The sequence below is a fragment of the Ranitomeya imitator genome, chromosome 1 (genome assembly GCF_032444005.1).
Source record: "Ranitomeya imitator isolate aRanImi1 chromosome 1, aRanImi1.pri, whole genome shotgun sequence".
NCBI classification, from domain to species: domain Eukaryota; kingdom Metazoa; phylum Chordata; class Amphibia; order Anura; family Dendrobatidae; genus Ranitomeya; species Ranitomeya imitator.
In genome coordinates, this window is record NC_091282.1 from 764,270,957 (window position 1) to 764,415,135 (window position 144,179).

At 44.5% G+C, this 144,179-nt stretch overlaps 1 long non-coding RNA gene across 1 annotated transcript; it reads right to left on the reverse strand.

Annotated features, from left to right (window-relative positions):
* Window positions 1-23,013: 23,013 nt before the first annotated feature.
* On the reverse strand, window positions 23,014-108,551 carry LOC138658095 (uncharacterized). The gene is made up of 3 exons (XR_011317338.1): window positions 108,427-108,551; window positions 99,264-99,375; window positions 23,014-23,087 (listed from the first exon to the last, which is right to left on the reverse strand). It is a non-coding gene; the product is annotated as an uncharacterized lncRNA (long non-coding RNA).
* Between the last annotated feature and the right edge of the window lie 35,628 nt (window positions 108,552-144,179).

Genomic DNA, 144,179 nt, shown 5'->3' on the forward strand with positions numbered 1-144,179 from the left:
TAGTTATACCACCATGGTATGTGCTCTACTATTTATTCATTTATTTATTTCTATTATATGGCATATAGTGCACATCTAAATTACTGAGGACTCCAACTGCGGGCTGTACCAGTGTTAGTTGACGATTGTGTGAATACCGGTGTAGCTTGTTCACTTTATTTTGCCAAGCTTGTTGCACTCAGGTGCAGTAATAATTAATCTGTGTTTTTTAAATCAACCTTTAACCCTTGTAGCGCGGTATTTATTATTTTAATTGGTCTATTTGTTTTTTTGGTAGAGTGTGCACGGATCTGCCTAAATACCTGCAGCACTTGGGTTATCTATTTAGTAGCGCCAGTGTGTTCTATTGTTGTGAAGCTCAATACTGTATAATGGCCACACATGATGCTCAATACTGTATAATGACCGCACATGATGCTCAATACTGTATAATGACCACACATGATGCTCCATACTGTATAATGACCACACATGATGCTCCATACTGTATAATGACCGCACATGATGCTCAATACTGTACAATGGCCACACATGATGCTCAATACAGTATAATGACCACACATGATGCTCAATACTGTATAATGACCGCACATGATGCTTAATACTGTATAATGACCACACATGATGCTCAATACTGTATAATGACCACACATGATGCTCCAGGCACACTATTCCTCTCTCCTACATAAGTGGAACTTATCTTTCCCCTGTCTGTTACTCAGACTTCGCTCTCTTGGTGTGCCCTGAGACACTTTTTTGTCTCTCTTCGTTATTTCACATACAGTACGTAACTGATGAAGGTCCGGTGTGTTGGACCGAAACGTTTATTTTGGTACTACATTAAAAATTCACAAAGAGCATAAGTTGAGTGCAAGGTTTCTTTTTATTTATACTGTAAGGTGTGGGAACCTACCTTTGCACCACCACCAGTAGTGCACACGTTTCTACCATTTAAGCTCTACAGATGCTGAGACCAGGCATCGCTGGAGCAGGGTGAGTATCGTCTTCAAGGAGGGTGGGTGGGACTCAGAGTCCCCCCACCTCCGAGACCCCCCACCTCCAAGTCTCCGAGTCCCCCGGCCTCGGAGGCGGTGCCGTCGGTCGCATTTTTGACCCGGGACTTATTAAAAAAAAACAAAAAAAAAAACACCTTGCTCAGGTGCCGCCCCCCGCAATGTCGCCGCCCTAGGCACGTGCCCTCGCGTGCCTAGTGGCAAATACGGCCCTGAATATATTCATTAATATTTTTAACGCCTTCTGAACCCTTTAAGGAAGTCAGCTAAATGGTGGCTGAACGGCCACCATTGAGCTGTATTTTTGTATCAATCGATTTGCTCATCTCTGCTGACGACTTTTTAAAAATAAGAAAAGCACAACTAAAACTAAGAAGACATAAATTAATATTTTTTCACTCTGAAAAAATATATGATTAAACAAAGGAAAAAGTTTGACCACAAGTTATAAAAAGGTAAAAAAAAAACTTTTTTTTTTTAATTAGTAGAATGCAATTTATCCACTGACTTGATTAGTGAATATTTTGTCTTTTTTTTTGTTTACATTTTTTTAAACATTTTACATAGAGAAACTGGTCCTTCTTTTAACGTGACGGTGCCATCCGACCGCTTCTTCAGTGTTATTTTGATATTAGGAAAAAAAATATGTATTTCTGCACAGCTAAGTAGACAGCACAGGCAATATGCCCCCTAGAAGGGAGGATAATGACAGAACATTGTTATAATAATAGTCGCCAGCATGATGCTCGATTTCTCCCTTTCTTTAAATGCTAACAAGAAAAGATTTTGGAATATTCAAAGTAAAATAAGCGTTAGCTGTCTTCTCAGTGTGAGCCCCCCTCCATTCCCAGGTAATCAGCTTGTAGATTTCGATAACCGCGTGTAACTTTTTTAGCAACAAATAAAAGAGGAAAAAGGAGATTTTTTTCTCCTTTAAATCAGAACATAAAGACATCAAAATCCAAAAAAAAACCCATATAAGCTCTAATATATATACATATACTAAATAGCTATTTATTTCATAAATTGAGTTGGTGAATGCTATAATCCATGAGAGCACGACGATTTCGCAGTGGGGAGCAGCTCAGAATCACTTTCAGCTTGGCAGGGAGTCAGGTGTGTTTATAGTAAATGTTCTCTCAACTTGGGCTATTGGACTGGTCTTTATTGTTATGTCTAGAAATAATGTATAGATAGAAAACCCTAAAAGAGTAATTATTCCCCTCCAAAAAAAAGTTACGTGATATTAAAAGGGAAAACATCAAAAATACTTTTCTACTGTACTATTCATCAATTTCAAGATCTCTCTAATGGCTAAGAAGGGCATGGTGACCGTCACTATAAGGACCATAAGCGTACTTGACTCCCAGAAAATTGGATTATGGAGAAACCTCCTGGAATCCTTGAAGAGTCATCAAATCTCAGGTGACCAAAACCTTATGGAAAACTGAGATTCCAGAAGATTTATTTACCTAGGGAGGTGGGAGAACAGAGAAGCATGGAAAGGCAGAGAACATGGTGTGCAGATGCGTGATTTTGGTGGGGAGGTCTTAGCCATAAATTGTCTGGATACTTACCTTGAAAGTTGGAAAGCTTGACTGTTATATATTATAAGCACGCTTATATTTTTATAGACCTGGAATTAGGGTTGGACAGAAGACCCACCAATGGGCTGAAGGAACATTTACACTTGCTGATGATGATCTTTAAATGACCACTGAATTACTCTATGGAAGCCTGTTTAGACAGGTCGACTGCCCTTTTGATCGGTAATAGAGCACATACATACATGTGGTGTCCAGAAGAAGGAGTCGGTATGACTCTGAAACATGTTGACAATAAACTAGCACTTTATATCCGATTGTCATATTTCCAGGTTACTTCCTTTGCCCTGTCAAATTATTTTGGGCACTTACTGTCATTGTTCTCTGCAGCACATTTGTTTTTTACACAGGACAATGTGCTGCAGAGCGGGATAATTTTTTAGCAAGTCTAAAAATAATTTCCTCCGAGGAACCGATATTTTGCTTGTTCATCAGGTGACTTAGCAGCCTGTTTAGAAAGGATGATAATTGGGAATCATTCCCGATTGGCAAGTATTAATGCAACCTTAGACTCTAATACGATAGTAAGCCCCTAAAGTTTGCCAGAAGATAACCCATTGTGAGAAGCATATCTCCAAATGGGTATTAAATGCAAAAATTGTAAATGTTTTGTAGGGTTTAAGCAACACAAGATGGTCTCAATACACATCACTCACTTGGGCAGATTGATCATCAAACTTATCGGAAGGTCACCGTAACTCCAAGGTAACCATTTTATATAAGTACCCTGTTTGTTTTGTTGTTTTAATGTTTTTATATATCTTCTTGCCTGCACATGTGATCCAATTGTCCTATAGATTGAGTACTCCGCCAATCTATAGGGGGAGGACTTGAGTGAATTTTGGATTCAGTGATATGAGAATGGTAAAGTCCTCACACACATGAGATTATAGTGCACCTAATAGGATTATATTTTCTGGAACGATTGATCATGTGATTTGAGTTGGGGCTGCCAGACATTTACCACTAGATTAGTCCAGCAGTGGCTTACGCCTCTCACCCCATAAGAGGAACCATTAGGTCCTTTATGAAGGCTTCATGTGTATGAAGAAAGCCAGGAGAGATGTCAGCAGAATGATGATTCGGAAGATATATGTAAGCCATACAGGTGCCTTTAGCTTTGGTATTTTGATATTGTACATCCTCTCAGTAGGTGCGTGCACATTGATTTTCTTGCCATGAGGTCTAGCAATGCTGTGGTCATTCATACCCTTTTATTTATTTATTTATTTTTTAAAGTGACCCTCTGACCGAAGTTCCATCTGAAGTTCAGAGCGGTTGAAAAAAAAAGGAAATCATGAAAAAAATCCTATAGATCTGTGTATAACATGTATTTATGGCCATTAAAAGTACCCGACATCGATGCTGACACGATCCAGCACTTTACACCTTTATTTATGTGACATTTATGTGACATGTTTATACTGTCCAGAGAGTAGAACAGCAAAGTAAAAAGGCGTCGTATTGATTTGCATTAAAGACAACAGAATGTTTCACTTCAGGCTTATTATTCAGAAGACTAGACGAAGAGCAGGGAAGCATGATTCTCCTTTTCTTATAGGGATCTTAAAGGCTTTTGATCATTTTGGTCTTAACTCTTTGTTCCGTGTTTCTCAGCAATCAATATTACCCTACTCCTTCCAGCATGCACAATGATCACTAACTGCACCTCACCCCGCGAGGAGATTGTCTCTGTTGGTGGCTAATTATGGCCACAAGGTATTTCAGTTCAGAAGGTATCCATACCAGGCTTTCTAAAACAATGAGCAGGTTGAAAATTTGGGTTAAGATAACCATAAATTTTATGGTCACCTCTTGGGGGCTTCTTGACTCATCCCCAAAAGATGATGTTGGATAGAGAATGATTACAATTTTTGATACTTTTAATCTCAAGAGATGCAAGCCATCCCCAGAAGAGTCTGAGGAGTCTGATTTCCCTCTCCTTATTGACAATGCATGCACTCTTAGTTGAGACAAGCATGCATGAAATGGGAAAGACAGGAAGAAAAACCGTCAGACAGACAAATGTTCTGTTCAAGCTACTGAAGGTATGAGCAGTGACCTTAAACAGTAGAGTTGAGCAAAATTATTTGCATGACCCTGATTCTGCAGACATTTTTGTAATCCATACAAACCTCTGCCTTCCTGCCAGCATCCCCGGTGCCCCTTATGATCAGTACATCCAGTGTGATGCTATGCATCAAATAATGACATTATGCTGTGCCTAAGAATCAGAAGTTAAGAGGAATTTTGAGGGCTTTGTTTGGCAGTTGTGGACTACCAAAGTGACCTTTGGGTCAGGGTCCTGTTATGAACTGGTGGTTTAGGAGCAACATGGGACGAGCTCTGAAGGAGGTGGTACCTGTACTGACCGCAGTTCCTAAGCTTAACACAACACTAGCAGTAGCCGTGGGATGTTCCTGTCACTCCCTAGACACCTCGTCACAGCCGGAGAACTAACTACCCCTAAAGATAGAAACAGGAAAGCTTTCTTGCCTCAGAGAAAATACCCAAAGGATAGACAGCCCCCCACAAATAATGACTGTGAGTGGAGAGGGAAATGACATACGTAGAATGAAACCAGGATGTAGCAAAGGAGGCCAGTCTAGCTAGATAGATAGAACAGGACAGAATACTGTGCGGTCAGTATTAAAAAACTAGAAAAATCCACACAGAATTTACAAAAATCTCCACACCTGACTAAAGGTGTGGAGGGTAAATCTGCTTCCCAGAGCTTCCAGCTTAACTGAATAAATCCATACTGACAAGCTGGACAAACAACATAGAATGTACAGAACAATTAAGTCCACTACATGTGGACAGAAAAGAGCAAAGCAAGGACTTATCTTTGCTGAACTGGTCAGGATATCAGGGAAATCCAAGCAGAGATGTGAATCCAACCAGGAACCATTGACAAGTGGCACTGGCTGAAGGAAAGAGCCAGGCATAAATAGCCGAGCAGAAAGACAATCAGTGGAAGCAGCTGCAGACTGCTAAATGCAAGGAGCAGCCATTCCACTTACAATCACCGGAGGGAGCCCAAGAGCGGAATTCACGACAGTACCCCCCCTTGAGGAGGGGTCACCGAACCCTCACCAGAGCCCCCAAGCCGATCAGGACGAGCCAAGTGAAAAGCACGAACCAAATCGGCGGCATGGACATCGGAGGCAACAACCCAAGAATTATCCTCCTGGCCATAACCCTTCCACTTGACAAGATACTGAAGCCTCCGCCTCGACAAACGAGAATCCAAAATTGTCTCAACCTCATATTCCAACTCTCCCTCAACCAACACCGAGGCAGGAGGATCAATCGAGGGAACAATGGGCACCACATATCTCCGTAACAAAGATCTATGGAAAACATTATAAATGGCAAAAGAGGCAGGAAGGGCCAAATGAAAAGACACCGGATTGATAATTTCAGAAATCTTATAAGGACCAATAAACCGAGGCTTAAACTTAGGGGAAGAAACCTTCATAGGAACATGACGAGAAGACAACCAAACCAAATCCCCCACACGAAGCCGGGGACCAACACACCGACGGCGGTTAGCAAAACGATGAGCCTTTTCCTGAGACAGCGTCAAATTGTCTACCACATGAGTACTAATCTGCTGTAACCTGTCCACCACAGAATCCACACCAGGACAATCAGAAGGCTCAACCTGCCCCGAAGAAAAACGAGGATGAAAACCAAAATTACAAAAGAAAGGTGAAACCAAAGTAGCCGAACTAGCCCTATTATTAAGGGCAAACTCGGCCAACGGCAAGAAAGCCACCCAATCATCCTGATCAGCAGACACAAAGCATCTCAAATAGGTTATCAAGGTCTGATTAGTTCGCTCAGTTTGGCCATTTGTCTGAGGATGAAACGCCGAAGAAAAAGACAAATCAATGCCCATCCTAGCACAAAAGGCCCGCCAAAACCTAGAAACAAACTGGGAACCTCTCTCAGACACAAACAGCTTCCCCACTGGACAGCGGTCAGGTTTATCAGCCTGAAATTCCTGAAGCACCCGCCGCAAATCAGGGGAGATGGCAGAAAGAATCACCCCTTCCTTAAGAATGCCAACCGGCTCAAGGACTCCAGGAGAATCAGGCAAAAAACTCCTAGAGAGGGCATCAGCCTTAACATTCTTAGATCCCGGAAGATACGAGACCACAAAATCAAAACGGGAGAAAAACAGGGACCATCGAGCCTGTCTCGGGTTCAGCCGCTTGGCCGACTCGAGGTAAATCAGATTCTTATGATCAGTCAAGACCACAACGCGGTGCTTGGCTCCCTCAAGCCAATGTCGCCACTCCTCAAATGCCCACTTCATAGCCAACAACTCACGATTGCCGACGTCATAATTGCGCTCCGCAGGCGAAAACTTTCTGGAAAAAAAAGCACACGGTTTCATCAAAGAACCATCAGAATTCCTCTGAGACAAAACGGCCCCTGCCCCAATCTCAGAAGCGTCAACCTCAACCTGAAAAGGAAGAGAAACATCCGGCTGACGCAACACAGGGGCAGAAGTAAATCGGCGTTTAAGCTCCTGAAAGGCCTCAACAGCCGCAGAGGACCAATTCGTCACATCAGCACCTTTCTTCGTCAAATCAGTAAGGGGCTTAACCACACTGGAAAAGTTGGCAATGAAACGGCGATTGAAATTAGCAAAGCCCAAAAATTTCTGAAGGCTCTTCACAGATGTGGGTTGAATCCAGTCATGAATGGCTTGGACCTTAACAGGATCCATTTCCATAGACGAGGGAGAAAAAATAAAACCCAAAAAGAGACCTTCTGAACTCCGAATAGGCCCTTAGACCCCTTCACAAATAAAGCATTATCATGTAGGATCTGGAATACCATCCTGACCTGCTTCACATGAGACTCCAAATCATCGGAAAAAATCAAAATATCATCCAAATACACAATCAAGAATTTATCAAGGTAATTGCGGAAAATATCATGCATAAAGGACTGAAATACAGAAGGAGCATTAGAAAGCCTGAAAGGCATCACAAGATATTCAAAATGGCCTTCGGGCGTATTAAATGCAGTTTTCCATTCATCGCCCTGTTTAATACGAACAAGATTATATGCCCCTCGAAGGTCAATCTTAGTAAACCAACTAGCCCCCTTAATCCGAGCAAACAAATCAGAAAGCAAAGGCAAGGGGTATTGGAATTTGACCGTGATCTTATTAAGAAGACGATAATCTATACAGGGTCTCAAGGAGCCATCCTTCTTTGCAACAAAAAAGAAACCCGCTCCCAATGCTGACGAAGACGGCCGAATATGCCCCTTCTCCAAAGACTCCTTAACATGGCTCCGCATGGCGGCATGCTCTGGCACAGACAGATTGAAAAGTCGGCCCTTAGGGAACTTGCAGCCAGGAATCAAGTTAATAGCACAATCACAGTCCCTATGTGGAGGAAAGGAACTGGACTTGGGCTCATCAAATACATCCTGGAAATCCGACAAAAACTCAGGGACCTCAGAAGAGGGCGAAGAGGAAATTGACATCAAAGGAACGTCACTATTTACCCCTTGACAACCCCAACTAGTCACAGACATAGTTTTCCAATCCAGCACCGGATTATGTTCCTGTAACCATGGAAAACCCAGTACATGCAGGTTATGCAACACCAGAAAACGGCAATCTTCCTGATGTGCAGGAGCCATGTACATGGTCAGCTGCGTCCAGTACTGAGGTTTATCCTTGGCCAATGGTGTAGCATCAATGCCCCTCAAAGGAATAGGGCTCTGCAAAGGCTGCAAGGAAAAACCACAGCGCCTGGTGAATTCCAAGTCCATTAAGTTCAGGGCAGCGCCTGAATCCAAAAATGCCATGACAGAAAAGGACGATAATGAGCAAATCAGGGTCACAGATAAGAGAAATTTAGGCTGTACAGTACTGATGGTAACAGACCTAGCGACCCTCTTAGTACGCTTAGGGCAATCAGAAATAACATGAGCAGAATCACCACAGTAAAAACACAGCCTATTCTGACGTCTGAATTCCTGCCGTTCTGCTCTAGTCAAAATCCTATCACATTGCATAGGCTCAGGACTCTGCTCAGAGGACACTGCCATATGGTGCACAGCTTTGCGCTCGCGCAGACGCCGATCAATCTGAATGGCTAGAGACATAGATTCGCTCAAACCAGCAGGCGTAGGGAAGCCCACCATAACATCTTTAAGGGCTTCAGAAAGACCTTTTCTGAAAACTGCAGCCAGAGCATCCTCATTCCATTTAGTGAGCACAGACCATTTTCTAAATTTCTGGCAGTATAATTCTGCCGCTTCCTGACCTTGATACAGGGCCAACAGGGTTTTTTCTGCATGATCCACAGAATTAGGTTCGTCATACAATAATCCGAGCGCTTGAAAAAATGCGTCTACATTCAGCAATGCCGGATCCCCTGATTCAAGGGAGAATGCCCAGTCCTGAGGGTCACCACGCAGCAGAGAGATGACAATTTTAACCTGCTGAATGGGATTACCAGAGGAACGGGGTTTCAAAGCAAAAAACAATTTGCAGTTATTTTTAAAGTTCAAAAACTTGGATCTGTCCCCAAAAAACAAATCCGGAGTAGGAATTTTAGGCTCTAAAGCCGGAGTCTGGACAACATAATCTTGGATACTCTGTACTCTTGCAGCAAGTTGATCCACACGAGAAAACAAACCCTGAACATCCATGCCAGCGCCAAAATCCTGAACCACCCAGAGATTAAGAGGAAAAAAAAGACAAAACAGAGTGCAGAAAAAAAAATGGCTCAGAATTTTTTTTTCCTTCTTTTGAGATGCATTTAATTCATTTTTGGCCACTTGTACTGTTATGAACTGGTGGTTTAGGAGCAACATGGGACGAGCTCTGAAGGAGGTGGTACCTGTACTGACCGCAGTTCCTAAGCTTAACACAACACTAGCAGTAGCCGTGGGATGTTCCTGTCACTCCCTAGACACCTCGTCACAGCCGGAGAACTAACTATCCCTAAAGATAGAAACAGGAAAGCTATCTTGCCTCAGAGAAAATCCCCAAAGGATAGACAGCCCCCCACAAATAATAACTGTGAGTGGAGAGGGAAATGACATACGTAGAATGAAACCAGGATGTAGCAAAGGAGGCCAGTCTAGCTAGATAGATAGAACAGGACAGAATACTGTGCGGTCAGTATTAAAAAACTAGAAAAATCCACACAGAATTTACAAAAATCTCCACACCTGACTAAAGGTGTGGAGGGTAAATCTGCTTCCCAGAGCTTCCAGCTTAACTGAATAAATCCATACTGACAAGCTGGACAAAAACATAGAATGTACAGAACAATTAAGTCCACTACATGTGGACAGAAAAGAGCAAAGCAAGGACTTATCTTTGCTGAACTGGTCAGGATATCAGGGAAATCCAAGCAGAGATGTGAATCCAACCAGGAACCATTGACAAGTGGCACTGGCTGAAGGAAAGAGCCAGGCATAAATAGCCGAGCAGAAAGACAATCAGTGGAAGCAGCTGCAGACTGCTAAATCCAAGGAGCAGCCATTCCACTTAAAACCACCGGAGTGAGCCCAAGAGCAGAACTCATAAAAGTGCCACTTACAACCACCGGAGGGAGCCCAAGAGCGGAATTCACAACAGGGTCCTGAGAATCTTTCTGATTATCTCTAATAAGCAGTTTATAGACTTTCCAATATTGTTGTCTGAAGGACACTATCAGGTAGGAAATAGTTTTTTTTTCATAAGCAAAGAAGAGATTGAAGGACCTGACATGGCCATTGAAATGTATGCATGGCCCATCAATTTGTGTGAGGCAATCAGACCATAGTGTAAAATAATAAGAAATGATTTGTTAATTCCAATGTATTTTATCCAGATAGATAGATAAATGGATAGATAAATTAACACTTTAAGATCATTTGAAAGTTCATAAAACAGCACAGATTATGGAGCTTGCCTAACCCAGGTTTTCGCCCTTCCACCTTTGTCCAGAGCACTGCTCATTGACTTATAGAAGTAGTACTGTAGAATGATTCCTCTGGATGCATTGTATTGTGAAAGAACAGACACCTATCCATGGTGGCTTAAATGGAGACATCTATGTTATGACTATGAGACCCTTTAATAGACTATAGGAACACCTGACTGGTCTTGAATCGAAACTGAAATGTGAATTATCTTATGTATTGAGCAGTCCATTATTATATTTTTTGGGACTGAAAGAACCTTGTAAGCTTGTCAGAAGTTCATGAGGCTCTGTCCTAGGACCCTTACTCTTCTCAATCTATACACTCGGCCTGGGACAACTCTGTTATGAACAGGTAATTTAGAACCACAATGGACCTTGAAGTTCAGAGCACACAAGGTGACCTGACATTTACCAAAAACATAGGACAAGCTCTGAGACGTGGAAACTCTGCTGACCGCAATCCCTAATCCTAACACACCACACTAGAGGTAGCCGTGGATTGCGCCTAACGCTACCTATGCAACTCGGCACAGCCTGAGAAACTAACTAGCCCTGAAGATAGAAAAATAAGCCTACCTTGCCTCAGAGAAATTCCCCAAAGGAAAAGGCAGCCCCCTCATATAATGACTGTGAGTAAAGATGAAATACAAACACAGAGATGAAATAGATATAGCAAAGTGAGGCCCGACTTACTGAATAGACCGAGGATAGAAAAGATAGCTTTGCGGTCAACACAAAAACCTACAAACAACCACGCAGAGGGGCAAAAAGACCCTCCGCACCGACTAACGGTACGGAGGTGCTCCCTCTGCGTCTCAGAGCTTCCAGCAAGCAAGAAAAAAACCAATATAGCAAGCTGGACAGAAAATATAGCAAACAAAAATAACATAAGCAGAACTTAGCTTATGCAGGATAGAGAGGCCACAGGAACGATCCAGGAGGAAGCAAGACCAATACTAGAACATTGACTGGAGGCCAGGATCAAAGCACCAGGTGGAGTTAAATAGAGCAGCACCTAACGACTTAACCTCATCACCTGAGGAAGGAAACTCAGAAGCCGCAGTACCACTCTCATCCACCAAAGGAAGCTTATAGCCAGAACCAGCCGCAGTACCACTCACAACCACAGGAGGGAGCTTGGCCACAGAATTCACAACAGTACCCCCCCCTTGAGGAGGGGTCACCGAACCCTCACCAGAGCCCCCAGGCCGACCAGGATGAGCCACATGAAAGGCACGAACCAGATCGGCAGCATGGACATCAGAGGCAAAGACCCAGGAATTATCTTCCTGACCATAACCTTTCCACTTAACCAGATACTGGAGTTTCCGTCTCGAAACACGAGAATCCAAAATCTTCTCCACAATATACTCCAATTCCCCTTCAACCAAAACCGGAGCAGGAGGATCAATAGATGGAACCACAGGTGCCACGTATCTCCGCAACAATGACCTATGGAACACGTTATGGATGGAAAAAGAAGCCGGAAGAGTCAAACGAAAAGACACAGGATTAAGAACCTCAGAAATCCTATATGGACCAATGAAACGAGGCTTAAATTTAGGAGAGGAAACCTTCATAGGAATATAACGAGATGACAACCAAACCAAATCCCCAACACGAAGTCGGGGACCTGCGGTTAGCGAAACGTTGAGCCTTCTCCTGGGACAAAGTCAAATTGCCCACTACATGAGTCCAAATCTGCTGCAACCTATCCACCACAGTATCCACACCAGGACAGTCCGAAGACTCAACCTGCCCTGAAGAGAAACGAGGGTGGAACCCAGAATTGCAGAAAAACGGCGAAACCAAAGTAGCCGAGCTGGCCCGATTATTAAGGGCGAACTCAGCCAAAGGCAAAAAGGACACCCAATCATCCTGATCAGCAGAAAGAAAACATCTCAGATATGTTTCCAAGGTCTGATTGGTTCGTTCAGTCTGGCCATTTGTCTGAGGATGGAAAGCCGAGGAAAAAGACAAATCAATGCCCATCCTAGCACAAAAGGCTCGCCAAAACCTCGAAACAAACTGGGAACCTCTGTCAGAAACTATGTTCTCTGGAATGCCATGTAAACGAACCACATGCTGAAAAAACAGTGGCACCAAATCAGAGGAGGAAGGCAATTTAGACAAGGGCACCAAATGGACCATCTTAGAGAAGCGATCACAAACCACCCAAATGACCGACATTCTTTGAGAGACGGGGAGATCCGAAATAAAATCCATAGAGATATGTGTCCAAGGCCTCTTCGGGACCGGCAAGGACAAAAGCCACCCACTGGCACGAGAACAGCAGGGCTTAGCCCGAGCACAAATCCCACAGGACTGCACAAAAGAACGCACATCCCGCGACAGAGACGGCCACCAAAAGGATCTAGCCACCAAATCTCTGGTACCAAAGATTCCAGGATGACCAGCCAACACCGAACAATGAACCTCAGAGATAACTCTACTAGTCCATTTATCAGGGACAAACAGTTTCTCCACTGGGCAATGGTCAGGTCTATTAGCCTGAAATTTTTGCAGCACCCGCCGCAAATCAGGGGAGATGGCAGACAAAATTACCCACTCTTTGAGAATACCTGCCGGCTCAGACAAACCCGGAGAATCGGGCACAAAACTCCTAGACAGGGCATCCGCCTTCACATTTTTAGAGCCCGGAAGGTACGAAACCACAAAGTCAAAACGGGAGAAAAACAGCGACCAACGAGCCTGTCTAGGATTCAACCGTTTGGCAGACTCGAGATAAGTCAAGTTCTTGTGATCAGTCAAGACCACCACGGGATGCTTAGCTCCTTCAAGCCAATGACGCCACTCCTCGAATGCCCACTTCATGGCTAGCAACTCTCGATTGCCAAAATCATAATTTCGCTCAGCAGGCGAAAATTTCCTGGAAAAGAAGGCGCATGGTTTCATCACCGAGCAATCAGAACTTCTCTGCGACAAAACAGCCCCTGCTCCAATTTCGGAAGCATCAACCTCGACCTGGAACGGAAGCGAAACATCTGGTTGGCACAACACAGGGGCAGAAGAAAAACGACGCCTCAACTCCTGAAAAGCTTCCACAGCAGCAGAAGACCAATTGACCACATCAGCACCCTTCTTGGTCAAATCAGTCAACGGTTTAGCAATGCTAGAAAAATTAGCGATGAAGCGACGATAAAAATTAGCAAAGCCCAGGAACTTCTGCAGACTTTTCAGAGATGTTGGCTGAGTCCAATCATAAATGGCCTGAACTTTAACAGGGTCCATCTCGATAGTAGAAGGAGAAAAAATGAACCCCAAAAATGAAATCTTCTGAACACCAAAGAGACACTTTGACCCCTTCACAAACAAAGAATTAGCACGCAGGACCTGGAACACCATTCTGACCTGCTTCACATGAGACTCCCAATCATCCGAGAAGACCAAAATATCATCCAAGTATACAATCAGAAATTTATCCAGGTACTCTCGGAAGATGTCATGCATAAAGGACTGAAACACTGATGGAGCATTAGAAAGTCCGAATGGCATAACCAGGTACTCAAAATGGCCTCCGGGCGTATTAAATGCTGTTTTTCATTCATCGCCCCGTTTGATACGCACAAGATTATACGCACCACGAAGATCTATCTTGGTGAACCAACTAGCCCCCTTAATCCGAGCAAACAAATCAGACAGCAGCGGCAAGGGGTACTGAAATTTGACCGTAATTTTATTTAGAAGGCGGTAATCAATACAAGGTCTCAGCGAACCATCCTTCTTGGCCACAAAAAAGAAACCCGCTCCCTGACGATGACGGGCGAATATGACCCTTCTCCAAAGACTCCTTCACGTAACTCCGCATAGCGGCGTGCTCAGGTACAGATAAATTAAACAGTCGACCCTTAGGAAACTTACTACCAGGAATCAAATCGATAGCACAGTCACAATCCCTATGCGGAGGTAGGGCATTGGACTTGGGCTCATCGAATACATCCCGGTAATCAGACAAGAACTCTGGGACCTCAGAAGGGGTGGATGATGAGATAGACAGAAATGGAACATCACCATGTACCCCCTGACAACCCCAGCTGGACACAGACATTGATTTCCAATCTAATACTGGGTTATGGACTTGTAGCCATGGCAACCCCAACACGACCACATCATGCAGATTATGCAACACCAGAAAGCGAATATCCTCCTGGTGCGCAGGAGCCATGCACATGGTCAGCTGGGTCCAATACTGAGGCTTATTCTTGGCCAAAGGCATAGCATCAACTCCTCTCAATGGAATAGGACACCGCAAGGGCTCCAAGACAAACCCACAGCGCCTAGCATACTCCAAGTCCATCAAATTCAGGGCAGCGCCTGAATCCACAAATGCCATGACAGAATAGGAAGACAAAGAGCAGATCAAAGTAATGGACAAAAGAAATTTCGACTGCACCGTACCAATGGTGGCAGACCTAGCGAACCGCTTAGTGCACTTAGGACAATCGGAGATAGCATGAGTGGAATCACCACAGTAGAAACACAGCCCATTCTGACGTCTGTGTTCTTGCCTTTCAGCTCTGGTCAAAGTCCTATCGCACTGCATAGGCTCAGGTTTATGCTCAGATAATACCGCCAAATGGTGCACAGATTTACGCTCGCGCAAGCGTCGACCGATCTGAATGGCCAAAGACATAGACTCATTCAGACCAGCAGGCATAGGAAATCCCACCATGACATCCTTAAGGGCTTCAGAGAGACCCTTTCTCATAATAGCTGCCAGCGCACATTCATTCCATTGAGTGAGCACGGACCACTTTCTAAACTTCTGACAATAAATCTCTATCTCATCCTGACCCTGACACAGAGCCAGCAAATTTTTCTCTGCCTGATCCACTGAATTAGGTTCGTCGTACAGCAATCCGAGCGCCAGAAAAAACGCATCAATATTACATAGTGCAGGATCTCCTGGCGCAAGGGAAAATGCCCAGTCTTGAGGGTCGCCACGTAATAAAGAAATAATGATTTTAACTTGTTGAACTGGGTCACCAGAGGAGCGGGGTTTCAAAGCCAGAAACAGTTTACAATTATTTTTAAAATTCAAAAACTTAGCTCTATCTCCAGAAAATAACTCAGGAATAGGAATTTTAGGTTCTAACATAGGATTCTGAACCACTAAATCTTGAATGTTCTGTACTCTTATAGTGAGATTATCCATCAAAGAGGACAGACCCTGAATATCCATGTCCACACCTGTGTTCTGAACCACCCTGACGTAAAGGGGAAAAGAAAGACAGAACACAGTGCAAAGAAAAAAAAATGGTCTCAGAACTTCTCTTTTCCCTCTATTGAGAAGCATTAGTACTTTGGGCGTACAGTACTGTTATGAACAGGTAATTCAGAACCACAATGGACCTTGAAGTTCAGAGCACACAAGGTGACCTGACATTTACCAAAAACATAGGACAAGCTCTGAGACGTGGAAACTCTGCTGACCGCAATCCCTAATCCTAACACACCACACTAGAGGTAGCCGTGGATTGCGCCTAACGCTCCCTATGCAACTCGGCACAGCCTGAGAAACTAACTAGCCCTGAAGATAGAAAAATAAGCCTACCTTGCCTCAGAGAAATTCCCCAAAGGAAAAGACAGCCCCCCACATATAATGACTGTGAGTAAAGATGAAATACAAACACAGAGATGAAATAGATATAGCAAAGTGAGGCCCGACTTACTGAATAGACCGAGGATAGGAAAGATAGCTTTGCGGTCAACACAAAAACCTACAAACAACCACGCAGAGGGGCAAAAAGACCCTCCGCACCGACTAACGGTACGGAGGTGCTCCCTCTGCGTCTCAGAGCTTCCAGCAAGCAAGAAAAAACCAATATAGCAAGCTGGACAGAAAATATAGCAAACAAAAATAACACAAGCAGAACTTAGCTTATGCAGGATAGAGAGGCCACAGGAACGATCCAGGAGGAAGCAAGACCAATACTAGAACATTGACTGGAGGCCAGGATCAAAGCACCAGGTGGAGTTAAATAGAGCAGCACCTAACGACTTAACCTCATCACCTGAGGAAGGAAACTCAGAAGCCGCAGTACCACTCTCATCCACCAAAGGAAGCTTATAGACAGAACCAGCCGCAGTACCACTCACGACCACAGGAGGGAGCTTGGCCACAGAATTCACAACACAACTCATAAGGTCCTATGGCTTCCAGTACCATATACAGTGGGGCAAAAAAGTATTTAGTCAGTCAGCAATAGTGCAAGTTCCACCACTTAAAAAGATGAGAGGTGTCTGTAATTTACATCATAGGTAGACCTCAACTATGGGAGACAAACTGAGAAAAAAAAATCCAGAAAATCACATTGTCTGTTTTTTTAACATTTTATTTGCATATTATGGTGGAAAATAAGTATTTGGTCAGAAACAAACAATCAAGATTTCTGGCTCTCACAGACCTGTAACTTCTTCTTTAAGAGTCTCCTCTTTCCTCCACTCATTACCTGTAGTAATGGCACCTGTTTAAACTTGTTATCAGTATAAAAAGACACCTGTGCACACCCTCAAACAGTCTGACTCCAAACTCCACTATGGTGAAGACCAAAGAGCTGTCAAAGGACACCAGAAACAAAATTGTAGCCCTGCACCAGGCTGGGAAAACTGAATCTGCAATAGCCAACCAGCTTGGAGTGAAGAAATCAACAGTGGGAGCAATAATTAGAAAATGGAAGACATACAAGACCACTGATAATCTCCCTCGATCTGGGGCTCCACGCAAAATCCCACCCCGTGGGGTCAGAATGATCACAAGAACGGTGAGCAAAAATCCCAGAACCATGCGGGGGGACCTAGTGAATGAACTGCAGAGAGCTGGGACCAATGTAACAAGGCCTACTATAAGTAACACACTACGCCACCATGGACTCAGATCCTGCAGTGCCAGACGTGTCCCACTGCTTAAGCCAGTACATGTCCGGGCCCGTCTGAAGTTTGCTAGAGAGCATTTGGATGATCCAGAGGAGTTTTGGGAGAATGTCCTATGGTCTGATGAAACCAAACTGGAACTGTTTGGTAGAAACACAACTTGTCGTGTTTGGAGGAAAAAGAATACTGAGTTGCATCCATCAAACACCATACCTACTGTAAAGCATGGTGGTGGAAACATCATGCTTTGGGGCTGTTTCTCTGCAAAGGGGCCAGGACGACTGATCCAGGTACATGAAAGAATGAATGGGGCCATGTATCGTGAGATTTTGAGTGCAAACCTCCTTCCATCAGCAAGGGCATTGAAGATGAAACGTGGCTGGGTCTTTCAACATGACAATGATCCAAAGCACACCGCCAGGGCAACGAAGGAGTGGCTTCGTAAGAAGCATTTCAAGGTCCTGGAGTGGCCTAGCCAGTCTCCAGATCTCAACCCTATAGAAAACCTTTGGAGGGAGTTGAAAGTCCGTGTTGCCAAGCGAAAAGCCAAAAACATCACTGCTCTAGAGGAGATCTGCATGGAGGAATGGGCCAACATACCAACAACAGTGTGTGGCAACCTTGTGAAGACTTACAGAAAACATTTGACCTCTGTCATTGCCAACAAAGGATATATTACAAAGTATTGAGATTAAATTTTGTTTCTGACCAAATACTTATTTTCCACCATAATATGCAAATAAAATGTTAAAAAAACAGACAATGTGATTTTCTGGATTTTTTTTTCTCAGTTTGTCTCCCATAGTTGAGGTCTACCTATGATGTAAATTACAGACACCTCTCATCATTTTAAGTGGTGGAACTTGCACTATTGCTGACTGACTAAATACTTTTTTGCCCCACTGTATATGCCGATGACACTCAGATCTACCTCTCTGGCCCAGATGTCACCTCTCTGCTCTCCAGAATCCCAGAGTGTCTGTCGGCCATATCCTCCTTCTTCTCATCTCGCTTCCTCAAGCTCAATGTGGACAAATCTGAACTCATTATCTTTCCTCCATCACGAATATCTTCCCTACCTGATCTATCTATCAAAGTAAATGAAATCACACTTTCCCCTGTCCCCGAAATCCGCTGCCTCAGAGTAACCCTTGACTCTGCCCTATGCTTCAAACCGCACATCCAAGCTCTCGCCACCTCCTGTCGCCTCCAGCTCAAAAATATTTCCAGAATCCGTCCTTTCCTCAACCCACACTCTACCAAAATGCTCGTGCATGCCCTAATCATCTCCCGCCTCGACTACTGCAACACACTCCTCTGTGGCCTACCTTCTAACACTCTCGCACCCCTCCAGTCCATCCTTAACTCTGCTGCCTGACTAATTAATCTCTCTCCTCGCTACACTCCTGCTTCACCTCTTTGCAAATCCCTTCACTGGCTCCCAATTTCCCAGCGTATCCAGTGTAAATAACTAACACTGACCTACAAAGTTATCCATAACCTTTCTCCTCTGTATATTTCCACACTAATCTCTCAATATCTTCCCTCACGTAATCTCCGGTCCTCCCAAGACCTCCTCCTTTCCTCCATGCTTATTCGCTCCTCACTCAATCGCCTCCAAGATTTCTCCCGAATATCACCCATTCTCTGGAACTCAGTGCCCCAACACATCTGGTTATCCACTACTTTTGGATCCTTCAAAAGAAACCTGAAAACCTACCTCTTCAAGGAAGCTTACAGCCTGTAAAGACCACACAGTCACCTCAACACCATTGGAGCTACTGCAACCCTCGACCTACTGTCTCCTTCCCCATAATCCTGTAGAATGTAAGCCCACAAGGGCAGGGTTCTCTTCCCTCTGTACCAGTCTGTCATTGTTAGTTTTGTTTACTGTAAGTGATATTTGTATTTTGATGTAACCCCTTCTCATGTACAGCACCATGGAATTAATGGTGCTATATAAATAAATAAATAATAATAATAATAATAATGAATAGTAGCTGTTATGACACTTTTACAACCTTATAGTTTTTCAGTTTACTTGACTCTACTGACATCGATGACTGCAGCATCCGATGGTGATCCCCGGTCAGAAGAGTCACACAAGAATCAGGCGTTGTACCTGCATAATAACCATGAGAGGTGTAATGTAGTATTTTTTAAAAAGTTGCAGATGTCTTATATTTTATAGTCATATGGCAATCCCACCTTGGGATATATAATTGGCTGGAGGCAAAATCTTCACACTTAGTCCCTCAAGGAAAAATTGGACTGTTGGTCAACTTCTTCCTACCTAATGAGAGTTCATTAATTAATGAAATTGTTTGTGCCTACGGTACAGCTCACACCTTTCCCTACAGGGACAATCATTCTGATCTTCTCAAAGGTCCCCAGCCATCCTCACGATGTACATATCTAGACTTTATTATTTGAGATATGAGGGTCGGGAGATGACGTTTATTCCCTCCCTAGTTAGTCAAGCTCTGTATAACCCCAGCTGAGCTGAACCGACAAATAATTACATCTGACATCTCCTCGGTGAGTGACCCTTCTACCGTGCGTGATTCTCTCCAGGAAAGAAATTTATTTTATTTGTTCCTTGTCTGTTCCTGTGCAGCTTTCTGCAATCTTTTTCATGAATCACACAATGTAAAATATTACTGAGATACTCTGCTCTTACAGCTGCGGAATATGGAATTGCACAAATCAGCTGTAGGTTTCGAGCTACATTATGTCAAGTGAACTCCAGCAGAATGTTCCATTTCTCTGCGGTAGAAATTAGCAAATCTTTTGAAATTTGAATTTGCCAGCTTCGGCAAATTTTTCTAAAAAAAATAAATAGATTTTGTGGCAATACTGCAAAACCTCTTTTTGCCCAGAGAAGAACTGTATAACACTCTGAGGTTTACTAGGACTGTACCCAACCCTTTTGCAAGCTATTTAGTGCAAAGGCATCCTTAGTAATGTCACATTGACCTCACCATATCTGGTCGTGGATAAACGGATGGTAACCATTGCCTGTCACACACTATCTGTACAATTTGTTCAGTGTTTTATGAATGTCTTTCCCTATGTTTATTGCTGAGCTATGAGCTGTGATGTGCTCTCACTGTCCAGATTCACCACAAAATGTCGCACCATTTCCTACTTCTGCTTTTATACAGGCTCTGATAGTCCTTTCTTATTAGCTATGCTATACCATGAGGAGACATTATGGGGAAGCCCAAGGTCATGTCATCCTTCTTTGGCTGATGTATTTGTCTGCAATATGTAATATGGCTGTGACCATTTTAGGGGCGTTGTGCAAAGCAAATCTGAAATTGTTCAGAACACTACTAAAAAAAATTGACATAAATTGAATTACCCTTTAGATAGTATAGTTTTTTTAGTAGTGTGGTAAACTTTTTCATGATGAAATGGGTTGTCCCAGTGTTGGAACCCACTTCTATTTCAAGATGAAGGGCCAGTTGTGTGCTGCTGTTAGTGGATAGGTGGTGGTAGTGCATGTGTGGCTCTCTCCAATCATTTCAATAGGAGTTCTTTGATTTGACTAGTATGGCGACTATATTAGATGACTATTCCATAAATGTACAAGATGGGAATAGCCCAAACATTCTATTCTACTTATAACCAAAAACAATCTCCAACTTTTCCAAAAATCCAAGCATTCTCTCACAGTCTAACAACCCCCCTTGAAAAAGAATATGATGGGTTTGGATTCTCACACACCTCTGATCAGCTGTTATCTCAATGGCTAGGCTCTGTAGCATAATATTTGGTATTATGGGCAAGCCTTTTAAATCAATGGAGTCTTCCATGTAATACAGGGGCATGGACCTACTAGAGTGGCTTTCCATCTCGGCACATAGATGGAAGTCTCATGTAGGGACGGCAAACTAAGAATTGTCTAAAACACAGTTATGGAGAGTGCACAGCAAAGCTTCTCAAATTGATAGATTCACTCAACTTGGCCAGCTGATTTGATTTGGTCTAAGTAAATTTGGTCCAAATTGCAAGTGGTCCAATTTCTGTGAAAATGTATTTATTATACTCTGAAGTTTTTGAAGACAGTGGCCCAATTTCCGTGAAAGTGTATTTATTTTACTCTGAAGTTTTTGAAGACCCCAAAGCATAATAAACAAAAGGAAAAGGTTAAAAAAATAATACTCCTCTGTCCTAGGTTCTCAGCTGACTCCTTACACCACCTCTGCTGTACACCCTAGCTTTCCTTGCCAGTGTCTTTGGTTCCTCCACACAATATTACATGGGAGGAACAGTGCATGTTATTGACCCCAAGAGACCAAAGAGACCTGCGCTGAGGACACAAGAGCTGCAATAAGGGAGAATGGAGACTGTGAAAACTTAGGACAGGGCAGTATAATATATAATAATATAATATACAATTTTCAACCCTTTCTAGAGCGCAAAAGAATCAAGCTGAAATTTGTTTTGCTAGATTTGTGAGAACGGAATACAGAACGCTTTGAATTTGCTACAATCCAAAATTTTGCTGAAATTTGTAACAAATTTGATTAGTTAGAATTCAATTTACCCATCTCTAAGCACAATGATTTGGTTACAAAAATTAAAACAATACTTTACTTTGTACATGTAATTGGATGTAGTGTTGGTTGCAGATGATGCTGTTAGTGTCATTTTTTTAGGTGCCATAGCATGCATTAAATTAATCTGACAGCTATCATGCTTAACTTTAGGGACTTGTGATTTGTGGGTGACTTTCAGAAACCCCTGCCTTGGACTCCTAGAGATCTTGCCCTTTCCTCTTCCAAACTCATATTTCCCCACAAGTGAAATTGAAATGTCTGGTGACCTCCTGCACAATAAAGATCATGATTCCAACGCTGGCCTAAATTATGTGCTGCTAGGATAGGCAGCTTTGTCTCTTTGGCTTTAGAGAAAGGTTTCTAAGCTCTAAATCAAACAGATTGCAAGCACTGTGCTCCTTGCCTAGGTGGAAACTGGCCACTTCTGATAGACTGCAGAGGTGGCAGTAATGTAGGGAATGTGCAAAAAGCAATCAAACCAAAATCCCTCTGTCATTGACAAAGAAGATAAGAGGTAAATTGCTGTTTTGTTTTTTTTAAACACTTACAATTTTACCTAATTTGTAATATCCAGGTTCTTATATACAGTAATATACACATAAGTGACACCACTATATTCTTCTTTTTCCGTGAGGCCTAACAGACTGACTTTTGTCTACTAAGAACACAGTCGTTCCTTGCATGTCCTTTCAGGAATACAAGTCTGGGCCTTAAGCGTATAATATCTTGTCTCGTGTCCTGGCGGCACTCTGTCCTAGTAAAACCATTGAGCCAGATGTGCAAGTCCCAACAGCCTCAGTTCTTGGGGCCACGACTTCCTATGCACTTTCCCGTATCATTTACGTCTTTGTTTTGAAGCGAGGAGCCACTTCTTTGGCTTAGGAGATCTTGGTTTACTTAAACAGGCTCCATGGTGGGAAGAGAAACTCGTATCCTTAATTACTGTCCTATTGTTGGTCGGATTTATAAATTATGACACTGTTACCTCAGGGTTTGTTGACAGACTGCATCGGTTCATCTTTTTCTGGCGCTAATCCCAATCTTTTCTTCTCTTCAGACCTGGAATGCAGACAGAACAGGGTTTACCTTCAATAAAGTAACTTGTGTAAGCCCAAACAACTGCAAGGACAGGTATCATTGGATTCCATGTTTATAAGGACAACCTGAAAATTTGGGGTATCTACAGGATTTTGATAATCAATCAACTTCAGATTAAAAAAGCAAAATGGAGTAAAAGGAAAGGATAAAAGAAAGGATAAAAGAAAGGAGAGAAAGAAGGAAGATGTAGGGTTGGAAAGGAGGGAAGGAAGGAAGAGAGAAAGTAAGGAAGAATGTAAGGTTGGAAAGGAGGGAAGGAAGAATGTAAGGTTGGAAAGGAGGCGGTGGATTGTCTAACTTTTTGCAACTGAAAAATGATATATTTTATTTAATGTGCCTTAGGTCTGTAGACAGGTACAAAGTGATAACGTGGGATACAGCAGGCTGTTTCATATTTAGCAACAGAAAAAAATTATAACTTTTTTTAATGTGCCTTAGGTCTGCAGACAGTTTTATATCTCCAGAGCACTAAATGACAAGGTGGGATACAGCAGGCTGTTTAATATTTTTTCACTAGCTACATGTGAAATAGAATGCTATACACGTGTACTGAGCACAATAGAAGCCGTGCACAACTTGTGCCCTGCTGGCTTTGTCTGTGGACCTCAGTAATGGTGCAAAAAAAAAATTTCGGAAGGTAAATTCTACAGCCACACCGGACACTATCTAGCTACACTGTCTGACTGATACCTAACCGCCTAACTAACTAGCTAAAATCTTGCTGCTAACAGTGCCAGTGTCAGGAGCAGCCTCTGTGCGCTGTTACAGTGTCAAAATGGCACTAAATCAAGATGTTCGCTATTTATATAGAGAGGGACATGTGATTTCAGCAGCCAATGATATGAGCTGATGTGTCAGGACATTGTGGATGTTTCCTGTGCCCTGATTGGCTAGCCTGTTATGATCTGGTGGCCTAGGAGCAGCATGAGACGGACTCTGGAGAAGGTGGTCCCTGTACTGACCGCAAACCCTGAACCTAGCAGCGCAACTAGAAGTAGCCGTGGGTAGAGTTGAGCGACCTTGACCTTTTTAGAGTCGAGCCGGGTTTTGCGAAACCCGACTATGTCCAAAGTCGGGTCGAGTGAAATCGGCCGATTATGACGTAAAGTCGGGATCGACCGAAACACGAAACCCAATGCAAGTCAATGGGGCAGCATAGTCGGCAGTGAGTGGGGGCCAGGAAAACACCTAGAGTGCCCATTTTAATGTCAAAACCATCCATTCTTCTTAATGAAGCTTGTCAAGCGTAATTTACCTTATAATAATTGGAAGGCATTTGAAATTGGGGGTCATTTGGCTAAAGTTGTGGGGGGTAGGGCTGGTTCAAGTAATTAGTGGGCCCAGGAAATCTGGACCACGTCACGGCAGTGGAGCAGGGAGAGGTAAGTATTTTAACTTTGCAAGTGCTGTGAACCTGAGCAAGCAGGGGGGGCCCACTCGTTGGCATTGGCACTGGCACAGGGCCCCTCAAAGTACAGCGGTGTGTTTGCACGGCGGGGGCGCCTCCCACCGGCAGCAACACTTTTGCGTACTATGAGAGGCCCTGTGCCAGTGACGTCGCCAACTAGTATTCCTCCCCCCACCTGATGAAGGAACCTGCACTTTCATCTGCACCTTCCTCTTTGTCCCCGTGTAAGGTGGTATGGTATGCGGGAAGAGCAACCTGACTTTCAGCAGGGTCACAATGTTGTTGTGTAGCGTGCACAGGGAATGTTGCGTTATGGGTCAATGTACCAGCAGACTCATCTATCACTGGCTGGGCAATGGGCACGATGAAGTGGAAACACAGATATAGGCCCAAAGAAGAAAGTGGGCTAAATGCAGTTCAAAATTGGTAACACAGGAATAACCAGGGGGCATTGCAGTGGAGGACAACTGGAATGAGAGGCTGACACAGAGAGTAGGGCCAAATCAGTAAGTAGTCGAAATGCAGTTCAAAATTGGCAACCGTAGTAAACAGGCGGCACAGCTTTGTTCAGTGGAGGAGAACAGCAAGGAGTGGCAGACACCGATAGTAGGCCCCAACCCAACTAGTAGGCCAAATGCAGTCTAACATTAACAACTACTTAACGAGAGGCTGAAAATGGTATTTCAGGACAGGAAACCAGGAGAACAGCAAGGAGTGGCAGACACCGATAGTAGGCCCCAAACCAACTAGTACGCCAAATGCAGTTGTTCCATTTAACCACAATTTAATGAGAGCCTGAAGATAGAAGCTCAGGAAAGGCAACCTGGGGAACACCTTGGAGTGTAACACACCATCTCTCTCCACCCCATACCCATTTTGTAGGCCTAATGCTGTGTACTTTTATACAACTACTAAACGAGAGTCGGAAGACCGAAGCAATGGCAAGGAAACCTGGGGAACACCTTGGAGTGTAACACACCATCTCTCTCCACCCCATACCCAATTTGTAGGCCTAATGCAGCCTACTTTCCGACACCTACTAAACGAGAGCATGAAGATCGAAGCTCAGGAAAGGCAACCTGGGGAACACCTTGGAGTGTAACACACCATCTCTCTCCACCCCATACCCATTTTGTAGGCCTAATGCTGTGTACTTTTCTACAACTACTAAACGAGAGTCGGAAGACCGAAGCAATGGCAAGGAAACCTGGGGAACACCTTGGAGTGTAACACACCATCTCTCTCCACCCCATACCCAATTTGTAGGCCTAATGCAGCCTACTTTCCGACACCTACTAAACGAGAGCATGAAGATCGAAGCTCAGGAAAGGCAACCTGGTGAAAACCTTGGAGTGTAACACAACCTGTCTCTACACCCCATACCAAATTTGTAGGCCTAATGCAGCGTAGTTTCCACCAACTACTAAACGAGAGCCGGAAGATCGAAGCTCATGAAAGGCAACCCGGGGAACACCTTGGAGTGTAACACAACCTCTCTCTACACCACGAAAGGGCTGATTCTTAGGAAGGAAGGCTGTTGTAAATAAGCATTGCGCGTCCGAGGGTGATTATATTCTTATTCGGTATCTACTCACCCTCGGACGCGCCATGCTTCTTGATTTGTAATTAATGTTTATTTGCAATGTGCTTTTGACTTACTCAATTATTTTTTTAATTATTGATTTTATTAAATTAATAGTTTAACATCTTATTGGAAATAATTTAAAGGAGACGCGACAGGACAACACTCGGTGGATGCCATATCTGTGTTAACAACTCCCAAAAACTTTCAGTTAACTTCTTGCAGGAGAAAGAAATTGTAGCTGTTGGACCTTTGTAGTACAGTTCCAGATATTTGTTGTGTGTTTGTTTTGATTGTTAAAATGTCTGCATTTGAGATCTCAACACGATCTTATTTTTTATAATCAAATTAATTTTTTAAATATTTTATTAGGTTGGTTCAAGGGGTACACGGGCCGCAGTAGACAGGTCAGTGGAGGCCTAGTGGAAGGAGGGACCGCAGATGCGCCACTGTTTCACCCATACACAATTAGTAGGCCTAATGCAGCGTAGTTTCCAACAGCTACTAAACGAGAGCCGGAAGATCGAAGCTCAGGAAAGGCAACCTGGGGAACACCTTGGAGTGTAACACAACCTCTCTCTACACCACGGAAGGGCTGATTCTTAGGAAGGAAGGCTGTTGTAAATAAGCATTGCGCGTCCGAGGGTGATTATATTCTTATTCGGTATCTACTCACCCTCGGACGCGCCATGCTTCTTGATTTGTAATTAATGTTTATTTGCAATGTGCTTTTGACTTACTCAATTATTTTTTTAATTATTGATTTTATTAAATTAATAGTTTAACATCTTATTGGAAATAATTTAAAGGAGACGCGACAGGACAACACTCGGTGGATGCCATATCTGTGTTAACAACTCCAAAAAACTTTCAGTTAACTTCTTGCAGGAGAAAGAAATTGTAGCTGTTGGACCTTTGTAGTACAGTTCCAGATATTTGTTGTGTGTTTGTTTTGATTGTTAAAATGTCTGCATTTGAGATCTCAACACGATCTTATTTTTTATAATCAAATTAATTTTTTTTATATTTAATGATGTTGGTTCAAGGGGTACACGGGCAGCAATAGACAGGTCAGTGGAGGCCTAGTGGAAGGAGTGACGGCAGACAGGCATCAAAGGCCTAACATTGGGCTGGCTGTAGGCAAGTTAAAATTGGTTCCAGGGGAACACGGCCATCAGTGGCCTGGTCAGTGTAGTTGTAGTTGAAAGAACGGGACGCAGACAGGCTTCGAAGGCCTAACATAATAACATAGGGCTGGCTGTAGGCAAGTTAAAATTGGTTCCAAGGGAACACGGCCATCAGTGGCCTGGTCAGTGTAGTTGTAGTTGAAAGAACGGGACGCAGACAGGCTTCGAAGGCCTAACATAACAAACTTGGGCTGGCTGTAGGCACTTTTAAATTTGTTCCAGGGGTACATGGGCAGCAGTGTATGGTCAGTGGAAGTCTAGTGGAAGGAGTGACCGCAGACAGGCTTCCAAGGCCTAACATAACAAACTTGGGCTGGCTGTAGGCACTTTTAAATTGGTTCCAGGGGTACACGGGCAGCAGTGGTCTGGTCAGTGGAAGTCTAGTGGAAGGAGTGACCGCAGACAGGCTTCCAAGGCCTAACATAACAAACTTGGGCTGGCTGTAGGCACTTTTAAATTGGTTCCAGGGGTACACGGGCAGCAGTGGTCTGGTCTGTGGAAGTCTAGTGGAAGGAGTGACCGCAGACAGGCTTCGAAGGCCTAACATAATAACATAGGGCTGGCTGTAGGCAAGTTAAAATTGGTTCCAAGGGAACACGGCCATCAGTGGCCTGGTCAGTGTAGTTGTAGTTGAAAGAACGGGACGCAGACAGGCTTCGAAGGCCTAACATAACAAACTTGGGCTGGCTGTAGGCACTTTTAAATTTGTTCCAGGGGTACATGGGCAGCAGTGTATGGTCAGTGGAAGTCTAGTGGAAGGAGTGACCGCAGACAGGCTTCCAAGGCCTAACATAACAAACTTGGGCTGGCTGTAGGCACTTTTAAATTGGTTCCAGGGGTACACGGGCAGCAGTGGTCTGGTCAGTGGAAGTCTAGTGGAAGGAGTGACCGCAGACAGGCTTCCAAGGCCTAACATAACAAACTTGGGCTGGCTGTAGGCACTTTTAAATTGGTTCCAGGGGTACACGGGCAGCAGTGGTCTGGTCTGTGGAAGTCTAGTGGAAGGAGTGACCGCAGACAGGCTTCGAAGGCCTAACATAATAACATAGGGCTGGCTGTAGGCAAGTTAAAATTGGTTCCAAGGGAACACGGCCATCAGTGGCCTGGTCAGTGTAGTTGTAGTTGAAAGAACGGGACGCAGACAGGCTTCGAAGGCCTAACATAACAAACTTGGGCTGGCTGTAGGCACTTTTAAATTTGTTCCAGGGGTACATGGGCAGCAGTGTATGGTCAGTGGAAGTCTAGTGGAAGGAGTGACCGCAGACAGGCTTCCAAGGCCTAACATAACAAACTTGGGCTGGCTGTAGGCACTTTTAAATTGGTTCCAGGGGTACACGGGCAGCAGTGGTCTGGTCAGTGGAAGTCTAGTGGAAGGAGTGACCGCAGACAGGCTTCCAAGGCCTAACATAACAAACTTGGGCTGGCTGTAGGCACTTTTAAATTGGTTCCAGGGGTACATGGGCAGCAGTGTATGGTCAGTGGAAGTCTAGTGGAAGGAGTGACCGCAGACAGGCTTCCAAGGCCTAACATAACAAACTTGGGCTGGCTGTAGGCACTTTTAAATTGGTTCCAGGGGTACACGGGCAGCAGTGGTCTGGTCAGTGGAAGTCTAGTGGAAGGAGTGACCGCAGACAGGCTTCCAAGGCCTAACATAACAAACTTGGGCTGGCTGTAGGCACTTTTAAATTGGTTCCAGGGGTACACGGGCAGCAGTGGTCTGGTCTGTGGAAGTCTAGTGGAAGGAGTGACCGCAGACAGGCTTCGAAGGCCTAACATAACAAACTTGGGCTGGCTGTAGGCACTTTTAAATTGGTTCCAGGGGTACACGGGCAGCAGTGGTCTGGTCAGTGGAAGTCTAGTGGAAGGAGTGACCGCAGACAGGCTTCCAAGGCCTAACATAACAAACTTGGGCTGGCTGTAGGCACTTTTAAATTGGTTCCAGGGGTACACGGGCAGCAGTGGTCTGGTCAGTGGAAGTCTAGTGGAAGGAGTGACCGCAGACAGGCTTCCAAGGCCTAACATAACAAACTTGGGCTGGCTGTAGGCACTTTTAAATTGGTTCCAGGGGTACACGGGCAGCAGTGGTCTGGTCAGTGGAAGTCTAGTGGAAGGAGTGACTGCAGACAGGCTTCCAAGGCCTAACATAACAAACTTGGGCTGGCTGTAGGCACTTTTAAATTGGTTCCAGGGGTACACGGGCAGCAGTGGTCTGGTCTGTGGAAGTCTAGTGGAAGGAGTGACCGGAGACAGGCTTCGAAGGCCTAACATAACAAACTTGGGCTGGCTGTAGGCACTTTTAAATTGGTTCCAGGGGTACACGGGCAGCAGTGGTCTGGTCAGTGGAAGTCTAGTGGAAGGAGTGACCGCAGACAGGCTTCCAAGGCCTAACATAACAAACTTGGGCTGGCTGTAGGCACTTTTAAATTGGTTCCAGGGGTACACGGGCAGCAGTGGTCTGGTCAGTGGAAGTCTAGTGGAAGGAGTGACCGCAGACAGGCTTCCAAGGCCTAACATAACAAAATTGGGCTGGCTGTAGGCACTTTAAATTGGTTCCAGGGGTACATGGGCAGCAGTGTATGGTCAGTGGAAGTCTAGTGGAAGGAGTGACGGCAGACAGTCTTCGAAGGCCTAACATAACAAAATTGGGCTGACTGTAGGCACTTTTAAATTGGTTCCAGGGTAACACGGCCAGCAGTGGCCTGGTCAGTGTAGTAGTTGTAGAAAGAAGGGACCGCAGACAGGCTTCGAAGGCCTAACATAACAAAAATGTCAAAACAATGGTATTGTCAGTGCCAGGCATTGAAGGATGTCAGCGCCTAGACTACACATTGGTGAAGCTGTGAGAGATAATTTTGCTAGTGGTAGAGCACTGTTTGAGCTGGGGGGGGGAACTGTCTTGTGGCCGGCGGTACAGGCACAGGGCCCCTCATATTACAACGGTGTGTCTGACGTTGGGTGCGCACCACCACCGCCAGAGACACTTTATTGTACTATGAGGGACCCAGTGGCAGTGCCGTCGACCAAAAGCGGCCACACCCACCTCTTCAGACAAACAGCACTCTCAAGGGTCCAAGCGCAAAGTGGCGATAGCACGGCCCCGTGTGGGGAGTTTGGCCATTTCGTGAGGTGGAAACATGTCGTATGCTGGACAATCAGGTGAAGAAAATTACGAGATTGGAAAAGTCATTCAGAATAGTCCACAGGCAAGACCTTTTCATAGGAAAGCTAGGTGTCAGCCGGGCAGGGTGGGGCAAAAGATTTTGAAATCCAGTTGTGGTTCATTTTAATGAAGGTTAGATCATCTACATTTTGGGTAGCCAGACGAGTCCTTTTTTCTGTTAGTATTGAACCTGCAGCACTGAATACTCTTTCTGATAGGACACTAGCTGCCGGGCAAGCAAGCTCCTGCAATGCATATTCTGCCAATTCTGGCCAGGTGTCTAATTTGGATGCCCAGTAATCAAATGGGAATGACGGTTGAGGGAGAACGTCGATAAGGGATGAAAAATAGTTTGTAACCATACTGGACAAATGTTGTCTCCTGTCACTTTGAATTGATGCTGCAGTACCTGTCCTGTCTGCGGTCATAGAAAAATCACTCCACAACCTGGTCAGAAAACCCCTCTGGCCAACGCCACTTCTGATTTCTGCCCCTCTAACACCTCTGGTCTGCTGGCCCCTGGAGCTCGTGTGAGAACGATCACGGGCGCTGTGTGCAGGGAATGCCAGAAGCAAACGGTCAACAAGAGTTGATTGTTTTGTTGCTAATATTAGTTCCAAGTTCTCATGTGGCATAATATTTTGCAATTTGCCTTTATAGCGAGGATCAAGGAGGCAGGCCAACCAGTAATCGTCATCGTTCATCATTTTTGTAATGCGTGTGTCCCTTTTGAGGATACGCAAGGCATAATCCGCCATGTGGGCCAAAGTTCCCGTTGTCAAATCTGCGGTTGTGCTTGGTTGAGGGGCAGTTGCAGGCAAATCTACGTCACTTGTGTCCCTCAAAAAACCAGAACCCGGCCTTGCCACGCCACCAATTTCCCGTGCCCCCGGGAAAGCTTCCTCATTAAAAATATACTCATCCCCATCATCCTCCTCATCCTCCACCTCCTCTTCGCCCGGTACCTCGTCATGTACACTGCCCTGACCAGACAATCGCTGACTGTCATCAAGGCTTTCCTCTTCCTCTGGTGCAGACGCCTGATCCTTTATGTGCGTCAAACTTTGCATCAGCAGACGCATTAGGGGGATGCTCATGCTTATTATGGCGTTGTCTGCACTAACCAGCCGTGTGCATTCCTCAAAACACTGAAGGACTTGACACATGTCTTGAATCTTCGACCACTGCACACCTGACAACTCCATGTCTGCCATCCTACTGCCTGCCCGTGTATGTGTATCCTCCCACAAAAACATAACAGCCCGCCTCTGTTCGCACAGTCTCTGAAGCATGTGCAGTGTTGAGTTCCACCTTGTTGCAACGTCTATGATTAGGCGATGCTGGGGAAGGTTCAAAGAACGCTGATAGGTCTGCATACGGCTGGAGTGTACAGGCGAACGGCGGATATGTGCGCAAAGTCCACGCACTTTGAGGAGCAGGTCGGATAACCCCGGATAACTTTTCAGGAAGCACTGCACCACCAGGTTTAAGGTGTGAGCCAGGCAAGGAATGTGTTTCAGTTGGGAAAGGGAGATGGCAGCCATGAAATTCCTTCCGTTATCACTCACTACCTTGCCTGCCTCAAGATCTACAGTGCCCAGCCACGACTGCGTTTCTTGCTGCAAGAACTCGGACAGAACTTCCGCGGTGTGTCTATTGTCGCCCAAACACTTCATAGCCAATACAGCCTGCTGACGTATGCCAGTAGCTGCCCCATAATGGGAGACCTGGTGTGCAACAGTGGCAGGTGCGGATGGAGTGTTTATGCGACTGCGGTCTGTGGACGAGCTCTTGCTTCTGCAGGAGGACGAGGAGGAGGAGGAGGAGGAGGGGGTGCGAACGGCTACAGACAACTGTTTACTAGACCGTGGGCTAGGCAGAACTGTCCCAAACTTGCTGTCCCCTGTGGACCCTGAATCCACCACATTTACCCAGTGTGCCGTGATGGACACGTAACGTCCCTGGCCATGCCTACTGGTCCATGCATCTGTTGTCAGGTGCACCTTTGTGCTCACAGATTGCCTGAGTGCATGGACGATGCGCTCTTTAACATGCTGGTGGAGGGCTGGGATGGCTTTTCTGGAAAAAAAGTGTCGACTGGGTAGCTCGTAGCGTGGTACAGCGTAGTCCATCAGGTCTTTGAAAGCTTCGCTTTCAACTAACCGGTAGGGCATCATCTCTAACGAGATTAGTCTAGCTATGTGGGCGTTCAAACCCTGTGTACGCGGATGCGAGGCTAAGTATTTCCTTTTTCTAACCATAGTCTCATGTAGGGTGAGCTGGACTGGAGAGATGGAGATCGTGGAACTAGCGGGGGTGCCGGTGGACATGGCAGACTGAGAGACGGTGGGAGATGGTATTGTTGCCGCCGGTGCCCTAGATGCAGTGTTTCCTACTACGAAACTGGTGATTCCCTGACCCTGACTGCTTTGGCCTGGCAAAGATACCTGCACAGATACAGCAGGTGGTGCGCTAAATGGTGGTCCTACACTGCCGGAAGGGATGTTGCGTTGATGACTAGCTTCATTGGCCGAGGGTGCAACAACCTTAAGGGACGTTTGGTAGTTAGTCCAAGCTTTCAAATGCATGGTGGTTAAATGTCTATGCATGCAACTAGTATTGAGACTTTTCAGATTCTGACCTCTGCTTAAGGAAGTAGAACATTTTTGACAGATGACTTTGCGCTGATCAATTGGATGTTGTTTAAAAAAATGCCAGACTGCACTCTTTCTAGCATCGGATACCTTTTCAGGCATTGCAGACTGAGCTTTAACCGGATGGCCACGCTCTCCTCCACCAGGTTTTGGCTTTGCCACGCGTTTTGGGCAAGATACGGGCCCGGCAGATGGAACCTGTGGCGATGTTGATGCCTGCTGCGGCCCCTCCTCCTCCTCTGCTTCAGAACTGCTGCCGCCTGCACCCTGTTCCCCCAATGGCTGCCAATCGGGGTCAAGAACTGGGTCATCTAATAACTCTTCTTGTACCTCCTGCGCAACTTCGTCTGTGTCACCGTGTCGTTCGGTGGTATAGCGTTCGTGATGGGGCAACATAGTCTCATCAGGGTCTGATTCTTGATCAGCACCCTGCGAGGGCAATGTTGTGGTCTGAGTCAAAGGACCAGCATAGTAGTCTGGCTGTGGCTGTGCGTCAGTGCACTCCATGTCAGATTCAATTTGTAATGGGCATGGACTGTTAACTGCTTCACTTTCTAAGCCAGGGACGGTATGTGTAAAGAGCTCCATGGAGTAACCCGTTGTGTCGCCTGCTGCATTCTTCTCTGTTGTTGTTTTTGCTGAAGAGGACAAGGAAGTGACTTGTCCCTGACCGTGAACATCCACTAACGACGCGCTGCTTTTACTTTTACCAGTTTCACGAGAGGAGGCAAAAGAGCTAGAGGCTGAGTCAGCAAGATAAGCCAAAACTTGCTCTTGCTGCTCCGGCTTTAAAAGCGGTTTTCCTAATCCCAGAAAAGGGAGCGTTCGAGGCCTTGTGTAGCCGGACGACGAACCTGGCTCCACAGCTCCAGACTTAGGTGCAATATTTTTTTCCCCACGACCACCTGATGCTCCACCACTACCACTACCCTCATTACCAGCTGACAATGAACGCCCCCGGCCACGACCTCTTCCACTAGACTTCCTCATTGTTTTAAAAACGTAACCAAACTAACGTTATTTGTTGCAGTCACACAACTTACACGGTGAGCTATAACTTCAGTATGATTTAGCTACCCCTTTACAGGTTGGTGAGACCACAGCGAAAATCAGGCCCAATGTTACACACTCTTTTTTTGGTGGCTGCAAATTAGAGAGATGCCCCACACGCAGGACTGTCACTGAAGCACAAATGTTAATATTAATGTCACACTATTATTTTTTTTTTATTTTTATTTTTTTCAGGAACACTTTAGAAACCCCCCAAAAAAAAAAAAATAGATTTTTGCAGGGAGAATTTAGAAAACAAATGTAACAAACTATATGCTTTCTATGGGCCACTGAGTGAGAGATGACGCACACAGGAATCAGGAGTGGCACACAAGCCCAGAGGCCAATATTTTTCTACCAATGATTGATGTAGTTATTTTCTCTGGTAGATTTTGGAACCCAAATCAAGGAAAAAAAATATAGGCTTTCTATGGACCACAATTGGAGAGAGAGAGAGAGAGAGAGAGAGAGAGAGAGAGGGCACACCCAGGAGTCAAGACTGGCACACAAGCAGAAAGGCCAATATTAATCTCCCACTGTTTTTTTTGGTTGTTTTTTTTTTTTTTTTTTCAGGGAGACTTTAGAAAAAAAAATAATAAAAAAAATATGATTTTATCAGGAAGAATTTAGAAACCAAATAAAATAAAATGATTTTTTCAGGGAGAATTTATAAAACAAATAAAAACAAAAATAGGCGTTCTATGGCCCACTGACTGAGAGATGACGCACACAGGAGTCAGGAGTGGCACACAAGCCCAGAGGCCAATATTTTTCTACCAATGATTGATGTAGTTATTTTCTCTGGTAGATTTTGGAACCCAAATCAAGGAAAAAAAATATAGGCTTTCTATGGACCACAATTGGAGAGAGAGAGAGAGAGAGAGAGATGGCACACCCAGGAGTCAAGACTGGCACACAAGCAGAAAGGCCAATATTAATCTCCCACTGTTTTTTTTGGTTGTTTTTTTTTTTTTTTTTCAGGGAGACTTTAGAAAAAAAAATAATAAAAAAAATATGATTTTATCAGGAAGAATTTAGAAACCAAATAAAATAAAATGATTTTTTCAGGGAGAATTTAGAAAACAAATAAAACCAAAAATAGGCGTTCTATGGCCCACTGACTGAGAGAGAGAGAGAGATGGAACGCTTAGTACTGGCACACAAGCCCAAAGGGCAATATTAATCTCCCTTTTTTTTTCCAGGGAGAATTTCTAAAACCCAAAAAAAAAAAAAAATAGGCTTTCTATGGCCCACTATTTGTGAGAGAGATGGGACGCTCAGGACTGGCACAGATGGCACGCTCAGGACTGGCACAGAAGCCCAGAGGCCAATATTAATCTCCCTTTTTTTCTGGGAGAATTTATAAAACCAAAAAAATATTTAAATAGGCTTTCTATGGCCCACTATTTGTGAGAGAGATGGCACGCTCAGGACTGGCACAGATGGCACGCTCACAACTGGCACACAAGCCCAGAGGCCAATATTAATCTCCCTTTTTTCAGGGAAAATTTATAAAACCAAAAAAAAAATTAAATAGGCTTTCTATGGCCCACTATTTGTGAGAGAGATGGCACGCTCAGGACTGGCACAGATGGCACGCTCACAACTGGCACACAAGCCCAGAGGCCAATATTAATCTCCCTTTTTTCAGGGAAAATTTATAAAACAAAAAAAAAAATTAAATAGGCTTTCTATGGCCCACTATTTGTGAGAGAGATGGCACGCTCAGGACTGGCACAGATGGCACGCTCACAACTGGCACACAAGCCCAGAGGCCAATATTAATCTCCCTTTTTTTCAGGGAGAATTTATAAAACCAAAAAAAAAATTAAATAGGCTTTCTATGGCCCACTATTTGTGAGAGAGATGGCACGCTCAGGGCTGGCACAGATGGCACGCTCAGGACTGGCACACAAGCCCAGAGGCCAATATTAATCTCCCTTTTTTTCAGGGAGAATTTATAAAACCCAAAAAAAAATAAAATAGGCTTTCTATGGCCCACTATTTGTGAGAGAGATGGCACACTCAGGACTGGCACACAAGCCCAAAGGCCAATATTAATCTCCCACTGTATTTTTATCAGGGAGAATTTATACACCCCACAAAAAAAAATACAGAAAAATGAAAAGGCTTTCTATGGCCCACTATGTGAGAGCGATGGCACACACAGGGATGGCACTCTAGCAGAAATGCCAAATTGCCAATCTTAATCTCCCACCAAAAAAAAAAACAAAAAAAAAAAACAGGGAATGTCCTACAATTACTATCTCCCTGCCTGCAGTAATCTCAGCCAGGTATGGCAGGCAGCAATAAGGAGTGGACTGATGCACAAATGAAATAAAAAGTGTGGACAAACAAAAAAGATAGCTGTGCAGAAAGGAAGGAACAAGAGGATTTGTGCTTTGAAAAAAGCAGTTGGTTTGCACAGCGGCGTACACACAGCAATGCAGCTATCAGGGAGCCTTCTAGGGCAGCCCAATGAGCTACAGCGCTGAGGGGAAAAAAAAAAAAAAAAAAACTTCCACTGTCCCTGCACACCGAGGGTGGTGTTGGACAGTGCAAATCGCTACAGCACAAGCGGTTTTGTGGTTAATGGACCCTGCCTAACGCTATCCCTGCTTCTGACAAAGCGGCAGCAACCTCTCCCTAAGCTCAGATCAGCAGCAGTAAGATGGCGGTCGGCGGGAACGCCTCTTTATAGCCCCTGTGACGTCGCAGACAGCAAGCCAATCACTGCAATGCCCTTCTCTAAGATGGTGGGGACCAGGACCTATGTCATCACGCTGCCCACACTCTGCGTTTACCTTCATTGGCTGAGAAATGGCGCTTTTCGCGTCATTGAAACGCGACTTTGGCGCGAAAGTCGCGTACCGCATGGCCGACCCCGCACAGGGGTCGGATCGGGTTTCATGAAACCCCGACTTAGCCAAAAGTCGGCGACTTTTGAAAATGTTCGACCCGTTTCGCTCAACCCTAGCCGTGGGGGGTACCTAACACTCCCTAGACCCCTCGGCACAGTCTAAGATCTAACTACCCCTAAAGACAGAAACAGGAAACCTATCTTGCCTCAGAGAAAATCCCCAAAGGAAAGATAGCCCCCCACAAATATTGACTGTGAGAGGAGAGGGAAATAACATACGCAGATATGAAATCAGATTTTAGCATAGGAGGCCATACTAGCTAAAAAGAAAGAATAGAACAGAGTACTATGCGGTCAGTATAAAAACACTAGAAAATATCCACCGCAGAAAATACGGATCACCACATCTGACTAAAGACATGCGGGGTATATCTGCATCTCCAGAGAAATAGCTAGGCTGCAAAAAATCCTTCACAGACTAAGCTGGACAAGACAAAAACATGAAAATGCCCAGAACTTTAAGGTCCACAGCAGGTGGACAGCAAAAAACAAAGCCAGGACTTATCTTTGTAGAAAAGCACAGCAAACTGGAGAGACCAGCAGGGAAGTGAATCCTTCCAGAACAATGGACAACTGGCACTGACCAAAGGATCCTGCAAAGCTATATACCCCAGTCAGTTTTGCAATTAGTAGATACACCTGTCCACTCCTGCAGTCCAGGCACAACTGCATTACCCTCTACAACCACTGGAGGGAGCCCAAAAGCTGAATTCACAACACTAGCCGCAAACCCCCTCCCCTCATCAAACACGCGCCAAACGCTCATGATAAACCACCATTATCGTTGCTAAAGTGCTGAAAATATTTTTGTGGCAACGCAAATATTTTCCTGCACTTTTAACGAGTGCTACCGGTTTTTACGATTTTATAAAATTTTGCTCTGGTTTCTGATCACGAATCCAAATGTGCCATATTCGTGACTAATTTATGTTTGGTGATCGTTTTTCGAACAAATTCGCTCATCACTACTCATTACTAGTGTTGAGCATTCCGATACCGCAAGTATCGGGTATCGGCCGATACTTGCGGTATCGGAATTCCGATATCGAGATCCGATACTTTTGTGGTATCGGGTATCGGTATCGGTTCCATAGGGATGTGTAAAATAAAGAATTAAAATAAAAAATATTGATATATTCACCTCTCCGGCGGCCCCTGGACATCACGCTGGTAACAGGCAGGCTTCTTTGTTTAAAATGAGCGCCTTTAGGACCTGCGAATGACGTCGCGGCTTCTGATTGGTCGCGTGCCGCTCATGTGACCGCCACGCGACCAATCAGAAGCCGCGACGTCCTTCTCATTCACTAAACTCCTAATTCTAGGAATTAAGGACCTGCGAATGACGTCGCGGCTTCTGATTGGTTGAGTGGCGGTCACATGAGCGGCACGCGACCAATCAGAAGCCGCGACGTCATTCGCAGGTCCTAAAGGCGCTCATTTTAAACAAAGAAGCCTGCCGGTTACCAGCGTGATGTCCAGGGGCCGCCGGAGAGGTGAATATATCAATATTTTTTATTTTAATTCTTTATTTTACACATCCCTATGGATCCCAGGGCCTGAAGGAGAGTTTCCTCTCCTTCAGACCCTGGGAACAATCAGAATACCTTCCGATACTTGGTGTCCCATTGACTTGTATTGGTATCAGATATCGGTATCGGCGATATCCGATATTTTTCGGGTATCGGCCGATACTATCCGATACCGATACTTTCAAGTATCGGACGGTATCGCTCAACACTACTCATTACTAGACTAATTAAGGAAATTGCAAATTAATATTAGACTTAGAATTATACATTTAAAAAAAACAAACCTGATAAATGTACATATTTGTTGATCGCCTCTAACCCTTTGATGGTAATCTGAGCCCACATTATACATTTAATGTGCCTATAATTGTAGAAGCCAAACCATATAGGACGGATGCCGGTAGTCCTTCACGGGACATGGTTTCTGCTACATTAACATGCTTTGACAGAGATTCAAATGGAAGGTCATCCAATAAAAATGGAAATTCTGTGATGTGCTAGAGTTTGGCCAAGTCTTGGATGACACCCAAGAGATGCAGGATGTTTTTTCTGATCATAACTTATATTGAAAAGACAGACTTTTGGAATGGAAGAGAAGGTGAGACTCCATGAAGGCCAAAGTGAGGTGTATTCATATATTTAGAACGTTAATATAAGTATTCTTGTGATTTTTAAATGGTCAATAATGGATACCTATCATTTCAGCTGCTCTAATGTATTTTTTATAATAGTATATATACTACATTTAAATAACATATGGCAAACAGGGTCTTCTAAGAAGAGTCCTTTGTTTCCCCTTATGTGGTGTGCAAGCTGCCCAATGCAGCCAATAAGAGCTCAGCTCGGGCAACTTCCCTGTCCAGCACTATTATTATTATTATTATTTATTATTATTATAGCGCTATTTATTCCATGGCGCTTTACATGTGAGGAGGGGTATACATAATAAAAAACAGGAACAATAATCTTAAACAATACAAGTCACAACTGGTACAGGAGGAGAGAGGACCCTGCCCGCGAGGGCTCACAATCTACAAGGGATGGGTAATGATACAATAGGTAAAGGCAGAGCTGGTCGTGTATCGGTTTGGTGGATCGGTGGTTACTGCCGGTTGTAGGCTTGTCGGAAGAGGTAGGTCTTCAGGTTCCTTTTGAAGGTTTCCACAGTAGGCAAGAGTCTGATGTGTTGGGGTAGAGAGTTCCAGAATAGGGGGGAAGCACAGGAGAAATCTTGTATGCTATTGTGAGAAGAAGAGATAAGAGGGGAGTCGAGAAGGAGGTCTTGTGAGGATCAGAGATTGCGTGCTGGTAGGTACCAGGAGACAAGGTCACAGATGTATGGAGGAGACAGGTTGTGGATGGCTTTGTATGCCATGGTTAGGGTTTTGAACTGGAGTCTCTGGGTAATGGGAAGCCAGTGAAGGGATTGACAGAGAGGAGAGGCTGGGGAATAGCGGGGGAATAGGTGGATTAGTTGGACAGCAGAGTTTAAGATAGATTGGAGGAGTGTTAGAGTGTTAGAGGGAGGCCACACAGCAGGAGGTTGCAGTAGTCAAGGCGGGAGATGATGAGGGCATGCATTATAGTTTTTGCAGATTTAAGGTTACTAAGTGGTCTACTTATCTTGGTGCAGAAGTGGCAGAAGCAGGAGTGGGCAGACCATTGGCGCAAGCTGTGCAGCCGCATAGAGGTCCAAAGAGTAAGCTTACACTCTACCACTTTCAAAGCAGGTGGACTTGTGCATTATGATCAGATATTAGACTCCAAACAGCCCATGTATTGTTCTTGCACAGAGGCATTTTTCTGTTTGTGTCAACTCCTGGGCATGAGACTTGACAAATTTAAGAAAGCCTTTTGTTTGGACACTTGTCATTACTGCAGATGTCCAGGAGAGGATTAGGAGAAGCCACAGGAAATGGATGTAAAAATGATCCCAGCACATCAGGAGAACATATATTGTCATGCTTAATCTGAAGCCTCCAAGTTTCAGCAGTGCAGGAGTTATAAGAAAGGGATTTAACAGAAGCAGATGGAAAATTGTAGTTGCCAACCTTATATTATTGAATTTCCTGCATGGAGAAACGGTTTATTGATGAAATTATGACTGCTTGCTATCACCAACAGGGGGAGCTTGAGAGCTGACTGCATACTGTGCTACTATTGAGTTCAATATATAAACTGTATACAGATTGTTGAGCTCTCCCTAGTGCTGACTTTGGTGTAGTGTAATTTTCCATGTGGCTCTGGCCTTGGAGTAGCCGTTATTTTTGAATATTATGTTATAAGAATGAGAAACTGTGATATATTATGTCAAATAAATCTGCTTCATTTTCCTGCTGGATTGATCTTTCACTCCCAGGTAAAATATGGGAGGTGAAGAGCACGGAAGAAGCTAGAGGCAGGAAAAGACATTTCACGGCAAGTTCTCCTGAAATGACATTGACAGAGGGAACAGCTAGAGGCAGACACATACATTTCACAAGTTCTCCTGAAATGACCAATACAGAAGGAGGGGCAAAAGCAGACACAAACATTTTGCTGCAAGTTCTCCTGAAATGATTATTAGAGAAGGAGGAGCTAGAGGCAGGGAAAGAAAGTGAGCTGCAAGTTCTCCGGAGATGACTGTTACAGAGGGAGCAGCTAGAGGCACACACAGACATTCCGCTGCAAGTTCTCGTGAAATGACCATTACAGAGGGAGGAGCTAGTGGCACACAGACATTCCGCTGCAAGTTCTCATGAAATGACCATTACAGAGGGAGGAGCTAGAGGCACACAGACATTCTGCTGCAAGTTCTCATGAAATGACCATAACAGAGGGAGGAGCTAGAGGCACACAGACATTCCACTGCAAGTTCTCGTGAAATGACCATTACAGAGAGAGGAGCTAGAGGCACACAGACATTCTGCTGCAAGTTCTCATGAAATGACCATTACAGAGGGAGGAGCTAGAGGCACACAGACATTCTGCTGCAAGTTCTCAAGAAATGACCATTACACAGGGAGGAGCTAGAGGCACACAGACATTCCACTGCAAGTTCTCGTGAAATGACCATTACAGAGGGAGGAGCTAGAGGCAGACACAGACATTCTACTGCAAGTTCTCCTGAAATGACCATTACAGAGGGAGCAGCTAGAGGCACACAGACATTCCGCTGCAAGTTCTCGTGAAATGACCATTACAGAGGGAGGAGCTAGTGGCACACAGACATTCCGCTGCAAGTTCTCGTGAAATGACCATTACAGAGGGAGGAGCTAGAGGCACACAGACATTCTGCTGCAAGTTCTCATGAAATGACCATTACAGAGGGAGGAGCTAGAGGCACACAGACATTCCTCTGCAAGTTCTCATGAAATGACCATTACAGAGGGAGGAGCTAGAGGCACACAGACATTCTGCTGCAAGTTCTCATGAAATGACCATTACAGAGGGAGGAGCTAGAGGCACACAGACATTCCACTGCAAGTTCTCGTGAAATGACCATTACAGAGGGAGGAGCTAGAGGCACACAGACATTCTTCTGCAAGTTCTCATGAAATGACCATTACACAGGGAGGAGCTAGAGGCACACAGACATTCCACTGCAAGTTCTCGTGAAATGACCATTACAGAGAGAGGAGCTAGAGGCACACAGACATTCTGCTGCAAGTTCTCATGAAATTACCATTACAGAGGGAGGAGCTAGAGGCACACAGACATTCTTCTGCAAGTTCTCATGAAATGACCATTACACAGGGAGGAGCTAGAGGCACACAGACATTCCACTGCAAGTTCTCGTGAAATGACCATTACAGAGGGAGGAGCTAGAGGCACACAGACATTCCGCTGCAAGTTCTCGTGAAATGATCATTACAGAGGGAGGAGCTAGAGGCACACAGACATTCCACTGCAAGTTCTCCTGAAATGACCATTACAGAGGGAGCAGCTAGAGGCACACAGACATTCCACTGCAAGTTCTCGTGAAATGACCATTACAGAGTGAGGAGCTAGAGGCACACAGACATTCCACTGCATGTTCTCGTGAAATGACCATTACAGAGGGAGGAGCTAGAGGCACACAGACATTCTGCTGCAAGTTATCATGAAATGACCATTACACAGGGAGGAGCTAGAGGCACACACAGACATTCTGCTGCAAGTTCTCATGAAATGAGCATAACAGAGGGAGCAGCTAGAGGCACACACAGACATTCTGCTGCAAGTTCTCATGAAATGAGCATAACAGAGGGAGCAGCTAGAGGCACACACAGACATTCCACTGCAAGTTCTCATGAAATGACCATTACAGAGGGAGGAGCTAGAGGCACACAGACATTCCGCTTGCAAGTTCTCATGAAATGACCATTACAGAGAAAGGAGCTAGAGGCACACAGACATTCCGCTTGCAAGTTCTCATGAAATGACCATTACAGAGTGAGGAGCTAGAGGCACACAGACATTCTGCTGCAAGTTCTCATGAAATGACCATTACAGAGGGAGGAGCTAGAGGCACACAGACATTCTTCTGCAAGTTCTCATGAAATGACCATTACAGAGGGAGGAGCTAGAGGCACACAGACATTCCGCTGCAAGTTCTCATGAAATGACCATTACAGAGGGAGGAGCTAGAGGCACACAGACATTCCGCTGCAAGTTCTCATGAAATGACCATAACAGAGGGAGGAGCTAGAGGCACACAGACATTCCACTGCAAGTTCTCGTGAAATGACCATTACAGAGAGAGGAGCTAGAGGCACACAGACATTCTGCTGCAAGTTCTCATGAAATGACCATTACAGAGGGAGGAGCTAGAGGCACACAGACATTCTGCTGCAAGTTCTCAAGAAATGACCATTACACAGGGAGGAGCTAGAGGCACACAGACATTCCACTGCAAGTTCTCGTGAAATGACCATTACAGAGGGAGGAGCTAGAGGCAGACACAGACATTCTACTGCAAGTTCTCCTGAAATGACCATTACAGAGGGAGGAGCTAGAGGCACACAGACATTCCGCTGCAAGTTCTCGTGAAATGACCATTACAGAGGGAGGAGCTAGTGGCACACAGACATTCCGCTGCAAGTTCTCGTGAAATGACCATTACAGAGGGAGGAGCTAGAGGCACACAGACATTCTGCTACAAGTTCTCATGAAATGACCATTACAGAGGGAGGAGCTAGAGGCACACAGACATTCCTCTGCAAGTTCTCATGAAATGACCATTACAGAGGGAGGAGCTAGAGGCACACAGACATTCTGCTGCAAGTTCTCATCAAATGACCATTACAGAGGGAGGAGCTAGAGGCACACAGACATTCCACTGCAAGTTCTCGTGAAATGACCATTACAGAGGGAGGAGCTAGAGGCACACAGACATTCTTCTGCAAGTTCTCATGAAATGACCATTACACAGGGAGGAGCTAGAGGCACACAGACATTCCACTGCAAGTTCTCGTGAAATGACCATTACAGAGAGAGGAGCTAGAGGCACACAGACATTCTGCTGCAAGTTCTCATGAAATGACCATTACAGAGGGAGGAGCTAGAGGCACACAGACATTCCACTGCAAGTTCTCGTGAAATGACCATTACAGAGGGAGGAGCTAGAGGCACACAGACATTCCGCTGCAAGTTCTCGTGAAATGATCATTACAGAGGGAGGAGCTAGAGGCACACAGACATTCCACTGCAAGTTCTCCTGAAATGACCATTACAGAGGGAGCAGCTAGAGGCACACAGACATTCCACTGCAAGTTCTCATGAAATGACCATTACAGAGGGAGGAGCTAGAGGCACACAGACATTCCACTGCAAGTTCTCGTGAAATGACCATTACAGAGGGAGGAGCTAGAGGCACACAGACATTCTGCTGCAAGTTCTCATGAAATGACCATTACACAGGGAGGAGCTAGAGGCACACACAGACATTCTGCTGCAAGTTCTCATGAAATGAGCATAACAGAGGGAGCAGCTAGAGGCACACACAGACATTCTGCTGCAAGTTCTCATGAAATGAGCATAACAGAGGGAGCAGCTAGAGGCACACACAGACATTCCACTGCAAGTTCTCGTGAAATGACCATTTCAGAGGGAGGAGCTAGAGGCACACAGACATTCCGCTGCAAGTTCTCATGAAATGACCACTACAGAGGGAGCAGCTAGAGGCACACACAGACATTCCACTGCAAGTTCTCATGAAATGACCATTACAGAGGGAGGAGCTAGAGGCACACAGACATTCCGCTTGCAAGTTCTCATGAAATGACCATTACAGAAAAAGGAGCTAGAGGCACACAGACATTCCGCTTGCAAGTTCTCATGAAATGACCATTACAGAGTGAGGAGCTAGAGGCACACAGACATTCTGCTGCAAGTTCTCATGAAATGACCATAACAGAGGGAGGAGCTAGAGGCACACAGACATTCTTCTGCAAGTTCTCATGAAATGACCATTACAGAGGGAGGAGCTAGAGGCACACAGACATTCCGCTGCAAGTTCTCATGAAATGACCATTACAGAGGGAGGAGCTAGAGGCACACAGACATTTTGCTTGCAAGTTCTCATGAAATGACCATTACAGAGGGAGGAGCTAGAGGCACACGGACATTCCGCTGCAAGTTTTCATGAAATGACCATTACAGAGGGAGGAGCTAGAGGCACACAGACATTCCACTGCAAGTTTTCATGAAATGACCATTACAGAGGGAGGAGCTAGAGGCACACGGACATTCCGCTGCAAGTTTTCATGAAATGACCATTACAGAGGGAGGAGCTAGAGGCACACAGACATTCTGCTGCAAGTTCTCATGAAATGACCATTACAGAGGGAGGAGCTAGAGGCACACAGACATTCTTCTGCAAGTTCTCATGAAATGACCATTACAGAGGGAGGAGCTAGAGGCACACAGACATTCCGCTGCAAGTTCTCATGAAATGACCATTACAGAGGGAGGAGCTAGAGGCACACAGACATTTTGCTTGCAAGTTCTCATGAAATGACCATTACAGAGGGAGGAGCTAGGGGCACACAGACATTCTTCTGCAAGTTCTCATGAAATGACCATTACAGAGGGAGGAGCTAGAGGCACACAGACATTCCGCTGCAAGTTCTCATGAAATGACCATTACAGAGGGAGGAGCTAGAGGCACACAGACATTTTGCTTGCAAGTTCTCATGAAATGACCATTACAGAGGGAGGAGCTAGAGGCACACGGACATTCCGCTGCAAGTTTTCATGAAATGACCATTACAGAGGGAGGAGCTAGAGGCACACAGACATTCCACTGCAAGTTTTCATGAAATGACCATTACAGAGGGAGGAGCTAGAGGCACACGGACATTCCGCTGCAAGTTTTCATGAAATGACCATTACAGAGGGAGGAGCTAGGCTAGAGGCAGACACAGACACTCTACTGCAAATTCTCCTGAAACAGCAATTTCATTTTAACTCCAAAATTTCTATTATAAAAGTAGAAGTCTGACAAGAGAAGGTGATAGGAATATATTTTTCCAAAAGAACTGGTATCACTGTTACCTAATTACCATACAGAATACATGTCACGCACTATTGCAAAATACAGATAATTTCATTTTTTATTAGATATAGACTAATGGAAAAACATGCCCAGTATGCGAGGGCCTCTGATATTATAGGTCCTTCAGGCACCGAGGGGTTAAAAGGAGTTTAGTTAAATTTCCAATCTGCTCCTTGCACTTCTAGTCAATATAAAAGTAGGGTGGAAACACTAATTAGACCCTGTCAGGAATGATGCAGATCTTGTAAGAATTCACAGTATGCAAAGCAGGTTAAAATACCCCGGCAATGTCACCATCTCAAGCCACTGACAGCAATTTCCAATGTAAGGTTTTAAAGAAAAGAGGACACTTCCTCCATATCTCTTTTAAAAGAAAAAAAAAGAAGAAAAGAAGGCGTATGTAAAAAAAAAAAAGAAAAAAAAGCATCGCGACCGGTTCTACCAGCCGTCCCCTTCTGTTCCTGCATTTTTAGAACTGGTATCTAAAACGAGGGTTGTTAATGTCATCTGGAATGTCATGCAGTCAGGAGCTGCGACAGAGAATGAGGAATAGGTGCCAACACAAAAAAATCTCATCATCGACAGCAATGCCAGCTTAATGGAGAGGAATTCATTTAATGTCAGACAGAAGTGACTCAGAATTATTGCAAAAACACAGCGACGTAGATCAACTGTGGAAAACACAGACTGGAAGTTTTAGGGGAATAAATTGGGCAGAGGGGTGATATTTTTTGCTGAAATTTTTTAAAGATTGACCTGGATGTGTCTCTAAATTGTGGGTTCCACGACCATGGCTGGAATGTCTAACAAGTGGAAAGGAGGTTTAGGTGGTGAGACCAGCTACTGACACCAATGAGCAGGGTGGGACTGGTCCTCTAGAATACCTTCTGATGGTTACAGGCTTTACAGCAATAATAGGTTCCAAAGGTCTAGTAGAAGGCAAAACTATTTGGCTCCAATCACTTTCCCAAATTCAATCCTGTAGATGGTTCCAATCACTTTCTCAAATTTAACCCTATAAATAGCTCAAAACACTTTCCCATATTGAACCCTATAGATGGCTCTAATCACTTTCCCAAATTGAACCCTATAGATGGCTCCGATCACTTTCCCAAATTTAACCCTATTGATCGTTCCAATCACTTTCCGAAATTTAACCCTATAGATGGCTCCAATCCAAATTCATCCCTATAAATGGCTCCATTCACTTTTCCAAATTCCACTCTACATGGCTCCAAACAATTTTTTAAATTCAACCTTATAAATGGCTCTAATTACTTTCCTAAATTCAGCCCTATAGATGGCTCCAATTAATTTCCAAAATTTAACCCTATAGATGTCTCTATCACTTTCCCATATTCAACCTTATAGATGGCTTCTATCACTTTTCTAAATCTTACTCTATACATGGCTCCAATCACTTCCCTAAATTCAACTCTATAGATGGATCCTATCGATTTCCAAAATTCAACCCTAGAGATGTCTCTAATCACTTTCCCGTTTTCAACCCTATAGATGTCTCCAATTACTTTCCCAAATTCAAACCTATAAATGGCTCTATTTACTTTCCTAAATTCAACCCTATTGATGTCTCTTATCAATTTCTTCAGTTCAACCCAATTAATTACTCCAATCATTTTTTCCGAATTCAACTCTATTGATGGCTCCAATCACCAACCATATTGATGGTATATCCGCTTTGTGAGATGAAAATTAAAAATTTTACAGATTTAGCAGAGGGTAGCTAGGGCTAATCAGACTTGAGATGAATGGCTATCCTTACTTATCAATATTCTAATAGGCAAAATCTAGACAGTTATGTTTGGTCTCCAGAAAGTATGGAGACCAAAACTGCCCTCTTTTGGGTAGGATTTTCTAAGCTTCTTTGAGCTCAAGTCTCCAGGAACTGTTGTCCACCATGGTCATCCATTTAGTAAACGGGCAGCAACATTTTACTTCCCATCCTTAGAAGTTTTTATATATTTTTTTTCTACTGACCATAAAGGGTGGTCCTTTAAACCAGGAAAATGGATTTTGATCTCCGTTTAACTTCCAGACAAATTGGTCTGTACCTGTCCTCTCGATTGCTATAGGTCTCCAATAAGCTATCCTTTCCCAAAGCCTTCTTTGCCCATACACGAAAAGCAGCTTGAGGAATTACTCAGCACTTTCATCAGTCATGATGGCCAATACTTTGTGTCGAAAGGCAACGCTGAAGTGGAGATCCAAGAGGCACTGTAGGTGTCCCACACAGTTCAAATTAGGAAACCCCCATTTAAGTTTTTTAATAAAACTTTTTTGCCACTTTTTCCATTAGATGGAATTGAACAAAAGCCGGTGATTGTTTGGCCGATTCCTTACCTGGAGATGCAGTTAGATAATTTTCATAGCCGGCTCTCTTGTAAAGATAATAGATAGATTTGCATTGATAATACGCCGCGTCTTATTGAATGGATATTGTCCCCTTCTTTTGAATGTTGAAAAGCCAGAATCTTCTATGTATCAGAGAGGCATTGAAAGGCCCGTTTTACATTAGAAGCACTGAATATTCTTATTCTATGATAAGAAAAAAAATAAATGAATGCACAGTAATGCTTCAAAGGCTCATTCTCTTGCTCTGGGTCTTCTTGTCTTCATATAAAGCCCCCTTCAGACTTTTTTTAGATCATCTTCTATCACCCTAGATAATCATTTGATTCTGTTGCGGAACAATGCTAAAGTCCATAGAAAAGAGAATTCTGTAATATTCCGTATGTAAATGTCTACCAATTAAAAAGGGTTAATTGCCCATTACATAAAGTTTTTTTTTTCGTTTTTTTTTCCAAGAAAGCCTCACTTCCCCGTCGAAATCTATTTTTTGCTCCGCTCGACCTTATTTTAATGACATGTAACTGGACAAATGGGGAAAACCACCCATGGCACAGTTTCTGCCAATGCATTTTTCAGCAGGTGCCTTTTGGCTAAAAGTCTAGATAAAAGCCTTGCTCCAGGCAAATTATAAATGGGAAGAAAAGACTTCTAAGTGTCAAGAGCTTATGAGGAAAGAAATTGCACACACCCCTGGACATGAGAAAAAGGAAAAGAATGGAGAGGACTCATTGCTTCTCCGCCGTCATGATATTGCCGTGTATGTGCCATGATAAACAATGCAGACAATAGCTTAGTAATTGGAGAAGGATCAAAAAATTTGAAGACCTCAATCATATTTCCAAATTTTTTGTCCAAATCTGGGGATAAATATCTCATTCATGGCCCTCTTCCATTACTCAGGGCAGAGAGAAAGACCCACTATGTTTGTGAGCAACATGGACAGCTTAGTAAAAGTTGTGTAATACCCCATTTCACCTGCGGAGGCACTACAAGGAAATTGAACACTTGCTGGCCGGTTCCTCCATTGATGAAAACTGACCAGGAAATAGTGAAGACCAAGTTATCCATTAGTCTCCGCACCCAAGTCCATCCTGCACTAAGATATTATCCAGACACTGCCAATGTCATAAATTGGCTGCCATATTGCCAAATTAATATATGCAAAATGTCTTTTTCCGGTTCCTCCCCTCTCCTTTCTGCTTTCTTCCAGCTGCATGAATTCCTGTATAGTCTCCTCCTATCCTGTGGGTGGGACGGACCCAAATCAAGTCTGTGTACCACAGACAAGCAGTACGCTGTATAGCAGGTATAATATAAAGACTTCTTCAGAAAATTAGATTAGGAGGTGCCCAGAAAAAATTGGGGAGACACGATAACTTGCCTGACATTAACCAATGAGATACCTCATGCAAATTTTGGAGGGTTCTAAAATAGAGGAGGCTGGGGTACATGTGGAATTGGATGCAAGTTGATCTCTTATTGGTTTATTTTTATTCTTATTTTTATATCCTATGGTTTTTTTCTATAAAATTCCAAAAAGAAGCTCTCAATGTATAAGTATAAGAAATAAAAAGAAAAAATGTCCGTTTGGATGTGATACTTTACTGAAGTGCACAACATGACAGCGTCGATCCAATATAACAGTCCCATAAGCATCCACAATATGGAAAAAAGTAGTATTTTCAAAACCGAGTCTGCCATTTTGGCCGCATGTGAAAAATCTGAAACCTAATATTTTATTTTAGGTAAAATGAGTAAATTGCTAGCTCCTAGCCTAATGGCACAGCCGGGACCGGCATTATCCATCCTAGAATGCTATTTCTATTTATCCCTTTCTTTTACGAGATAGTAAAAAAGTGCAATAGTTAAAGTATAATTTTGGTTTTCTATAATGTTTTTTTATAGGATGAAGAGGTTTTACAGCATTGATGTGGCAGTATAATTTTTCAGAGTGTGTAATAATTTAAGCCGTAGAAGGCTGAATAAATACATAGCCGTCCTCCTGTGATGGGAATTTTATACATGGCTTGAATGATACTTGTGAAATGCTTCTGAATGTCAAAATTTCATTGAATGTTTAGCTTTCAGATGACTTTTTAGTGGAAAACCCTGCAATTCGAGGACAGAAATGGAAGATCACTTTTTTTTCCAAAGCAACCTTAAAGGGAATGTGTTATCAGAAAATGACTTATTGTTAAAATCTGAAAAATCTCAAATTTTTGTGTTACATGTTGTTGTGTTTTTTTTTTTTGTTTTTTTACAATTTTTGCCTATTTTTTTCATATCATGATCTATATGAAAAAACAATTTTCACACTGGACACTAGGGTTATTTTATACTCATGCTTGCTGTCCTTTCAGGAAGAGTTTTCAGCAGTCTCATTATCAGCAGAAGCAGGACTACATCGACATCTACCAACTCTATATACAGCTGATAATACAGTATCACAATAGGTGGTATCACAGCTTGTCTCCTACTACCCTCAAAATAACTTTTGCACATGCTCATTCGATGCTTCAATATAAAATAAAGTGTCAGAGTCAGCTCATTGCTGCTAATGTGCATTTACATTTTCTGATGGAATGGGAAGGATAAGTCTGCAATAGCCCCAGTGGTCAGTGGTTTTTGGATACTTTAACCCCTTCACGACCTTGGGTTTTTCTGTTTTTCACTTTCCGTTTTCTGCTCCCCTTCTTCCCAAAGCAATAGGTCTTTTATTTTTTCGTTGATATAGTCATGTGAGGGCTTGTTTTTTGTGAGATGAGTTATACTTTTGAACGTCATCATTGCTTTTGCCATATCATGTACTGGAAAACAGGAAAAAAATTAAAAGTGTGGTGAAATTGTAAAAAAGTGAAATTCCACAATTGTTTTTTTTTTTTTTTTTTTTTTTACTAGGTTCACTAAGTGCTAAAACTGACCTGACATTATGATTTTCCAGGTCATTATGAGTTCGTAGATACCAAATATGTCTAGGTTGTTTTTTATGCAAGTGGTAAAAAAAGTTTCTAAAAAAAAAAAAGTCGCCATTTTCTGAGACCCTTAAAGTCTATGTGTAGATATGATCTTTTGATCGCCCGTTATTGCATTTAAATACAATGTAGAGGCGACCAAAAAAAGGTAATTCAGGCGTTGTTTTTCGCGTTACGCCGTATAGCGATTGGATTAACTGTTTTTATACATTGATAGAATGGGCGATTGTAAACGCAGTGATACCAAATATGAGTATTTTTCATTTATTTTTATTGTTTTATTTTTAATATGCAAATGGGGATGATTTAAACTTTTATTTTTTTGATTTTATAAATATTTTTAAAAACTTTTTTTTCGCTTTTCACTTGCTTTCACTTGCTTCAATATTCTCCATGGGAGAATCGCTCCTAGCTCATAGCAATCTGGCAATGACAACCACAGGGATCTGCTGCAGACCCCAGGTTGTCATGCCAACCAATCGTCGACCCACGGTCATGTGACACGGGCGCTGATGGGCAGGATTAGTGACACGATCATGTTAAATGCCGCTGTCAGAGAGTGACAGCGGCATTTAACATGTTAACAGCCGTGGGTGGATCACGATGCCATCCATAGCTATTAGGTGCACATGTCAGCTATTCATATCAGCAGTGGCGCCGTATGACGAGTGGGGTGACGTGTTTTATGAGGGGAAGGATTGTGCATAGATCAGAGGAGCGGCGGACTGTTATTTAAATTTTTTTTTTCATTAACTTAATGTGTGTAGATTCTGGGAGCCAATCAGGGTGCAGAAACCATCCACAACGTCCAGACATAAGGGCTTCTGTCATTGGCTGCCGAAGTAACATGTCCCTCTCCATATACAGTAAAAAGCGGACATGTTGTTTTGCTGGCGTCATTGTGTCAGTGTAGCAACGAGAGAGGCTGCTACTGCTGCTGCAAGTAGTCATATAGTTAGATAGGATCCTGTGGAAAATCAACCTTCCAGCATTTATCTAGTTTGTGCTAATAGTGTGTAGCATGATTTCCTAATCAAAATTGTCTGGGTTAATATTGTTGTGCAGGTACCAGGCCACATTTCCTAATCAAAATTGTTTGGGCTAATGTTGTTGTGCAGGCACCAGGCCATATTTCCTAATAAAAATCGTTTGGGTAATATTGGGGTGCAGGCACCAGGCCACATTTTCTAAAGAAAATAACTTGGATTAATATTGGGTTGCAGGTACCAGGAGACATTTCCTAATCAAAATTGTTTGGGCGGATATCGTTGTGCAGGCCCTCTATCTCAGCATATAAATACTGATTGTTAATTTAGTGGCAGGTTACTGACAGGCCTGGGCCTAAGTTTGTGAAACAGCTGGTTAAAAGAGGGGAAGGGTATATGGAACACGAGTGGGGAAAAAGCAAGGCAGTGGTGGAATGGGGAATAGGCTTGGTGTTCGACATGTACGTGGGTTAGGTGGTGGTAATGCTACTGAAAGCTGTACTGAACAAACACAGTCTCACCTTATCCAAAGACAGCTGACTTCCTTTCTTTAGCAACCACAAAGCGGTACGCATTGTAGATGAGGGCCAGAAAGAGCATGTACTACAATTGATGGCAAGCACTGCATCAAGTGGCCCCTCCTCTTCCTCCACCTTAACATCACATACAGTACAATCCTCAGGGATGGTACCACAATTAGCCTTGTTTCACCTTACATCATAACTCTCCAACTGGCAAAATGACTTTGGAGAACCACAGATGGATAAGTCTGCAGAGCTGTTCACGCATTCTATTCCATGGGTATCAGAGGAATGCTCCAAAGATTCACAGAATCCAGCAGAGGAAAGCATCTGCACCGATGCCCAAAATTTTTCCTGTTGGATCCAGGGCCGGACAAAGTTGAGTCCAAGCAGAATCCAGACCCTCGTCACCAGACGCTAACCAACGGGTGTGTAGTTGATCCTGATGAGACTCAGATATCTGAGGCATACATGGACTCCGCTGTGCTGTCAGGGTGACTCTCCGGCGAGGAGTGGAAGAACAGAGAGGATGACAATGAGGTTGTTGATCCCACTTGGTGTGAATCCAAAGGAACACAGCTGAGTAGTTCAGCAGAGGAGGAGGAACACAAGGAGATTACTTTGTGGCTTGCTGCACAGGCTCGAAGTGATGCAAACATGACAAGCACTGCATGCTCAGCCAGATCTCTGATTGTGGCCAGCATCAGTCGTGAGTCTGTAGTTTGCAGGCGTGGTAAGGGTTGCCTATCCTGGGCCTTTTTTGAGACCGCTAAGGATGACCCAACTCACATTATATGCCAACTTTGCAAAAAGTGACTTAGTGGAAGAAACAATTTGACTGCTACATGCATGAACAGGCACATGCGCGATCAATATGTGTTAGTCTGGCAATCTCACTGCAAAATATGCAGACTAGTGGGCCTTGCCAACCACCTGCCATAAACGGCATCTGCTGCTTCTTCCTCCTTCATTACCATGGCTAGCGCTTTCACACAGGTCTCCGCCTGCAGAACCTCCACTTTTTTACCCCTACAGTTGAGCTGAGTGACAGCCCATCAGAAGTGGAGATGCCTTCTGTTTTTCTTTCACAGAGCACACCACATCTTTATCAATAAACCTGTTAGGAGTCGAGTTTCCTCTGCTGCACAGGGGGAATCTCAATCCGTGTCTGCTGCGGTCTCCCATTCGGTGTCGGCCGCAGTGGGCTCTGCTCAGCGGAGACGTCGCTCCCAGCGTCTCGCTGGGGCTGATTCGGTGCATAGGGTCACTACTGCCTTTTCTGGCTTTCCTATGGTACCCTGCACTGATCTGCGGCGAGCGAGCCTCTCTGGGACTAAGTCCTTGTTTACTCACACTGAGCATGCCCAGGGCAGGGTCTCCCATTGGAGGTCGAGGGCCACATGTTCAGTCACATGCTCAGGTGCAGCAGTACATTCCATTGGTCCTTCTGGAAGGTCCTGAAAGGGCAAAACATGCTCAGGTACTGCAGCACTTTCCATTGGTCCTTCTGGAAGGTCCTGAAAGGGCAAAAACTTCAGTAGCAGCTTCCTGTGCTGCAACTATATAAACTGCGCATGACCGCACGGCCATGCGCTAGTATCGTCTTTGCTATATGCTTTGCGCCAATATGGTCATGTGTTTGTATGTGTTCAGGGACCCGGCTGAAATAAGCCCCTAGAATGCTGGCACCTCCGGCGAGGAGATTGTGTATAAATGTGTTCAGGGACCCGGCTGAAATAAGCCCCTAGAATGCTGGCTCCTCCGGCGAGGAGATTGAGTATGCATGCATGACCACTCACTGCTCACATCTGGTTAGTTGGCCTGTGCCTCTGTGAAAGTCTAACAGGGCACAGAGCTCTCCTCTCGCGGTTACTCTGTGAAGCTAACAGAGTTAGTATATACCGCCATATAGAGCCGCCATTATTTAGCAGCAGGTACTTTCCTGCACGGTGGATCCCGGGTTGCGAACGCACCAATTCCTTTTAATAAACAATATATTTGGTGCGTTCTGCCAACCCTAACAACACCATAACCTCTCTCAGCACAGCATCCAGCCCTCAGTTCAACAGTTGTGGTCACGTAATAGAATGTTTCCTCCTACACATACCAAAGCTAAGAGGTTGAACTCCCCCATCTCCAATCTGTTGACCACGGAAATGTGTGACTGTGCTACACCAGCAAGTCACTGACAACATCGCCTTTTCCCTGAAAAAATCTATGTGTGCCAGGGTGCATTTCCCCACTGATACCTCAACAAGCAAATATTCAAACCCCGCAGGTCATTGACATACATTGCTGCAGAGATTTTTCGCTCTACCAGTTAACTGTTTGATATGTGATGCATCGACACGATGGAATCTCACTGTCTCCACATTGCAGCGACTGTAGCAGCAGAGACGAGCCCTGGTGCACTATTCTTTGCATAGCCTGAGCCAACATAGTATGGACGTGGTATAAATCAGGGGGCCCAGATGAAGGACCTCTGCACCCTTCTGCACAGTTTTGAAATGGATACTAAGATGGTTAGCGCTGACGATTCTGTCATCAGCATCACTATTCCGATCATCTACATGCTGGAGCACACTTTGAATAGTCTGTGGGAGGTGGTCCCAGAGAAAGAGGTGAAAGCAGAGGAAGATGCAGAAGGGATAACAATATCTCGAAGTTCTGGACTGCCGTTGCACAAGCAGGTGACATGGAAGGGTGGATTACAGTGATTGAGTGGGGCGCATGGCTCCTGACAAACTGTTAGTGAAGGAGCAGGAGCCGAGGAATAAATGGAGGAGGACAAAGAGGAAGAGGGCATGCAGCAATCAGGAGATGAAGAGGATAATGATCTCCTCTCTGTTCTCCGTGGTTGGTGGTAGGGGATGGAGGAAGCAAGCTTGAACTGTACCCCGCCACCAGCACACCATGGACTTGAACCTCATGGTCGCAGCCTTCTTGCTGCACTATCTGTAACATGATGCCTGTATTGTTAGGATTAGAAATAGTGCTGACTACTGGGTTGCCACTCTGTTAGATCCATGGTACAAGAGTACATTTTTGCCAAATGCTTTCCTTCTAGTAGGGGACCGCACATGCTGAAGTATAAAAACACCTTTATAGACAATCTTAAGAGTGGTTTTGCCCAAGACAGCAGTGAGGCACACAGTGTGCATCGCAATAATAGACTTCCAACCCCAGGAACATTGGGTCGTCAACAGTCATTTCACACATTTTTTAGACCAGTCTGTGAACCAGCCTCTCACAGTACAAGTCTGACATGTTGCGAATGACTGGAGAGGATGTTGCAGGAGTAGCTCGAGCTCAATATCAATGCCATCAGGAGGGAATTTGGATCACTTTTACATTTTGGTCTTCAAAAATGGAAGCGTGGCCTGAGCTAGCCTGTCATGCCTTGGAGGTTTTGTCATGCCTGGCAATTAGCATCCTCTCAGAACGTGTCTTCAGCGCCACTGGTGAAGTCCTGACAGATAAGTGCATCGAGCTGTCCCCTGAAAGTATTGATCGCCTAACTTTCATCAAGATGAATAAGTCATGTCATGGATCTCCAATGGCTTTTGCATCACAGTCGCAGATTGGGCCGACTAGGCGATGGTGTTGGTGTGATGCAATGATTTCGCAGTCTGTTACACCTTTGTTGTGGCTTCTCTGCCTGCTGTTGCTACTGCTGCTGATGTTATCAACAATTTTTTGAAGACTCCAAGTTGGGTCTCCATCTAGTAGGTTGCCTGTAATGGAAGGGGTGTCAGAGGCCCATTATAAAATTTCTGTTCTGGATAAAATAATGACACTTTAGTGGTGTAAGACAATAATTTTTTTTAATATTTGGACTCCAAGTTTGGTCTCCTTCATGTGCGTTGCCTGTAGTAGTAGGGCTCCCAGACTAGCAGGCCTGCACTTACTTTCAGTCAACTACCTGTGTTACTATCCTTAAATGTTTCTAACAACAGTAGTCTACAAGCTGATATTTGTTCCAATTGATGCCACTTTTCCTGTTGTCAGTCACTAATTTCTGGAAATGTTGGACTCCAAGTTAGGTCTTCTTCATGTGTGTGTTGCTTGAATTTGGCAGACCTCTTAGAGCATCAGGCCTACACCTGATGTGTCCATGCTGCACAATTATACTATTTGTACTCTGGGTCAATTGATGCCACTTTTCCTGGTGTCTGACCCTAATTTGAGCTGTTTGTGAAGCTTTTTAGTCCCCTGAAGATGTTATCTAAGCGTTTGATTTTACCTTCAATTTAATTCAATGAGGTCCGGATATGTTCGGCGAATAGTTTGGTGAACAACAGGACATTAGCCAATCCGAACCGAATCTTGCAAGGTTCACTCATCTGTATCTGTGACATCACAGGTGGGTTTGAGTCATGGAAGTCTCTGTGACATCACAGGTGGGTTTGAGTCAGGTGAGTCTCTGTGACATCAAGATGGGTTTGAGTTAGGGGGCCTCTGTGACACCACGGGTGAGTTTGAGTCAGGGGAGCTTCTGTGACATCACACGTGGGTTTGAGTCAGGGGGCCTCTGTGACATCACAGGTGGGTTTGAGCCAGGGTGAGTATCTGCGACATCATAGGTGGGTTTGGGTCAGGGAGCCCCTGTGACATCACCGGTGGGTTTAAGTCAGGAGAGTCTCTGTGACATCATAAGTGGGTTTAAGCCAGCTGATTCTCTGTGACATCACAAGTGGGTTTGAGTCAGGAGAGTCTCTGTGACATCATAGGTGGGTTTAAGCCAGGTGAGTCTCTGTGACATCAGAAGTGGGATTGAGTCAGGTGAGTCTCTATGACATCACAGGTGGGTTTGAGTCGGGGGGCCTCTGTGACATCACAGGTGGGTTTGAGCCAGGGTGAGTCTCTGCGACATCATAGGTGGGTTTTTGTCAGGGGAGCCCCTGTGACATCACCGGTGGGTTTAAGTCAGGAGAGTCTCTGTGACATCACCGGTGGGTTTAAGTCAGGAGAGTCTCTGTGACATCATAAGTGGGTTTAAGCCAGCTGAGTCTCTGTGACATCACAAGTGGGTTTGAGTCAGAAGAGTCTCTGTGACATCATAGGTGGGTTTAAGCCAGGTGAGTCTCTGTGACATCAGAAGTGGGATTGAGTCAGGTGAGTCTCTGTGACATCACTGGTGGGTTTGAGTCAGGAGAATCTCTGTGACATCATCGGTGGGTTTGAGTTAGGAGAGTCTCTGTGACATCGCAGGTGGATTTGAGTCAGGAGAGTCTCTGTGACATCACCGGTGGGTTTGAGTCAGGGGAGTCTCTGTGACATCACAGGTGGGTTTGAGTAAGGAGAGTCTCTGTGACATCATAGGTGGGTTTAAGCCAGGTGAGTCTCTGTGACATCACAGGTGGGTTTGAGTCAGGAGAGTCTCTGTGACATCATAGGTGGGTTTAAGCCATTTGAGTATCTGTGACATCAGAAGTGGGGTTGAGTCAGATGAGTTTCTATGACATCACAGGTGGGTTTGAGAAAGGAGAGTCTCTGTGATATCACACGTGAGTTTGAGTCAGGAGAGTCTCTGTGACATCACAGGTGGGTTTGAGTCATGGGAGTCTCTGTGAAATCACAGGTGGGTTTGAGTCAGGAGAGTCTCTGTGACATCACAGGTGGGTTTGAGTCAGGAGAGTCTCTGTGACATCACCGGTGGGTTTGAGTCAGGAGAGTCTCTGTGACATCGCAGGTGGATTTGAGTCAGGAGAGTCTCTGTGACATCACCGGTGGGTTTGAGTCAGGGGAGTCTCTGTGACATCACAGGTGGGTTTGAGTCAGGAGAGTCTCTGTGACATCATAGGTGGGTTTAAGCCAGGTGAGTCTCTGTAACATCACAGGTGGGTTTGAGTCAGGAGAGTCTCTGTGACATCATAGGTGGGTTTAAGTCATTTGAGTATCTGTGACATCAGAAGTGGGGTTGAGTCAGATGTGTTTCTATGACATCAGAGGTGGGTTTGAGAAAGGAGAGTCTCTGTGACATCACACGTGAGTTTGAGTCAGGAGAGTCTCTGTGACATCACAGGTGGGTTTGAGTCATGGGAGTCTCTGTGAAATCACAGGTGGGTTTGAGTCAGGGGAGTCTCTGACATCACCGGTGAGTTTGAGTCAGGAGAGTCTCTGTGACATCACAGGTGGGTTTGAGTCATGGGAGTCTCTGTGACATCACAGGTGGGTTTGAGTCAGGAGAGTCTCTGTGACATCATAGGTGGGTTTAAGCCATTTGAGTATCTGTGACATCAGAAGTGGGGTTGAGTCAGATGAGTTTCTATGACATCAGAGGTGGGTTTGAGAAAGGAGAGTCTCTGTGACATCACACGTGAGTTTGAGTCAGGAGAGTCTCTGTGACATCACAGGTGGGTTTGAGTCATGGGAGTCTCTGTGAAATCACAGGTGGGTTTGAGTCAGGGGAGTCTCTGACATCACTGGTGAGTTTGAGTCAGGAGAGTCTCTGTGACTTCATAAGTGGGTTTAAGCCAGATGAGTCTCTGTGACATCACAAGTGGGTTTGAGTCAGGAGAGTCTCTGTGACATCATAGGTGGGTTTAAGCCAGGTGAGTCTCTGTGACATCAGAAGTGGGATTGAGTCAGGTGAGTCTCTATGACATCACAGGTGGGTTTGAGTCAGGGGGCCTCTGTGACATCACAGGTGGGTTTGAGTCAGGGGGCCTCTGTGACATCACAGGTGGGTTTGAGCCAGGGTGAGTCTCTGCGACATCATAGGTGGGTTTGGGTCAGGGGAGCCCCTGTGACATCACCGGTGGGTTTAAGTCAGGAGAGTCTCTGTGACATCATAAGTGGGTTTAAGCCAGCTGAGTCTCTGTGACATCGCAAGTGGGTTTGAGTCAGGAGAGTCTCTGTGACATCATAGGTGGGTTTAAGCCAGGTGAGTCTCTGTGACATCAGAAATGGGATTGAGTCAGGTGAGTCTCCATGACATTACAGGTGGGTTTGAGTCAGGGGGCCTCTGTGACATCACAGGTGGGTTTGAGCCAGGGTGAGTCTCTGCGACATCATAGGTGGGTTTTTGTCAGGGGAGCCCCTGTGACATCACCGGTGGGTTTAAGTCAGGAGAGTCTCTGTGACATCATAAGTGGGTTTAAGCCAGCTGAGTCTCTGTGACATCACAAGTGGGTTTGAGTCAGGAGAGTCTCTGTGACATCATAGGTGGGTTTAAGCCAGGTGAGTCTCTGTGACATCAGAAGTGGGATTGAGTCAGGTGAGTCTCTGTGACATCACTGGTGGGTTTGAGTCAGGAGAATCTCTGTGACATCACAGGTGGGTTTGAGTCAGGAGAGTCTCTGTGACATCATAGGTGGGTTTAACCCTGCTGTTCTGTTGGTCAAAAATGACCGACTTTGAACTTCAATATTCTTTAAAATATTCAAGATGCGGCTCTGAAACCCGTGGCCGACCGACCCATCCTCATTTAAGTCAATCAACCACAAGTTTCAGAACCGCATCTTGAACACCCCAAAAAATACCAAAGTTCAAAATAGGTCTCCCCAGACCGAACAGAACAGCAGGGTTAAGTCATTTGAGTATCTGTGACATCAGAAGTGGGGTTGAGTCAGATGAGTTTCTATGACATCACAGGTGGGTTTGAGAAAGGAGAGTCTCTGTGACATGACACGTGAGTTTGAGTCAGGAGAGTCTCTGTGACATCACAGGTGGGTTTGAGTCATGGGAGTCTCTGTGAAATCACAGGTGGGTTTGAGTCAGGGGAGTCTCTGACATCACCGGTGAGTTTGAGTCAGGAGAGTCTCTGTGACATCACCGGTGGGTTTGAGTCAGGAGAATCTCTGTGACATCACAGGTGGGTTTGAGTCAGGAGAGTCTCTGTGACATCATAGGTGGGTTTAAGTCATTTGAGTATCTGTGACATCAGAAGTGGGGTTGAGTCAGATGAGTTTCTATGACATCACAGGTGGGTTTGAGAAAGGAGAGTCTCTGTGACATCACACGTGAGTTTAAGTCAGGTGAGTCTCTATGACATCACAGGTGGGTTTGAGTCAGGGGGCCTCTGTGACATCACAGGTGGGTTTGAGTCAGGGGGCCTCTGTGACATCACAGGTGGGTTTGAGCCAGGGTGAGTCTCTGCGACATCATAGGTGGGTTTGGGTCAGGGGAGCCTGTTATGTTTGCTAATGAAAGGTGTTATGAAGGCAATCCAGAAACACAGTGTGCTTAGCGATCAGAGCGCACACAGTGATCTGACAAATACCCAAAAATACAAGAACGAGCTCTGAGACGTGGAAACTCTGTAGACTGCACACCTGATCCTATCCTAAACACAACTAAAAGCGGCTGTGGATTGCGCCTAACAACTACCTAGGCAACTCGGCACAGCCTAAGAAACTAGCTAGCCTGAAGATAGAAAAATAGGCCTGACTTGCCCCAGAGAAATTCCCCAAAGGAAAAGGCAGCCCCCCACATATAATGACTGTGAGAAAGATGAAAAGACAAAACGTAGGGATGAAATAGATTCAGCAAAGTGGGGGCCCGATATTCTAGGACAGAGCGAGGACAGTAAAGCGAACTTTGCAGTCTACAAAAAACCCTAAAGCAAAACCACGCAAAGGGGGCAAAAAAAAACCCACCGTGCCGAACTAACGGCACGGCGGTACACCCTTTGCGTCTCAGAGCTTCCAGCAAAACAAAAGACAAGCTGGACAGAAAAAAAGCAACAAAAAAGCAAAAAGCACTTAGCTATACAGAGCAGCAGGTCACAGGAACAATCAGGAGAAGCTCAGATCCAACACTGAAACATTGACAAGGAGCAAGGATAGCAGCATCAGGCGGAGTTAAGTAATGAAGCAGTTAACGAGCTCACCAGAACACCTGAGGGAGAAAGCTCAGAAGCTGCAGTACCACTTGTGACCACAGGAGTGAATTCAGCCACAGAATTCACAACAGTACCCCCCCCCTTGAGGAGGGGTCACCGAACCCTCACCAGAGCCCCCAGGCCGACCAGGATGAGCCGCATGAAAGGCACGAACAAGATCGGAAGCATGAACATCAGAGGCAAAAACCCAGGCATTATCTTCCTGAGCATAACCCTTCCATTTAACCAGATACTGGAGTTTCCGTCTAGAAACACGAGAATCCAAAATCTTCTCCACAATATACTCCAATTCCCCCTCCACCAAAACCGGGGCAGGAGGCTCAACAGATGGAACCATAGGTGCCACGTATCTCCGCAACAACGACCTATGGAATACATTATGTATGGAAAAGGAGTCTGGGAGGGTCAAACGAAAAGACACAGGATTGAGAACCTCAGAAATCCTATACGGACCAATAAAACGAGGTTTAAATTTAGGAGAGGAAACCTTCATAGGAATATGACGAGAAGATAACCAAACCAGATCCCCAACACGAAGTCGGGGACCCACACGGCGTCTGCGATTAGCGAAAAGTTGAGCTTTCTCCTGGGACAAGATCAAATTGTCCACTACCTGAGTCCAGATCTGCTGCAACCTATCCACCACAGAATCCACACCAGGACAGTCCGAAGACTCAACCTGTCCTGAAGAGAAACGAGGATGGAACCCAGAATTGCAAAAAAATGGAGAAACCAAGGTAGCCGAGCTGGCCCGATTATTAAGGGCGAACTCAGCCAACGGCAAAAAGGACACCCAATCATCCTGGTCTGCAGAAACAAAACATCTCAGATATGTTTCCAAGGTCTGATTGGTTCGTTCGGTCTGGCCATTAGTCTGAGGATGGAAAGCCGAGGAAAAGGAAAGTTCAATGCCCATCCTACCACAAAAGGCTCGCCAAAACCTTGAAACAAACTGGGAACCTCTGTCAGAAACAATATTCTCAGGAATGCCATGCAACCGAACCACATGCTGAAAGAACAAAGGTACCAAATCAGAGGAGGAAGGCAATTTAGCCAAGGGCACCAGATGGACCATTTTAGAAAAGCGATCACAGACCACCCAAATGACTGACATCTTTTGAGAAACGGGAAGGTCAGAAATGAAATCCATCGAAATATGTGTCCAAGGCCTCTTTGGGACCGGCAAGGGCAAAAGCAACCCACTGGCACGAGAACAGCAGGGCTTAGCCCTAGCACAAATCCCACAGGACTGCACAAAAGTACGTACATCCCGTGACAGAGATGGCCACCAGAAGGATCTAGCCACTAACTCTCTGGTACCAAAGATTCCAGGATGACCAGCCAACACCGAACAATGAAGTTCAGAGATAAGTTTATTAGTCCACCTATCAGGGACGAACAGTTTCTCTGCTGGACAACGATCAGGTTTATTCGCCTGAAATTTTTGCAGCACCCGCCGCAAATCAGGGGAGATGGCAGACACAATGACTCCTTCCTTGAGGATACCCGCTGGCTCAGATAAACCCGGAGAGTCGGGCACAAAACTCCTAGACAGAGCATCCGCCTTCACATTTTTAGAGCCCGGAAGGTACGAAATCACAAAGTCGAAGCGGGCAAAAAATAACGACCAACGGGCCTGTCTAGGATTCAAGCGCTTGGCAGACTCGAGATAAGTCAAGTTCTTATGATCAGTCAATACCACCACGCGATGCTTAGCTCCTTCAAGCCAATGACGCCACTCCTCGAATGCCCACTTCATGGCCAGCAACTCTCGATTGCCCACATCATAATTACGCTCAGCGGGCGAAAACTTCCTGGAAAAGAAAGCACATGGTTTCATCACTGAGCAATCAGAACCTCTCTGTGACAAAACCGCCCCTGCTCCAATCTCAGAAGCATCAACCTCGACCTGGAACGGAAGAGAAACATCTGGCTGACACAACACAGGGGCAGAACAAAAACGACGCTTCAACTCCTGAAAAGCTTCCACAGCAGCAGAAGACCAATTAACCAAATCAGCACCCTTCTTGGTCAAATCGGTCAATGGTTTGGCAATGCTAGAAAAATTACAGATGAAGCGACGATAAAAATTAGCAAAGCCCAGGAACTTTTGCAGACTTTTCAGAGATGTCGGCTGAATCCAATCCTGGATGGCTTGGACCTTAACTGGATCCATCTCGATAGTAGAAGGGGTAAAGATGAACCCCAAAAATGAAACTTTCTGCACACTTTGATCCCTTCACAAACAAAGAGTTAGCACGCAGGACCTGAAAAACCATTCTGACCTGCTTCACATGAGACTCCCAATCATCTGAGAAGATCAAAATGTCATCCAAGTAAACAATCAGGAATTTATCCAGATACTCACGGAAGATGTCATGCATAAAAGACTGAAACACAGATGGAGCATTGGCAAGTCCGAATGGCATCACTAGATACTCAAAATGACCCTCGGGCGTATTGAATGCAGTTTTCCATTCATCTCCTTGCCTGATTCTCACCAGATTATACGCACCACGAAGATCTATCTTAGTGAACCAACTAGCCCCCTTAATCCGAGCAAACAAGTCAGATAACAATGGCAAGGGATACTGAAATTTAACAGTGATCTTATTAAGAAGGCGGTAATCAATACACGGTCTCAGCGAACCATCCTTCTTGGCTACAAAGAAGAACCCTGCTCCCAGTGGTGATGACGATGGGAGAATATGTCCCTTCTCCAGGGATTCCTTCACATAACTGCGCATAGCGGCGTGTTCGGGCACGGATAAATTAAATAATCGACCTTTAGGGAATTTACTACCAGGAATCAAATTGATAGCACAATCACAATCCCTATGCGGAGGTAGAGCATCGGACTTGGGCTCTTCAAATACATCCTGATAATCAGACAAGAACTCTGGGACCTCAGAAGGGGTGGATGACGAAATCGACAAAAATGGAACATCACCATGTACCCCCTGACAACCCCAGCTGGATACCGACATGGAATTCCAATCCAATACTGGATTATGGGTTTGTAGCCATGGCAACCCCAACACGACCACATCATGCAGATTATGCAACATCAGAAAGCGAATAACTTCCTGATGTGCAGGAGCCATGCACATGGTCAGCTGGGCCCAGTATTGAGGTTTATTCTTGGCCAAAGGTGTAGCATCAATTCCTCTCAATGGAATAGGACACCGCAAAGGCTCCAAGAAAAACCCACAACGTTTAGCATAATCCAAATCCATCAGATTCAGGGCAGCGCCCGAATCCACAAACGCCATGACAGAAAACGACGACAAAGAGCATATCAAGGTAATGGACAGAAGGAATTTGGACTGTACAATACCAATGACGGCAGACCTAGCGGACCGCTTAGTGCGCTTAGGACAATCAGAAATAGCATGAGTGGAATCACCACAGTAGAAACACAGACCATTCAGACGTCTGTATTCCTGCCGTTCAACTCTAGTCATAGTCCTATCGCACTGCATAGGCTCAGGTTTAACCTCAGGCAGTACCGCCAAATGGTGCACAGATTTACGCTCGCGCAAGCGTCGACCGATCTGAATGGCCAAAGACAAAGACTCATTCAAACCAGCAGGCATAGGAAATCCCACCATGACATCCTTAAGAGCCTCAGAGAGACCCTTTCTGAACAAAGCTGCCAGCGCAGATTCATTCCACTGAGTGAGTACTGACCATTTCCTAAATTTCTGACAATATACTTCTATATCATCCTGACCCTGGCACAAAGCCAGCAAATTTTTCTCAGCCTGATCCACTGAATTAGGCTCATCGTACAGCAATCCGAGCGCCAGGAAAAACGCATCGACACTACTCAATGCAGGGTCTCCTGGCGCAAGAGAAAATGCCGAGTCTTGAGGGTCGCCGCGCAAAAAAGAAATAATAATCAAAACCTGTTGAATAGGATTACCAGAAGAATGAGGTTTCAAGGCCAGAAATAGCTTACAATTATTTTTGAAACTTAGAAACTTAGTTCTATCTCCAAAAAACAAATCAGGAACAGGAATTCTTGGTTCTAACATAGATTTCTGATCAATAGTATCTTGAATTTTTTGTACATTTATAACGAGATTATCCATTGAAGAGCACAGACCCTGAATATCCATGTCCACACCTGTGTCCAGAATCACCCAAATGTCTAGGGGAAAAAAAAAGTGAACACAGAGCAGAAAAAAAAAAAAAAAAATGATGTCAGAACTTTTTCTTTCCCTCTATTGAGAATCATTAGTTTTGGCTCCTTGTACTGTTATGTTTGCTAATGACAGGTGTTATGAAGGCAATCCAGAAACACAGTGTGCTTAGCGATCAGAGCGCACACAGTGATCTGACAAATACCCAAAAATACAAGAACGAGCTCTGAGACGTGGAAACTCTGTAGACTGCACACCTGATCCTATCCTAAACACAACTAAAAGCGGCTGTGGATTGCGCCTAACAACTACCTAGGCAACTCGGCACAGCCTAAGAAACTAGCTAGCCTGAAGATAGAAAAATAGGCCTGACTTGCCCCAGAGAAATTCCCCAAAGGAAAAGGCAGCCCCCCACATATAATGACTGTGAGAAAGATGAAAAGACAAAACGTAGGGATGAAATAGATTCAGCAAAGTGGGGGCCCGATATTCTAGGACAGAGCGAGGACAGTAAAGCGAACTTTGCAGTCTACAAAAAACCCTAAAGCAAAACCACGCAAAGGGGGCAAAAAAAAACCCACCGTGCCGAACTAACGGCACGGCGGTACACCCTTTGCGTCTCAGAGCTTCCAGCAAAACAAAAGACAAGCTGGACAGAAAAAAAGCAACAAGCTATACAGAGCAGCAGGTCACAGGAACAATCAGGAGAAGCTCAGATCCAACACTGAAACATTGACAAGGAGCAAGGATAGCAGCATCAGGCGGAGTTAAGTAATGAAGCAGTTAACGAGCTCACCAGAACACCTGAGGGAGGAAGCTCAGAAGCTGCAGTACCACTTGTGACCACAGGAGTGAATTCAGCCACAGAATTCACAACAGGAGCCCCTGTGACATCACCGGTGGGTTTAAGTCAGGAGAGTCTCTGTGACATCATAAGTGGGTTTAAGCCAGCTGAGTCTCTGTGACATCGCAAGTGGGTTTGAGTCAGGAGAGTCTCTGTAACATCATAGGTGGGTTTAAGCCAGGTGAGTCTCTGTGACATCAGAAGTGGGATTGAGTCAGGTGAGTCTCCATGACATCACAGGTGGGTTTGAGTCAGGGGGCCTCTGTGACATCACAGGTGGGTTTGAGCCAGGGTGAGTCTCTGCGACATCATAGGTGGGTTTTTGTCAGGGGAGCCCCTGTGACATCACCGGTGGGTTTAAGTCAGGAGAGTCTCTGTGACATCATAAGTGGGTTTAAGCCAGCTGAGTCTCTGTGACATCACAAGTGGGTTTGAGTCAGGAGAGTCTCTGTGACATCATAGGTGGGTTTAAGCCAGGTGAGTCTCTGTGACATCAGAAGTGGGATTGAGTCAGGTGAGTCTCTGTGACATCACTGGTGGGTTTGAGTCAGGAGAATCTCTGTGACATCACAGGTGGGTTTGAGTCAGGAGAGTCTCTGTGACATCATAGGTGGGTTTAAGTCATTTGAGTATCTGTGACATCAGAAGTGGGGTTGAGTCAGATGAGTTTCTATGACATCACAGGTGGGTTTGAGAAAGGAGAGTCTCTGTGACATCACACGTGATTTTGAGTCAGGAGAGTCTCTGTGACATCACAGGTGGGTTTGAGTCATGGGAGTCTCTGTGAAATCACAGGTGGGTTTGAGTCAGGGGAGTCTCTGACATCACCGGTGAGTTTGAGTCAGGAGAGTCTCTGTGACATCACCGGTGGGTTTGAGTCAGGAGAGTCTCTGTGACATCATAAGTGGGTTTAAGCCAGCTGAGTCTCTGTGACATCACAAGTGGGTTTGAGTCAGGAGAATCTCTGTGACATCATAGGTGGGTTTAAGCCAGGTGAGTCTCTGTGACATCAGAAGTGGGATTGAGTCAGGTGAGTCTCTATGACATCACAGGTGGGTTTGAGTCAGGGGGCCTCTGTGATATCACAGGTGGGTTTGAGTCAGGGGGCCTCTGTGAGATCACAGGTGGGTTTGAGCCAGGGTGAGTCTCTGCGACATCATAGGTGGGTTTGGGTCAGGGGAGCCCCTGTGACATCACCGGTGGGTTTAAGTCAGGAGAGTCTCTGTGACATCATAAGTGGGTTTAAGCCAGCTGAGTCTCTGTGACATCGCAAGTGGGTTTGAGTCAGGAGAGTCTCTGTGACATCATAGGTGGGTTTAAGCCAGGTGAGTCTCTGTGACATCAGAAGTGGGATTGAGTCAGGTGAGTCTCCATGACATCACAGGTGGGTTTGAGTCAGGGGGCCTCTGTGACATCACAGGTGGGTTTGAGCCAGGGTGAGTCTCTGCGACATCATAGGTGGGTTTTTGTCAGGGGAGCCCCTGTGACATCACCGGTGGGTTTAAGTCAGGAGAGTCTCTGTGACATCATAGGTGGGCTTAAGCCAGGTGAGTCTCTGTGACATCAGAAGTGGGATTGAGTCAGGTGAGTCTCTGTGACATCACTGGTGGGTTTGAATAAGGAGAATCTCTGTGACATCATCGGTGGGTTTGAGTCAGGAGAGTCTCTGTGACATCGCTGGTGGATTTGAGTCAGGAGAGTCTCTGTGACATCACCGGTGGGTTTGAGTCAGGGGAGTCTCTGTGACATCACAGGTGGGTTTGAGTCAGGAGAGTCTCTGTGACATCATAGGTGGGTTTAAGCCAGGTGAGTCTCTGTGACATCACAGGTGGGTTTGAGTCAGGAGAGTCTCTGTGACATCATAGGTGGGTTTAAGCCATTTGAGTATCTGTGACATCAGAAGTGGGGTTGAGTCAGATGAGTTTCTATGACATTACAGGTGGGTTTGAGAAAGGAGAGTCTCTGTGACATGACACGTGAGTTTGAGTCAGGAGAGTCTCTGTGACATCACAGGTGGGTTTGAGTCATGGGAGTCTCTGTGAAATCACAGGTGGGTTTGAGTCAGGGGAGTCTCTGTGACATCATAGGTGGGTTTAAGCCAGGTGAGTCTCTGTGACATCACAGGTGGGTTTGAGTCAGGAGAGTCTCTGTGACATCATAGGTGGGTTTAAGTCATTTGAGTATCTGTGACATCAGAAGTGGGGTTGAGTCAGATGAGTTTCTATGACATCACACGTGAGTTTGAGTCAGGACAGTCTCTGTGACATCACAGGTGGGTTTGAGTCATGGGAGTCTCTGTGAAATCACAGGTGGGTTTGAGTCAGGGGAGTCTCTGACATCACCGATGAGTTTGAGTCAGGAGAGTCTCTGTGACATCATAAGTGGGTTTAAGCCAGCTGAGTCTCTGTGACATCAGAAGTGGGATTGAGTCAGGTGATTCTCCATGACATCACAGGTGGGTTTGAGTCAGGGGGCCTCTGTGACATCACAGGTGGGTTTGAGCCAGGGTGAGTCTCTGCGACATCATAGGTGGGTTTTTGTCAGGGGAGCCCCTGTGACATCACCGGTGGGCTTAAGTCAGGAGAGTCTCTGTGACATCATAAGTGGGTTTAAGCCAGCTGAGTCTCTGTGACATCACAAGTGGGTTTGAGTCAGGAGAGTCTCTGTGACATCATAGGTGGGTTTAAGCCAGGTGAGTCTCTGTGACATCAGAAGTGGGATTGAGTCAGGTGAGTCTCTGTGACATCACTGGTGGGTTTGAGTCAGGAGAATCTCTGTGACATCATCGGTGGGTTTGAGTCAGGAGAGTCTCTGTGACATCGCAGGTGGATTTGAGTTAGGAGAGTGTCTGTGACATCACCGATGGGTTTGAGTCAGGGGAGTCTCTGTGACACCACAGGTGGGTTTGAGTCAGGAGAGTCTCTGTGACATCATAGGTGGGTTTAAGCCAGGTGAGTCTCTGTGACATCACAGGTGGGTTTGAGTCAGGAGAGTCTCTGTGACATCATAGGTGGGTTTAAGCCATTTGAGTATCTGTGACATCAGAAGTGGGGTTGAGTCAGATGAGTTTCTATGACATCACAGGTGGGTTTGAGAAAGGAGAGTCTCTGTGACATCACACGTGAGTTTGAGTCAGGAGAGTCTCTGTGACATCACAGGTGGGTTTGAGTCATGGGAGTCTCTGTGAAATCACAGGTGGGTTTGAGTCAGGGGAGTCTCTGACATCACCGGTGAGTATGAGTCAGGAGAGTCTCTGTGACATCACAGGTGGGTTTGAGTCAGGAGAGTTTCTGTGACATCACCGGTGGGTTTGAGTCAGGAGAGTCTCTGTGACATCGCAGGTGGATTTGAGTCAGGAGAGTCTCTGTGACATCACCAGTGGGTTTGAGTCAGGGGAGTCTCTGTGACATCACAGGTGGGTTTGAGTCAGGAGAGTCTCTGTGACATCATAGGTGGGTTTAAGCCAGGTGAGTCTCTGTGACATCAGAAGTGGGATTGAGTCAGGTGAGTCTCCATGACATCACAGGTGGGTTTGAGTCAGGGGGCCTCTGTGACATCACAGGTGGGTTTGAGCCAGGGTGAGTCTCTGCGACATCATAGGTGGGTTTTTGTCAGGGGAGCCCCTGTGACATCACCGGTGGGTTTAAGCCAGGTGAGTCTCTGTGACATCAGAAGTGGGATTGAGTCAGGTGAGTCTCTGTGACATCACTGGTGGGTTTGAGTCAGGAGAATCTCTGTGACATCACAGGTGGGGTTGAGTCAGATGAGTTTCTATGACATCACAGGTGGGTTTGAGAAAGGAGAGTCTCTGTGACATCACACGTGAGTTTGAGTCAGGAGAGTCTCTGTGACATCACAGGTGGGTTTGAGTCATGGGAGTCTCTGTGAAATCACAGGTGGGTTTGAGTCAGGGGAGTCTCTGACATCACCGGTGAGTTTGAGTCAGGAGAGTCTCTGTGACATCACCGGTGGGTTTGAGTCAGGAGAGTCTCTGTGACATCACAAGTGGGTTTGAGTCAGGAGAGTCTCTGTGACATCATAGGTGGGTTTAAGCCAGGTGAGTCTCTGTGACATCAGAAGTGGGATTGAGTCAGGTGAGTCTCTATGACATCACAGGTGGGTTTGAGTCAGGGGGCCTCTGTGACATCACAGGTGGGTTTGAGTCAGGGGGCCTCTGTGAGATCACAGGTGGGTATGAGCCAGGGTGAGTCTCTGCGACATCATAGGTGGGTTTGGGTCAGGGGAGCCCCTGTGACATCACCGGTGGGTTTAAGTCAGGAGAGTCTCTGTGACATCATAAGTGGGTTTAAGCCAGCTGAGTCTCTGTGACATCGCCAGTGGGTTTGAGTCAGGAGAGTCTCTGTGACATCATAGGTGGGTTTAAGCCAGGTGAGTCTCTGTGACATCAGAAGTGGGATTGAGTCAGGTGAGTCTCCATGACATCACAGGTGGGTTTGAGTCAGGGGGCCTCTGTGACATCACAGGTGGGTTTGAGCCAGGGTGAGTCTCTGCAACATCATAGGTGGGTTTTTGTCAGGGGAGCCCCTGTGACATCACCGGTGGGTTTAAGTCAGGAGAGTCTCTGTGACATCATAGGTGGGTTTATGCCAGGTGAGTCTCTGTGACATCAGAAGTGGGATTGAGTCAGGTGAGTCTCTGTGACATCACTGGTGGGTTTGAGTCAGGAGAATCTCTGTGACATCATCGGTGGGTTTGAATCAGGAGAGTCTCTGTGACATCGCTGGTGGATTTGAGTCAGGAGAGTCTCTGTGACATCATCGGTGGGTTTGAGTCAGGGGAGTCTCTGTGACATCACAGGTGGGTTTGCGTCAGGAGAGTCTCTGTGACATCATAGGTGGGTTTAAGCCAGGTGAGTCTCTGTGACATCACAGGTGGGTTTGAGTCAGGAGAGTCTCTGTAAGACATCATAGGTGGGTTTAAGCCATTTGAGTATCTGTGACATCAGAAGTGGGGTTGAGTCAGATGAGTTTCTATGACATCACAGGTGGGTTTGAGAAAGGAGAGTCTCTGTGACATGACACGTGAGTTTGAGTCAGGAGAGTCTCTGTGACATCACAGGTGGGTTTGAGTCATGGGAGTCTCTGTGAAATCACAGGTGGGTTTGAGTCAGGGGAGTCTCTGTGACATCATAGGTGGGTTTAAGCCAGTTGAGTCTCTGTGACATCACAGGTGGGTTTGAGTCAGGAGAGTCTCTGTGACATCATAGGTGGGTTTAAGTCATTTGAGTATCTGTGACATCAGAAGTGGGGTTGAGTCAGATGAGTTTCTATGACATCACAGGTGGGTTTGAGAAATGAGAGTCTCTGTGACATCACACGTGAATTTGAGTCAGGAGAGTCTCTGTGACATCACAGGTGGGTTTGAGTCATGGGAGTCTCTGTGAAATCACAGGTGGGTTTGAGTCAGGGGAGTCTCTGTGACATCATAAGTGGGTTTAAGCCAGCTGAGTCTCTGTGACATCAGAAGTGGGATTGAGTCAGGTGAGTCTCCATGACATCACAGGTGAGTTTGAGTCAGGGGGCCTCTGTGACATCACAGGTGGGTTTGAGCCAGGGTGAGTCTCTGCGACATCATAGGTGGGTTTTTGTCAGGGGAGCCCCTGTGACATCACCGGTGGGTTTAAGTCAGGAGAGTCTCTGTGACATCATAAGTGGGTTTAAGCCAGATGAGTCTCTGTGACATCACAAGTGGGTTTGAGTCAGGAGAGTCTCTGTGACATCATAGGTGGGTTTAAGCCAGGTGAGTCTCTGTGACATCAGAAGTGGGATTGAGTCAGGTGAGTCTCCATGACATCACAGGTGGGTTTGAGTCAGGGGGCCTCTGTGACATCACAGGTGGGTTTGAGCCAGGGTGAGTCTCTGCGACATCATAGATGGGTTTTTGTCAGGGGAGCCCCTGTGACATCACTGGTGGGTTTAAGTCAGGAGACTCTCTGTGACATCATAAGTGGGTTTAAGCCAGCTGAGTCTCTGTGACATCACAAGTGGGTTTGAGTCAGGAGAGTCTCTGTGACATCATAGGTGGGTTTAAGCCAGGTGAGTCTCTGTGACATCAGAAGTGGGATTGAGTCAGGTGAGTCTCTGTGACATCACTGGTGGGTTTGAGTCAGGAGAATCTCTGTGACATCATCGGTGGGTTTGAGTCAGGAGAGTCTCTGTGACATCGCAGGTGGATTTGAGTCAGGAGAGTGTCTGTGACATCACCGGTGGGTTTGAGTCAGGGGAGTATCTGTGACATCACAGGTGGGTTTGAGTCAGGAGAGTCTCTGTGACATCATAGGTGGGTTTAAGCCAGGTGAGTCTCTGTGACATCACAGGTGGGTTTGAGTCAGGAGAGTCTCTGTGACATCATAGGTGGGTTTAAGCCATTTGAGTATCTGTGACATCAGAAGTGGGGTTGAGTCAGATGAGTTTCTATGACATCACAGGTGGGTTTGAGAAAGGAGAGTCTCTGTGACATCACACGTGAGTTTGAGTCAGGAGAGTCTCTGTGACATCACAGGTGGGTTTGAGTCAGGGGAGTCTCTGACATCACCGGTGAGTATGAGTCAGGAGAGTCTCTGTGACATCACAGGTGGGTTTGAGTCAGGAGAGTCTCTGTGACTTCACCGGTGGGTTTGAGCCAGGAGAGTCTCTGTGACATCGCAGGTGGATTTGAGTCAGGAGAGTCTCTGTGACATCACCGGTGGGTTTGAGTCAGGGGAGTCTCTGTGACATCACAGGTGGGTTTGAGTCAGGAGAGTCTCTGTGACATCATAGGTGGGTTTAAGCCAGGTGAGTCTCTGTGACATCACATGTGGGTTTGAGTCAGGAGAGTCTCTGTGACATCATAGGTGGGTTTAAGTCATTTGAGTATCTGTGACATCAGAAGTGGGGTTGAGTCAGATGAGTTTCTATGACATCACAGGTGGGTTTGAGAAAGGAGAGTCTCTGTGACATCACATGTGAGTTAGAGTCAGGAGAGTCTCTGTGACATCACAGGTGGGTTTGAGTCATGGGAGTCTCTGTGAAATCACAGGTGGGTTTGAGTCAGGGGAGTCTCTGACATCAACGGTGAGTTTGAGTCAGGAGAGTCTCTGTGACATCACAGGTGGGTTTGTGTCAGGAGAGTCTCTGTGACATCAGAAGTGGGATTGAGTCAGGTGAGTCTCTGTGACATCACTGGTGGGTTTGAGTCAGGAGAATCTCTGTGACATCATCGGTGGGTTTGAGTCAGGAGAGTCTCTGTGACATCGCAGTTGGATTTGAGTCAGGAGAGTCTCGTGACATTACCGGTGGGTTTGAGTCAGCGGAGTCTCTGTGACATCACAGGTGGGTTTGAGTCAGGAGAGTCTCTGTGACATCATAGGTGGGTTTAAGCCAGGTGAGTCTCTGTGACATCACAGGTGGGTTTGAGTCAGGAGAGTCTCTGTGACATCATAGGTGGGTTTAAGCCATTTGAGTATCTGTGACATCAGAAGTGGGGTTGAGTCAGATGAGTTTCTATGACATCACAGGTGGGTTTGAGAAAGGAGAGTCTCTGTGACATCACACGTGAGTTTGAGTCAGGAGAGTCTCTGTGACATCACAGGTGGGTTTGAGTCATGGGAGTCTCTGTGAAATCACAGGTGGGTTTGAGTCAGGGGAGTCTCTGACATCACCGGTGAGTATGAGTCAGGAGAGTCTCTGTGACATCACAGGTGGGTTTGAGTCAGGAGAGTCTCTGTGACATCATAGGTGGGTTTAAGCCAGGTGAGTCTCTGTGACATCAGAAGTGGGATTGAGTCAGGTGAGTCTCTGTGACATCACTGGTGGGTTTGAGTCAGGAGAATCTCTGTGACATCATCGGTGGGTTTGAGTCAGGAGAGTCTCTGTGACATCGCAGGTGGATTTGAGTCAGGAGAGTGTCTGTGACATCACCGGTGGGTTTGAGTCAGGGGAGTATCTGTGACATCACAGGTGGGTTTGAGTCAGGAGAGTCTCTGTGACATCATAGGTGGGTTTAAGCCAGGTGAGTCTCTGTGACATCACAGGTGGGTTTGAGTCAGGAGAGTCTCTGTGACATCATAGGTGGGTTTAAGCCATTTGAGTATCTGTGACATCAGAAGTGGGGTTGAGTCAGATGAGTTTCTATGACATCACAGGTGGGTTTGAGAAAGGAGAGTCTCTGTGACATCACACGTGAGTTTGAGTCAGGAGAGTCTCTGTGACATCACAGGTGGGTTTGAGTCAGGGGAGTCTCTGACATCACCGGTGAGTATGAGTCAGGAGAGTCTCTGTGACATCACAGGTGGGTTTGAGTCAGGAGAGTCTCTGTGACTTCACCGGTGGGTTTGAGCCAGGAGAGTCTCTGTGACATCGCAGGTGGATTTGAGTCAGGAGAGTCTCTGTGACATCACCGGTGGGTTTGAGTCAGGGGAGTCTCTGTGACATCACAGGTGGGTTTGAGTCAGGAGAGTCTCTGTGACATCATAGGTGGGTTTAAGCCAGGTAAGTCTCTGTGACATCACATGTGGGTTTGAGTCAGGAGAGTCTCTGTGACATCATAGGTGGGTTTAAGTCATTTGAGTATCTGTGACATCAGAAGTGGGGTTGAGTCAGATGAGTTTCTATGACATCACAGGTGGGTTTGAGAAAGGAGAGTCTCTGTGACATCACATGTGAGTTAGAGTCAGGAGAGTCTCTGTGACATCACAGGTGGGTTTGAGTCATGGGAGTCTCTGTGAAATCACAGGTGGGTTTGAGTCAGGGGAGTCTCTGACATCAACGGTGAGTTTGAGTCAGGAGAGTCTCTGTGACATCACAGGTGGGTTTGTGTCAGGAGAGTCTCTGTGACATCAGAAGTGGGATTGAGTCAGGTGAGTCTCTGTGACATCACTGGTGGGTTTGAGTCAGGAGAATCTCTGTGACATCATCGGTGGGTTTGAGTCAGGAGAGTCTCTGTGACATCGCAGTTGGATTTGAGTCAGGAGAGTCTCGTGACATTACCGGTGGGTTTGAGTCAGCGGAGTCTCTGTGACATCACAGGTGGGTTTGAGTCAGGAGAGTCTCTGTGACATCATAGGTGGGTTTAAGCCAGGTGAGTCTCTGTGACATCACAGGTGGGTTTGAGTCAGGAGAGTCTCTGTGACATCATAGGTGGGTTTAAGCCATTTGAGTATCTGTGACATCAGAAGTGGGGTTGAGTCAGATGAGTTTCTATGACATCACAGGTGGGTTTGAGAAAGGAGAGTCTCTGTGACATCACACGTGAGTTTGAGTCAGGAGAGTCTCTGTGACATCACAGGTGGGTTTGAGTCATGGGAGTCTCTGTGAAATCACAGGTGGGTTTGAGTCAGGGGAGTCTCTGACATCACCGGTGAGTATGAGTCAGGAGAGTCTCTGTGACATCACAGGTGGGTTTGAGTCAGGAGAGTCTCTGTGACATCATCGGTGGGTTTGAGTTAGGAGAGTCTCTGTGACATCGCATGTGGATTTGAGTCATGAGAGTCTCTGTGACATCACCGGTGGGTTTGAGTCAGGGGAGTCTCTGTGACATCACAGGTGGGTTTGAGTCAGGAGAGTCTCTGTGACATCATAGGTGGGTTTAAGCCAGGTGAGTCTCTGTGACATCACAGGTGGGTTTGAGTCAGGAGAGTCTCTGTGACATCATAGGTGGGTTTAAGTCACTTGAGTATCTGTGACATCAGAAGTGGGATTGAGTCAGATGAGTTTCTATGACATCACAGGTGGGTTTGAGAAATGAGAGTCTCTGTGACATCACACGTGAGTTTGAGTCAGGAGAGTCTCTGTGACATCACAGGTGGGTTTGAGTCATGGGAGTCTCTGTGAAATCACAGGTGGGTTTGAGTCAGGGGAGTCTCTGACATCACCGGTGAGTTTGACTCAGGAGAGTCTCTGTGACATCACAGGTGGGTTTGTGTCAGGAGAGTCTCTGTGACATCACCGGTGGGTTTGAGTCAGGAGAGTCTCTGTGACATCGCAGGTGGATTTGAGTCAGGAGAGTCTCTGTGACATCACAGGTGGGTTTGTGTCAGGAGAGTCTCTGTGACATCACAGGTGGGTTTGTGTCAGGAGAGTCTCTGTGACATCACTGGTTCCCAGGGCCACCTCTCTTCTCAGGATGTATCTGGTATTCTAACATTTACATGAATGGTGCAGAACTGTAATACCAGACATCGCCTCGAGAATAGAGCGGCACTGTTTTTGGAAAATACATTAAATACTGCAGCATTCCTCTGATCCTGGTCAACCCCATTAATATATTATATCAGTGCGGAGCCGCCAAGTGAATCTTCTCTGTACATACATTAGTGGAGAAGTGGCACCTTGGTTCCCAGCCTCCTTGATTTTTTATCTTACCACTTAACTATAATGATCATTAATTTAATATTCCTTTTTATGCCATTATAAATATGCCACTTCGCCGCGGTTTTACTGCTTACGTGTGATTAGAGGCTCCTTCCACCTTCATTTACATTTACATTTCAGGTGTGATTAACTTGTAGGAGAATTCGGATAAATCCTTGAATAGATCTCTATCTCGTCAATTCATAAAGCCGCCTAATTAAGGAACACGCACAGTAAAGGGGAGCAGGACGGGGCCCGGGGACTGATTAACGCCCACTAAAGAGTCTTCTCCAGTCCTGAGCCACACGATCGTCTTTCCATCACCCCAGGACGGCGCCATTTAATATCCTCTCGTAAAAGCCTTCGTTTTCTGATAGACCTTTACACAAGGGAAAAGTCAAACACTTTAGATGTAGATCCCAAATGTTTTGACCATCGCATCAGTCTTGGGGACAAATACTATAAAGTTTGCTGTAAACATGTAATTAGTTGGTTTTTAAGTCAGCAAAGTTGGGTTTTGCGGTTTCAGTTGTCAGAAGTAGCACAGAAGAGTTGTCAGATGTAAAATAGTTCAGATGTCAGGTATAGAGTAGTTGAATTGCCAGATGTAGCAGAACTAAGTTTGAAGATGTTGTATATTTCAGTTGTCAGATGGACCAGAGACAAGTTGTCAGTATAGAATAGCTGAGACGTTGGGTTTAGTAGAGTTGAGTTGTCAGACAGAACAGAGATGAGTTGTCAGATAGATGTAGGATATTTGCGTTTTTGAGACTAGTCGGAATGGGTTGAACAACAAATCTCTGCTAGACTCAACAATTCAACATCTGACAAATCCGAAACTATGAAACTCGACTTTGCTGACTTAAAACAGAGTTGTCAGATGTAGCACAGATGAGTTGTCAGATGTCAAATAGATAAGGTGTCAGTTACAGAATATTTGAGTTGTCAGATGTAGGAGAGTTGAGTTATTGAATCTAACAGGGATGGATTGTTCAACATAGTTCTGCTACATCTGACAATTCTGCTCTGCTATATTGAACAACCCATCCCTGCTAGTCTGAAAATACTCAACTACACTACATCTGACAACTTATCTCTCTTCTGATAACTCAGCTCTGCTAAGCCCAACATCTCAGCTGTTGTACATCTAACAACTCATCTCCATTCCATCTGACAACTTAAATATTCGACATCTCCAAACTTAGTTCTTCTACATCTGACAACTCTGCTCTGCTGAGTTTGGAGATATAGAATGTTTGAGTTCTCAGATGGAACAGAGATGAGTTGCCAGATGAGCAATAGCTGAGTTGTAGGGTCTAGCACCGATGAGTGATCTAACATAGCAGAGCAGAGTTGTCAGATGTAGCAGAATGTGTTTGGAGATTTAGAATATTAAGTCGTCAGATGGAACAAAGATGAGTTGTCAGATGTAGAATAGCAGAGTTGGTTGTTCTAGAAAAGCTGAGTTGTCAGACGTAGAAGAACAGAATTTTGAGATATAGACTATTTGAATTGTTAGATGGAACAGAGATGAGTTGTCAGATCAACAATAGCTGAGTTGTCAGGTCCATCAGAGACGAGCTTTACAAATGTAGCAGAGCTGCCTTGTCCGATGTAGCCAAGTTTGCTGTTGTAGAATAGCGAAGTTATGAAATGTAACAATGATAATAATCAGATGTATCTTAGCTGAGTCGCCAGGTCTAGCAACGATGAGCGAAACGAAGTTGTCAGGTGGCGAGGCCAAGTTGTCAGATGTTGCATTGTCTAGTTAAGATAGCTTAGTTTTCAGATTAAGCATAGAAGTTGTCAGATGTCGCAGGGCTGAGTTGATATATGGAATAGCTGAGTTGTCAGATGTTGCAGAGCTTATTTCTCACATGTAGCAGGGCTGAATTGAGATGTGGGATAGTTGTCAGACCTAACTTACCAGATGTAGGACAACTTCGTAGACACTAATTGTAGCAGATATAAGTTGTCAGACGTGTTTTGTATCATACTCAAGCCAGAGGCGTAGCTAGAGCTTTTGCCGCCCGGGGCTGTTCCCGAGTTTGGCGCCCCCCCCCCCCCCCGGCTCAATACACACAAAGGTTACCAAAAACGGTTTTCCTGTTTTGTAGAACTTAAACTGGGCCTAATGGTGTCACCCCCACATGCCACACCTGTGACTTAATACCACCACACCATGACCAGGCCACATAGTGACCGAATAATACTACATACAAGGGACAAATACCACAACACCATTTCCAGACCACATATTACCACCACATAGTGACTGAATACTACAATACTGATCAGTAATAAAAAAAAACCACAATACTATCACCATAAGTGCCAGTATTCACAGGAGATCTGTACTTAGTATGCAGTGTCTGTGTAGAGGTAATACAGAGATCACTGGTGACATTATACACAGGACCTCTATATAGTATACAGTGTATAGTGTCAGTGTATAGGTAACACTGACTCACCAGTGACGTCTCTAGGTGAAGTCCTTCATCTTTCATCCAGCACAGACCGCCATCATTCCTTCCAGCCAGGACTCGTTTCTGCAGGAAATAACACAGTTATCTCGAGCTCCGCTTGCAGAACACATTACTTAATTTTTCACAACTTCTACATTACATCACATGAAGAAAAAAAGGTGATATAGTGTCACTCTGCACAGTAACAGGACCGCCCCCCCATTTAAAACAGTATACTCAAAAAATAAAATAAATACATCACTGCAGTAATAATATCCCTTAATTATCCCCTATGGTAATAATATTCCCCACCCTGGCCCCGTTTATCTCATTCCTGGCTCCAGCCATATGTTGTCGTATCCTGCCCTCATGAGTATCCATTCTACCCCATATGATCTCCACATCCTGCCCCACCAGCCTCCATCGTATCCGTCCTGCCCCATGATCCAATCCTGCCCCGTGTCTCCAATCATGCCCCGTATCTACATTCTGCCCATGCCTCAAGTCCTGCCCCCAGTGTGTCCAGCATATTACCCCCATGTTGTCCAGCAATCTGCCCCAGTGTGTCCAGCATATTAACCCCATGTTGTCCAGCAATCTGCCCCATGGTCTCCAGTATTGCCCCAGTATGTCCAGAAGTCTGCCCAGGGTCTCCAGCATTGCCTCAATGTGTCCTGAAATCTGCCCCATGGTCTCCAGTATTCAGTGTGTTCCTATGCCACTGACTCAAGCTGAGTTGTCAGAAGTAGGATAGCAAAGTTGTCACGTCAAGTAAAGCTCAGTTACCAGATATCAAATATTGTATTGTTGAGTTGTCAGGTGTAGGTTTGGTAAATCTTGGCCACATTTATCCTCACTGGATTTTTTTTTTTGGCGTTGGATGGCAGATTTCTCTCTAGATTTGATGTTGCCAGATATAGAGAACTTTCTAACACAATGCGCTGAGTTGTGAGCCATGCGCTATGTCAGTTGTCAGACACAGTAGAGCACCCCTCTTGTCCATGTGGCTGTGTGGGGAATTGCATACCAGATAATAAGGCTGAGTTGCAATACCAGACATGGCCACATAGACAAGAGTGGCGCTATAACTGGGGGAGAAAAAGAAATTACAAGATGTTAAACATTTACCTTGACAACCCACACAAAGAAACGCATTGTATACAGCGGCGAATGCTTATGTTTGAGATGGACAGAGCTGCGCTAATAGATGATATAATTATTCCCCAATCCGTAATTAATTATCAGGTACACAGATAAACTGACATTTTTATTCCTTTTTTTAAATATTGAAAATTAATTGAAAAAGCTTTTTAAGAAAAGATAATTAAACAAATACGCGATGAAACAAGGGGCATGTGTGATTTCATTTTATGTGTAAATTATACATGGGCCCATAGGGGATGCTGGATTATTATGCAGTTTACTCTCCCATTAGCATTTCAATAGCGAGAAATTTCCTCCCAGTATCGAGGAAAACAGAAAAACTTGGTAACGTAACAAGAACCGAGAGAAGTTTGCATATTTCTGTGGCTGTGAGAAGGGAAATGTTTGGTGAAGTCAGAGGGTTGGTAAAAATCCACGGAGCCGTCACATTACAAGATCATAGCACAATAGTAAGAATTAAATTAACCAGCTAAAGTGTGCGAACATAAAAGTTCCAGACAGTAGCCATGGGTCTCCCAAAAGACTTTTTGGGGAACAAGGGGCCATTCAAATATCCAATTTTATTTCCCATGATCACTGTAGCACCAGGAAACTTACTGATCATCTCTAAAACAAAAGGGGTTAAAAGATGATTGGGGGTCCTCAAAGAACGTTTTTGGTAGGCATCTGTAAGGACTAATAGTGGTTTAGGGAGTAATGATCAGATCCATGGAGATATATAATGGTATGGGCAGTGGCATAGCTACAGTCCGAAGGGGTCCGGTACAAAATTAGACCTGGGCCCCACCTGCTTGTCGTCAGATGTATGGGCCCTTGTAGCGTTCCAGATCCTGTGAAGACATACATGTTTGGCCCTCCTCTATGAACCAATGTTCCCGATTCTAACCCATTCCCATAAGAATGTCCTCTATCCTGGCCCCTCCCTGTAATATTGTCCTCCATTACGGCTCCTTCCTGTAATAATGTCCTCCATCCTGGCCCCTTCCTGTAATAATGTCCTCCATCCTGGCTCATTCATGTAATAATGTCCTCCATCCTGGCCCCTTCCTGTAATAATGCCCTCCATCCTGGCCCCTTCATGTAAGAATGTTCTCTATCCTGGTCCCTTCATGTAAGAATATTCTCCATCCTAATCCCTTCCTGTAATCATGTCCTCCATCCTGGCCCCTTTCTGTAATAATGTCCTCCATTTTGGCCCATTCCTGTAATAATGTGCTCCATCCTGGCCGCTTCCTGTAATAAGGTCCTCCATCCTGGCCCCATACTGTAATAATGTCAACCATCCTGGCCCCTTCCTTTAATAATGTCCTTCATCCTGGTCCATTCCTGTAATAATGTCATCCATTCTGGCTCATTCTTGTAATAAATGTCCTTCACCCTGGCCCCTTCCTGTAATAAGGTCCTCCATCCTGGCCCCTTCCTGTAATTATCCCCTCCATCCTGGCCCCTTCATGTAAGAATGTTCTATATCCTGGCCCCTTCATGTAAGAATGTTCTCCATCCTGGCCCCTTCCTGTAATAATGCCCTCCATCCTGGCCCCTTCCTGTAATAATGTCCTCCATCCTGGCCCCTTCCTGTAATAATGTCCTCCATCCTGGCCCATTCCTGTAATAATGTCCTCCATCCTGGCCCCTTCCTGTAATAAGGTCCTCCATCCTGGCCCCATACTGTAATAATGTCATCCATCCTGGCCCCTTCCTGTAATAATGTCCTTCATCCTGGTCCATTCCTGTAATAATGTCATCCATTCTGGCCCATTCTTGTAATAAATGTCCTTCACCATGGCCCCTTCCTGTAATAAGGTTCCCTTTCAGTACTAATGCCCCCTTCCTGGTATAATGTCCCCCTCCTGGGTTCCTTCCTGTAATAATGCCCTACTTCCTGACCACTTCCTGTAGTAATGTTCCTTATCCTGGGCACCTTCCAGATATAATGTTCTCCATTCTGAACTTTTTCCTGGTATAATGTCCCCTATCATGGGCCCCTTCCAGTAGAAATGTCCCCCATACTGATATAATGTCTCCATCCTGGACCCCTTCCTGTCATAATGTCTCCTATTGCTGGTATACTGTCCTCCCAAAAATAAATCAACGCATCTTCCTCTGCTTCCATGACTTGCAGCGTCTTCTTCCATCGTGCAAGTCGTGCAAGTGTCAAACAGTGCATGATGTCATGGCCTTGCGCCGCCAGTGACTTGCACACCGAGATCAGCTGCAGGCCTCTGATTTACGAAACCAGCTGTGGTCACACTCTCTGCGATCGTGATCGTTACACCCCTGGGTATGGCTGATGTTCCTGATTTCATTGAGATCTAAAGTTCCCTGGTGGTCTAGGGGTGTGAAAGACTCATTGCCCATGATCCTGGTGGTCAAGAGTAAAAATTAAGTTAATTCAGGTAGTGACATTAGTTCCTTGATACAAGTCTGCATTTCCCCTTCATTTTTTTTTATTTTGGGAGCATAAAATATGTTGCACTGGCAGCAAATGTTGAATTCTGCCTTTTTTCCCTAACAGTCTAGTGTTGCCCTGGTTAAACATATGAAGGCGATGAATTTCAACTTTTGTCCTGGTGGTCTAGGGAAATTAAAGCATCATTGCCCACATCCCTGGTGGTCAAGAGTAAGGATGAGTTTAATTCATGACTGGTATCTAATACTTACCTGTTTCTCCAGTCCAGACTCTTGCTTCTGGTTTGGATGGGACGGGAGGGTGAAGAACAATACGACAAGCTATTTGACACACGTCCTCAGTGCTCTCTCCTTCCCTTTTGAGGCCCTTCGATGGCTAGAAACTCAAGCATTGATTGTGAGAACATACAATATCTACATTTTGTTTTGCATTGTATGTTGTATTATATGATTCCATGTAGTATTAAAACTAAGAACTAGTGATGAGCGAATATACTCGTTACTCGAGATTTCCCGAGCACGCTCGGGTGTCCTCCGAGTATTTTTTAGTGCTCGGAAATTTCGTTTTTCTTACCGCAGCTGAATGATTTACATCTGTTAGCCTGCATAAGTACATGTGGGGGTTGCCTGGATTTCCTTAAGAAATCACGTGCTACAGCCTCATTTACATACATTTTCAGTTTCGGTTTTGTCTCTTTGGGCGATATTGGGATTAGGAGAGCATAAAATATCCATATGGATGCTGACCTTGTTACGTCAAAACTAAGAATCACTGCAAGGTGGTGAATTTCGTTTTTTTTCCCTAATGGTCTAGGGAACTTAAAGTCTTCATACATATGTCCCCTGTCCCTGGTGATCAAGGGCAAAAAAAAAAAATCATCCTTGGTGTCTACTCTTGGCTCCTGCTTTGGGTTTAGGGGGTCCTATGCCACCGGACCATTTATATGCATCCTGAGTGCCCCTTCTATCTGTTTTGGTGACTGTGGAATTTTGTGAACATGAACATACATTTTCCAATTCAGAGGTTACATAGTATCAGTAAAACTAAAATGGAATTCCTATTTCTCCTCCTGTTGGTCTACAGAACTGAAAATCTTTTATCCCTGGTGGTCTAGGGAACTGAAAATCTCGTATCCCTGGTGGTCTAGGGAACTGAAAATCTCTTATCCCTGGTGGTCTAGGGAAATGAAAATCTCTTATCCCTGGTGGTCTAGGGAAATGAAAATCTCTTATCCCTGGTGATCTAGAGAACTGAAAATCTCTTATCTCTGGTAGTCTAGGGAACTGAAAATCTCTTATCTCTGGTGATCTAGGGAACTGAAAATCTCTTATCTATGGTGGTCTAGAGAACTGCAAATCTCTTATCTCTGGTAGTCTAGGGAACTGAAAATCTCTTATCCATGGTGGTCTAGAGAACTGCAAATCTCTTATCCCTGGTGATCTAGGGAACTGAAAATCTCTTATCCCTGGTGGTCTAGGGAAATGAAAATCTCTTTTATATCTGGGTGGTCTAGGGAACTAAAAATCTCTTATCTCTGGTAGTCTAGGGAACTGAAAATCTCTTATCCCTGGTGGTCTAGAGAACTGAAAATCTCTTATCCCTGGTGATCTAGGGAACTGAAAATCTCTTATCCCTGGTAGTCTAGGGAACTGAAAATCTCTTATCCCTGGTGGTCTAGAGAACTGAAAATCTCTTATCCCTGGTGGTCTAGGGAACTGAAAATCTCTTATCCCTGGTGGTCTAGGGAACTGAAAATCTCTTTTCCCTGATGATCAAGGGTAAAGATTAGGTTAAAACAAACCAGGTGTTTCCCTTGGTGTAAACATGTTTCCAGTTTAGTTAAAACCATAAGTATATGTCAAAAAACAAGAAGCAACTCAGCTTAGACGGTAAGGGCAAACATGGGTGACTCAACTAATGGAACTTTTTTTTTCTTTCGAAGCAGCGATGTAGCACAGCATAAGCCCGTCTCCCCTAGAGCGTTCCGTCTCTCCTTTCATGTAAGACAGAAGGGAGTTGGGCTGTAGATCTTAATTATTATGCACTGTCATCTTCTGAGAACTACAAGAAGCCAGAGTGTAAGTTACTCAATCAAAATTGGCCATCACCTTACATTTAATCACGTCTGTAAGAAAAAACACTAATTAATTAATGGTGGGATTTATATGAGATCTTTTCAAGTGAGAAAACATTTCAGTCGATCTGTTCTTCAGAGACTCCCATCGAGAAATGGGCTTAAATTACGGCAGAGAAAAGGTTGTATAAAATGTGATATACTGCATTACTGTGACATGTCACTGCCCGAGTCCTCTGTTTCTGTTTCTGAGTGCGTTGCGCCTTATTTGCAACATGGTGGTTTTGTGCGATACAGGTACTAGTGGTCCTAGTTTAGGAAGGAGTTTGAAGGTAAAATTATGTATTTGATTCCCGCTGTTCGCCCTGGGTGGCACTGCTGTCCATTTAAGATCCTGAATGCTTGTTCCTCATTGCCAGCTATATTTCTTCTTGTCCTGATCTGTTCTGTTGTTTTGACTTTCATCTGTACTCCCAAAATCCTACCTGCCTGCTTCTATTCAGGACCTCCTGGCTTTGACGCGATTTTTCAATCACCCTCTACCAGCCAACTCTACTTGCCAGACTGCCATTTACATGACTTCATGACACTAACCAATTAATTCTTTGATGTTCTTCAATTACTAGATAACAGTTTAGAAACAGCTCTGTCCTCCTCTTGCAGATAAACCATTTATAGTAGAAGCAGTTCTGTCCTCCTCCTAAAGATTAGCCATTTAGAAGCAGCTCTGTCGTCTTCTTACACACTAGGCATTTAGAAGCAGCATTATCATCCTCCTATAGAATAGCCAATTAGAAGCAGCTCTGTTCCGCCCTGCAGATTAGCCATTTAGAAGCAGCTTTGTCCTCCTCTTGCAAATTAGCCATTTAGAAGCAGATCTATCCTTCTCCTGTAGATTAGCCATTTAGAAGCAGTGCTGTTATCCTTCTGCAGATAAACCAATTAGAAGCAGTTTTTCCCTCCTCCTGCAGATTAGTCAATTAGAAGCAGTTCTGTCCTCCTCCTGCAGATTAGCCATTTAGAAGCAACGCTGTCCTTCTCCTGCAGATTAGCCATTGAGAAGCAGCTTTTTTCTCCTCCTGCAGATTAAGCATTTAACAGCAGCTCTGTCCTCCTCCTGCAGATTACTCATTTAGAAGCATCTCAGTCCTCCTCCTGCAGATTAACCATTTAGAAGCAACTCTGTCCTCCTCCCGCAGATTAGCCATTTAGAAGCAGCTCTGTTGTTCTGCAGATTAGCTATTTAGAAGCAACTCTGTCCTCCTCCTGCAGATTAGCCTCCTAGAAGCAGTTTTTTCCTCCTCCTGCAGATTAGCCATTGAGAAGCAGCTTTTTCCTCCTCTTGCAGATTAAGCATTTAACAGCAGCTCTGTCCTCCTCCTGCAGATTACTCATTTAGTAGCATCTCAGTCCTCCTCCTGCAGATTAACCATTTAGAAGCAACTCTGTCCTCCCGCAGATTAGCCATTTAGAAGCAACTCTATTGTTCTGCAGATTAGCCATTTAGAAGCAGCTTTGTCCTCCTCCTGCAGATTAGCCGTTTAGAAGCATCTCAGTCCTCCTGCAGATTAACCATTTAGAAGCAACTCTGTTCTCCTCCTGCAGATTAGCCATTTAGAAGCAGCTCTATCCTTCTGCAGATTAGTCATTTAGAAGCAACTCTGTCCTCCTCCTGCAGATTAGCCATTTAGAAGGAGCTCTGTCGTTCTCCCGCAGATTAGCTATTTAGGAGCAGCTTTGTCATCCTCCTGTAGATTAGCCAATTAGAGGCAGCTCTGTCCTCCTGCAGATTAACCACATAGAAGCAGCTTTTTCCTTCCCCTCCAGGTTAGCCATTTAGAAGCAGCTCTTTCCTCCTCCTGCAGATTGGCCATTTAGAGACAGCAATGTGCTCCTGCTGCAGATTAGGCATTTAAAACCAACTCTGTCCTTGTCCTGCAGATTAGCCATTTAGAATAAGCTCTGTCATTCTTCTGCACATTAGACATTTAGAAGCAGCTCTGTCATCCTCCTGCAGATTAGCCAATTAAAGCAACTCTGTCCTCCTCCTGCAGATTAGCCATTTTGAAGCAGCTTTGTTGTCCTCTTGCAGATAAGCCAATTAAAAGCAGCTCTGTCTTCCTCTTGCAGATTAGTCATTTAGATATAGCTCTGTCCTCCTCTTGCAGATTAACCTATTAGAAGCAGCATTTTTATCCTCCTACAGTTTAGCCAATTAGAAGCAACTCTGTCCTCCTCCTGAAGATTAGGCATTTAAAAGCCATTCTGTCCTCATCTTGCAGATTAGCCATTTGGAAGAATCTCTGTTGTTCTCCTGCAGATTAGACATTCAGAAGCAGCTCTTTTCTCCTCATTTAGATTAGCTATTTAGAAGCAGCTCTGCAATCCTCCTGCAGATTAGCCAATTAGAAGCAGCCCTGTCCTCCTCCTGCAGATTAGCCATTTAGATGCAGCTTTTTCATCATCTTGCAGATTAGCCATTTTGAAGCCGCTTTGATGTCCTCTTGCAGATTAGCCACTTAGAAGCAACCCTGTCCTCCTCCTGCAGATTAGTAATTTAGAATTAGCTCTGTCAGCCTTTTGCAGATTAGCCATTTAGAAAAAGCGCTGTTATCTGTTGTGAATTCTGTGGCAGAGCTCCCTCCTGTGGTCACAAGTGGTACTTCGGCTGATTCTCTCTGTGAGCTTCCGTTGGTGGAGGAAAGTGGTACTGCGGCTTCTGAGTTTCCTTCCTCAGGTGATGTGGTGAAGTTGTTAGGTGCTGCTCTATTTAACTCCACCTAGTGCTTTGATCCTGGCCTCCAGTCAATGTTCTAGTATTGGACCTGTTTCCTCCTGGATCATTCCTGTGGCCTGCTGCTCTGCATAGCTAAGTTTTGCTTTACTATTTTGTTTGCTGTTTTTTTCTGTCCAGCTTGTCTATTTGTTTTTTCTTGCTTGCTGGAAGCTCTGGGACGCAGAGGGTGTACCTCCGTGCCGTTAGTTCAGTACGGAGGGTCTTTTTGCCCCCTTTGCGTGGTTTTTGTAGGGTTTTGTGTTGACCGCAAAGTTACCTTTCCTATCCTCGCTCTGTTCAGAAAGTCGGGCCTCACTTTGCTAAATCTATTTCATCTCTACGTTTGTCTTTTCATCTTAACTCACAGTCATTATATGTGGGGGCTGCCTTTTCCTTTGGGGTATTTCTCTGAGGCAAGGTAGGCTTATTTTCTATCTTCAGGCTAGCTAGTTTCTCAGGCTGTGCCGAGTTGCATAGGGAGCGTTAGGCGCAATCCACGGCTGCCTCTAGTGTGGTTGGAGAGGATTAGGGATTGCGGTCAGCAAAGTTCCCACGTCTCAGAGCTCGTTCTATGTTTTTGGGTTATTGTCAGGTCACTGTATGTGCTCTGACTTCTATGTCCATTGTGGTACTGAATTACCTTATCACAACAGTACTGGAGGCCAAAAGTACTAATGATTCTCAATAGAGGGAAAAAAGAAGTTCTGAGACCATTTTTTTTTCTCTACACTGTGTTTTGCCTTTTTTTTCCCCTAGACATTTGGGTGGTTCAGGACACAGGTGTAGCGATGGACATTAAAGGTCTGTCTTCATGTGTGGATCAGCTCACGGCAAGAGTACAAAATATTCAAGACTTTGTGGTTCAGAATTCTATGTTAGAACCGAGAATTCCTATTCCTGATTTGTTTTTTGGAGATAGAACTAAATTTCTGAGTTTCAAAAATAATTGTAAACTATTTCTGGCTTTGAAACCTCGCTCCTCTGGTGACCCAGTTCAACAAGTTAAAATCATTATTTCTTTATTACGTGGCGACCCTCAAGACTGGGCATTTTCCCTTGCGCCAGGAGATCCTGCATTAAGTAATATCGATGCGTTTTTCCTGGCGCTCGGATTGCTGTACGATGAACCTAATTCAGTGGATCAGGCAGAGAAAAATTTGCTGGCTCTGTGTCAGGGTCAGGATGAGATAGAGGTATATTGTCAGAAATTTAGAAAGTGGTCCGTACTCACTCAATGGAATGAAGGTGAGCTCGCAGCTATTTTCAGAAAGGGTCTCTCTGAAGCCCTTAAGGATGTCATGGTGGGATTTCCTATGCCTGCTGGTCTGAATGAGTCTATGTCTTTGGCCATTCAGATCGGTCGACGCTTGCGTGAGCGTAAATCTGTGCACCATTTGGCGGTATTACCTGAGCTTAAACCTGAGCCTATGCAGTGCGATAGGACTTTGACCAGACTTGAACGGCAAGAACACAGACGTCTGAATGGGCTGTGTTTCTACTGTGGTGATTCCACTCATGCTATCTCTGATTGTCCTAAGCGCACTAAGCGGTTCGCTAGGTCTGCCACCATTGGTACGGTACAGTCAAAATTTCTTCTGTCCGTTACCTTGATCTGCTCTTTGTCATCGTATTCTGTCATGGCATTTGTGGATTCAGGCGCTGCCCTGAATTTGATGGACTTGGAGTATGCTAGGCGTTGTGGGTTTTTCTTGGAGCCCTTGCAGTGTCCTATTCCATTGAGAAGAATTGATGCTACGCCTTTGGCCAAGAATAAGCCTCAGTACTGGACCCAGCTGACCATGTGCATGGCTCCTGCACATCAGGAGGTTATTCGCTTTCTGGTTTTGCATAATCTGCATGATGTGGTTGTGTTGGGGTTGCCATGGCTACAAGTCCATAATCCAGTATTAGATTGGAAGTCCATGTCTGTGTCCAGCTGGGGTTGTCAGGGGGTACATGGTGATGTCCCATTTGTGACTATTTCGTCATCCACCCCTTCTGAGGTTCCAGAGTTCTTGTCTGATTACCGGGATGTATTTGATGAGCCCAAGTCCGATACCCTACCTCCGCATAGGGATTGTGATTGTGCTATCGATTTGATTCCTGGTAGTAAATTCCCAAAAGGTCGACTGTTTAATTTGTCTGTGCCTGAGCACGCCGCTATGCGGAGTTATGTGAAGGAGTCCTTGGAGAAGGGGCATATTCGCCCGTCATCGTCGCCATTAGGAGCAGGGTTCTTTTTTGTAGCCAAGAAGGATGGTTCGCTGAGACCTTGTATAGATTACCGCCTTCTAAATAAGATCACGGTTAAATTTCAGTACCCCTTGCTGTTGTTATCTGATTTGTTTGCTAGGATTAAGGGGGCTAGTTGGTTCACCAAGATAGATCTTCGTGGTGCGTATAATCTTGTGCGTATTAAGCGAGGCGATGAATGGAAGACTGCATTTAATACGCCCGAGGGCCATTTTGAGTATCTAGTAATGCCATTCGGACTTGCCAATGCTCCATCAGTGTTTCAGTCCTTTATGCATGACATCTTCCGAGAGTACCTGGATAAATTCCTGATTGTGTACTTGGATGACATTTTGATCTTCTCGGATGATTGGGAGTCTCATGTGAAGCAGGTCAGAACGGTGTTTCAGGTCCTGCGTGCTAATTCTTTGTTTGTGAAGGGATCAAAGTGTCTCTTTGGTGTTCAGAAGGTTTCATTTTTGGGGTTCATCTTTTCCCCTTCTACTATCGAGATGGACCCTGTTAAGGTCCAAGCCATCCATGATTGGACTCAGCCTACATCTCTGAAAAGTCTGCAAAAGTTCCTGGGCTTTGCTAATTTTTATCGTCGCTTCATCTGCAATTTTTCTAGTATTGCTAAACCATTGACCGATTTGACCAAGAAGGGTGCTGATGTGGTCAATTGGTCTTCTGCTGCTGTGGAAGCTTTTCAAGAGTTGAAGTGTCATTTTTCTTCTGCCCCTGTGTTGTGTCAACCAGATGTTTCGCTTCCATTCCAGGTCGAGGTTGATGCTTCTGAGATTGGAGCAGGGGCTGTTTTGTCGCAGAGAAGTTCTGATTGCTCGGTGATGAAGCCATGCGCCTTCTTTTCCAGGAAGTTTTCGCCTGCTGAGCGAAATTATGATGTGGGCAATCGAGAGTTGCTGGCCATGAAGTGGGCATTCGAGGAGTGGCGTCATTGGCTTGAAGGAGCTAAGCATCGCGTGGTGGTCTTGACTGATCATAAGAACTTGACTTATCTCGAGTCTGCCAAGCGGTTGAATCCTAGACAAGCTCGTTGGTCGCTGTTTTTTGCCCGTTTTGACTTTGTGATTTCGTACCTTCCGGGCTCTAAAAATGTGAAGGCGGATGCTCTGTCTAGGAGTTTTGTGCCCGACTCTCCGGGTTTATCTGAGCCGGCGGGTATACTCAAAGAGGGAGTAATTGTGTCTGCCATCTCCCCTGATTTGCGGCGGGTGCTGCAAAAATTTCAGGCTAATAAACCTGATCGTTGCCCAGCGGAGAAACTGTTTGTCCCTGATAGGTGGACGAATAAAGTTATCTCTGAGGTTCATTGTTTGGTGTTGGCTGGTCATCCTGGAATCTTTGGTACCAGAGAGTTAGTGGCTAGATCCTTTTGGTGGCCATCTCTGTTGCGGGATGTGCGTTCTTTTGTGCAGTCCTGTGGGATTTGTGCTCGGGCTAAGCCCTGCTGTTCTCGTGCCAGTGGGTTGCTTTTGCCCTTGCCGGTCCCGAAGAGGCCTTGGACACATATCTCTATGGATTTTATTTCAGATCTTCCCGTCTCTCAAAAGATGTCAGTCATTTGGGTGGTCTGTGATCGTTTCTCTAAGATGGTCCATTTGGTACCCTTGTCTAAATTACCTTCCTCCTCTGATTTGGTGCCATTGTTCTTCCAGCATTTGGTTCGTTTACATGGCATTCCAGAGAATATCGTTTCTGACAGAGGTTCCCAGTTTGTTTCGAGGTTTTGGCGAACCTTTTGTGGTAGGATGGGCATTGACCTATCCTTTTCCTCGGCTTTCCATCCTCAGACTAATGGCCAGACCGAACGAACCAATCAGACCTTGGAAACATATCTGAGATGCTTTGTTTCTGCTGATCAGGATGACTGGGTGTCCTTTTTGCCTTTGGCTGAGTTCGCCCTTAGTAATCGGGCCAGCTCGGCTACCTTGGTTTCGCCGTTTTTCTGCAACTTTGGGTTCCATCCTCGTTTCTCTTCAGGGCAGGTTAAGTCTTCGGACTGTCCTGGTGTGGATACTGTGGTGGACAGGTTGCAGCAGATTTGGACTCATGTAGTGGACAATTTGACCTTGTCCCAGGAGAAGGCTCAACGTTTCGCTAATTGCAGACGCTGTGTGGGTCCCCGACTTCGTGTTGGGGATTTGGTTTGGTTATCTTCTCGTCATATTCCTATGAAGGTTTCCTCTCCTAAGTTTAATCCTCGTTTCATTGGTCCGTATAGGATTTCTGAGGTTCTTAATCCTGTGTCTTTTCGTCTGACCCTTCCAGATTCTTTTTCCATACATAACGTATTCCATAGGTCATTGTTGCGGAGATACGTGGCACCTATGGTTCCATCTGTTGATCCTCCTGCCCCGGTTTTGGTGGAGGGGGAGTTGGAGTATATTGTGGAGAAGATTTTGGATTCTCGTGTTTCGAGACGGAAACTCCAGTATCTGGTTAAGTGGAAGGGTTATGCTCAGGAAGATAATTCCTGGGTCTTTGCCTCTGATGTCCATGCTCCCGATCTTGTTCGTGCCTTTCATATGGCTCATCCTGGTCGTCCTGGGGGCTCTGGTTAGGGTTCGGTGACCCCTCCTCAAGGGGGGGGTACTGTTGTGAATTCTGTGGCAGAGCTCCCACCTGTGGTCACAAGTGGTACTTCGGCTGATTCTCTCTGTGAGCTTCCGTTGGTGGAGGAAAGTGGTACTGCGGCTTCTGAGTTTCCTTCCTCAGGTGATGTGGTGAACTCGTAAGGTGCTGCTCTATTTAACTCCACCTAGTGCTTTGATCCTGGCCTCCAGTCAATGTTCTAGTATTGGACCTGTTTCCTCCTGGATCGTTCCTGTGGCCTGCTGCTCTGCATAGCTTAGTTTTGCTTTACTATTTTGTTTGCTGTTTTTTTCTGTCCAGCTTGTTTATTTGTTTTTTCTTGCTTGCTGGAAGCTCTGGGACGCAGAGGGTGTACCTCTGTGCCGTTAGTTCGGTACGGAGGGTCTTTTTGCCCCCTTTGCGTGGTTGTTTGTAGGGTTTTGTGTTGACCGCAAAGTTACCTTTCCTATCCTCGCTCTGTTCAGAAAGTCGGGCCTCACTTTGCTAAATCTATTTCATCTCTACGTTTGTCTTTTCATCTTAACTCACAGTCATTACATGTGGGGGCTGCCTTTTCCTTTGGGGTATTTCTCTGAGGCAAGGTAGGCTTATTTTCTATCTTCAGGCTAGCTAGTTTCTCAGGCTGTGCCGAGTTGCATAGGGAGCGTTAGGCGCAATCCACGGCTGCCTCTAGTGTGGATGGAGAGGATTAGGGATTGCGGTCAGCAAAGTTCCCACGTCTCAGAGCTCGTTCTATGTTTTTGGGTTATTGTCAGGTCACTGTATGTGCTCTGACTTCTATGTCCATTGTGGTACTGAATTACCTTATCACAACAGTTATCCTCCTACAGATTAGCCAATTAGAAGCAGCTCTGTTCTCCTGCAGATTAGCTATCTAGATGCTGCTCTGTCCTCTTCCTGCAGGTTAGCCATTTAGAAGCAGCACTGTCATTCTCCTGCAGATTAGCCGTTTAAAAGCAGCACACTTCTCCTGCAGAGTAGCAAATTGGAAGCAGCTCTATCCTCCTGCAGACCAACCATTTAGAAGCAGCTCTGTCCACCTCCTGAAAATTAGTCACTTAGAAGCAGCATTTTCCTCCTTCTGCAGATTAGCCATTTAAAAGCAGCTTTGTCCTTCTCCTGCAGATTAACCATTTGGAATCAGCTCTGTTGTTAAGCAGATTAGCCATTTGGAAGCAGCAGCTCTGTCCTCCTCCTGCAGATTATCTATTTAGAAGCAGCCATGTCCTGCTTCTGCAGATTAGTCATTTAGAAGCAACTCTGTCCTCCTCCTGAAGATGAGCCATTTAGAAGCAGCTCTGTCCTCCTCCTGAAGATTGCCATTTAGAAGCAGCACTGTAATTTCCTACAGATTACCCATTTAAAAGCAGCTCTGTCCTCCTCCTGCAGATAAGCTATTTATAAGTGCAGTGCCCCAGGTTCCTGGTTGTTGCATTAATGTTGCTCTTCCACCAGGGGGAGTGGTGTTACGTCTGAAGGCAATAAAGGAGATCACCCTACCAGGTATCACAAACCACACAACACACTTCACACTCCAGGCCGCCAGGGGGAGCCATGCTTCTATCTATTAGGGCACTCCTCACAACTAGGTAAAACTGGTAGTCTGGATAGGAAGAAGGGAGAAGCTGGCTGGAGGGAGAGGGAGCCAGAGGCAGACTGAGGTCTGCGAAGGACAAGGGTCCACGGAGCTGCGCCTGCTCACGTGCGACAGCATCCTAAGAAAGAGACATCAGAAGGGAATTGTCTTGTAGTGAGTGAGAAACGAAGTCATAGCAAAAGGAGAGGAAACCAGAAGGAGTTCTGCACTGTAAAAGGCTGCCTCCTCTCTGAGGCGCAGAAGTCGGTAGCCAGAACACTGAGGGAATAAGGATCTCTACGCTTTACTTCAGAGACTGGCAGAACAGTTAATTCTACGTTGGCTGCCCGACCTTATACCCAGGAGGCACGGTGGCAACTTGTGGGGGCCGGGGCGTGATAGTGTCCCTGTAAAAAGCCTCAGGCCATCAGTCATACGGGTTTGTCCTATTTTATCCATCAGGGGGACAAAGAGAAAGAGACTTTTCACCTACGATAGTTGTGAGGACCTCACCGAGAAGCTCAGCAGGGAGGGACTACATCACTCAGGCGCTAGAGGAAGGCTACTGATTTCCACCTAGATAAGGGGACTCTGGACTTGCCTTCAGACCGGCCGGACTCTGCCTGCCCTGTTATCTGGTGCTCTGGACTGTGGACACTGAAGCCTCCAGTAAAGGTAAAGAGACTGCAACTTTGTGTCCTCGTTTTTTACTGCACCTCTCATCATCCACCATCTATACACTGGGAAGCCCTGGGGACATTCTTCACCTGTGGGAAGGTATACCATCTAGCTGCCATAACATCACCCCAGTGGACCCCTAAGCAGCGTCGGTCACCCTGACAGAACACCACAGGTGTCGTCACGAACACTATCCCTTTAAAGACCTTTCCCCCATTTATCAACGGACATCCCCCAGGGCCACGGACCAGGTCAGCCACCGTGACATCCCCCTTGAGAACCGAAGGGCCCGGATCCAAGTAACCCCGCCGCCCTGGGGGGCACTCCATAAGCAGCTCTGTCCTCCTCCTAGAAGCATCTTGTCCTCCTGCAGATTAGCCATTGAGAAGCAGTTCTGTTATTCTTCTGCAGATTAGTCATTTAGAAGCAACTTTTTCCTCCTCCTGCAGATTAGTCATTTAGAAGCAGCTCTGTAGTTCTCCTGCAGGTTAGCCATTTGGAAGCAGCTCTGTTGTTGTCCTGCAGATTAGCTATTTAGAAGCAGCTCTGTCGTTCTCCTGCAGATTAGCCATTTAGAAGCAGCTCTGTCCTCCTCCTGCAGATAAGCCATTTAGAAACAGCTTTGTCCTCCTCCTGCTGACTAGTCATATCGAAGCAGCTCCTTCCTCCTCCTGCAGATTAGCCATTTAGAAGCAGCTATGTCTTCCTTCTTTATCTGGGTTACATAATACATAAGGACATCTTATTACATGTATAATAAATAACAATATTACGTATGAAGTAAACTTCAGGTTTCTGATGGTGATGGTAAATTTTTCACCTGGTTTGCATTTTGCTTCTAAAAACAAAATGTTTCCTTGTATCACTAGTCACCTTCACTGCTGTGCTGTCACACACTTTTTTGACATTATTTTATGGCTTTCCCTATCTCTATTGTTTAAGGGAACCTGTCAACCAGGTTTTCCTACTATAAAGTAATGCCATTATTTTTGAGCCCTCTTTTACAGCATTTTAATATGCTGTATGTCCGTCCCCAATCCACTCTGCATAGGAACTTTTATTATGCTCGCAGAAGACTAAGTCCAGTGAGATGGGCGTCTCTGGTCTTGATCCAGTCCCTCCTCTCTTCCCACGATCGCCATCCTCCTTCCCTGCTTTATGTGCAAAGCAGTGCAGAGCAGATGCTCTGAAATTACCTATGGGTCAACAAAAGCATTATTTGGCCTTTCCTGGTGCACATGCTTTACAGTACTTTTCTCTGCTCTCAGCAGGAGTGCAATGGGGGATACTATGTGGATTGCCTAGGACGCTTCATGCACATGAAGCAGGGAAGGAGGACGGTGATCGTCGGCAGAGAGAAGGCGCCAGATCATGACCAGAGACGCCTATCAGACTGGACCGCGCAATCTCTGAGTATAATAAAAAATCTCTTTTATGCCTTGCAGAGGTGATTAGGGACATACAGTACATACCGCATACAAAAATATTTTAAATAGGGCTTAAAAGTGGTGGTTACTTTATATTGCAAAAACCTAGTGACAGGTTCCCTTTAATCTGTGAGTTGTCACGTCCTCTCACTATTCATATTCACCACAAAATGGCTGCAGCATTTCCTGCCATAGCTTTTATACATGTTCTGATAATCCCACCTTATTGGTTGTTCAATACCATATGATATGATAGCTGCTAGGCATTATGGGGAAATCAGCCTGAGATCATGTGATCCTTCTCTGGCTGATGCAATCTTCTGCAGTGTGTAAAATGGTGGTGTGAAATTATCATATTTACTAATTAAATGTAGATGGAAAAAAGTCTTATAACTTTCCCTATTGTCAATTTTTGTGTTTCATCATGTGATTGGTACATAAAAAAATCTTTTTTATAAGAGCCCTTCTCATCAAAGCAGCTACTACATCTTCTGCACCATGCAGGCAACCGCTCCAACTGGTGGAATACATTTTTTAAAGGAACGGTTCACTTTAATTATATGTGCTACCGTAGCAACTAACATGGCAGCTACATTGCTCATCATGGTCAACTCCATGATCAGTCCAGCTCTCTTCCAGGTGGACACATTGCTAGCTCTCTTATGGTTTCCCTCCTAGCCCAACTTATTGAAAAGGAGCATGACCACAACATCTGTATTCTCCAGGGTCTATCCCCCTCATAGTCACAGAACAGACATGATCTTCCCAAGAATGGCCTCCTCCCTTTCTGCAGTCACCCTGCAATCTCTTTTTTTCTTATCATATATATCTTCCCTTTTTTAAAGGGCCGGTGTCCGCTCCACCACTCCATCATATGTATTTATCACAACATGTATAATATACTGTATAAATTGTCTATTCAAAATATTACTACAATATTTGTATATTTTTTTCTTTTAGAACTTATAAAATTAAAAAGTAAAATTAGTTACATTAATCGATAAACCTTTTATTAGTTTGATGCCAAAATATATTAATATTTTTTTTAATATTGTAAATTCTAAAATTACATGAAATAATTTGTTTTACACTATATCGCCAAGTCAGCCAATAACCTATATGAAAAGTATCACAAATAAAGACAAAAATAATTTCCTATAGTTCCAAAAATTACCAGTCATTATAGATGGTGCATGTGTCATCGTGACGGAAACATCTGAGGGACGGGTGGAATGAATATGGAAATGGGACTGTATTGTACAAAGGAAAAGTGTAGAGCGGGACCCATCACAGGTCAGGAGATGTGCATTCTTCTCCCGAAGTACTGCTAAGTGACTACAGGGTCAAAGGAAAGCAGTCACGTTACATGGAGGTGACAGCTACTATGGGGACATTATGCCATTACCAGCAAAAGTGATTGTATTACTACTCGCCTTATCAGAAAGCAAAGTGACGTAACAATGACTGGATGTAACCACAGGAATAACCACAGAAACAACCTTCACGCTAATAATACTGCTAGAAAAGTGTTGGGTTTCTTTTTATTATTTTGGGTATTATTTCCTTTTATGTTTTTATTTTACTTTTTTTCTTTCAGTTATTTGTGCTATCAGTAAAGTTCGAAATATTGACAGAATAAATAAAAAAAGATACATTTTTTTAATAGCAATTTTTCTTTTTTGATGGTTTTTAGATTGTCATGAAGCGGAGTTTTACATTCTTCAAAAATAGCAACGCTGATTTGTTAAGATAATAATACCGAATGGACCAAAGACTCGTCTTGGAATTTGCTGAGGATATTTTTTTTTGCCAAAAAAGGGACCCTTAATAGGTTGTTATTGTAGATCAACTATATAGGGGTACTTGGTGTTAAGGCGGTCTTACACATTAGATGACTGTCAGCCGATCGATGAATGTCCGGCCGCCAGTCATCTCAGCCATCGCTCTCATATACAGGAGCACTTGCTTGGCCGAGAACAACCAGATCAGGGTGTCTAATTCCTAAACAGGTGTATCATGGATGCACAGAGGCTTATCGACATGGTGGAAGTCTCTATCATCTGTGTCTAACCGTTGGACCATGATATCATTTTTGCCTACTTTTTTTGCAAATATTATTTTTTGAAGTCCAGTTTAGCATAAGAAATGGTTACAGCCACTATTAATAGTCTGAATAACTCATCTAATTGCTCAGCGGAAACTTCTTTTCTCCTTAACTAATTATTCTTGCATCTGTCTAAAAGACGTTCATCCAAGAAGAGGTGTCGGTGAGAAGTCAGCTCTGTTCTCCGCTCTTTTTGTTACACATGGTCGGGGAATTACAGCAAGAAGAAGAAAATATTCAGCAATTTCCCGAGTGATACAAGAACAAGAAGTCAAATCTGGAAGAAGAAATCTATTCCAAAGTTAAGACAGCAGGTCTTAGGTATAGAGTATCTCAGAAGCTGCAGGTAGACACGGTACACCATCCCGGCACAAGCCTTGATAATTCACCTTTCTTTGAACTGTGGCTCGTCACAAAGAGCTTATTTTTTTGTCACTACATCCACTGCATTATTTTGTACTGCTGGGGCTTCATAAAGACATCCTGCTATCATTCACAGCTCATAATATAAGCCTGATCAAATATAGAATAGAAAAAGACAGCACCAAATGTCATTTCACCAAGCGGTGCAACTTACCTGGAAGACTCGATGGTTTGTAATACAGTTTGTTGGGGGATGAAGAGACGTTTCAGACACTAGGAATGTATAGTGTAACGTGGTCACTTTGCTGCAGCATGAGCCTTCCTAGCTGTAATATGTAGAGATGAGAAAATTCTTTTAAAGTTCTAATTTTCCAGCTTCGCCAAATTTTTGAAAAAATTTGATTTGTGTCAAATTGTAAGTACTTTCATGCGTAACACTCAAAGTGTTCCTAGGACTGAAAACACCTAATTTCAGACTTTCTAACGCAAATGCAGCCTTAGTAATGTCCAAGTGTCTCCCACATATTTAGCGATGGGTAAACAGATGGCAGTCACACACTATTGGAAATGTTTATTTAGTGCTTCCTCTCCTTATCGCTGTAAGCTGTGAGATGTGACATTTTCTCACTATCCAGATTCATCCTATAGTGGCTGCTGCATTCCCAGCCTCTGCTTTTATACAGTCTATAATAGTTCCTCCTGATTGATATTCACTGTGATGTGATAACTGGATGGAATTACATTGAGGCCCACCCAGATGCAGCTGAGGTCATGCGAGATTTCTCTAGCTGATACAATCTACTTCATTGTGCAAAATGGTGCCGACCAAATTGTTCTGAATTCTTTGGGTTCAGCAAATTCTTAAAAATTTGGGATTAAATCACGTTGAATTTTAGAAGAGCTTATAAAAAATGTCAAAGTAAAATATGGGCATGTGGATCAAAATCAGCATTTACGCCTCAAGGTCTAAAATAATGTTACTACTGCATGTTTCCATTCATTTATTTTGGAACTATCTGACTGAAATAGAAGTGAATGCAGAGCAATATGTGAGGCCACCTTTTCGCTTTACCGAGTGGAGCAGGAGTGAAGAGACCCCCTTCTAGGGATACTATAAGTTGAAGTCCCAAAGGTGGGACCTGCACATATCTGAAATATTTCCTTAAGAAGCACTGTGTTGAAGACACTTTTAGGAGGTCAGCAATTAAACATATATTTGGTGTTGGGTTGAACAACACTGTAGCTTCTGCTTTGAATTTTGTTTTTTAATATCACATTGCATTGGGGCTCAGAATGTTGGATTAGGAGTCCTCCCACCCACCAGGGACAATAATTCTGTGGGTCCATCCCCCTATCTATACAATAGTTGGCAACAAAATTAATTAAGTCTGGCAAGAGTTTTCAGAAACAATTTTGGTAAATTTTGGCAAATTTGGTCAAGTCCTGGCTCTAAAAGGGGCAGGGTTTATGTAAATCCCACCCAAAAGTGGATGCTCAGTAAGTTTTTGGCCTTCCCTCAAGGCAGTCCTGGGAGGAAAAAAGGAAATATTGTATCTTATTTTACCAATTAAGATATTTAATGCCTACACAGTGAGTGCAAGTCCACTTTCAATTTTGTCATGATTGTTGACCTCTACCAAGCGATCACCAACCCAGTTGAGTTCAAAACTCTGTAAACTCCTTGTCAACGACTTGATCTTTCCACCCATACATCAGTATCATTCCTTCCAGCAGCAGTCGCCACTAAACACATCTAGACGTCTTAAAGTCAATAGATTCTCCCTAGAGGTCAAGACTACTCAAGATTACGAAAGAGAACCTGGAGGACTGAAAAGTTAGCAACCTTGAAAGGCTTGAAGTTGCAAAACAATGAGCTGGAGTAGTAGATAGATCTACTCAAATATCTATTATTTAGCTTTCAATATCTTTAAATAGAACAACACAAAGTACTGATTGCCGCATTGGTCCTGAAGGAAAAGTAAGTCAGTTGTAATTGCTGATAGCGTAAATGTTATTTGAGGAAACCTGGGGAGATTTTGAAAGCTAAGTGATGAACTATTATGCTGCAGCACAAAGAGAGTTACTCTCAAAACCTATATTTTAACGAAACTGTGCCCACATTTTGCGTTTCTCAATTTCAAGGACCCTCTTTAATAATAACAGACTTCACATTCCTCAACCAAACGCCAAAGCTTTTTTTTTAATAAATTATTATTATTATCATTTATTTATAAAGCGCCAACATATACCGCCGTAAAGAGCAGTGAAAAGCGGAGAGAAAGAGGCTGGAAACAATGGCTGCAATCAGCTGGGCTGCAGTTGAGGGTGTCCGGGCGAATCTAGGATCTCTGACCTCTGATCATTAGGATGGGTCATTTGTGGTGGTCTAACACTCAGCATCTCAGCTGATAAGCTATTAGTAGGTCCCATGGTATCTGAACATACATATGGGGAGTTGTGACCCCACAACACTAATACCCACACCCTTCATGATTTGTACACCCAGGACTGTCCTGTGATCCACATGGATCACCTGCGTTCTCATATAAGATGGTTTTTCACATCTTTGTATCTAATCATCTATTGTCTAAACATCTATTGTACTTCTGCGCGGAACAAAGATTTCCATGAATGTGGTTAATGCACGTTATAGTTAATGCATATACAGTATATAAGCACTAACTTCTCTATACCGTTTATATTATACAATAATGTATACCAATCCCTCTGATGATTACCGCAATATGTATATAACTATACTAATCTATCATCTAGCTATTCTTGATATCAGTCTCTAAATAAGTACATATACAGCGTCATCCATTCCTTTTATGTTATACATTATCCTTGCTTTTGTGTCTTTGGCAGAATTATTTGTGTTCACCACTCAGTTATTGTTCTTATCTCCTTTACGTTTCAATTTTCCCTCTCTCAACTATATATATATATATATATATATATATATTTATGTGTATATATATATATATATATATATATATATATATACACGTCTATGCACCCTTTGTGTACACGGAGTAGTGCATTACCTGAGCAGTGTTCTTTGCACTTATAATGTAATTTATTTTATATTCATCTTTCAGATATGCTTTTCCCATATACTATTTATCTGTATTTCCCAGCTATTTACATATTTCATCATGTATTCTTTTTATATGTATCTCTTACGCTAATCTCTTTGCACCAACCTTTTATCATGCTTTTATTCTCTCTTACAAGGTTCATACACATTTTATCCTCATGTGTCATATATCATTAATCACACACTTTGTGATACATATTCTTGTGCTCATACACGTATACACACACTTTGGTGGTATGATCCCGCACATTCTCTGTTCACACACATGTATGAGACGTGGTCGCACATGTACATATTTGTGCATTGTTTTTTACAATAGTTTTCACTGTTCAGTGTATCTGATATACATTTTACATTTCTCATCATTCTGATCACTCTGTATGATGTCACATATGTGTGTAATATATATTTGTGCATTGGATATTTACATTGTTCCCACTATTCAGTGTATCTGCGACATATTTCACTTCTCTGTGTGTTTTGTATGTAATTCTATCACATATTTATTTGTTGTTTTTTATCTTTTGTTACGACTCTCTGTACTATGTTAAGCATATATTTACTTTTATATATATATATATATATATATATATATATATATATATATATATATATATATATATATACACAGTGGGGGAAATAAGTATTTGATCCCTTGCTGATTTTGCAAGTTTGCCCACTGACAAAGACATGAACAGTCTATAATATTAAGGGTAGGTTAATTTTAACTTTGAGAGATAGAATATCAAAAATAAAATCCAGAAAATCACATTATATAAATTATTTAAATGTATTTGCATTTTGCAGTGAGAAATAAGTATTTGATCTCTCTCTGGCAAACAAGACTTAATACTTGGTGGCAGAATCCTTTTTGGCAAGCACAGCGGTCCATATAACTACTTAATACAGGCTCATATATAGAGCCTGAGAAGTACGCATGCATCATCCGCAGGCCATCTGTCCATCGGCGCCTGAATCTTTATTTGGCACCGGCGGACAGATGGGCGACCAACCCCAAATATATGTTTAATTGCTAATTTCCTGAATGTGACTTCAGCACAGTGCTTAAGAAAATATTTAAAAAATGTGCAGGTCTCACCTCTGTGACTTCAACTTACAGTATCTCTAGAAGGGGGTCTCTTCACTCCTGCTCCACACGTGACTCCTGCATGACGTGACGAAACCATTCACATAACGCAAGTAGCCGTGGACTTCTGGGTTTCCCCTATAATGGATGCATCACGGTCTTTCTATTGGCTGCCCGTTTTTCTGATGCCACCCCCTGACAAATGTTCTAACTAAAACATGCGTCGTGGGAACCGCACTCACTAATGGACTACTCTGCAGTTATTTCTACCTCTGATTACATTATAACACTTTGTCTTTGCTCTACTGATGTCTCCCACACTACTACTATGTGGCCTTATTAGGCTAGGTTCACACTGCGTTGTGTGAACCCGTTAAACGGACTACGTTACACCGCAGCATAATGCAATGAGCGTGCGCTAGCGATGTGCCGTCATTTTAGTGACGGACCTCGAACACTGCTTGCAGCATTCGAGGTCCGTTCCTCGCTAGCGCAGATCGGGCATCTGCTCTAGCGGGATCGGCAAACGCGTTCCCTTTTGGGACATTGCATTAGCGCAGTCCATTAGCCTATGCGCTAAACGGATTGCCCTAACGCAATGTGAACCTAGCCTTAGCATTCTGATTATATGTAGTCTGTTTCTGGCAGTTGATTTGCTCTGTAGATTGAATAGACTGGAGCCTATTACCCTCTCTGAGGATATATAATTACTCGATACTGATTCCTTCACCTATATCCTTTCAGCCGCACTACTATTTGAAACAGCTATGCTTGATTTATTATTTTCTTCTTTATTGGCACATAAGGCTTATATGGTTAGTTACCTGTCCTTTCTCTATTGACTTTTTTTATTATGTGCCATCTTTAGCATGTTGATCAAATATACCCTGTTTCTCACAGGTGGATTAGTTTTTTAGGGGTTTCTCCCACCTCCCTCTTTGAAGCTATATACTGTATATACAGTACAGACCAAAAGTTTGGACACACCTCATTTAAAGATTTTTCTGTATTTTCATGACTATGAAAATTGTACATTCACACTTAAGGCATCAAAACTATGAATTAACACATGTGGAATTATATACTTGACAAAAAAGTGTGAAACAACTGAAATTATGTCTTATTATATTCTAGGTTCTTCAAAGCAGCCACCTTTTGCTTTAATGAGTGCTTTGCACACTCTTGGCATTCTCTTGATGAGCTTCAAGAGGTAGTCACCAGAAATAGTTTTCACTTCACAGGTGTGCCTTGTCAGGTTTAATAAGTGGGATTTCTTGCCTTATAAATGGGGTTGGGACCATCAGTTGTGTTGTGCAGAAGTCTGGTGGATACACAGTTGATAGTCCTACTGAACAGACTGTTAGAATTTGTATTATGGCAAGAAAAAAGCAGCTAAGTAAAGAAAAACAAGTGGCCATCATTACTTTAAGAAATGAAGGTCAGTCACTCTGAAAAATTGGGAAAACTTTGAAAGTGTCTCCAAGTGCAGTGGCAAAAACCATCAAGCGCTACAAAGAAACTGGCTCACATGAGGACCGCCCCAGGAAAGGAAGACCAAGAGTCACCTCTGCTTCTGAGGATAAGTTTATCCAAGTCATCAGCCTCAGAAATCGCAGGTTAACAGCAGCTCAGTTTAGAAACCAGGTCAATGCCACACAGAGGTCTAGCAGCAGACTCATATCTACAACAACTGTTAAGAGGAGACTTTGTGCAGCAGGCCTTCATGGTAAAATAGCTGCTAGGAAACCACTGCTAAGGACAGGCAACAAGCAGAAGAGACTTGTTTGGGCTAAAGAACACAAGGAATGGACATTAGACCAGTGGAAATCTGTGCTTTTGTCTGATGAGTCCAAATTTGAGATCTTTGGTTCCAACCACCGTGTCTTTGTGCGACGCAGAAAAGGTGAACGGATGGACTCTACATGCCTGGTTCCCACCGTGAAGCATGGAGGAGGAGGTGTGATGGTGTGGGGGTGCTTTGCTGGTGACACTGTTGGGGATTTATTCAAAATTGAAGGCATACTGAACCAGCATGGCTACCACAGCATCTTGCAGCGGCAAGCTATTCCATCCGGTTTGCGTTTAGTTGGACCATCATTTATTTTTCTACAGGACAATGACCCCAAACACACCTCCAGGCTGTGTAATTAAGGGCTATTTGACCAAGAAGGAGAGTGTTGTGGTGCTACGCCAGATGACCTGGCCTCCACAGTCACCAGATCTGAACCCAATCGAGATGGTTTGGAGTGAGCTGGACCGCAGAGTAAAGGCAAAAGGGCCAACAAGTGCTAAGCATCTCTAGGAACTCCTTCAAGATTGTTGGAAGACCATTCCCGGTGACTACCTCTTGAAGCTCATCAAGAGACTGACAAGAGTGTGCAATGCACTCATCAAAGAAAAGGTGGCTACCTTGAAGAACCTAGAATATAAGACATAATTTCAGTTGTTTCACACTTTTTTGTTAAGTATATAATTCCACATGTGTTAATTCATAGTTTTGATGCCTTCAGTGTGATTGTACTATTTTCATAGTCATGAAAATACAGAAAAATCTTTAAATGAGAAGGTATGTCCAAACTTTTGGTTTGTACTGTATATATATATATATATATATATATATATATATATATATACATATATATATGTATATATATACTGTATATATATATACAGTATATATATCCACTGCCACCTATACCCCTCTATCCTCAAACCGATTGAAACATTCATGTTAGATATATTATTTTCTGCTTTTTTTGAACCGAAGACATTGGTACTTACCTTAGGTACTACCCAGTTATAGTCATTTTGAAACAGTGTTTTGTACGTGTTAATATCATTGTGAAGCCTGTGCACATATATCTTACAGTGCCAATGTTGTACCAACCATGTGTTAAATAAAGGTTTTTTAGTACACCAATATTTCTGACTAATTAGTTCAGCTTCTTTCTCCTTTTCATTCAGCTCCTATTGAAGTAGATGAGAGCTGAGCTACAGTAGTGAGAACATCCACTACATTGTTCACTGTTGTTGGACCCTAACTGATCTAATAATGATGACCTATCCTAAACATAGTCTTGTCTTGGACAACCCTTTTGAATGCCATAGTTTGTTGGCCAGATTTGGAACCAACGGTGGTAACAAAATAAAAACTATAGAACAACAAGATCTTTTCAAACTGAGAGTCTTTAACTCCTCCATTGTACTTTTGGTGCCATAAGAATTGCAGAAAGACCAAGTCAAAGTGGCCATTTGGCACTTTCCTTGGCACCTAGTTCTCAGGTTATATAAGCCCCCTAACTATGCACTTTCTGCAAGGCTACAGTGTTGTAATATTATATAATATCTGCCTTTTATAGGACCGCCCATCCATGTATAGTTAGCTTGATCCAGTAGAACAAAAGAATCCTAGTTCTCTCTGAAGCTTTGTGATCCCTTCAGTATGTCTTCAGGCTCATTGTCTATCAAAACTTGCAGTTGTACCAAGCATGGAAGACTTATTTTGCCTCCCTCTACCACTTTATTCTACTTATCAATAGTGAAAAAAAAGAACCAGAGAATCATTCAAATTTGGTCTGTCCTTAGACAGAGTTACAGTTGCCCCCATGTTTACTGCATCTTTGGCTTCTCAAGAAAAGACTGTTCTTTCCGAGAACCCATCTTGGCCAATGAGCCAGGTACTTTCCTTGGACCCATCTTGGCCAGTGATCCATGTTCATTCCTTGGACCCACCTTGGCCAGTGAGCCTTTGAATCTGCCCCGGTTTGTGGCTTTTTTTGTTGTTGTACCTCCTCTCTGTCACGATCCATTTTTGGATTTGTGTTCGCTCTGGTTCCACTATGATTTAAATTAAGCTTTTTTCCTTTCAGGACCAGCAGGGGCTAATATCACTTTCCCTCGCTGACAATCTGTTGTAACTGCAGTTTTGTAGGTCAGCTGATGTGGGTGGTGACCACTCCCACCATCCTTTAAATGGTCACCTGATACTTCAGCTGATGGTGATAGAGCAATCTACAGTGACCAAGCCTGGAGTAAGCAGCTTGCTGGCTGCTTTGTATTATCAGCTGGTTTTATGAATTTGTGATCCTGGTGCCTTTATTCTGCTTTGCTGTGCTTGGCAGCAGAGGAAGTTGTAAAGCTAAGTTGCGTTATTACCCCATCTGTCTCATGTTTGTCACTGTTCCCTGTGTTATACTATCTGCAGTGGTGAGGCTTGCGCCCTTGCCGGCCAGTGTAGTAGCCAAGGCGGTGTGAGGTGACAGAGAGGAATGAGGTTCCTGATGGTGGTGGGGGAAGGACCCATTTAGGGCATTAGTGGAGTGCAGGGTCAGACTCAGATTTGAGCAAGAGATGACCATTCCTCATATCCCTATTGGTAGGGTCTTCCTCACCCCTTTATCATCCCATTGTGTATCATGCTTTTCGCCGACCGATCCGCCCTCCCTGTGGGGTCATATATATATTGTGACACTCTCTCTCTTGATCTACCTTATGTTGCGAAAGGGTTTCTGCAGGAACAAAGGCTTGGATGCAAATTCTGTCTCTGCACCATTTTGGGTTTGTTCAAACAATATATTTTTCAGGCGGATTCGGAATAAGTCTGCACGGAAAAGTAATGCAGCCAGGAAATGCTCATCGGAATGAGTGTATTAATTTTTATGTAAAATCAACTTGATGTTCATATGGTCAGGCTTTTGAGCATCTTTTAATGGCTTTAAGTTTCCAAAAATGCCAAGCGAGTAAAAGAAGTGGGCGGACCATTCTCCAGGTGTGGGAAGACACTCCGTGGTTACAATACAAGTCAATGGGAAGGCTTAGAAGCTGCCATATCGTCTTTTTAGAATTTTGTCAGCTTTTTTGCTTGACAATCTGCTGAATAGAGTATAAAAAAGTACTAAAAACTCCAGTAAAAGAAAAAAATAATTGAAATACACTAAAAAATACACTAAAAAACCCACTACCACTGGTAATCAGAAATGTCAAAAAGTGTTCTGGAAATGTCCAAAAAAAAGGGTAAAAAAAGGCACTTCAGGAAAGAATTGCAAGCGCATCCTGAAGAAGATGAAAACTTCATTCATTCATAGAACAGCCAACGTGTGCCTAGGGGCATCTCATTTCCAGTCATCTTATCAAATCACTCACTTTTAAGGGATTTATTCCTATATCATGCAAGCTTTTTGCCATAGTTACCAATTACAGGACATCTTAGCCAAAGTTTGCCCCAATTCCACCAGAATGGCCGGGTTTGTGGATGGATTTTGGTACCATGCTGGCCAATTCAGGACAGGAGGAATATACGGTTTACAGTTTATCCTGAAAGAAAAAATATTTCACATTTCTTATGGTGGGAAAAAAAGAAAAAAAGTTTATCTTTTCCCGCAAAGTGATTATTGTATCTAATTAAATGATAAAAGAGACTACTAAATATTCTCTATTTATTAATTCTGAAATTTGTAAAACACTTCCTGAATGAGCCTGGTGCGTCTGCTGGAGGGGGTGACACCGCAGACTGCTGAAGTTTGGCTTTCTGTACGCCAGCTCTGCGGGGCTATGAGAAGCATCAAACCCGCTCACACTGAATATTACCATAGTGCTAGCAAAACACTGGTGGGAATTGTTTCCAGGCAAAGCTCAATATTAACTATTCATAATGGGTTTTAAGAAGTGCATTGCTTTTAAATACACAGATAAAACAACTTTAATCAACGAGCCGAGCTTTGAACAAGACAGATCAGTTCCAATTTCTAATGTGAATGTATCTGGCTGTAATCTTATATGGGATTTACCTTCTCTATCTCGATGCCCCTGTAATCTCATTACAGACATGAGCCTGGTTATTGGCCGCATTGCTAGATTTCGTTAGTGTACAGATTTTCCAGAGCGACCCCCCTCCCCCGCTACTCGAGTCGACACTATAAATTATGCACCCCAGGCTTCCATGGGAAAGTTGTCAGGGTTGATGAGGATTTGTTGGAACACTTTAGTATCGGGGTCCAAAATGTCAGAACAATGAAACTCTGTAACGAGTTATTTACCATCTGTATATCCTAGAAGAATCAGCATGTCTATGTCCTGGACCCTGAGTGTCAGTGCAATTATCCTGTACCCCAAAAGTCAGTGTCATTATCCTGCACCTCAAGAGTCAGTGTCATTATCCTGCACCCTGAGTGTCAATGTCATTATACTGCACCCCGAGTGTCAGTGTCATTATCCTGTACCCCAAATGTCAGTGCCATTATCCTGTACCCCAAGAGTCAGTGCCATTATCCTGTACCCCAAGAGTCAGTGCCATTATCCTGTACCCCAAGAGTCAGTGTCATTATCCTGCACCCTGAGTGTCAATGTCATTATCCTGTACCCAAAATGTCAGTCTCACTATCCTGCACCCCGAGTGTCAGTGTCATTATCCTGTACCCCATATGTCAGTGTCATCATCCTGCACCCCGAGTGTCAGTGTCATTATCCTGCACCCCGAGTGTCAGTGTCATTATACTGCACCCTGAGTGTCAGTGCCATTATCGTGCACCCCAAGTGTCAGTGTCATTATCCTGTACCCCAAATGTCAGTGTCATTATCCTGCATCCCGAGTGTCAGTGTCATTATCCTGCACCCCAAGAGTCAGTATCATTATACTGCACCCTGAGTGTCAGTGCCATTATCGTGCACCCCAAGTGTCAGTGCCATTATCCTGTACCCCAAGAGCCAGTGTCATTATACTGCACCCCGAGTGTCAGTGCCATTATCGTGCACCCCAAGTGTCAGTGTCATTATCGTGTACCCCAAATGTCAGTGTCATTATCCTACACCCCGAGTGTCAGTGTCATTATCCTGTACCTCGAGTGTCAGTGTCATTATCGTGCACCCCAAGTGTCAGTGTCATTATCGTGTACCCCAAATGTCAGTGTCATTATCCTACACCCCGAGTGTCAGTGTCATTATCCTGTACCTCGAGTGTCAGTGTCATTATCGTGTACCCCAAATGTCAGTGTCATTATCCTGTACCTCGAGTGTCAGTGTCTTTATCTTGTCCCCCGAGTGTCAGTGCCATTATCCTGCACCCCGAGTGTCAGTGCCATTATCCTGCACCCCGAGTGTCAGTGGTGTCATTATCCTGTACCGAGTGTCAGTGTCATTATCCTGCACCCCGAGTGTCAGTGTCATTATCCTGTACCGAGTGTCAGTGTCATTATCCTGTACCGAGTGTCAGTGTCATTATCCTGTACCGAGTGTCAGTGTCATTATCATGTACCCCAAATGTCAGTGTCATTATCCTGTACCCCAAATGTCAGTGTCATTATCCTGTACCCCAAATGTCAGTGTCATTATCCTGCACCCCGAGTGTCAGTGTCATTATCCTGTACCTCGAGTGTCAGTGTCATTATCGTGTACCCCAAATGTCAGTGTCATTATCCTGCACCGAGTGTCAGTGTCATTATCCTGTACCCCAAATGTCAGTGTCATTATCCTGTACCGAGTGTCAGTGTCATTATCCTGCACCCCAAGAGTCAGTGTCATTATCCTGCACGCTGAGTGTCAGTGTCATTATCCTGCACCCCGAGTTTCAGTGTCATTATCCTGTACCGAGTGTCAGTGTCATTATCCTGTACCCCAAATGTCAGTGTCATTATCCTGTACCGAGTGTCAGTGTCATTATCCTGCACCCCAAGAGTCAGTGTCATTATCCTGCACACTGAGTGTCAGTGTCATTATCCTGTACCCCGAGTGTCAGTATCATTATCCTGCACCCCTAGTGCCGGTGTCATTATCCTGCATCCCGAGTTTCAGTGTCATTATCCTGCACCCCGAGTGTCAGTGTCATTATCCTTTACCCCAAGTGTCAGCATCATTATTCTGAACCCTTAGTGTAGGTGTCATTATCCTGCTCCCCGAGTGTCAGTGTCATTATCCTGAACCCCTAGTGTCAGTGTCATCCTGCACTCTGAGTGTAAAGGTACCGTCACACTAAGTGACGCTGCAGCGATACCGACAACGATCCGGATCGCTGCAGCGTCGCTGTTTGGTCGCTGGAGAGCTGTCACACAGACAGCTCTCCAGCGACCAACGATGCCGGTAACCAGGGTAAACATCGGGTAACTAAGCGCAGGGCCGCGCTTAGTAACCCGATGTTTACCCTGGTTACCATCGTTAAAGTAAAAAAACAACCACTACATACTTACCTACCGCTGTCTGTCCTCGGCGCTCTGCTTCTCTGCTCTGGCTGTGAGCGCCGGGCAGCCGGAAAGCAGAGCGGTGACGTCACCGCTCTGCTTTCCGGCCGCTGTGCTCATAGCCAGAGCAGAGAAGCAGAGCGCCAAGGACAGACAGCGGTAGGTAAGTATGTAGCGTTTGTTTTTTTTACTTTAACGATGGTAACCAGGGTAAACATCGGGTTACTAAGCGCGGCCCTGCGCTTAGTAACCCGATGTTTACCCTGGTTACCAGCGAAGACATCGCTGAATCGGTGTCACACACGCCGATTCAGCGATGTCTGCGGGGAGTCCAGCGACGAAACAAAGTTCTGGACTTTCTTCCCCGACCAGCGACAGCACAGCAGGGGCCTGATCGCTGCTGCCTGTCACACTGGACGATATCGCTAGCCAGGACGCTGCAACGTCACGGATCACTAGCGATATCGTCTAGTGTGACGGTACCTTTAGTGTCATTATCCTGTACCCCGAGTGTCAGTGGTGTCAGTGTCATTGTCCTGCACCCCTAGTGTTGATGTCATTATCCTGCACCCCGTGTTTCACTGTCATTATCCTGTACCCCGAGTGTCAGTGTCATTATCCTGCACCCCTAGTGTCGGTGTCATTATCCTGCAACCTGAGTTTCAGTGTCATTATTCTGTACCCCGAGTGTCAGTGTCATTATTCTGTACCTGCAGCGATGTGACTTTATGAGAATATCTGTCAGGTATATGATCTTCATGATACATCTAATATATAATTGCCAATCGGCTCTGTGACAGCTTCCGGTGATTGTGTCGCTCTCCCACAATCTGCCGCGACCCAAAGCTGTGACAAAAACGCTGTTCTGTCGGGAGATCAGCTCATCTCCCGCACAGGGAGGTCAGCGTTGACGCAGCCGGGAGATGAGTGCTGCCAGCCGCTCATCTCCTGGCTGCTTGCATCGGAACTACGCCGACCGCCATATTGGAACACCCAAGTTATGGGTATTTCGATATGGCGGCCAGGATTCATAGCCCCTGCCAATGAGTGGCGCGGGATTCAAATCCCTCGCCCCGTTGGTTGAGTCAATGAGCGTTGTCGTAAAGGATTTGAATTCCCCGCCAAGCCACGTGGCACTGCTAATTGGCTGAACGCCCCTCGCCTCAGCCAATGAGTGGCACAGGATTCAAATCCCCCACCAAAATAGCATGGCTCAGCTCATTGGCTGAGCCACCCACCGGCTGAGGCTTGGCGGGGGATTCAAATCCCGCGCAGTACCGCTCATTGGCTCAGCCAGTGGGGCGGGAGGATTTGAATCCCGTGCCGCTCATTGGCTGAGCGGCACCGCTGATTGGCTGAGCTGCCACCGGCTGAGCCAATGAGCGGCGTGGGATTCAAATTCCCCGCCGACTGAGCAAATGAGCGGTGCCGCGCGGGATTTGAATCTCCTGCCAAAGCCGTGCGGCACCGCTCATTGGCTCAGCCAGCGGGGCAGGGGATTTGAATCCCATGCCGCTCATTGGCTTAGCACCAGGGGGATGTTCATTTTACCGCACTCCCGATGCAATAGAATCGGGCCTATTTCTAGTTTGTACATAAAATATAATATCGAAACAATAAAAAAAAAATATCCTCCGGCAAATGTCACAATCATGACTAGTACAGTAGCTGGATGATCGGAGACTAATTCTATATTATCCGGCTTCTATAATGAGAAAATAAGTCTAATTGTTGTTTGTTGTTATTTTTTTTCTTTAAGAAATGATTTGATCAATTATTAGAGTGAGGGCTCTTACACCTAATGGCCATTCAGACTATAGAGATTGTGCTTTGGTTAAGAGAGAAACATGTCACTATGTCATCCACTATTTTCACAGAGACATTTATGTTGTAATAATAAATTAAAAAAATATATAATCTAGTGTAGACGCGGGTTTATGGGGGAGAAGACGCCCTTGCACTTATATTTTGATTTCCTTGATAAAGTGATTGACGAAAAACGAATTGAAAAACCAGGATCTGCTTCAGAAACCCTTTACTGATTTTTTAGAGTTTTTTAATTATTATCTGCTGAGAGTTAAAAAAAATAAAAATAAGAAAAAACATTATCTTAGAATTATCAATACAAGTTCACAAAAATACATTTGGAAGATGTAATTTATTATGTGTATGGCAACAATGTAACTGTTTGTAGACATAAGAAAAATGCATAAACTATAGAAAAAACGTCTATTTTCTATGTGTTATCTATTATCTATCTATCTATCTATCTATCTATCTACCTATCATCTATCTATCTATCATCTATCTATTATCAATCTATTATCTATCTTTTATCTATCTATCTATCTATCTATCTATCATCTATCTATCTATCTATCTATCTATCATCTATCTATCTATCTATCTATCTATCTATCTATCTATCTATCTATCTATCAGCTATCTGTTTTATCTATCAATTATCTATTTATTATCTATCCATCTATTATCTATTATCTATCAATTTTTCTATCTATCTATTTATCTAAACATGAGGTCATGATTTTGGAAGTCACCAGAAACAAAGCAAAAAAATAAATATATATTGAGTGGTAACAAAGACATATAACCAATATATATATGTTTCCATCTTTATTTAGTCTCACACAAGTAAAATAGAATTGACTCAGTCTACAGAAAACTTCTCCAGAATACACTTTACAATCCAGATTTAGGGCTTAATGATGAGCAGATAACATGCTATTTTTTTAAAAGTAATACAAGCCATAAAAATCCTCAATTCTTTGCCTCCAAAAAAATAAATTAGAGTCATTGGAAATGGAGCTGAGTAGTATATTATTTGATTATTACAGCCTCCCTGTTTAATTAGTACATGAATACAATCACAGGTTTTTTAACAGAGCTGGGTGGCGGGGGGTCGGCTCGGAAATTGTTTTAACAAGTGCAAAAATTATATATATATAAAAAAGATTTACTCTTAAGAATACTTAAGGCTTAACGTATAAGACAGTTGGGAAATTAGTTGTCGAAACAGCTGCCAAATATGCCCTCTCCTGGTGATCGCAGCGAAGAATTCATCTCATTTTTCTTTTTTTTTTTTCCTTCACTATAACTTGCATTGATGATGATGAGTGAATCTGTCTATTGTCTATCTATCTATTATCTATCATCTATCTATATCTATCATCTATTTTCTATTTATCTATTATCTATTATCTATCTATTATCTATCTATCTATATATTATCTATCTATCTATCTATTATCTATCTATATATGGTCTATCTATATATTATCTCTCTATTATCTATCTATTATCTATCTATCTTGATATATATATATATATATATATATATATATATATGACTTTTCTTTCCTTCTCTCTTTTGTTGTTTTTTTTTCTTCATTTTCTTCCTTCCTTCTTTCTTTTGCTCTCTTTTTTTCTCGTCCTTTTCTCCTTCCTCCTATTCTTCCTTCCTTTCTTCCTCTTTCTTTCTTTCTCTTTCTTTCTTTCTTTTCTCTTCCTGCCTTCGTTCCTTTCTCATATCTATCTATATCTATCTATCTATCTATCTATCCATCTATCTACCTATTATCTATCTATTATCTATCTATCTCTCCCATATCTATCTATCTATCTATCTATCTATCTATCCATCTATCTATGTATTATCTATCTATTATCTATTCTCTATCTATTATCTATCATCTATTATCTAGCCATCTATTATATCTATCTATCTTGATATATATTTATCTATGACTTTTCCTTCCTTCTCTCTTTCGTTCTTTTTTTCCTTCACTTTTTTCTCGTACTTCTTTTCTCCTTCCTCCTATTCTTTCTTTCTTTCTTTCTTTCTTTCTTTCTTTCTTTCTTTCTTTCTTTCTTTCTTTCTTTCTTTCTTTCTTTCTTTCCTTCTTTCTTTCTTTTCTCTTCCTTCCTTCCTTTCTCATATCTATCTATTTGTCATCTATCCATCTCCTATAATTTTACTTTTTACTAAATTCTAGCACTGAGATATTTTTTTTACCTTTCTTTCTTTCTTTCTTTCTTTCTTTCTTTCTTTCTTTCTTTCTTTCTTTCTTTCTTTCTTTCTTTCTTTCTTTCTTTCTTTCTTTCTTTCTTTCCTCTCCCTGCATTCCTTCCTTCCTTTCTCATATCTATCTATTTATCTATCTATCTATCTATCTATCTATCTATCTATCTATCTATCTATCTATCCATCCATCTCCTATAATTTTACTTTTTACTGAATTATAGCACTGATGAGAGAATTTTTTTTACCTATCCTCTATTTCCTGCCGTTCTTGCTTTAGGTAACATTATTTTAATAAGGTAACAGATCCCCTGCTCTATCTCCCTGTGTCCCCCCCCACAAATAATGCTCTCTGTGTCATCTGTATATTTATGATAGCTGAAAGACATGGGTGTGGAGATCTAATTAAAAATGTGAAAGGTTTTAGAAGCCTGCTGCTTCGCTGCGATCCTCTTGTTGCCAACTCTTGGCAGCTCTGCTGTCACTGAGCCAAATGTTTAGTATTTTGCTGAACTTCTGCCAGTAGGCTGCAGTGCATTGTGGGAGATGACGGCCTGAAGGTACCGGCGCTTTACTTTCAGGAGTTCAACGTGCAAAACGGAAAAATAGAAAAAACGAAGGAATGTAGCAAATGTGAATGTAAAGTGTATATGTAAGGTGGGAAAAAAGTGAAATATAGACCAGGGAATTGGTTCATTCGGAGTTTTCTGGCTGGTGCCGCTGTTGTATAAGTTCTACGTGGAGTTGTTATAGCAAACGTGGGTTACGACGTTATACGCAACATTATAATGTCACTTCTTTTCCGACTAGGAAACATCAGACAAACTCCTACTGTTGCAAAAGTTCTAGAATATTTGTTTTCAAAACTTTCCAAATTTTTGGAGTCCAAAAGTGGGACTTTTAACCTCCACCCCTGAACTCAAGTTTCTTATTAATCCTTTTTCAGGAGTTTTCCAGAAAAATTGGTTGTTAAGCAGGCTGTGTTTTTTTTTATTATTAAGGATCATAGCTGCACAATAATGGAGGTGTCAAGGTACTAGTGCCAGTAGGGAGGCCATAAAGCACTTATATTCTACAGTATATTTGGGCACAAAGACTAAAAGGGGCAAGTGAGAGGAAGGTCATTAAGCTGGCCAACCGTTATCTCTCCCAATTCCTCCATACATAGGAACTCTCATTTCAGCTCCTTTTTCTCTACCAGAGAGTGCCTACCATCTCGGCCTGTGTCTTATCTCTGTGACCAAAAAATTCACTTTTGAAATCCAGTAAAACCAGTACCCTTTTTCCTTTATCATTATTTGACAGAGGAGATTCAGGAAACCTCCATACACATTAGTTGGCTGATCCTGACAAAAATTTTAATTAGTCCATGTGCCTATATTTCTACCAAAAATAGACATCCAAGGGAAGCCAATGTTTGAACTAGTGCCAGCTTGCAGGTCGTGGGTGGCAATGGCAGGCTTTTTATCTCAATCGCTGGTTGAGGCTCAAACCTCGGATTCATGTATTTTTACCCCAATTGATCCTTGCCACAACTCATTTTGGCACTTAGCATTTTCTGACCAGTGGTCCACCAACAATGTTCCTATGTATTCAGGTATTGTAGGATGTAGGATATAGAGCTATCCAATACGCCAAGTAGAAGAGGTGACCAAAGACTAATTGTACCTCCAAAGAAACCTACAAAAATGAGTTCTTCGGTGCAAGGTATCTTGCCAGCCCCTTGATTTGACCACCACTACTTCTCCCAGTGCTTCACAGACCCCAATATTCTCAATGGAAAAGAGGTTTGACTGATCCATGATGAATGTATTTGAGGCGTTTTTAAAGGCTCTTAAAGTAGTTCAGTTATTTCAAAGTCCTTGGATTGTACAATAAAAACTGAAAAACAGCCAATAACCCCCAAAAACATTAAAGATAAAAAAAGTATTAAGTATTGTATAATACAAAGTATTATCTCGTCGTGTAGGTCAAGCTTTGACGTCTTTGTTGTTTGCCCTCTCCTGCCCAGTTTATCTATAGGTGCTTTGTACTCTACACCATGGATGCGAAGAACAGAGGATAATTCCTGCCGATGGCCTATGGCCATTCACACCACCAGGTCCTTTCATGTACAAATACAAAGGCATATGGGCTCTCAGAGGATGTATGTATGTAACCTTTATTGTATGGTTCTTTTTTTAACATCAGATGGGCCATTCTGTCCCTCTCGAATTGGAAAGTGCTACCTCTGCTCTTAGACGCTCCAACTCCACCTCTTGACATGAGCCTCTTTTTATACAGAAAGAAGCAGCTTGATGGTAGGGGAAGCCATGAAGGACGGGCATTGACCATCATCTTCAGACAAACAGCTGGATGAGATAAAAGAACATTTCTGTAATGCGAGACAAAGGGTCGATGAAATCAAGCAGTGTCTCATTGACTTTTTGATTTTTTTTGGGACATCATGGATCAAAGGGCAATATTCATAAATATGGGGTGAGATTTACTGATCAAATCATGACACAGAAAAAAAGTTGGTATATTGCGTGTATGGTTTTTTTGTACTTTTTTACACCTGCCTTGTTTTTGAAAATTTACCAATTATTTCATATTTGACTCATAATTTTCGGCATTGGCATAATAGAAGGGTACAATAGAGAGAACTTGTAGCCAACTAATAATTTTTGGAAAAAAAAAAAGTTGTAATATGTAATTCATGTATTATATTTTTTTTACATTTTTTTTTTAGATCGATTCAAGCGAAAGTCAAATCCATGCTCATGTATACTATATATAGTGTGGGGCCTTTCAAGAAGGGAAACAGTGGTGCTTAATCCTCTTATTGCTGCTCATGGGTGGTACAGGACTTCTTTTCCCCTTAGGTAGTGGTGGGGCTAGGGATCATTTAACCCCTTCATGACCCAGCCTATTTTGACCTTAAAGACCTTTACCTGGAGCAGCCAGTGCCAGGCAGCAGCTGCCAAGGCAAACAGGATCATGGGGTGCATTAAAAGAGGTCTGGATACACATGATGAGAGCATTATACTGCCTCTGTACAAATCCCTAGTTAGACCGCACATGGAGTACTGTGTCCAGTTTTGGGCACCGGTGCTCAGGAAGGATATAATGGAACTAGAGAGAGTACAAAGGAGGGCAACAAAATTAATAAAGGGGATGGGAGAACTACAATACCCAGATAGATTAGCGAAATTAGGATTATTTAGTCTAGAAAAAAGACGACTGAGGGGCGATCTAATAACCATGTATAAGTATATAAGGGGACAATACAAATATCTCGCTGAGGATCTGTTTATACCAAGGAAGGTGACGGGCACAAGGGGGCATTCTTTGCGTCTGGAGGAGAGAAGGTTTTTCCACCAACATAGAAGAGGATTCTTTACTGTTAGGGCAGTGAGAATCTGGAATTGCTTGCCTGAGGAGGTGGTGATGGCGAACTCAGTCGGGGGGTTCAAGAGAGGCCTGGATGTCTTCCTGGAGCAGAACAATATTGTATCATACAATTATTAGGTTCTGTAGAAGGACGTAGATCTGGGTATTTATTATGATGGAATATAGGCTGAACTGGATGGACAAATGTCTTTTTTCGGCCTTACTAACTATGTTACTATGTTACTATGTTATGTTACCTTGCAGTTTTTTGCAATTCTGACCAGTGTCCCTTTATGAGGTAATAACTCAGGAACGCTTCAACGGATCCTAGCGGTTCTGAGATTGTTTTTTCGTGACATATTGGGCTTTATGTTAGTGGTAAACTTAGGTCAATAAATTCTGCGTTTATTTGTGATAAAAACGGAAATTTGGCGAAAATTTTGAAAATTTCGCAATTTTCACATTTTGAATTTTTATTCTGTTAAACCAGAGAGATATGTGACACAAAATAGTTAATAAATAACATTTCCCACATGTTTACTTTACATCAGCACAATTTTGGAAACAAAATTTTTTTTTGTTAGGAAGTTATAAGGGTTAAAATTTGACCAGCGATTTGTCATTTTTACAACGAAATTTACAAAGCCATTTTTTTTAGGGACCACCTCACATTTGAAGTCAGTTTGAGGGGTCTATATGGCTGAAAATACCCAAAAGTGACACCATTCTAAAAACTGCACCCCTCAAGGTACTCAAAACCACATTCAAGAAGTTTATTAACCCTTCAGGTGCTTCACAGCAGCAGAAGCAACAAGGAAGGAAAAAATGAACATTTAACTTTTTAGTCACAAAAATTATCTTTTAGCAACAATTTTTTTATTTTCCCAATGGTAAAAGGAGAAACTGAACCACGAAAGTTGTTGTCCAATTTGTCCTGAGTACGCTGATACCTCATATGTGGGGGTAAACCACTGTTTGGGCGCACGGCAGGGCTTGGAAGGGAAGGAGCGCCATTTGACTTTTTGAATCAAAAATTGGCTCCACTCTTTAGCGGACACCATGTCACGTTTGGAGAGCACCCGTGTGCCTAAAAATTGGAGCTCCCCCACAAGTGACCCCATTTTGGAAACTAGACGCCCCAAGGAACTTATCTAGATGCATAGTGAGCACTTTGAACCCCCAGGTGCTTCACAAATTGATCCGTAAAAATGAAAAAGTACTTTTTTTTCACAAAAAAATTCTTTTAGCCTCAATTTTTTCATTTTCACATGGGCAACAGGATAAAATGGATTCTAAAATGTGTTGGGCAATTTCTCCTGAGTACACCAATACCTCACATGTGGGGGTAAACCACTGTTTGGGCACATGGTAAGGCTCGGAAGGGAAGGAGCGCCATTTGACTTTTTGAATGAAAAATTATTTCCATCGTTAGCGGACACCATGTCGCGTTTGGATAGCTCCTGTGTGCCTAAACATTGGCGCTCCCCCACAAGTGACCCCATTTTGGAAACTAGACCCCCCATGGAACTTATTTAGATGCCTAGTGAGCACTTTAAACCCTCAGATGCTTCACAAATTGATCTGTAAAAATGAAAAAGTACTTTTTTTTTCACAAAAAAATTCTTTTCGCCTCAATTTTTTCATTTTCACATGGGCAGTAGGATAAAATGGATCATAAAATTTGTTGGGCAATTTCTCCCGAGTACGCCGATACCTCATATGTGGGGGCAAATCACTGTTTGGGCACTCGGCAGGGCTCGGAAGGGAAGGCGCGCCATTTGACTTTTTGAATGGAAAATTAGCTCCAATTGTTAGCGGACACCATGTCGCGTTTGGAGAGCCCCTGTGTGCCTAAACATTGGAGCTCCCCCACAAGTGACCCCATTTTGGAAACTAGACCCCCCAAGGAACTTATCTAGATGCACATTGAGCACTTTAAACCCCCAGGTGCTTCACAGAAGTTTATAACGCAGAGCCATGAAAATAAAAAATAATTTTTCTTTCCTCAAAAATGATTTTTTAGCCTGGAATTTCCTATTTTGCCAAGGATAATAGGAGAAATTGGACCCCAAATATTGTTGTCCAGTTTGTCCTGAGTACGCTGATACCCCATATGTGGGGGTAAACCACTGTTTGGGCGCACGGCAGGGCTCGGAAGGGATGGCATGCCATTTGGCTTTTTAAATGGAAAATTAGCTCCAATCATTAGCGGACACCATGTCACGTTTGGAGAGCTCCTGTGTGCCTAAACATTGGAGATCCCCCAGAAATGACCCAATTTTGGAAACTAGACCCCCAAAGGAACTAATCTAGATGTGTGGTGAGGACTTTGAACCCCCAAGTGCTTCACAGAAGTTTATAACGCAGAGCCATGAAAATAAAAAAAAAAATTATTTTCTCAAAAATGATCTTTTAGCCTGCAATTTTTTATTTTCCCAAGGGTAACAGGAGAAATTTGACCCCAAAAGTTGTTGTCCAGTTTCTCCTGAGTACGCTGATACCCCATATCTGGGGGTAAATCACTGTTTGGGCACATGCCGGGGCTCGGAAGTGAAGTAGTGACGTTTTGAAATGCAGACTTTGATGGAATGCTCTGTGGGCGTCACGTTGCGTTTGCAGAGCCCCTGATGTGGCTTAACAGTAGAAACCCCCCACAAGTGACCCCATTTTGGAAACTTGACCCCCAAAGGAACTTATCTAGATGTGTGGTGAGCACTTTGAACCCCCAAGTGCTTCATAGAAGTTTATAATGCAGAGCCGTGAAAATAATAAATACGTTTTCTTTCCTCAAAAATAATTATTTAGCCCAGAATTTTTTATTTTCCCAAGGGTAACAGGAGAAATTGGACCCCAATAGTTGTTGTCCAGTTTCTCCTGAGTACGCTGATACCCCATGTGTGGGGGTAAACCACTGTTTGGGCACACGTCGGGGCTCAGAAGGGAAGTAGTGACTTTTGAAATGCAGACTTTGATGGAATGGTCTGCGGGCGTCACATTGCGTTTGCAGAGCCCCTGGTGTGCCTAAACAGTAGAAACCCCCCACAAGTGACCCCATTTTAGAAACTAGACCCCCCAAGGAACTTATCTAGATATGTGGTGAGCACTTTGAACCCCCAAGTGCTTCACAGACGTTTACAACGCAGAGCCGTGAAAATAAAAAATCATTTTTCTTTCCTCAAAAATGATGTTTTAGCAAGCATTTTTTTAGATTCACAAGGGTAACAGGAGAAATTGGACCCCAGTAATTGTTGCGCAGTTTATCCTGAGTACACTGATACCCCATATGTGGGGGTAAACCACTGTTTGGGCACACTTCAGGGCTCGGAAGTGAGGGAGCACCATTTGACTTTTTGAATACGAGATTGGCTGGAATCAATGGTGGCGCCATGTTGCGTTTGGAGACCCCTGATGTGCCTAAACAGTGGTAACCCCTCAATTCTACCTCCAACACTAACCCCCCCACACCCCTAACCCTAATCCCAACTGTAGCCATAACCCTAATCACAACCCTAACCACAACCCTAATTCCAACCCTAACCCTAAGGCTATGTGCCCACGTTGCGGATTTGTGTGAGATATTTCCGCACCATTTTTGAAAAATCCGCGGGTAAAAGGCACTGCGTTTTACCTGCGGATTTTCCGCGGATTTCCAGTGTTTTTTGTGCGGATTTCACCTGTGGATTCCTATTGAGGAACAGGTGTAAAAAGCCGCGGAATCCGCACAAAGAATTGACATGCTGCGGAAAATACAACGCAGCGTTTCCGCGCGGTATTTTCTGCACCATGGGCACAGCGGATTTGGTTTTTCATATGTTTACATGGTACTGTAAACCTGATGGAATACTGCTGCGAATCCGCAGCGGCCAATCCGCAGCCAAATCCGCACCGTGTGAACATAGCCTAATTCTAAAGGTATGTGCACACGCTGCGGAAAACGCTGCAGATCCGCAGCAGTTTCCCATGAGTTTACAGTTCAATGTAAACCTACAGGAAACAAAAATCGCTGTACACATGCTGCGGAAAAACTGCACGGAAACGCAGCGGTTTATATTCCGCAGCATGTCACTTCTTTGTGCGGATTCCGCAGCGGTTTTACAACTGCTCAAATAGAAAATCGCAATTGTAAAACCGCAGTGAAATGCGCAGAAAAAAACGCGGTAAATCCGCCATAAATCCGCAGCGGTTTAGCACTGCGGATTTATCAAATCCGCAGCGGAAAAATCCGCAGAGGATCAGAATACGTGTGCACATACCGAAACCCTAACCCTAACCCTACCCCTAACCCTAGCCCTACCCCTAACCCTAGCCCTAACCCTAGCCCTAACCCTAGCCCTAACCCTAACCCTAACCCTAGCCCTAACCCTAGCCCTACCCCTAACCCTACCCCTAGCCCTAACCCTAGCCCTAACCCTAACCCTACCCCTAACCCTAACCCTAGCCCTAACCCTAACCCTATTCTAACATTAGTGGAAAAAAAAAATTTTCTTTATTTTTTTATTGTCCCTACCTATGGGGGTGACAAAGGGGGGGGTCATGTATTATTTTTTTTATTTTGATCACTGAGATATAATCTATCTCAGTGATCAAAATGCACTTTGGAACGAATCTGCCGGCCGGCAGATTCGGCGGGCGCACTGCGTATGCGCCCGCCATTTTGGAAGATGGCGGCGCCCAGGGAGAAGACGGACGGGACCCCGGCTGGATCGGTAAGTATGATGGGGTGGGGGGGGGACCACGGGGGGGGGGGATCGGAGCACGGGGGGGATCGGAGCACGGGGGGGGAATCGGAGCGCGGCAGGCGTGGAACGGAGCACGGGGGCGTGGAACGGAGCACGTGGGGGCTGGAACGGAGCATGGGGGGGTGGAACGGAGCACGGGGGGGTGGATCTGAATGCAGGGGGGGTGATTGGAGCACGGGGGGGTGATTGGAGCACGGGGGGAGCGGACAAGAGCACGGGGGGGAGCGGAGCACTGGATGGAGGGGAGCCGGAGCAGTGTACCGGCCAGATCGGGGGGGCTGGGGGGGCGATCGGTGGGGTGGGGTGGGGGCACACTAGTATTTCCAGCCATGGCCGATGATATTGCAGCATCGGCCATGGCTGGATTGTAATATTTCACCCGTTATAATGGGTGAAATATTACAAATCGCTCTGATTGGCAGTTTCACTTTCAACAGCCAATCAGAGCGATCGTAGCCACGAGGGGGTGAAGCCACCCCCCCTGGGCTAAACTACCACTCCCCCTGTCCCTGCAGATCGGGTGAAATGGGAGTTAACCCTTTCACCCGATCTGCAGGGACGCGATCTTTCTGTGACACAGCATATGCGTCACAGGTCGGATTGGCACCGACTTTCATGACGCATACGCTGTGTCACAGGTCGGGAAGGGGTTAAAAGGTAACTGTTATGCCCAGGCTTAAAAGATGTTGATTACGGCACTGCCCAAGAGGATGTTCTTAATGATCACCATGTCTTCTCTCCTAAAAGTGATGTGATGGGCAAAAATTGATGGGTCCTGTTGTTAAAATGTGAAGTACACTGACATAAGGCAATGACCAGAGGGCCTCACATTTATTTTTTAGACCCCCTCTCCTCTTTTTAGTCTTCTGATTGCATGGAAATTCAGCAAACATCATAATCTCAAGGTTGTGGGCAAACAGTGATTCTGGCAGGAAGACAGTCACTAAATCCATACATGTTATTCATCAGGGACTTGCGTTTTTGTCAGCGTTATTGCAAACATGGTATTTACAAGAATATCTGTGAAACTTTCACCCTTCTCATGGGCTTGTTTTGTTTCACTGGGCTTACTTTCGGAAAAAGAAATAATATATATATATATATATATATATATATATATATATATATATGGCACTGTGCCCAGGTTGTGTGGGACACTAGAGAAATGGATAGGGAGGTGCTGAAGTGCCCTAAGGCAGGTGTTAAGAAGCAGTTCCTGGTTTCTAGTGGTAATCAGTAGAAAACAAGCTTGTCTTGTGTGCTCCTATCATTTTCTCGCCGTCTGTTTCTAGGAAACTGAACACTTGTTTGCAAGTTGGTTTTCTTTTTACTATCACTTTACTTTCTTACTCGTTTTTTTTATTTTTTTTTTTCAAAAATTCTCCAGCTTTTGATGTTATTCATATGAAATGTGATATGTAAAATAGGAGAATAGAAAAGAGATAGCTACAATGAATGGTGATGCTGCACCTTTGATAATGTGACCTTTGGAAATAATGACCTTCCCCATTTTTATCCGAAAAATGCATCAAGCCAACCCATCATCTACCCAATAGGATTGGCCAACAAGGTCATTTTTTGACTGTTGAACCATCCAACATTGGTTCGTATGGCTTTTTAAGCCATCCAATTAATAATCTTTAACCCAATAGGCTTGGTCATCAAGGCCACTTTTTTGACTGTTGAGCCATAAAACATTGGTTGGATTACTTTTTAAGCCATCCAATCCATATTCTATCCAATGGGTTTGGCACACAAGGTCACTTTTTGAGCCATCCATCATTTTTTCCAAGAAGAGACAAGGAGGGCATTAAAATTCCTCATCTACAGGCTGCAGTTTGGATTGCATGCAGATTGTTGAGGATTCTCCTAGTATGTTGTGAGAAAGTATTGAATTTCTTTTGTTGCTTTTATGATCACAATAATTTTTATTTCTAAAGCACCAACATATTCCCCAGCACTTTTACAATTCAGAGGGAACGTGTGGAGGCAATAAAGACATAACAGGGCAAACACATAATTCAACAGATACCTAGAGGAGTGAGGTTCCTACTTGCAAACTTACAATCTATGAGAAAATACGTAGGGGAGACACGAAAGGTAAAATAGGGGAGACACAAGAGGCAAGGATATAGATGTATCCACCCTTTTCGTTCTGTAAATTTCCTTAAAGGTGTTGTCCAGCACCTTTTTAATATAAGATCGTAGGGGAGGTTTAAACCCAGCATCCTTAACGATTAGCTGTTAACATCTCCGTTGGCATCTGGAAGTCAACAATGTCCAGTGTTGAACACTGCAGCTCCATCTAGTTTGTAGTGGCCAGTGGCCACTGCTGGGAACTGCACATCAGTCCTATTAAGAAGAATAGGAGCTGAGTTGCAGCACCCTTCAGGGTCAACTACAAAAGGTTTAGGCTTGGTGTAGGCGATAATAGCTGATCAGTGACGTTCTAGATGTCAGACTCCTATTAATTTAATATTGATGACCAATCGCAAGGATAGGTCACTCATCAATATGAATGTTGTGGAAAACCCCTTTAAGTACTCCAATTTTCAACTTGATAGCAAAATTCACAACAGTCTGTAATCCACATCACAGCCACTAGATGGCCAATTATATACACATAGGATAAGACATCTCGTGGCAGAGTAACATGTTTTGTTTTTCTTTCAAACCTGTTTATGCCATCAAATTCAATAGGTGTTGAGCCAATTTAATGGCAAGGAAAAATCCGTGCCTTGAGGATGGTAGTAGGAATTCAGTCGTAAACTGCCTGGAAAATTGGCTAGGGATCAGCCGGTGGTTAAGAAGAATGGCAAGAAGATGATTATGAGCAAGCTACAGTCAACACCCATAGACACTAGTTTACATCAACCTTCCCAACTATCACCCCACTTGCCACCGCAACAAGGCAAGTGGGAAGAGCAAGGCAAAGCGCCAGAATTGGCACATCTAATAGACGTGCCTTTTCTGGGCAGCTGCGGGCTGCTATTTTTAGCCTGGGGGGCCAATATCTATGGTCCCTTACCAGCCTGAGAATACCAGCCCCCAGCTGTCAGCATTAGCAAGGCTGTTTGTCAAAAATGAGGGGGAACCCATGCAGTTTTTTTTAATTATTTATTTAAGTAATTAAAAAATGCTGCATGGGGACCCCTCTATTATTGATAACCAGCCTTGCTGAAGCTGACAGCTGAGGGTTGCAGCCCCCAGCTGTCAGTTTTGCCTGGCTGGTTAACAAAATTACAGGAGAGTCCACGCTGTTTTTTTTTTTAATTATTTATTTACAGCACAGGAGTGGCTGATGAATATTCTCATCTGCGGCTCCTGTTTTTGCTGTTATTAGCGGCAGCAGGTGTCTGATAGTGGGAGCTGTAGTTCCATTCGCTGACACCAGTAACCAGTGTATTTTGACAGTGAGGGAACCACAGCTCTCTGACCGGTGGGGATGGTTTCACTGCCGATCAGAAGCGGTGTTTGCCGCACTGTCATGCATATGACAGTGTAACAAACACCCGGTGTTCAGGCAGCCAAACCCGAACAGTAACACCGACTTCCTGGTGAAGTCCGTGTTCGGTGTCCATGCCGTAACAGTAGGTGTTCGGTACAGACACTAAACTTTACCTTTCGGGTTCACCCATCTCTATTCCTGAGCCCTGTCTGCCTGCGGCCTTCAGTAACTATGCAACCTACCTACAGTATCCAGGATATTGTTACACTGGCCACTTGCACACCTTCTAAGCACATCCCTATTCACTGTGTGTTTCGCTAGCTCCACCCAGTACCTGACGATGGCCTTGTGTTTGCTTTTGCTGATTGTGAGTCATAGGGAGGTGCAGCCAAACTTTGCAGAAATCTGTTTCCACTCTGTCCTGGAGATATTTGCTTCTCAAGCCTATCTGTTGTGAGTTCCGTTCTGGAGCTCCCTCCTGTGGTTGCTAATGGTATTTTTGCGAGTTCTGCCCTTGGGCTCCCTCTGGTGGTTTCAAGTGGAACTGCTGCTCCGTTAGGTAGCTGTGGCAGCTGCCTTCACTAATCGCCTTGCCTGGGTTTGTTATTTAAACCTGCTCTGGGCTCTAGTCCATGCCTGCTGTCAATGTTCTTGGTTGGATTTGATTCTTCCCTTGGATTTCTCATATGGCCAGTCCTTGTCTGCAAAAGATAAGTTTTGCTAGTTTTGTTTGTCCATTTGCTTGGACTCTATTGCTTTGCGTTTTGTCTCTTTTGTCCAGCTTGTCACTGTGTCTTATTCAGGCTAGCTGGAAGCTCTGGGAAAGCAGATTTGCCCCTCCACACTGTGAGTCGGTGTGGAGTTCATTTTTGTAAACTCTGCGTGGATTTTGTAGTTTTTTATACTGACCGCACAGTATCCTTTGCTCTCTGTCTATCTAGTTTAGTTTTGACCTCCCTTTGCTGAAATCTAATTTCATTTCTGTGTTCGTCATTTCCCTCTCCTTCCACAGTCAATATTTGTGGGGGGCTGTCTTTCCTTTTGGGGGTTTCTCTGAGGCAAGATAGCTTTCTATTTCCTTCTTTAGGGGTAGTTATATCTGAGGCTGTGACGAGGTGTCTAGGGAGTGTCAGGAACATCCCACGGCTATTTCTAGTTGTGTTGTTAGGATTAGGGACTGCGGTCAGTAGAGATACCACCTTCTCAGAGCTCGTTCCATGTTGCGTTTTAGCCACCAGGTCATTTCAGTGTGGCCTCTTAACCACCAGGTCATAACACCTATCACTTGCTATCAGGTGATATATCAGGTGACTCCACCCTCCATTCCTTGCCAGAATGTTGGTTCCTAGCCTGCTATTTTCTGGCTCATATGTACCCCTGTATTATTTCTCCCATTATCAACACAGCTTGTTTAACCACTTTATTTGACTTTTCCATTCTCTATCCGGTCCCAGCGACTGCCCTGCAGAGGTACCTGGTGCCTATTAGCAGCCCTGCCTATCCTCACAATCAGAGGCCCTAGTGAAGACCCGGTAAACATGTAGTCATGCCCCTCCAGGGTAAGCCCGGCCCGTGGTGCAGTTGATCAACACCCACCAACTTTGCAGACATCTCCTGGCTGCCTGAGAGTCCAGTTCCTCAGTATCTCTACATCCTGTCTACGGTCTCCAGGATGTCTTCTGGCTGCCTGCGCCTTCCAGTTAGTTTCTCTTTATCTCTGCAACCTGTCTACAGTCCCCAGGATGTCTCTTGGTTACCTGCAGCTTCCATTCCTCCAGTATGTTTGCTATCTATCTAACACGTGCCTCACCTGCTTGTGCCCACATAGACCTTGGGCTTAGAGGGTTCACCTCACCCAGTGAGCCCCTTAACAGCATTATTGACTTTGAAATTCTGAAAAATTCATAGTCCTCTCCTATTGGTTTTGCAAAAAACTGAAATACATCCTGACATGGAGTCTTGTGATATCTAGACAGACCACCATAACGTCCTCACTTCTGTATCTGCATGATCATCATACGGCTGCTAACTCTGCAAAGACATTTTAGAATATCATTGCAGAGTTATACACAGACCAGCCGGACATTTTCAGATGTAGATTGTCCAAAGTCCGAAAGAAAAAAAATTGCTGCTATTACATAAAACAAAATTATATATACAAAAACATAAATAAATAAATAAATAGCAAATAAATGAAAAAGAAAAGGAAAAAAATGTCTTCATGAATTGAAATAGATATCATTTATGTCCATTAACTTGTACAATGATGATCCAACTAACTTCAGTGGAGTCCCCTAAGACTTCTCCACTATTGAAAACACACTCCCAACTCAGCCAAAGAGGAAATGAATTGAAATGATTTCAATTATGAAAGGAGGGGAATCGACTGTTCTTCACTCTACACTTTAGCAATTGATAGTTTAACTCATCAATCGTACTTTCATCAAGTTTAATGGAAACATGTATTTCTAAGATTTACTAGAATGGGATGGTTCAATCCACCAGTGTGTACGATATGCATCTAGAAACCCATTGTCCCTCCGCGTTAATGGGTCCGAGAGAGCGCATTACTTAATTAAGTCATTTTTCCCAATTTCCAGCACTGGCGTTGTGGCTGACAAATGCACTGTAAATCTAGGCACTGATACTTATTCGGAAGCTTTACACATTTCTATAAGGGTTGATGCCACACGAGTAGACATGACATCGTTAAATAAATTATAGTCCGGATTTTAAGCTTGCATTACACATAATAAATTATATATGTTAATATTGGGGGCCGATCGATCGATTGAAGAAAAGGAAGTCTGTCTAGTAAAGCGCCATGGAAAAAATGGCGCTATAAAAATGTCTAATAATAATAATACTACAATTTCTAATGTTTAGGCAGATTGGTCTACATCCAATTCCCTTGGCTATGGCGATCATATACAGTGGGGCAAAAAAGTATTTAGTCAGTCAGCAATAGTGCAAGTTCCACCACTTAAAAAGATGAGAGGCGTCTGTAATTTACATCATAGGTAGACCTCAACTATGGGAGACAAACTGAGAAAAAAAAATCCAGAAAATCACATTGTCTGTTTTTTTAACATTTTATTTGCATATTATGTTGGAAAATAAGTGTTTGGTCAGAAACAAAATTTCATCTCAATACTTTGTAATATATCCTTTGTTGGCAATGATAGAGGTCAAACGTTTTCTGTAAGTCTTCACAAGGTTGCCACACACTGTTGTTGGTATGTTGGCCCATTCCTCCATGCAGATCTCCTCTAGAGCAGCGATGTTTTTGGCTTTTCGCTTGGCAACACGGACTTTCAACTCCCTCCAAAGGTTTTCTATAGGGTTGAGATCTGGAGACTGGCTAGGCCACTCCAGGACCTTGAAATACTTCTTACGAAGCCACTCCTTCATTGCCCTGGCGGTGTGCTTTGGATCATTGTCATGTTGAAAGACCCAGCCACGTTTCATCTTCAATGCCCTTGCTGATGGAAGGAGGTTTGCACTCAAAATCTCACGATATATGGCCCCATTCATTCTTTCATGTACCCGGATCAGTCGTCCTGGCCCCTTTGCAGAGAAACAGCCCCAAAGCATGATGTTTCCACCACCATGCTTTACAGTAGGTATGGTGTTTGATGGATGCAACTCAGTATTCTTTTTCCTCCAAACACGACAAGTTGTGTTTCTACCAAACAGTTCCAGTTTGGTTTCATCAGACCATAGGACATTCTCCCAAAACTCCTCTGGATCATCCAAATGCTCTCTAGCAAACTTCAGACGGGCCCGGACATGTACTGGCTTAAGCAGTGGGACACGTCTGGCACTGCAGGATCTGAGTCCATGGTGGCGTAGTGTGTTACTTATGGTAGGCCTTGTTACATTGGTCCCAGCTCTCTGCAGTTCATTCACTAGGTCCCCCCGCGTGGTTCTGGGATTTTTGCTCATCGTTCTTGTGAGCATTCTGACCCCACGGGGTGGGATTTTGCGTGGAGCCCCAGATCGAGGGAGATTATCAGTGGTCTTGTATGTCTTCCATTTTCTAATTATTGCTCCCGCTGTTGATTTTTTCACTCCAAGCTGGTTGGCTATTGCAGATTCAGTCTTCCCAGCCTGGTGCAGGGCTACAATTTTGTTTCTGGTGTCCTTTGACAGCTCTTTGGTCTTCACCATAGTGGAGTTTGGAGTCAGACTGTTTGAGGGTGTGCACAGGTGTCTTTTTATACTGATAACAAGTTTAAACAGGTGCCATTACTACAGGTAATGAGTGGAGGAAAGAGGAGACTCTTAAAGAAGAAGTTACAGGTCTGTGAGAGCCTGAAATCTTGATTGTTTGTTTCTGACCAAATACTTATTTTCCACCATAATATGCAAATAAAATGTTAAAAAAACAGACAATGTGATTTTCTGGATTTTTTTTTTCTCAGTTTGTCTCCCATAGTTGAGGTCTACCTATGATTTAAATTACAGACGCCTCTCATCTTTTTAAGTGGTGGAACTTGCACTATTGCTGACTGATTAAATACTTTTTTGCCCCACTGTATCAACATGTGGGCTTGGTTTTGGTTAACTAACCAGACCATGCATTCTAGAAGTAACTGGTCATCTTGTCTGAAATTCTGTGCTCATCTATTTCCTAATCAGCTGTTATTTTCTAATACAGAGCTCCAAATCTTCTGTATAGATAGTGAAATTTTATTATTTTCATTACACGCAGTCACCACTAGAGGGAGCTCACTGCATACTGTGTATACATTAAACTCTATTAGAAACCGGTCTGCAGAAAGCTCATGAGCTCCCTCCAGTGGTGACTGCAGTAAGGCGAGAAATTTATAATTTAGCTATATGAATACAGGGAATTTGGAGCCTTGTATTACAAAAAAGTATAAGTAAGAGAATGCGTTGGGAATAATAAAAATCTGTGTCGAGTTGATACATGTGGATTAATAGGTGGAATGTGCATCAGTAAACTGGCCAAGGTCAAGATTAACCAAAAAAACGGATTATTTTATCCCATTCTTGACCACGCATTTTTTTTAAAAAAATTTAGTTATTAAAATAATTTTTGCCTCTTTTGTGATACGTAGAACCTAATTTTTACGTCACTTTTATATTTAGAATTTTAAGTTTCTTGCAAGAGGGGGTAGGGAATTTTTTCAAGTTTGCTTTATTTTTTTCTTTCTTTTTCTTTATTAATGTATTATTTTATTTATTGCATACATTGTGCTCACATAATTTCATAAAAGACCCTTGTGAAACATTTATTTTTTTTTTAATTGCTAAGACCTGGCAACTCTGTCTTGTTTTACCCCCAGACAACCGAAGATCTCATGATCGCTAGGACGGGCGGTCAAAGTGGTGTCAGAGCTTCTTAAATTGTTCACAGCGATCTGAAAAGGCAAAGACGGTAATAAACCATCAGTCATCGTCCCTCTCTCGCAGCTGCATGACCACCATGTGGCTGCTGGTTCTACAAAGATGTTCTAAACTGTTCTTGCAGAGTCATATGCCAATGGTCCCTTTTTAGGTGTTGCTCAAGTTGTTAAATGAGTTGTCAAAAATGAGAAAAAGCATGGCTGAGTTCTAAGAAAAACAGCGCCACCTCTGTCTGGAGCTCTTGTCTGGTATTGCACCTCTGTTCTATTCAAGTGCTGCAATACCGCACCCAACCTGAAGACATGGGTGGTGCTGTTTGTGGAAATAGGCTGCTAACTTTTTCTATTCATCGTAACCCCTTCTAACCTATTAATGACTTGCAAGGTTGCTTGTGGGATGTATGGAGCGGACTCAGGACCTGAAACCACTCAACACCGGACCGATACTGGCTGTGTAAGAGCAGGCACCAAAACCAGCTTCGATCGCTAATGTTTAACCATTTAAATACCACTCTCAAACATTGACAGAGGCACTTAGGCCTGTCCCACACGTCCAGATAATTCCGGTACCAGAAAAATCGGTACCGGAGTTATCCGTGTCCGTGTGTCCGTGTGCTTACCTGGCACATCAATGTGGCACACGTGCGGCAGCCATGTGCCATCCGTGTGCCGACTGGGTACCACACGCACCGTGCAGGAGACAGCGCTAGAGTTAAGCGCTGTCCCCTGCTTTGGGTGCTGAATCCAGAATTCATTCCTTCTTCCCAGCAGCGTTTGCTGGAGACAAGGAATGAAAAATCATTGTTTTTTTTTTTTCTGTTTAAAATAAATTTCCCGGTAATCTCCCCCCTCCCTCCCCTGTGCGCCCGCCCGCTGGGTAAGTATTTTAATGCCAGCGAGCGGGCGGGTGCACAGGGGGAGGGAAGGGGGAGATTACCAGAAACTTTATTTTAAACACACAAAAAAAAGATTTTTCATTCCTTCTCTCCAGCGAATACTGCTGGAGAGAAGAAATGAATGAGGCTTCAGCACCACAAGCTGGGGGGACAGCGCTTACTGTAGCGCTGTCTCCTGCATGGCACACGGACTGCACACGGGCAGCATCCGTGTGCGGTACGTGATTTACATGGACCCATTGACTTTAGTGGGTCCGTGTGATCCGTGCACTCCCACGAACACTGACATGTCTCCGTGTTTTCCAAACGGACACACGGTCCGTGAAAACACGCTGACATGTGCAGAGATACATTGATTTTAATGTGTCTACGTGAGTCAGTGTCTCCGATACATGAGGAAACTGTCACCTCACATACCGGAGCCACTGACGTGTGAAATCGGCCTTAAATGGATTATTTGCCAGTGCGGACGCATTTGCAGGGAATCAATAGTGGCTAGTGGTCTGCTGAAGGCCCGCAGTGCTACTATCTCAGTCTTCCTGCATAGTCCAGCCTCGGGCCAGGCTTTCGAGGAGAACGGAAGTTGCAATACATACTGTGATATGTTGAAGTCCTGTGTATTTGTACAGTATATAGAATAAAGCATCAGACCATCTCACAGTCAGATCCACTAAGGATACTAAAAAATAAAGTAAAGATGGAGAAAAAAAAGTTTAAAAAAAAAATAAAAGGGTTAATCAGAAAACAGAAATTGACAATAAGTTGTCAAAGTCATTTAAAGGAGTTGGTATTGTTTTTTGTTTTTTTTAAATCTTTATATTTTTAATTATGACATTTTTTTTTACTTTTTTGACTATTATTACATTGACCAAGCAGAATGAAAAAGAAATAAAATCCAATAAAAAAAAGACAGAGTCTTGCCATCCATCTTTCAGAAAAATGTGGCCGATGCTAGTACACTCCCATTTAAACTGTATACGGAGAGATCAGTCACTTTTTTTTTCACCCCAATTCTGGTTGGGTTATAGAAGGGGCCAAAGAGTTTCCAGCATTGGCAACGTAATCCAATACGGTAAAGCCCTTCTGACGATTAAATATTTCCCTGCACAGTATAAGATGGATTTAACCAGCTACCGAAAAAGAAAAAAATATTAAAAAAAAGTGTGCCTGTGGGTGCATTGAGATTTTGTTAAAAAAAAAAAACAATTCCCAAAAATTCAAAAATTAAATTTAAAAAAAATCCTCATCATGCATTCCTGCGCTGTACGTAGCCCGGTCTTTCAGGGCCGCCTCGGTTAAGATGTTTATAAGAAATCAATGACATTATTTGGTACAAGTAATGAGTGTATGTCATGTGTATCTTATTCCTTCAGACGGCTTTGAAGCGCAGTTCATGGAATTTTTTTTTTTTTACTGTGAACAGTAGAACCTTAAATAGCTTCCTACCTCCTTTATTTTTCAGGCACTAATCCCAGGGAACTCAAATGTGATTGAAAATTACAGCTATTTCATTTTAATATTGGTGTCATATGCTGACGTTTGTCGGATTAAGCTGAAAAGCCGCTTCTTTTTATGTTTTTCCCACATGCGGAGCAGCCCGCTTACATTTTTGTTGGCTGCTAACTTGCTAAGCGTTTTTTTTGGCAGGGCGCAGATCTGGACACAAGCCATGCGTGCAACCCTTCCAGAGACAGTCTGGCCCAGGGGAGCGGAGATCAATGGTCTTAGTTATCTGGTGAAATTCTCTGCCTCTCTATTACCATTAAAAGATTTCGCTGCAGTAAAACGCATTGCCGCCAGTGTTTGAGCCGCCTTCAGGAAACTTCATTGTACTTTTTTTGTCACCTCCATTTATTTATAGAAGGCCCAGGTTTCTATTGATCAGGTATTTTTTATTTCAGCTTACCCTTATACAGGCAATGAGAATGGATGAGTTGGGTTCAAAAAATTAAATTAGCATCAACGTCCCTTTTTCATACGATCCTAAGTGGCAAAATCTGATTAGTGATACTAATATTACTCCATAAATAGATATTTTACCATTGAGAAGTACTGTAGTGGCATACTATTCATTTCACACACTATAGTTTTGTTGCAATGTCTTAAAGGGCAATATTTAATAAATATAGGCATAGTTAACAAATACAGTATTTAAAGCAAATATATTCTAATTATACAGAAACAAAGGTCACACACCTTGGCACTGCTAGCCACCATGCTTCTCCAGGCCCCCCTCTCACCTGCTGGCTACTGCTGGTCACAAACAGTGGCACTGCCTACTTCTATGCTGCTCCAGGCCCCCCTCTCACCTGCTGGATACTGCTGGTCACACACAGTGGCACTGCCTGCCACCATGCTTCTCCAGGCCCCCCTCTCACCTGCTGGCTACTGCTGGTCACACACAGTGGCACTGCCTGCCACCATGCTGCTCCAGGCCCCCCTCTCACCTGCTGGTTACTGCTGGTCACACACAGTGGCACTGCTAGCCACCATGCTGCTCCAGGCCCTGCTCTCACCTGCTGGCTACTGCTGGTCACACAAAGTGGCACTGCCTACTTCTATGCTGCTCCAGGCCCCCCTCTCACCCGCTGGATACTGCTGGTCACACACAGTGGCACTGCCTGCCACCATGCTGCTCCAGGCCCCCCTCTTACCTGCTGGCTACTGCTGGTCACACACAGTGGCACTGCCTGCCACCATGCGGCTCCAGGCTCCCCTCTCACCTGCTGGCTACTGCTGGTCACACAAAGTGGCACTGCCTACTTCTATGCTGCTCCAGGCCCCCCTCTCACCTTCTGGATACTGCTGGTCACACACAGTGGCACTGCCTGCCACCATGCTGCTCCAGGCCCCCCTCTTACCTGCTGGCTACTGCTGGTCACACACAGTGGCACTGCCTGCCACCATGCTGCTCCAGGCCCCCCTCTCACCTGCTGGCTACTGCTGGTCACACACAGTGGAACTGCCTGCCACCATGCTGCTCCAGGCCCCCCTCTTACCTGCTGGCTACTGCTGGTCACACACAGTGGCACTGCCTGCCACCATGCTGCTCCAGGCCCCCCACTCACCTGCTGGCTACTGCTAGTCACACACAGTGGCACTGCCTGCCACCATGATGCTCCAGGCCTCCCTCTCACCTGCTGGCTACTGCTGGTCACATAGAGTGGCACTGCCTGCCACCATGCTGCTCCAGGCCCCCCTCTCACCTACTGGCTACTGCTGGTCACATACAGTGGCCCTGCCTGCCACCATGCTGCTCCAGGCCCCCCTCTCATCTACTGGCTACTGCTGGTCACCCACAGTGGCACTGCCTGCCACCATGCTGCTCCAGGCCCCCCTCTCTCCTGCTAGCTACTGCTGGTCACACACAGTGGCACTGCCTGCCACCATGCTGCTCCAGGTCCTCCCTCTCACCTGCTGGCTACTGCTGGTCACACACAGTGGCACTGCCTGCCACCATGCTGCTCCAGGCCCCCCTCTCACCTGCTGGCTACTGCTGGTCACACAGAGTGGCACTGCCTGCCACCATGCTGCCCCAGGCCCCCATCTCACCTGCTGGCTACTGCTGGTCACCCACAGTGGCACTGCCTGCCACCATGCTGCTCCAGGCCCCCCTCTCACCTGCTGGCTACTGCTGGTCACATACAGTGGCACTGCCTGCCAACATGCTGCTCCAGGCCCCCCTCTCATCTACTGGCTACTGCTGGTCACCCACAGTGGCACTGCCTGCCACCATGCTGCTCCAGGCCCCCCTCTCTCCTGCTAGCTACTGCTGGTCACACACAGTGGCACTGCCTGCCACCATGCTGCTCCAGGTCCCCCCTCTCACCTGCTGGCTACTGCTTGTCACATACAGTGGCACTGACTGCCACCATGCTGCTCCAGGCACCCCTCTCCCCTGCTGGCTACTGCTGGTCACACACAGTGGCACTGCCTGCCTCCATGCTGCTCCAGGCCGCCCTCTCACCTGCTGGCTACTGCTGGTCACACACAGTGGCACTGCCTGCCACCATGCTGCTCCAGGCCCCCCTCTCACCTGCTGGCTACTGCTGGTCACTTACAGTGACACTTCCTGGCACCGTGCTGCTCCAGGCCCCCCTCTCTCCTGCTGGCTACTGCTGGTCACACACAGTGGCACTGCCTGCCACCATGCTGCTCCAGGCCCCCCTCTCCCCTGCTGGCTACTGCTAGTCACATACAGTGGCACTTCCTGCCACCAATCTGCTCCAGGCCCCCCTCTCACCTGCTGGCCACTGCTGGTCACACACAGTGGCACTGCCTGCCACCATGCTGCTCCAGGCCCCCCTCTCGCCTGCTGGCTACTGCTAGTCACATACAGTGGCACTTCCTGCCACCAAGCTGCTCCAGGCCCCCCTCTCTCCTGCTGGCCACTGCTGGTCACACACAGTGGCAGTGCCTGCCACCACGCTGCTCCAGGCCCCCCTCTCGCCTGCTTGCAACTGTTGGTCACACAAAGTGGCACTGCCTGCCACCATGCTGCTCCAGGCCCCCTCTCACCTGCTGGCTACTGCTGGTCACATACAGTAGCACTGCCTGCCACCATGCTGCTCCAGGCCCCCCCTCACGCCTGCTGGCTACTGCTTGTCACACACAGTGGCACTGCCTGAAAACCATGCTGCTCCAGGCCCCCCTTCTCACCTGCTAGCTACTGCTGGTCACATACAGTGGCACTGCCTGCCACTGTGCTGCTCCAGGCTCCCCCCTCACCTGCTGGATACTGCTGGTCACAAACCTTGGCACTGTCTGCCACGCCAGGGCTGCCACTACGAATTTTGGGGCCCCATACTGGCAAAATATTGGGGGCTCCCTTGAGACTCTGCCCAGGATCCACCCCTCAAACTGTCCACAGCCCCATCGCTCTCTCTTGGAAAAACTCCACTTCTCACCAATCACACTTTACCAGTTACCATCACCAAATCACACATATAGCTAGCAGCTTTTGTTTTGGCCAAAAGATTTTTTAAGCCGCCACCACCATGACAAGGTGTACTCTTTTGGCCGAGCTCTATTCTTCTCTAGCCTATTAATCATTTGTTAAAATATCCAATACAATTTAGGTGTATTTTTATTTAGTATTCAACTTTTAAAATGACCAATAATATTACATAAAAGGAACAAATGCCACTGCAGCATGACCAGACACCATATTACTACCACATAGAGACCTTTAATGCCACATACAAGGAACAAATACCGCCACACCATGTCCAGACCACACATTACCACCACAGTGACTGAATAATATCACATGCAAGGGGCAAATACCATCGCACCATGTCCAGATCACATATTACCACCACATGGTGACCAATAATACCACATACAAGGAACAAATACCACCACACCATGATCAGACCACATATTACCACCACATAGTGACTGAATACTACAATACTGATCATTAATTTAAAAAAAACACGATACTAATATCACCATAAGTGCCAATATACACAGGAGATCTGTACTTAGTATGCAGTGTCAGTGTACAGGTAATACAGTTATCATTGGTGACACTATACACAGGAGCTCTGTATACAATGTGCAGTGTACATTTAATGCAGTGATCAATGGTGACATTATACACACGTGCTCAGTATACAGTACCAGTGTACAGGTAATACAGTGATCAACAGTGACATTATACACATGAGCTCTCTATATAGTGTCAGTGTAAAAGTAATACAGTGATCACTGGTGACATTGTACACAGGACTGCTGTATATAGTATACAGTGTATAGTGTCAGTGTACAGGTTACACACTGACTCACCAGTGACATTTCTAGGTGAAGTCCTTCATCTTTGCTTTTCATCTTCATCCAACACAGACCGCCATCACTTCTTCCAGCCAGGGCTCAACTCTGCAGGAAATAACAGTTAGCTAGAGCATCGCTTGCAGAACACATTAATTTTTTCCCAACTTCTAAACTACACCAGATGAAGAGAAAAAGGCGACATAGTGTCGCTCTGCACAGTAACAGGACCGCCTCCCGCATTTAAAACAGTATCCTCAAAAAATAAAATAAATATATAACTGCAGTAATAATATCCCTTCATTAGACCTTATAGTAATAATTTCCCCTATCCTGGCCCCAACGGGTCTCATTCCTGGCTTCAGCCGTATGTTATTCCATCCTTGCCTCATATGTTCTCCCATCCTGCTCTCATGACTGTCAATTCTGCCCCATGTGATGTCCGATCCTGCCCCATCTGTCCTGTGATCCTGTCCCATCTGTCCCATGATCCTGCCTCATCTGTCCCGTGATCCTGCCCCATCTGCCCCATGATCCTGCCCCATCTGTCTCCATTGTATCCATCCTGCCCATGATCCTGCACCATGTGTCCCTATCCTTCCCCAGGATCCTGCACTATGTGTCTCCATCCTGCCCCATAATCCTGCCCCATCTGTCTCCATCCCGCCCCATGATCCTGCCCCATTTGTCTCCATCCTGCCCCCTGATCTTGCCCCCTGTGTCTCCCATCCTGCCCTCTGTGTCTCCCATCCTGCCCCCCTGTCTTGCATCTGGAGCACCCGCTAGGACCCTGGGGTACTCGGAACTGGGCCGGTTCTTAAAGGGATGTGTCACAGTGGCAGTGACCAGGTCCGTGGCCCTGGACGTCCAATAAAAGGGGTTCGAGTAAATGGGAAATAAAGTTTGTAAAGTTTGTTCATGACGCCACCTGTGGTATTCGGTCAGGGATGACCGACGCTGCTTAAAGGGGTCCACTGGGGTGATGTTATGGCAGCAAGAATGGTATGGCCCCCACAGGTGCAGTTGGGTCCCCAGGGCTCCCAGTGTAGTAGATAAAGATGGTATAGTGCCAGAAAGAACTAGAGGACACAAGGTTGCACTCTCTTTACCTTTTTACTGGTGTAGGGCAGCCACAGTCCAGTACGGATCACAGGTGCTAGTGTGGTCCAGCCGGCTTGTAAGGGATTAAGGAATCCCCCTAGCAAGGTGGGGTTGGAAGCCTTCCTCTCTGCATTGTGTTGGAGCTCCTTGCTGTCTTAGGCCTCACACAAGGTCCTCACTTTCTCTCTGTCCCTTTTAGTAGGACACTACCCGCATGGCAGGCAGTGTGAGCCTTTTTCAGGGGTCTCTCAGGATGACTTCGGGCTCCATGTGCTGCTGTGCCTTCGGGTGTTATGGTGGGCAGGCGACCTGCAATCCCCTGTCCGCCAGTTTTTGCTGTGTGGCATACAGTTACCCCCCACAACCTCGGTCTTCCGGCTACAGGTTTCTTGCACTTCAGCGTGGAGGAAACTCAGTTGCAGCTTTCCTCCAGCTCTTTACTTCTCCTGGGCTTCTCCTCCCCTTCCAGTCTCCTACAGACTGCTCTGTTTCGCTCTCCTTCCAGGAGCTGCAGAACCACTCATCTGCATGGCCCCAGCTTTCCTCTCTCAGACTCTCTCTGTCTGCTTCCTCTCACCTCTGTCCCTCTGACAGACTAACTTCTCACAGACTCCTCTCACAGACTGAACTAACTCCGCGAAGTTCCCCTGAATCCGGGTCTCGAGCTCCCACTTCTGGCCTGGAGGCAGAACAGTGTTGCATGTACTGGTTACCTGTTAAAGGGATCCTTCCTCACTTCCAAGCATGGCATCATCTCCCGAGAGGAAAGCAATGCCACTGTAACAACCGGTTACCTGGGGTGTTACATATCCTGCCTCTGTCTCTCATCCTGCCTCCTATGTCTCCATCCTTCCCCCTGTTTCTTCCTAGTAATATAGGCTGGTTTTTAGGTCCCTCCAAGTAATATAGACTTGATGTGAGTTCCCTTTCACGAAAATAGCTGGATATGAAGTCCTTCCCAGTACTATAAGCTCGATGTGAGCTTCTGCCCAGTAATATAGCCTGGATGTGAGTTCCCTGTCAGTGATATATAATGGATGTTAAGTCCTTCCCAGTACTATAAGCTGGATGTGAGGTCCTTCACAGTAGTACCAGCTGGATATGAGGTCCTTCCCAGTACTATAAGCTGGATATGAGGTCCTTCCCAGTACTATAAGCTGGATGTAAGGTCCTTCCCACTAATATGGACTGGATATGAGGTCCTTCCCAGTACTATAAGCTGGATGTAAGGTCCTTCCCACTAATATGGACTGGATATGAGGTCCTTCCCAGTACTATAAGCTGGATGTGAGTTCCCTTCGGCTAATATAGGCTGCACGTGAGGTACTTCCCAGTACTGTAAGCTTGGATGTACGTTCCCTCTGAGTAATATAGGCTAGATCTGAGGTACTTCCCAGTAAAATGAGCTGGATGTGAGGTTCTTCCCAGTAAAATAGGCTGGATGTGAGGTCCCTCTGAGTAATATAGGCTGGATATGAGTTCCCTCACACTAATATAGGCTGGATGTCAATCCCAGTGCTTTAAGCTAGATGTGAGCCTCCTCCCAGTAAAATGGATGCGAGTTCCCTGTCAGTAATATATACTGGATGTGAGGTCATTCCCAGTACTATAAGCTGGATGTGAAGTCCTTCCCACTAATATGGACTGGATGTGAGGTCCTTCCCAGTAATATAGGCTGGATGTGAGGCATTTCCCAGTACTATAAGCTGGATGTGAGTTCCCTCCCAGTAATATAGGCTGGATGTGAGGTCCTTCCCAGTACTATAAGCTGGATGTGAGTTCCCCTCCATTAATATAGACTGGATGTGAGGTCCTTCCCAGTACTATACGCTGAATGTGAGTTCCGTCTCAGTAATATAGGCTGGATGTGAGGTCCTTCCCAGTACTATAAGCTGGATGTGAGGTAGCTCCCAGTAATATAGGCTGGATGTGAGGTCCTTCCCAGTACTATAAGCTGGATGTGAGTTCCCTCCCAGTAATATAGGCTGGATGTGAGGTCCTTCCCAGTACTATCAGCTGGATGTGAGGTACCTCCCAGTAATATAGGCTTGATGTGAGGTCCTTCCCAGTACTATCAGCTGGATGTGAGTTCCCTCCCAGTAATATAGGCTGGATGTGAGGTCCTTTCCAGTACTATAAGCTGGATGTGAGTTCCCCTCCACTAATATAGACTGGATGTGAGGTCCTTCCCAGTACTATAAGCTGGATGTGAGTTCCCTCCCAGTAATATAGGTTGGATGTAAAGTCCTTTCCAGTACTATAAGCTGGATGTGAGTTCCATCCCAGTAATATAGGCTGGATGTGAGGTCCTTTCCAGTACTATAAGCTGGATGTGAGTTCCCTCCCAGTAATATAGGCTGGATGTAAGGTCCTTTTCAGTACTATAAACTGGATGTGAGTTCCATCCCAGTAATATAGGCTGGATGTGAGGTCCTTTCCAGTACTATAAGCTGGATGTGAGTTCCCTCCCAGTAATATAGGCTGGATGTAAGGTCCTTTTCAGTACTATAAACTTGATGTGAGTTCCATCCCAGTAATATAGGCTGGATGTGAGGTCCTTTCCAGTACTATAAGCTGGATGTGAGTTCCCTCCCAGTAATATAGGCTGGATGTAAGGTCCTTTTCAGTACTATAAACTGGATGTGAGTTCCATCCCAGTAATATAGGCTGGATGTGAGGTCCTTTCCAGTACTATAAGCTGGATGTGAGTTCCCTCCCAGTAATATAGGCTGGATGTAAGGTCCTTTCCAGTACTATAAACTGGATGTGAGTTCCATCCCAGTAATATAGGCTGGATGTGAGGTCCTTTCCAGTACTATAAGCTGGATGTGAGTTCCCTCCCACTAATATAGACTGGATGTGAGGTCCTTCCCAGTACTAAAAGCTTGATCCAACGTCTGTGCATGTTATCAGGCCAAAATCACCAGGGTACATAAACTTTTGATCTGGGTCATTTGGATGTTTTGGGTTGTTATTATGCTTTAAAAAGAGAAAACACAGTAGTTTGACAATAAATGGCTTCACCCAACCACTAGCCATGAGTGGAGAAAATGTTTTGGTGTTATCATTCATATTCTCTGAAAAAAGGCCAAAAAAGCAAAAATTCTGCCGAGGTATGTAAACTTTTGAGCACAACTGTAAGTACTGGGCTAAGCAACAAGTTAAATATTTGCCCCGAGTGAAGGAAAGCTAACAAAAAGTTTAATGATGTACCTAATTGAGTGCAATAATGGCTTAAACTTCTGGGAAATACTCATTCTTATGTAAGCAGATTAAGAAAAAAGGAAAATTACAATATTCAGAGTTGAGGCAATAATTCAAGGCAAGGCTAGAATTCCATGTTTTTACATGACCGGGAGTGTTAAAGAAAATTTGAATACAAAAATGACTTATTTTCACAGATACAACTCCAATTTTATTCTGAAATGTTGCAAGATGTATTTTTGATCTCCATTTTCTTTTTGTAATGAGAAGTTTCTATCCCTCTCAGCTGGTGGTAGCACAACAAGGTATACTCGCCATGGAGCAAATAAACAATCCTTCAGTAATTTCAATATAAGAGGCGCTGAAAATATTAAAATTGGGTATTATTGGCAGCGCTTCCTTGTCTAATAATAATGTGGTGATTGATATTGAGCTGCATACGCCTGGGGCAGTGTTATGTAACACGCAAATCCTAGGCTAGTTAACCCTTTAAATATGAAAAAAATGTTTAAAAAATTCCTGGGTACCACATAGACAAGGGTTAACCCATAGAAAAAAAAGTTTCTGGAGGGATCGTATTTGCTTTATGATGGTCTTTCTGGCTGATTATCCAAGGAAAAGACTTAAACCTGGACTCAATTTTCCAATGCCAAGTCTTGCAGTCTGAAGCTTTTCTTACCAATGCTATCTGTGGCAGTTCGTGACTCACCCGGACCTCACACGCTGGAATCATTCGCCTAGGAATTCCTGCTTTAAACTTCATTTTATCTGCCTGGTTCCCATTAGGTCTGTGGCTTTCTCCAACATTCTCCAAGTTAAAAGTTATCGTCGA